Consider the following 144179-nt stretch of genomic DNA (forward strand, 5'->3'; position numbering starts at 1 on the left):
ATCCTCCCATAATCCTCCCCTCAGGATTTGATTTTTAATTTTTTTTTATTTTAATGAACTTTATAAAATTAAAATTCTACATTTGTCTAGGTATATTAGCAGTCTGACTATGTCTGTCCAGTGCCAAATCTTTTTGTAAAACTTCTTTAATCCTTCTTTCTCAATGGCAAAACATACGGCAAATAATAACAACAATAACAATATTAGAATTAAGACTTTGAAAGCTATGGCAGGACAAAAGTTGTCCTTTTTTTTTTTTAACACAGTAAGTTTATTTATTTATTTATTTACACCCCTCCCCCACCAGATGACTCCCTTGTCTGCTTGTTTTTGTTTGCTGTTTGTGCTCATTTTCTTTGCCCGTTGTCTGCTCATTGCCTGCTTTTTTGTTGTTTGTTTTTTTCTTTAGGAGGCACTGAGGACTGAACCTGGGCCCTCCCATGTGGGAGGTGGGTGCTCAATTGCTTGAGCCACATCTGCCCCCTGCTCGTTTGTTTTTGCTCGTTGTCTGCTTGTTGTTTGCTCAGTGCTTGCTTTTGTTCATTGTGCTCATTGTTTGTCTTCTTTAGGAGATACCAGGAACTGAATCCATGACCTCCTGTGTGGGAGGCAGGTGCTCAACTGTTTGAGCCACATCTCCTCCCTAGTTACCCTTCTTAAGACCTGGGAATCTGCATGCCTTAAGAAGGCCAAAGGAAGTGAAAAAAAAAGAAGGCCAAAGGAGCCACTGATGCTCCATCTATGAAGCTCACAGGAGACAGAAGAAAATGACCTTGGTTGTAGTTGTTTCCTGAAGGGTCTTTTTTTTTTGTATCTCATTGCTTTTATTTTATTATTTATTTAAAAAAATGTTTTTCTTTCTTTATTTTTTTAAATGTTATTTTAAAAAAATATGAGGTCCCCATAAACCCCCCACCCCCCACATCCCACTCCTCCCACATCAACAACCTCTTTCATCATCGTGGCACATTGATTGCATTTGGTGAATACATTTTGGAGCACTGCTGCACCACATGGATAGTGGTTTACATTGTAGTTTACACTCTCCCCCAGTCCACCTATTGGGCCATGGCAGGACATACAAGGTCCAGCATCTGTCCTTGCAGCACCACCCAGGACAACTCCAAGTCCTGAAAATACCCCCACATCACATCTCTTCTTCCCTTTCCCTACCTCAGCAGCTACCATGGCTACTTTCTCCACATCAGTGCTACAATTTCTTCCATTACTAATCACAATAGTTCCATAGTAGAATATCAGCAAGTCCACTCTAATCCATACTCCATTCCTCCAGCCTGTGGACCCTGGGATGGTTATGTTCACTCCCCTTCTATATCAAGAGGTGGCTTAGATTCCACATGATGATGGATGCCATTCTCTTACGTGCAGTTGTAGGCACTTTTGGCTCCCTGGTGTGGTGGTTGGCCTTCTTCACTTCCCTGTTAGCTGGTAAGTCCAATAAACCAGAGGATAGGAGTTGCAAGTCTGCTGAGGCTCAGCCTGGCTGTCACATGGACAGTCCAGAGATTCAGGTCTCCTGAATATACACCAACCCCAGCCCCAACCACAGGTCCAGTAAAAGTAACAGAAGAGGCATGTGTAGAAAGGTCATATCTGAGTCCAACTCCATCACACTCAGGAACACAAACTCCAAAGTAGGGCCAACTTACATGGCACTGAGCTCTAGAGCCATCTGCCATGACTGTAGAATCTGTGGGTCTCTGTAGCCCTCAGGAGAACTAATACCTGGCCTTCTATCTACTTTGGCTGTCTCTGGGACCCTCCTGAGGTGTGCATAAGCATTACCCCTCTGATGACCTCATGACTCCTTTTTGGAGACTCATAGCCATATAAACTCATTTGTCTTTTCCATTTCCCCCTTTTACCCGAAGTCTTAAAGCAGTTTTTAACACCTGATATTACATATAGGCTGAGATAGTCAACTGGTCTGAAATAACCCTTTTATTCAAGGTCTTTTTCTAGTTACATCATCAGCTGGTGCTTGGTAGTAATCCCTCAGTGCCAGAGAGGCTCATCCCTGGGAGTCATGTCCCATGCTGGGAGAGAGGTAATGCATTTACATGCTGAGTTTGGCTTAGAGAGTGGCCACATTTGAGCAACATGAAGGCTCTCAGGAGGTAACTCTTAGGCACCCTGCAGCTCTAGGCCTCGTTCATATTTCAGGCACACAGGCTCATAATCATAACCATCAGTATCAAGGGCTCATTGTTGGACCATCCGCCTTTATTGGTCTTTGCCATTGCACTTGGTGATTGTTGCTGTTCCATTGGGGAATATGATAGAGCTCCCCTGGCTAGGAACTCAGCACTCCCTTAGTTGTCATCTTTAACTGAAACCACTATGAAAATATCCAAACATTTTTATGTACCCTGTATACATGCCCTGAAGAACTCCCTCCCAACCATGTGCCCCCTATCAATAACACCCCACACCAGTGTTCCTCCCTTGCTGTAGGTGAACCTTTCTGTGGTCTGAAACTTCTTTAAAAATGATGCTCTTGATGAAGGGTCTTTAACTCCCTCCATGTGCTGCCACACCGAACTCAAGAAGTGTGTAAATTTGCGCTCTTTTAGGTTCTTCTGAATAGTTCTTATGTGGCAAAATCAGATGCAAATCAGATATAGTCCTAAATTCTGCTTTAGAGACAATCCTTATAGGTGACAAATGATGAATAATGTTGTTTATAATTTGTCCATTATTTCCAGGGTCAAATGTTATTAACAGGGAGAGTCCCTCTATAAAATAATGAAACGGTTATCAACTGGTGGGAGACCAGGACAGAGTAACAGGGAACAAGAAGCTACTGGAACAATACCAGCAAATGTATCCTAAAATAAAGGACCACAATTATCTTAGTTTAGTTAAATCTAGGCTAAAATTAACGTCACTTTCTTTAGCATAATAGTCCACTGAGAATGTAGCTATGAAAAGGCTGACAGAAAAATGTGTTACAATTTTATCTGGGCTTCCATTATTTAATACATAAATCTATGACACGGTGGCAATTGGGACAGTTTCCAAGACGTGGCCTCTTGTAACATTTCCTTTTAATAATTGCTTGTAAAGTTCCTGGGTAAAAAAGAAAGGTACATAGCACAGCAGCAAATAAAAACAAGGTAATTTTTAGGACCACTGGCTATTTGTCCTGAAATTCTAGTTAAATATTTATTGCTATTTTATGTCAAAAATGGTATCAGAACATTTTCAGCCTTGTGATTTGTAAAAGAAGAATTGATGTGTTAGATGTGGAGTCCAGTAAGTCTAAGCTACAGCTGGTGATTTTAATTTCTATGCGAGGTGAGGAAGTGGCTCATTAAAATAGCCTCTAGTTCCCAGTTTGCCAACCTGCATATGGCAAAGCTGTCTTGTTGAGACCCAGCTCTGGTGATCTGCCTGGGGCTGTGAGCCATACTGTGCCTCTGGGAGGTGAGAAAAGGCTTTCCTGCCCCCTCGAAGTTATAACAGGGGCTCTGAAAGGGCCTGATGCTTAGTGGAATCAAGAGCAGCTGGGATGGTGGTTCTTGGTCCTCATTAATATAACACAACACCTCTGAGAAAGGTGTGGACCTCTTGCATCCTTCATCTTGTGACACCCAAGGTGATGTGAAAAGAATGCCCCCCCTGGATCTCTCCACAGCTTTGGACAGAGGCCACCTGCCCGGCCCCTGAGCTTGTCCTCACACGCCAGTGCCTCTGCTACCAAGGTCCTCACTTCCCCTTTCCTCCAGCTCCTCTCTCCTTCTCTCCAAGGCAGGTTTCTCCAACACTGGCAATGCCTGAGCCTTTGGCTTGCCCAGGAGACCACTGTGTGCTTTTGTACCTTGAAGGCCAGGGCTAGGAGGAAGTTTGAAGGTCATGTTTTCTTGGACAGGGAGTGTTTGGCAAAACAAAACAAAAACAAAAACAAAAGTACTCCCATTAATATATCTGTCTGTGGCATTGTGTTTAGAAATCCCTGGTCCTTAGAATTTAGTTTTGGTATAAGGTAAAAGTAGGGACTTGATTCTGTCAGTCAAATTCTTAACCATTATAAAAATATGATTCGCTGAAAAATCATCATTTTGCCATTCTAACTGATGACATTTATTTATAGTATGTGTTTTTTACTTGCTCTTCTATTTGATTGTTCCAGACCTTCAGCCTACTGTTTTAATTCTTATTTTTTAAGATTCAGAATATTCTTTAGGTATGTTTCACTTCATTATCTTTCTTTTTCAGAAATGTACAAGATGTTGTCAGTAATTTATTTCCCAGATGAACTTAATGTTTGGCAAAATAAATACAGTTTTCTTCTCTGTTCAAACAGGGAAAAAATATTTATGAAATTTTGGGGAATAAAAGAGAAAGAAAAGTGCTCCAATAATTCATCCATCTATTAAAGCATTATTTTTTCTCCCAGTCTTTCCATGCAGGCTTTAGAGATTATGAGCACACACTTCTCCATGTTGACGAGCTCTGCTCTGCTTTGCTGGGAGCCCTGTCCACGGGCTGGGGGTTCTTGTCAGCCTGGTGGGGCTGACCCTGGCGAGGTGGCCAGGGTTTTCACGACCAAATGTTCAGCAGTGAGAGATCCAGGAAGAAGGGTTCTGAGAAGCCCATTTGATCATCCTTAGCCAACAGCGAGGGGTCGTTCAAGTAAACCATGAACAAGAAGGTCAGGTGAAGCTGTGTTTCTACAAATCTGTCCTCCTGGACAGGTGTTTTCAGAGTCCGTGTCCTGGTTCTTGGCTATGTTGTATAAAGAAATTTAAGGACATGCCATAGGGTAGGCAAGGGAGTAAAGAGTTTTTTGAGAAACTAAGAAATGAGAAGAGAGATAAGTATACATCCAAGGCATGGGTACGGGGCTGTGCTACAGGGTGAGATACGCCCCCTCTTGGGACTTCTGGTTTTATTGGCTATCATTGGGGTTAGTGTTTATACTAATTAGAGTATCTAGGACAAAGCAGGAGAACTTTTTTTGGGTAGTTTGATATTTAGGGGTTGGTGTCCGGTTGTGATTGGCTTCTGGCTATTGCTCTTGAGCCCTGCTGGGGTTTGCTAAACCAGCGGCTTGTGAAAATAGGTGGGTAGTGTGGGAATTCCCTGTTTTTCTCCTTGTTTCTGCTGGGTGGGTGCTGCAAGCTGCTTTCCCATAGCTCATTTGTGCATGTCAGCAGGCACAAGCTGCCAGTGCTCCTTCCATAGCTGATGGAGAATGCTGCAAGCTGCATCCTGATAACTGGGAAGTGTTTGTGTGAAAATTTATTAGGTTTTCCACCTCTCTTCCTTAGGTCCCTATGCTATCCTGCCTCACAGGGGCACAGAGGGAAGGCAACTGGAAAGGCCTGGGAAGGAAGCAATGCTCCAACTGCAGGGTTAATAGCCCATCAACCTACTAAGACATTTTTTTTTAAGATATATTTTTTATTTATTCCCCCTCCCCCCCGTTGTCTGCTCTCTATGTCCACTCACTCTGTCTTCTTCTGTGTCTGCTTGCATTCTTGTTAGTGGTACCGGAAATCTCTGTCTCTTTTTGTTGTGTCATCTTGCTGCGTCAGCTTTCTGTGTGTGCGGTGCCACTCCTGGGCAAGCTGCACTTTTTTCACATGGGGCGGCTCTCCATGCACGGTGCACTCCTTGAGCGTGGGGCTCCCCTACGCGGGGACACCCCTGTGTGGCACGGCACTCCTTGCACGCATCAGCACTTTGTGTGGGCCAGCTCCACATGGGTCAGGAGGCCCTGGGTTTGAACCCTGGACCTCCCATATGGTAGGCAGATGCTCTATCAGTCAAGCCAAATCTGTTTCCCTACGTTATTTTTTCCCCATCCTCTCCTTCAGGTGTTGGAGGTTATGAAGGCTCATTTCTGCATAAGGTAGTTCCAGCCCTACAAGAAACACACCACTTTTGAGGCAGGCTGCCTAGAAATGCCTGCGAGAACCTGACCACAGAGCCCTGGGCTTCCTTCCATGAAAACTAAGTGGGCAACTCAGCACTGTTTGACCCTTCAATGACACCCTGCCGAAGTCTTGCATGGCTGGTCCCTTCTTGGTGGAGCTGCTTGCATGGAGCAAAAGGTTTGGATAAACTTTCTCAGCATCCAGTGTTTAAAGTTATGGGACAATGGATTTTAGAAAAAGCTCTCCTCCAAACAGAACCAGCTAGATAAGTTGTAGGCCCAGGCAAAAACTACTGAGAAGTTCATGATGGTGGGAGCAGAGCATGAAACCCAGTGGGGAGGACTGTTGCAACTAAGTGGGCCTGTCTCCAAAAGTGACTCAGTGTATGACATAAGGAAATAAAACATTCCAATAATTAAACATTTAAGCTGGATAGGGGGAATAACAGTTGTCCTCAGACAAATTTGTTTACTTTTTCACTTGGGAGTCTCAAGATAAACAAATTAAGAATACTTAGAGAATCAGCATTAAAGGAGATGGGAGATCTATTGAGAGAAAACTAGAGATCAGAGGAAAAGGGAAATAAGTATCTCACCACCTGTATGCTCATGGGATACACACTGTTTTTGCTCATCAAGATATATGTCATCAACAATGAAAAACTACATGACATTGCTATATTGACAAATGTCAGTAAAAGCAACACAAAAAGTAATGAAGAGGAACAGAAGAAAAAAGATGATTTATGGACACAAATAATAAAATATATGAAATACAGGGAGCAAGAAAATGTACATTTGAAATAATAAAAACAATCACATAATCGGATAGATTTAATGAACCTATAAAAAATTAAAAATACTAAAATATAAGGATAAATAGAATAAAAAGTGAAAGGTAAAACAATATAAAATCTTTAAAAAAAACAATAAATAAGAAAAAATAAAACCAGATGGTAAAGAGACAACTTAAAGGGAAGTGGATGTGGCTCAAGCTTTTGGGCTCCACCTACCATGTAGGAGGTCCAGGGTTTGATGCCCAGGGCCTCCTGGTGAAGGCGAGCTGGCTGCACAGCAAGCTGGCCCATGCGGAGTGCCGGCCCACACGGGATGCCGCCCGGTTGCAGGAGTGCCGGCCAACGTGGAGAGCTGACGCAGCAAGATGGCGCAACAGAAAGAGCCAGAGAGGAGAGACAATAAGAGACTCAGCAAAACCAGGGAGCTGAGGTGGCACAAGAGAGTGATTGCCTCTGTCCCACTCTGGAGGGTCCCAGGATCGGTTCCTGCAGCCACCTAATGAGAAGACAAGCAGACACAGAAGAACACACAGCCAATGGACGCAGAGAGCAGACAATGGGGGGGGGGGGGCGGGGGATAAATAAATAAATAAATCTTTTAAAAAAAGGGGGACATTTAAAAAGAAAATATCCATAGAGCTATAATTCATACCCATAGACTGTATATACTACAGCAAGGCAAACTTAACACTTCAAAAGCTAGGCTATTAAACAGAAATCCTTTATGTGATACGATAAGACAAACAAAAATCAAACCTTTCTGGGAAACAAAACCAGAACAGAACAATGGTTGTTCTCAGCACACAGAAGCAGCTGCTTGAGGGTGAGACTCCCAAGTTGGTCCCCAGAATAGAGCCAAGAGGTGGTGGTTGGCCCAAAACCTGGCGAGCAGCCTCCCTCTACAGGTCAGAGGCTGACCTCTCAGTCCTGAGAAAGGGGTCTGCCCCCTTAGCACACACCCAACCACCCTGCATCACCTGCCGGGCCACCGGCCCCTCTCCTTGGTCCTCCTTAAACTGTGTGCCAGGGACAAATTAATCACGCGGGAGCACACAGTGCCCTCTCCACTCCTCTGCATGGGAGAATTCTTGCCTCCTAGCTCCTCCTCGCCATCTGGGCTCTCGTCTATGCACGTGTGCGTGTGTGCAGGTGTATGTGTGCACGCACAGGCTGGAGCACAGAGCAGTCGGATTTCCCTGGGGAGACAAAGCATCTCTAACTAGAGAGAAGAGAACTAACCAGTTGTGGTAGAAAAGCAGAGAGTAAAGAGACGGCCAAGAACCACACTGGCTAGTGGTTATTTGGAGAGGAGAGTGGAGTTTTAGGAAGTAGTTGTCAGTTATAGAAAGGTGTTTAAAATGATAGCGAAGGGGAGGGAGGATATTAAAGAAAATTTGCTCCTCAGTTTTTGTCTATTTTCCCTTGGCTGTGTTTTTTGAGAATCTGTAGTCAAAGTCTGAATCTCTTTCATGTCTGTCTTTCCATGGCACCTGGACTAGGTGAGGCGCTTCTTTCATTGCAATTTGCTCAGTAGTTTTGTATTGAGCGCCTAGGGGGATGGACACAGCTGTGAGCACACCTGTACCCTGCTAGAGCAGCCTTCATTATGAGAAGAGCTAAGTCCATGTTCCAGCTTTCCTCTTATTATCTAAATAAACAACCTCTGAAAAGTCCCCAAACCTTCTCTTCCTCCTTCCCCTCTTTCATAATATGGGAAGAATGAACAATATCATAATATTATTATAATATATCAAAATAGCTAGTGTGTAATAGCTCTCTAGTGGGCCTGCTGCAGATGGTCAAGCTGAAATGTTGGTTATCATCCGGGGCTGTTAAGAAGCAGCAGCCAAATACGCAGGTGATTCAGAGTGGCTTTCCACCGACGATATCTAGAACCCGTAGTTTCTCTCTGAATTCGCCTGGGGTGAGGGTCAGGTCCTCACAGGGGTGCCTTCTCCGTGGGCCACTGGCGTGGTTTTCACCTGAGTCAACTCAGCTAGGGTTGGCTGTCCATCCATCACAGTTCACGCTTTCAAGGATGCAGGCTGGCCTCTCTTGGCGTCTGGGGACCCAGAAGTCTCAGCAGAACATCCCTTAGCAAGGAAGACGTTGTCAGTTTGTATTTGAGGCTGAAGGACACCGGCTGGAGGAAGTCAAAAGCAGCTCGAGTTTTGAGCGAAGGGAGAAGGAAGAAAGTGTGGGAGTGGGGCGGGGTTGGAGTCTCAGCCCAGCGACCTTGGAAAGCTCTGTCTCCCCTGCTTTCTCGTCTCCTCTCCCCCACAGCTGCCTGTGAGTCTCACCGCGCATGATGACTCTGTGAAGTAGAAATATTAGACTCACTCCAGGAAGCAGAGCGCGCCTGGACAGCCAGGGTGAGACATGAATGAGGAAACCAAAGAAATGGAATACAGTTTAAAAATACAGAGGAAAATAAAGCCATTTCTTGTCATACTAGAATATGTCACATGCAAGATGACTGGGGCGGGTACATGTTCACGGCATGTGGTATTTGTCTCGGGCGTGCACACCTGTGGAAGCTGTGTGTTATCTGGCTAGAGACAGCCCAGTGGCCCTCGGTTCCCGCGTCCCCCCCTCCCCTTGCTTGCACCCCTAGCTGCCTTCTCATCTTTCTTCCAGCCACGTGAGGCTTACCACGCTTACCACGTGAGGCCATGCATGTGGGGAGTGGCCCGGGAAGGCCCAAAGGAGATTACAGTTTGGCCACAGAGGAGCCACAATATTGAGAAATCAACCCTTTGAAGATGTCAAAGGGCTGGCTGTGTAGCTGCCAGCCTGAAAGAATAGGGATATTCTTCCCAACACTTGCTTTTTAACCCTTAAAAATGAGCTTATTTTTACTATAAGGGTGCGGAAATTTTTTTCTTTTTATGGCTTCTTGTGTCAGCCATTGGAAGAAAATTTATTTTATTTGAGTGTATACGGCCTGGTGGGGAAATATGTGAAAAGTAAGGCAATTGCCCCCTCCCCACACAGTGAACTCAGTTAATTCTCTGCAGTGTGCATATATTTCTAACTCAGAGGCGATCTCCAGTGATACTCGGTGATTTCCTTCTTACTGCATCCTGAGATGAGGCTACTCAGGAAATAATTATATTTAATATAGCATTTCTTCAGCAGATAACTTCAAAGTCTGTGTGCCTGCCCATTCCTGTGGTTCACAGACTTGCGATACGAGAGCACCATTCCTCTAAGCTAAAGAACTACGCAGGCGTGCCGCGAGCCTTCTTACTACAAGGTCAGTGTCAGCGGCGCCTTTAACAACTTTCCCAGGGACTGCACCTGGGAAAATGTCCGGTTACATGGCCTCTTTCCAAGTACCCTGACAAATACTAGAACAGAGAGGGTGCTTATCAAAGAATGATACTGACTCATTTGTTTCTTAAGTGAAGCTGGCAAACCAAACCCCTACCGCCAAGTTGAGAAATTAGCACTGAAAATACTGGTTGCAGGCTTAGGTGGACAAGATACGGATCTTTCAGACTAGTGGTTGCAATCATCTCCAAGCCAAGTAGTAGAAGGTGGGGGTTAAAATCCTGGGCATTGGGGTTAGGTAGACCTGGCTAGACAATTTATCAGCTCAACCTATTTTTTCATCTCTAAACACAAAGATATCGCATGTTGGCTGATGTGAGGAATAAATGAATAACATGGCAGGGTCTTTTGCCAGTATACAAGACTATGCTGTACAACCTGTACATATATGTATATAGTATATATGTCTATATACTATATATATACACATGAATTACATATAAATATATATACATATATGTATATATATGGTTTTTCCAAATGAAAATTTGGACTTGTTCCAAATCAGAAGGCTAAGGATTTGAGATGCTATCTGTATGAGTCAGCCAAAGGGGTGCTGATGCAAAATACCAGAAATTGGTTGGTTTTTATAAGGGGTATTTATTTGGAGTAGGCGTGTACAGATACCAGGCCGTAAGGCATAAGCTGCTTCCCTCACCAAAGTCTATTTTCCCGTGTTGGATCAAGATGGCTGCTGATGGCCGTGAGGGCTCAGGCTTCCTGGGTTCCTCTCTTCCAGGGTCTTGCTTCTCTTTGGGTTCAAGGTTCCTTTCTTCCCAGGGCTTTCTTCTTCTTGGGCTCAGGGTTCCTCTCTTCCTGGGGCTTCCTTCTCTTTCCTCTGTGAGCTTACTTCCCGGGGCTCCAGCTTAAGGCTTTAGCATCAAACGCCAACATCAAAAACCCTTAACTCTGACCTTTGCCATGCCTTTTCACCCCTTGGTGGGTGGGGACTCAATGCCCTAATGACATGTCCTAATCAAAGCCCTAATCATAACTTAATCATGCCCAGATATAGACCAGATTACAAACATAATCCAATATCTATTTTTGGAATTCATAACCATATCAAACTGCTACACTAGCTTAAGCCAGATTCCCAAACACACACGTCTGCTTGTGAAATCTCTGTTTTGTTCTTTTCTGGTGCCAATAATACACTGTTTTAATAGTATGTTTTGATATCTGGTAGGACAATTTCCTTCTCATTCTTTTTTAAAAAAGTTTCACTTCTATTGTTTTTTGGACTTCTTTTCTTTTAAAGAAAGCTTTCAATTACAAAAATGTTACATCAAAAATATAGGTGATTCCCATGTACCACACCCCCTCCTCCATTTCTATTCCTGTGTATTTTCTTTTCCAACTGAACTTGAGAATGTGCTAATCAAGTTCCAATAAATTCCTATTGTAATTTCAATTAGGATTCCATTTAGTTTATAAATTAATTAGGGTTAAAATTGATGTCCTAACTAGGACTAGTCTACATTTCTCTATTTAGTTTTTCTTTAGGTTTTCTGGTATATATGATCATTTTCTATATATAGTTATAGCATATTTTTGTTAGGTTTAATTTAATGCACTTTATGTTTTTTGTTATTATTGTGAATGGAATATTTAGTTGACTTTTGAAAAAAACATTTTAAGGAAAATTTCAAAAGTATATATAAGTTGAGAGAACAGTGTAAGGACCCCTCGTCTGCCCCAAACCAAGCGTCCCCAGTTATCTCATGAGCTGTCTCAGTTCTCTCTACCCCACCCCATACCCAGTACCTTTTGCCCACCTACTTATTTTGAGGCAAATCCTGGATTTTGTATCATTTCCACCATTGGCTCTTTAGAGTTAATTCTGGACCTGGCAACTTAGCTAACTCTCTTACTAGATTTAATGACATTGTAGTATTATAGTTAATCTGTTTTTTTTTTTTTTTTTTTTTGAGTAGAGACCCTTTTCACATCATCTCTTCAGGTCTCAACAGGGCACATGGTGCAGGGCAAGGAGGGTCCTTAACTGCTCCTCTATGGTGGGTTCCCAACCACTGCCACGGCGACTGTGGCTCACCTGGCCCTGTGCTCTGGGGAGGTCATCCGAGCCCTGGTGTCATGTGGCGCTCCCCAGTGCACAGCCCCCCTAAACTCACACCCAGGTGTAGCTGGAGCAATGCCAGCCTCCCAGGTTAACACTTCATTCCTTGGTCACCTGGATTAAAAAAACCCTATAGTGTGGACCCATCTCCCCCAACCTGGCAAACCCATAGGTCCCGTCCTCAGGACGTCTGTGCCTTAGGCTCTTCTGCTGGGCAGTGGCTGCCAAAAGTGGGCCAAGGGTCACCCGAGCACAAAACGGAACCCAGCCTGGCTAATAATTTATGTGGAGTGTCTACTGCTCAGAACCCGAGTACATTATTCAGCCCTAAAACGGGAATAAAATACGCGGGTGCGCAAACAGGAGTGCACACAGGGGTGCACGCAGAGCACGTGGCATGCTTCAGTCACTGGCAACTGCCGGGCCACCAGGTTTTAGAAGTGGGCGGGGGCGTCATTTCCTCTGCCCGAGGGTCTATAGAAAGAGAGAAAAATCCTCAGGCGGAGCTCGTGCATTTCTCACTCAAGAGCACCCTTTAGACCTGGATTTTGGAGATACCCTGAGCAGGACCCAGCGCCACTGCTCCGCGGCCGCCCTGGGAGAGGCCTTGGGGTCAGCACACCTTGTGCTTCATCCGGAAAAAGTAAACCGTGTTCTTGGACATCAGTTTCAGATGCAAGGATGTGCCCTTCCCAACCCCATTCTCCTGCAAAATGTGCTGGCCATCATCCAGGTATTGGTACAACTGCCTGCGAAATCTTCATTTGACATTTAGGGTTATCCCATTCTGTTACTACCTACTTGCTGTTATGGTAAAGCAGAAACCTTTTTTTTTTTTTTTTAGAAGTAATGGGGATTGAACCCAGGACCTCAACATGGGAAGCAGCTACATCCGCTCTCCGAAAGCTTTCATTCCCTCAGAGGCTGGCTCTCTCAAGCAGTTCACTGGGAAGAGTTCTACGCTCAACTCCTCCACGCCCCAGCCATGACTTTAGGGCCCCCGACAGTCCTTCGTTTTAAAAGCTTGTCCTCATGACAACTCCCTGCCCCCTCACCCCTTGCCTTTGGTCTCCTGCTGGTTCTTCTGCAGCTCTGCCGGGGCTTTCTGGGGTCCCCCAACTCAAAATGGAACCAGCTTGGTGGCATGCGCTGGGGGAGATTTCATTTCATTTCAAAAGTAGCGATTGTGAAATTCCAGAACGGGGGTCAGGCCCACAAGTGGGTACGACTGGTTACGGGGCCCACCCTAGGGGAAGGCGTTTTATTTTCTGGAGCCTCCCTGTGGCTACATCGGCGAAATGGGAGCACCGTTACCTCCAAGTGTGGTCGTGAGAATCAGACCCGACAATGGGTGGGACAGTATCAGGCGAGGTGTGTGTTGTTTCCCTTTTAAACATTCCTACGCTGTACCCAGCTGGCGGGCACCAGGTGCAGGGCTGCTGGTCAAAATGCTGAAGTACTTCTGGACCGGTTCTGAAGAGTTGCCACTCCCCCACCCCCAGTCCCCAGGGGTGCTCTTCACTTCTCTGACACCTCAACCCCTTCCTCCCCGCTGCCCTCCAGTCCTCCATGCCCCTCCTTCCCACAACCCAGCACCAAAAGGGTTACTGCCCCAGCCTATTCAGAAGACTTGCCATTTGCAATTTTCTGCCTTTGGTGCCAAGTAACACATATTTATCTTCGGCATTAACTAGAGCTTAACCCCAATGGTAAAAATTTTAAAATGCAGAAATTAAAATTGGACACTTCAGGCAAATTCTCTCTCCCTTTCAGAGAGTATGAATTACTGCTTCTACCTTCTGGGTAAGACGAACTGAATATAATAGCCCTGCCTGTGTTTGTTCCAATAGAATATTTCACACTGCATAAGAAGGCTAAATTATGTGTTTTGAAACTCCCTGGGGCTGCAATTTGAGAAATGTATAATTAAGCCCTGGCAGTATCTAAGAGGAGAAAATATTTTTCTCCCAAGTTTCTTAAGGTTTAAAAATCTCTTTAAGACTTTGACTTCTGCGGCAGCAGAGTGGTTGCCATGTCAAAGCACTAAGCACAGCTGCTCAGTTGTGAACGAAAGTCAGGGAAGGTGGCCGTGTCTCTGGCAGCTGAGAGCTTTTCACACATTTTATAACAATTTCAGGGACAGAGAATCCCTTCTCCAAGATGGCCCTTAGAATGGGCGACAGGTGTGAAAGTCGTCAGCTGCAGGCCTGGGAAGGATGCACCTCAGCCTTCAGGCCCCTTCCTGGTGGAGCAGGGGTTACCATGGCTTGAATGGTGTCCCCCCCAAAAGAGGTGCTCAAGTCCTAGCCCTGGGTCCCGTGAAAGTGACTTCATTTGGAAACACGACCTCGGAGGATGTTCTTGGTTAAGATGAGGCCAAACTGCAGTAGGGTGGGCTCCGAGCCACTGTGACCGCTGTCCTTAAAGAAGGCGAGAACTGGGCACAGAGAGCCCAAGTGGGCAGGTGGCCACGTGACGGAGGCAGATGGGGGGCTGCTGCCACAAGCCAGGGGCACCAGGGATTGCCAGAGGAGGCCGGGACGCCTGGTCCCTGCGGGCTTGGAAGGAAACGTGGCCTGACGACACTTTGATTTCAGACTTGAAACCTCCAGAGGTGTGGGACAATCAAATTCTGTCATCATAAGGCATCCAGCTGCTGGTTCTTCACTGCAGCAGGCCTGGGGAGCTCGGACATCTGATGGGCAGAGGGGACATCTGGGAGGGGCAGAGGTGGCCATGGGCTCTGTGTCTTCAGTCGAGTTCCTTGAGCATCTCGAGGCCAGCAGAGGTTTCTAAATATACAACTTCACGAAAGAGCTCTGCTTTCAAGAATGAAATTGGGAAAAAAAAGTCAACAATTGCTTAGATGTGTATTTAAAAATCTCAGGCAAAATACCTGGGGACTTGTAGCAGTGGTTATCTGTTTGGTAAGAGTGTGGGAAGAGGGGAGAAGGCAAGGGGAAGGAAGAGGGAATTTTACCTCTGTTTTATTTTCAAACTCTTTAAAAGTTTAAGCCCATTAAATATGTTACTTATTAAATATTCAATAAATGGATAGATTTAATTTAAATTTAAATAGGGATATTACCAATGACTACTTAAAGTAGGCCTTTAACACAGTTAAAACCTGAAGACAAATGTGACTTCTTAGCCATCATGATGAAACATGTCGGCATTAAATTTTTTTTAATGAAAGGAAGTTGAAGGTTTTGAAAATTGATATTCATTTTTATATATCACAAGTGACACAAAATGTTAGGAAAAGTAATGTAGGAAATAGAATTAGGAAAGCGGCTGTGGCTCTAGCAATCCACCTCCCCTTTACCATATGGACGACCTGGGTTCAGTCCCCAGGACCTCCTGATAAAAAACGAAAAAAGGCATCCCAGACCTGTGTGGAGAGGTACCCGTGGCACAGAAAGGTGGACCAAAAAGATGATGAAGCAACCAGTTAGGAAAAAAAAAAAAGAATAAATTGGCCAGATGCTCTTTGTCAAGACTCCCTCTGTTGTTCAGTTGATGTGCACTCGCTCAGCATTAATTGAGCAGCTACTCCCTGCCAGCAGCTGCCCTAGTGACCTGGATGCAATAGTGAACAGAACGGAAAATAAGCCCTGCCTGGAGGAAACTAATCATCTCTTATTTTAAAAAGTTATTTATTTTTGAGGTACCAGGGGCTGGGGATTGAACTGTGATATCATATGTGGGAAGCTGGCGCTCAACCACTGAGCCACATCGGCTCCCCTGAGTTGATTTTTTCGTTTCTTTGCTTGTTGTTTGCTTTTGTTTTTAGGAGGCACTGGGGATGGAACCTGGACCCCCGTGTGGAAAGCAGTGCTTAACTGCTTGAGCCACATCTGCTCCCAATCATCTCTTTTAAATCCTTATAACGACCTGAAAGTGACCATTTTCTAAATCTTAGAGATAAAGAATTCAGGTGACAGAGATTGCTTGCTCAAGGTCAAACAGCTAGAAAGTGACGGGTCTGGAATTTCAGCAAGGACCTGTTCAACTTCCAGGACATCGCCTCTTATCTACTTTACTGCATAAGGAGTCAAATCACAGTTGGACACGTATTTACTGAGAATGGAATTATCAGTAATGGGAATTTATGAGACTTTTGGAAAAATTTATTATTTTTTATCAATGCTTAAAACATTAAAAGTTACAAAAAGGAAAAATAGAAATTACTCTTAGTTCTTGCAAGAATAGAAGACAGATAACTTGTAACTTTAAGGTCTTTATTCTTTGCATATAAGTAAGGAAATATTTATACTACAAGATGCAATTAGCAATGTTAAGGTAGGTATACTTATTTGTTCTCCTCTTCCCATTAACATTACATTATGTTCATCTTGACACTGTGCTGCTAAAGAGTCTTTTTGTGTGTGTGTGCCAAAAATAATAGAATCATTTTATTTCATGGATTTGTTCTATTGTTTAAGCATATAGCCACATTCCCAATCAACTGTTTCCTTGGTTTAGCTTTAAAAACAAAACAAATCAATTTTATTGATTCATATTAATAAAGCATACAATTCGTTCAAAGTGTATAATCAATGGTGTTTGCTATAATTACAGTTATGCATTCATCGCTTCAATCATTATTAGAGCATTTTGGTTATTTCAATAATTACAATAAACAAAAAACAGACAAACAAACAAGAATATTCCTCACCTCTCAGTCCCTCTATGCTTCCCCCACTGTACATAGCGGCTGTTTATGGCTGTTCTATCCAAAATGTATAATCAATGGCTTTTAGTGTAATCACAGTGCTGCACATTCATCATCTCAAAAACTTTAGAACAATTTCATTACTCCACAAAGAAAGATTCCACACCCCTTAGCAATCCTTCCTCAGCCCTATATAACCACTAATCTCCTTTCGTCTTTATAAATTGATTTACATTTACATTTTATAGAAATGGAGTCACATAATATGTAGTATTATGTGTCTGGTCTCCTTCACTTAGTATAAAGTGCTTTTTTTGTCTAATATTAAAATTTTGTAGAATTAACTTACATTTGTTCAGCCTCAAAGAAAAACGGTCTTATATATGCAACTCTTATTTCACAGAATATATTTATGTTTCACATAATATATTTAGTTCATAATAGGACAATCATACAGTTAAATAGTCTTTTAAAAACTTACTGTATATTATCTGCAAATATCACCCAAATGAAGAACATCTTGATATATAACTTCATGTCATTTGGATGGTCTAAGAACTAGTTTCATTGCTTCCCCTCCAATTGCCTAAGAAGGAAATTTGCTATTTGAACAGGAGCCACCTCACCTAAATGGGGAGGTGGGCATTGACAAACTCATTCGTGGTGTCCATTCTTCTAAGTGCTGACCCTCTATTTGTTAAAAAAAAGTTATAGCACCAATAGCAACCATTTACTTTATCTCCCTGTGTTTATTGGCTCCTACCTAAGATGAACCTAGAATCATCAAATTATGCTGAATTATGAGAGCTGTACTACAAGGATATGTGTGGCAAGCAGTAAAATCACAGCCACAAACCCAGACCTCAAGGGAAACGCACAAACTTCAGTAGGGCAAGGACCATACAGGTTGTTAGAAGTTAAGGAAAATTCTAGATACCTCAGCAACAGGAGTCTATGGACTGTCTTTACTTTATGGTGCTTCATTTGGGACTTAGATACTTTTTTCCTCTCTGCTTCTCCCAGCGCATCGTGACTGGTACTTCTCCGTTACTAAATACTCAGCTTAAATTCCCAGCAGAGAATCTGATTGGCCAAGGTCATTCCCCAGATCCTGTGATGGAGAAGCTGGCCTGCTTTGTGGGCTTGGGCTCCAGAGCTTGAAAGGGCCCATGCTTGGTTTAATGCTCGGCTGTCACCGTCTCTGAGTTCTTTTTTTTTTTTTTAAAGATTTATTTTTTATTTATTTCTCTCCCCTCCCCCCGGTTGGCTGCTCTCTGTGTCCATTTGCTGTGTGTTCTTCTGTGTTGGCTTGTATTGTTGTCAGCAGCACCAGGAATCTGTGTCTCTTTTTGTTGCATCATCTTGCTGCATCAGCTCTCTGTGTGTGCCACTCCTGGGCAGGCTGCACTTTTCTCAAGTGGGGAGGCTCTCCTTACAGGATGCACTCTTTGTGCAAGGGGCTCCCCTATGTGGGGGACACTCCTGCACAGCACAGCACTCCTTGCGTGCATCAGCAATGCATGTGGGCCAGGAGGCCCTGGGTTCGGACACTGGACCTCTTATATATGGCAGGTGGATGCTCTATCAGTTGAGTCAAATCCGCTTCCCTCTGAGTTCTTGATATTCTTTGAACTTGTGTTTTGTAAGGGAAGCCTGTTGGGACAATGGAGCATGTGTGAGAGCATGGGAGGCACATATGATGTGTGTCTGTATCCCTCGCCCACCCGTTCATCTGCAGCATTGGCGATGGCCTGTGAGCACACAATGCCTGCCAACCCATGACACGGGACTTGAGCAAAACTCCAAGTGAATACAAGGTAAAAGGGGTGAGTATGGACAGACCAGAGAGGCCGTGCCTTCCATGAGATCCAGAACTTGTTTCAAATGCCAAAATATGGCAATGGCATTGTAGCAGTTTGATTTGGTTCTGAATTCCAAAAATAGATATTGGATTATGTTTGTAATCTGGTCTGTACCTGGGCATGAGTTATGATTAGGGCTTTAATTGGGCCATGTCACTAGGGCATTGACTCCCCACCCCTTGGTGGGTGGGGACTCACAGATAAAAGACATGGCCAAGGACAGAGTTGGAGGGTTCTCAATATTGGAGTTTTGATGTTGGAGTTTGATGCTGAAGTCTTAAGCAGAGCCCTGGGGAAAGAGACAGAGCCATTTGCCTGATAGTCTACAGCTGACCTTGTGGAGAGAGGCAAAGCCTAGAGAGCCTCATAGTCTACAGCTGACCATGAGGAGAAAACAGGAGCTGAACCTAGAGGAACCCAGGAAGCCTGAGCCCTCGCAGATGTCAGCAGCCATCTTGCTCCAACACGTGGAAATGGATTTTGGTGAGGGAAGTAACTTGTGCTTTATGGCCTGTTATTTGTAAGCTCCTACCCAAATAAATGCCCTTTATAAAAACCAATCAACTTCTGGTATTTTGCATCAGCACCCCTTGGCTGACTAATACAGGCATGATAAGGGACTCACAGGACCAAGGAACCTACCCTATCTTTCCCTTGGCGTGTTACTTGCAGCAGAAGCTGGAAGTAAAGAGTGTAGTTTGAATGTACCAGTACCAAGAAATGCAATAAAAACAACTGAGTTAATTTTTCGCCTTGTTTCCATTGCTGGGGTAAGAATGAAATAAATATATATGTATGAGCTATGCAATACAAATTGTGTAATTTTGGTGATTCTGCACATGTGTTATATGCTTCTATATTTACATTTAAAACTGGCATTGCACAATACAAAAAGGAATAATAAAATTCATGTAATAATTTAAAGTTTAAATTTTTTCTTTACTTAAAACATTAAATAGCAAATAAAAAGCCATGACAAGTCAAGACAGACAGAGACTGTCTATATTATATTACTTTTATTTCATTTATTTATTTTTAGAGGTACCAGGGGTTGAGCTACATCTGCTCCCCAATGAGAGTTGGTTTTTCATTTGTTTGCTTGTTTTGTTTTTCAGAGGTACTGGGGATCAAACCCAGGACCTCACACATGGAAAGCAGGTGGTCATCCACTCGAGCTATATCCACTCCCCTATTTTATTACTTTTAATGGTATTTTTTTCTTGCTTTTTGAACAAGGGGCTCACATTTTTAGTTCTTACTGGGTTTTATAAATTATGTACTCGGCTCTATTGGAAGCTCCATCAGCAGTCAGCTGAGCCTGTGGGGGTGGGTTCATCTCTGGTCCAATCAGCTTGTGGACTCAGGGTCACATGATCTAAAGCATAGCTGTTTCTGAGTGACCTTGCGACAGCTTTTCTGGGCAGTGTCCCCTTTGATGGGAAGCCAAGTTTTGAAGCAATAATATTTTGGTTTGTCTCCCTGTACCTCTCTTCTGTCTGTGGGATACTTGTTGCATTGCTATATTTTAAACAATATTCTACCAGGTTCTGGACATGGTATTGCTCAGTCAATTAAATTTAAGGAGAATCATTTTTTAAAAGGACTTCTGAGAAACTGATGTTTATAAAGCATGTCACCTCCCTTTTATTGACCTAACTCGAGATTTCACTTAGTAGGCTTCACGTTAATTAGAAAACAACCACTCTGAGCAAAAACCAAAAGGGAAATGGTGTGAGGGCATTTAAACATTGCAGGTGAAATTCAGCACAATTAAGTATTTCAATGATTGAGTTTCCATGCAGCCTCTCTGAAGAAAAGTGGTTGTAAAGAAATTTCAGATTTTCAGTCTTGTTTTAGTCTTTGTCATTTAGATGTGGAGATATATGAAATAGTCCCTCCTTCTCTTTCTCTTGTAACTTCAGCCCTGACTGAGCAAAATAACGGAGGATGCACAAATGTCCCCTTCTGGTGGCCTTCCTGGTATGGCTGCACAGGAAACCCCCTCCCCAGGAAATCAGAACTGCACACATTAATACGTGCTTGTCTGTGCATTTCCTCAGGCACCCCCTGGTCCACCTGCACCCCCTCACCCTTCTCCCTCCACCACCAGAACTGCAATCAGGGAAGATCAGTCCAATCCCAGATGCTAGTAACAGACCGGAAAGTCTGACTGCCCTTGCACGAAGTCCCTGGGAGCATCGTCCCGGAGGCTGCCCAGCTCTCCACAAGCACTCTTCATTGAAAGGCAGAGTAGAAGCCTGGGCTTCTAGGTGTCCCCCACCAGGAGCCACAAACTGGCTGCCAGCAACTCTGCAGGCCAGGGCCACACAATTGTTCTGCTAAGAGGCATGACCTCAGCTGCGATTCGCTCTGGTGAGCTCGTTTTAGGCCAGGATCTGATAACACAAGACAAACACCTCATCTGCTAGGAGATGGTTAACTGGAAAAAACAAAACTGATCTTTGTTTTCCTTTCCGACTTTAGTCCAAACCATATATGTATATGTTCCAAATAGTCCACGACTTTAAAAAAAAAAGAAAGAAGAAGAAAAAACCCACAGGGGAGTAAGATCTAAAATGTATTTCCCATGTTGAACTTGGCTGGACTTCAGGGTCATGAGGAAGTCTGACCAAGCAGCATATGAAATCGGTGAGCTAAGCTTTGCTGCATGTCAGCTGTGTGATCTCAGGCAAATCACTCAAACTCTCTGGTCAGGTTGAAGTTTGCTTATCCTCAAAGGATCATAGTTAGGATTAAATCAATTTATAAAAGTCCCTTGCTTGGTGCCTAGGACCTATATTAGCTCATCACAGGTTGGTCTTTTCTTCTCCTTTCTACCCTTGACAGACACTGCTGTGGCAGACACACTGGGGTTTGTACGGCCACTGCCACGACCTTCACCTCTAAGCAGCAGCAGAACTTGGGTGGGACTGATGCCCCTGGGGCTCTAGTGGTGGGTCTTGATTGACCTTAGCCAATTATAGTTATCCTGATCTTCCTCCTGCCAAGCGATTGGTTCTGACAACAGTTGGCCAAAGCCAATCAGCATTCATCAGTCACTGGCCTCAGGGATTGGTTCAGGGGCTGTCCAATCAGTGCAAGGCTTAGCGATTTCCCTCCTCCGTTCCCCACTGCCCAATGAGCAAAGCATTCGTAGTCCTGGTTTCAAAAAGCAAGAGAAGAACACTGTTTGCACAAAGCTGGAGCTGGGCTTTTTAATTCTGTGGTCGTTCTGTGCCACCCTTTCATGCATCAGCTACCTCTCTGAGCTCTGGTAAGGAGAAAGAATCCTTAGAGCTCACCTCAGGGTGTTTGATTCAGAACTACAAAGAGATAAGAATGCCACATTTCCACCACGTGGACCTTTTTGCATGGATTTTTAAGACCAAATCGTTCACACTAGCTGCATGAGTGAAGCTTCCACTATTAGACAAAACTGAGTTGTAAATGGGGCTTCTGTTTTCTCCTGGGGTCGGAACCGCACGCAGGGAAAGGAGCCTCTGAAATCTCACCGAATGGTAAAGGTTGACACACTTTCTAGGCTTTACCGTTTAACCCAGTAGCCTGACTTCTAGAAACGTCCACGAGACATAACCCTAAAGAAGAAAAAGTCTGTCTTTGTTAAAATGTTATTGCGGCATTATTTGCATGTTTTATTCAAAATGCTAAGAGTATCGCATTTTGTTGTGTATAAAGTGTACTGTATAAGCACGTTCCTGCCACGTAACCTCCTCCCATCTCACTTTTCAGAGGTAACCACAGTTAACAGTATTAGTCTCAATTTTTTTTTAGGTATTACAGCTGCGAATTGAATCCAGGACCTCGTATGTAGGAAGCTGGCATTCAACCACTGAGCCACATTGGCTCCCCTGAGTTGTTTTTTGTTTGCTTGTTTTTTGGTTTTGGTTTTTTGTTGTTGTTGTTGTTATTTTAGGAGGTACCAGAACTGAACCCGGGACCTCCCATGTGGGATGCAGGCGCCCAACCACTGGAGCCATATCCGCTCCCTTTCAGTATGTTCTTTACATGAATCAGTACGTACGAGACATTTTTGTAAAATTCCTAATTTATGTTTCAAGAAAATTTAAGCAGATACAGCATCTGTGAAATAATACTGCAAACAAAGGCGAAACCAAACCAACCAATCGATTGTGCAGCCTGTTAAGTGCCACTGGTATGGGGCTGGTTAAATAAACGTCGGTGTCTACTGGAGAGCTACATCCATGAGCAGGAGTGAGGACGAGCTGTGTGCACGGAAGTGGAAAGGCGTCTAAGGCACAGCGTTAAGTGAAAAATCAAGTTACAAAGAAGGAGGTATGGTATCATCCCTCTAGAGAAAAATAGTGTAGTATTGTACTATTCTTTCACTTGTTCTCATAATTCCAGATAATTTTGGAGACTATTCTCAGGATTTAGTCTCTACTGCCAATTGCTGGGTGTCAAGAAACATGGGAAAATGCCCTTTGGTACTGAAATGATGCTCCATGCTGCTCCAGCCTCTGGTTTGGGCCCTCCATGGTCTCTACAGGGCGCTGCCGACCTGTCTTGACTAACTAAATCTCTGTACATTTCTTTAAACGTCATTAAGTTCAGAAGATTCTCTAAGGGATTCAAACAATATGTGTCAATGATGTATAGATATTGAAACATAGCTTTAATTAAAAAAAACAAAAACAAAAACAATAACCAATATGTGTCAAAACCCACCTTGATTCCTAGAACCTGAAGAGTGAACAATTAGGGACCATCATTCATAAGAATTAACAAAGACACAAAAAAACTATTAGCTGTCTAAGGCAATGCTATCAGGAAAATCACTGGGTAATCAACAAACTACTTTAAAAAAAAAAAACCAGAGCAAATGAGACACACCCTATATAAGGAATAGGGGGTGTTACAAGTTTTCTAAGGTGTAGTCCTTAAAACATACCACCTGAGGAAGGTGACAGGCTAAGAAAGAAAGAGGAGACATCAGGGGAGAATGTGCAGAGATGAACAGCACAGCAAGTGGAAGCAGTGAAGTGAGAGGTTTGATGCTTGATGAAGTTGGCTCAGTGAGGTAGATAAGTGTGAGAAATTTTCCTAGTACTTAAATATAAAAAGATGAGGAAGTGAAAATGAGAGGGGAAAAAAGAAGACTACATGGATAGTAGTTCTAGAGGCCCCCATGCCCATGTTGGAAAGTATAGGAAAAGAAGCTTTAAAACAACTAGAAACTTTCTTGAGTTGACAAAAGAATTGTACCTTCACAGTGAAAAGGTTCGTTAAAAATAAGGCAAAATTAATAAGAATTCAACACCAAGAGAACATAGCGACACTCCCATATTCGGGCATGAAGAAGGAGCTCAAGACACACAGGGAAAAAACAAAAACCAATCAGCTAAGGTAACCCAAAATGAACCAAAAGTGGGTCTGGCCTCAGAGTTCTCCACGGAATCAAAATCCAGAAGGCAATGGAGTAGTATCCTCAGAATTTGGAGAGAATAATCATGGAAGAAAACCTGTCCAGAGAATAAGGATCACAGCATTTGGACAGGTAAGCCAAGAGAGAACCTGCATATTAGAAATGTAGCACTCTAATTCTATTTCTACGTGTGTGCAAAATTTATAGCCTTTCTTGCGTATAAAAAATATTCGTCCAAAAAAAGTACCATTGCAAAATGGAGAAAATAATGTTTCTGTGTCAGCAGAAAAGAGAAGTCACCTTCCTTTAAAGCAACTCAGGGAAGAGCTCTTTCTTTCTAGGCATCCCACTAACATGCTTACCTATTTGTTGAAAGCACTGACAGATGTTTACATCCCGAATTTTTATATCATGCCCAGAAAGACTCAGGAAGCACCTCAGTGCGTCCCCATTTCCACTGTTCCTGAAGAGCAGAGGTGTTGCTTGGGTACATCTGCATCCTTGCTTGGAGCGAACCTCCCATCTGCATCCTTGCTTGGAGCGAACCTCCCACCTGACAGCTCAGAAGATGGAAGGCTTAGCCGGGGAGCTGCAGTTTCCCTTTCAGAGACACTGGAAGAATCCCATGGGACACATCTTCTTTCTACTTCTGTTTCACAACAGGGACAAGTTAAAGGAGCCAGCTCAGCCTGAGGCAAGTATGTGATGCCTAAGGAATGTGCTTTCAGATCCCACCCAAGCCCTGCTCTGTGCACCTGCTTTTATCTTTCTCCCCTACTCCAGAGGTAGAGGCTGTTCCTGGAAGCTGCTTTGCTCAGTGCTAACCAAGCATGATTTGGATTTGCCATCCTCTTTGTCTCCATTCATTTTATTTCTACACTTGGAATTCAGTCTAGCCTCTCCAATTTCTCTATCAAAATTCTACCCAGTCTTCAAACACATATGCCCTGGGAAACCATGCTGGGCTGGCACCACCCCTGGAAGCGTCTTCCCCCACCCCTCACCTCTCTAACTCCTAGTTAGGCAAAGCTAGTTGTGGGGCATCTTTTCCAAAGGAAAAAGCCTCAACTTTTATTCTCAATCTCCTAGGTTGATCTTAGGTTATAGGAAATGTTTACTTCTTTTCTGATTCCCCATCCGATGACACTTGAGGCATTTTCAGTTGGTTTCCCGTCCCTTCCCAAATCCATCCTGAGGACGCTTGCCAGTGGGTTTTGCCCTCTTAAATTTCTGAGGGTGCCCAGGATGCTGTGAAAATAGAGACTCCCCTCCATGTCTGCTCAGCAGTCTGCCAGTTTTGCCCTCGTAGCTGGACACAGGCTGCCCCCAGAGTTGTCCAGGCCATGCTCCAATTTGCCAAATGCCATTGCTTTCCCCGGCATCTGCTGACACCTCCTCCTCCCCACTTCTTTGCACCCTTCCTAGAGAAACCTTCTCTTGCCTGTCCCTGGATCCCCTCTGGCCTTGCCACTCCCTGAGACACCTTTGGAACCAGCCTACTGAGGAGCCGGCTCTCTTCCTCCAGTGTGCACTGGACATGCTGTTTTCTTTTCTGCCCTGGCTGTCTCTTCAAGTCCCAACTGCCTGCTGGCAACATTCCCCAGGGGTCATGAGGCTCATCCCAAGTACCTTTGGGGACTGGGTTGAGGTCATATGTGAAGATGGCTCTTTGCCACTTGTTCCATAAATGTTTCTCTTTTTCCCTGACTTAATTAATGCTCCACATTCTAGGCCACATTCTAGATTATTCACAGGAAGCTGGGTTAGTGCTCAAGGATTTGAATCCCAAGGGACAGTCCTTTGTTCCTACACTGGGACCCAGGCTCCACAGGCAGGCAAATCTGGGTCCAAACCTTGACTCTACTAGCTGGAATAACTTGGGATAAGTTATGGAACCTCTTTGAGCCTCAGTTTCTTTATCTGTGTCTTAGTTTGCCAAAGGCTACCAATGCAAAAATACCAGAAATGGGTTGCTTTTATAAAGAGGATTTATTGGGGCTAACAGCTTACAGTTCTGAGGCTGCAAAAGGGTCCAGATTAAGCATCATCAGAGATGCTTTCTCACCACAGATCAGCTGCTGGCAGGTCCTGGAGTCCTGCCACATGGGAGGGAAGTTGGTGGCTCTGCCGGTCTCTACTCTTTCCTGGAGCTCAGCTGTAAGCAATCAAGCATCTTTCCTTGGGCTTCTCTTCCTTGAGCCTCTCGGGGCTTCTCTGACTTTCTGCAGCTGTTGGTGAACCTGGAGTCCTCTCTTGCTCATAGGTGGGTAAAAATGGCAGAGCTGCCTTTTCTGTGTGTCTCTGTGTTCTCGATTTATATAAGACCCAGCAAGAAGGTGGAGACCCCACCTTGGTCATGCCTCCCTGACATAGTCCAATCAAAAGCGATCTAATCAAGTGAGCTAATCAAGTGATCTCATCAAGGTCCCTTGATCGAATCTAATGGAGTTAAAGAGTCTCATACCCACAGGAATGGATTAGTTCAAAAACATAATCTTTTCCTGGATTCACAAAATACCTTAAACTGTCACAATCTCAATAGGAAAACAATACTACCAGTGTCCAGGGTTTTTGTGATCATCAAATGGGATCAAATGTGTAACAACACAGTGGAGGCTCAGTTGATGTTACTTCTCTTTCTTTCTCTCACCATGTCCCAGGGGCCCACACCTGGCTATTCACACAGGCTCCCAGAGAAACCAGCCTAGAATTTGAAATACAGACCAATTTGATGGGATGTGGTTTTATATTTGTAAAATATTCTTATTTGTGAGGAGGAAATAATTACCTGTGTGTTTAGCAAATATTATTTTTGCATTTTCTGAGCAATATCATAAATATTGTCATGGGTGATCTAATGAAGAAAGTTAAATGATTGAGTATTTTATGTCATCAGAATCAGAAATAAAGCACGCTCAGCTGCTGGCTTGTGTGCCATTGTAAATGGGACTTTGTGAGGTTTATCTAGGCAATTGAATTTGAAACATTTGGTAGTTTAAAAAGATGCAGAAATTGGATGCATTTTTTATTTTAAAAATTTTGGATACATTTATTAGCTAACTCATGAATCATTGTTAAGAGATAGAGAAACAGAAGGAAGAATGAACATTTTTGAAATACCATGGAGATGAAATATGTGACCACCCAAATGAGAAACAAGTGAGGCAAATGCAGGCAGATTTCTAGCTCTCGGCTCTCAGCAACCGAAGGAATCTGAATTGAAAAGAAAAAGAAGGGCTTCACTCTCTACTCTAGCAGATATTTCTTCATCTCCTACTCTTGGGAAATAGCTTACAGGCCATACACGGGGTATACTCAGAGTGAAATCATGTTCTCAGATATTGACTGAATTATTATGGAGATGATGCTACCCCTTGATTAAATTCAAACCTTTGAATCCCAAAGAGATTTCAACACCACTATGGTCCCCGCTTCCCACAGTGCTAAAGTGGTACTGATTATTTTCTTTTCTGCTAAGGAAAGCTCAGGCAGGCTTGCATTTGACTGACATAAAGTGGGGCAAATCCAGGTGGTTTTGAGGCAGAGCCTAAAAAAGTGCAGCAATCACTGCACCTCTAATCGCTCATCTGAGAGAAGGAATGCTAGAGGTGAAAGCCGCAGGGGCTGGTGCAGGGATGCCTTTGGGTAGAGAAACAGAGTGTGTCCCCAGAGTCAAGGCCAGGGACAAATCACACCACAGCAGTCCTGGTCGCTGGAGCGCGTTCTCCGTAAGATGATCATTGTGGGGTGAACTCCCCCCCGCCCCGCCCCAAAGATGCTTTCAAGTCCTAACCCCAGTTCCGGACTGTGACCCTGTTTGGAAATAGGATCTTTGAGGATGCGGTTGGTTAGGATGAGGCCAAGCTGGGTTAGCGTGGTCCTGATCCGATAGGGCCGGCGCCCTTATAAGAAGGGAAGCCGTGAATGCAGAGGAGTGCTGGGGGCGTGGCGGCGGACAAGGGGAGGCTGAGCGATGCGTCTGCAAGCCGAGGATGCCCAAGGAGGGGCCGCAAGCACCGGGAACTGGGTGAGGCACGGAAGGGTTCCCGCTCAGGGTTCCGGGGGGCACCGCTGGCCGCCACCTTGCTTCTGGGCTTCTAGCCTCCGGGACTGGGAGTCAACACGTTTCTGTTGTTTGAAGCACGCAGGCTCTGGTCCTTGGTTATAGCAATTCTAGAAAATGAAGACAGGGATGCCAGAGCAGGATCAGCATTCAAAAGTCTGCCTGCTGCTTAGACCATGATCCCGAGCAGGCGGGAATGCCGTCCCTCCATGCGCAAACTGGCACGCACTGAGACCTCCGCAGGAAAGTGATTTGGCTTCTTACTGAGCTGGAAGGAGGCCTGGCCTTGTGGCAGCTGACAGCTGCTGACCGTGGTTCAGTAACCTGGGGAAGGTGCTAGTGACAATGGCTGGCATAGTCGAACCCGGAGCAGCCTTCGTTATTACTCGATCTAAGGTCCACCTCGGGTCCTCCCACCAAGACTTACTCACACGAGGCAGTAAAAAGCTTAATGGAAGGTTAGACTTTCACGGAATCCTGGGGAATTTCTTGTAACTTTCGTTTTGCTGTTCTTTCTCTAAAATGACCAGATTTTCCCTCTCTGTCAATATTCTCTGTCAAAACAGGTATTAGGAGGGTGAGTCTTCAGGTTACTAGCATATAGAATGGATACGGTTGATTGTTATTTATTAACAATACATTGGTAGGATGTGAGTTGGGAGACATTAAAGTAGAAAAAGGTTACTGAAAGGAGGTTTCAACTCTTTCAATCTCACCAGTTGAGTCAGGAGGACGAATGGATGGTTACGCAAAGCCGCTTAAATCCCGAAGAAAGCGCACGGAGGAGTATGTGGAGTGTCTGAACACCCAAGGGTGCCGGCCAGGAGAGGAGGCCACAGGCTGCCATTCCGCAGGCCAGCTTCTCTTTAGGTCGAAAGTGTCCATCTGGGTGGACACGCAGGCTGGAGGCTGGAGGAGAGCCACTGTCCTGGCAGGTCTCTACCCTCTCCTGGTCTTCATGGGACCCCGTGAGGATCTTTTTTTCCTGAGGAACAAAATGCACCAGCTCAAATGCCTGAGGAACCCCCTACAGAGAACCTCAAGGGGCTCAGTGTGCCCCCAAGGGCTCCCCTCTGGGGGTGACCGGTAACTCTGGGAGGGTGCTCTTGTTCCCACCTGCCAAATGCAGCAAAGCATTTTGGCGAGGCCTATGGAAAGAGAATAAATTGGCGATATCTGCAAAACAAAATAAACCGCGACTTTTGTGTCTATAATCCAAGCTGGACCAAATCTTTCTTGGCAGTTGGTTGACTTGGCTTTGGAAGATGCTAGTCCAGGAGTGGCGCATCTAAACTACTGTTCTTGTCGTAATAAAGGTCTATTGTGCTTTGAATGGAGAGAAATTAAAATTTAAGGCTATTCTCCTGCAAAGCCCTATCACACAAAATTTAGAAATTGCACAGAATTCCAGATTAGGATAATAATTAGGTGCAGTAAATTAAAATAAACGAACTGCAGCAAAAATGGCTTTTGAAATGCTTCATCACATTTAGCGAGGCAATCAATCATTGGAGATACATCACTCATTTTGACGAAAGTGGAGTGTTTAGGTGAATAGATCTCTTTGATAGTTTTCAGGGGCTTGTGAACCAGTTAAGTTCTGTTCAGCCTTTACAGAAGAGAGTTCAGTTTGTGCCCCCTTAGAAGCAAGTTGTACCCTAATAGGAAAGGTACAATTCATTACAACCAAACCAGCCTTTCAGGTACTCCGCAGTATGCACATGCACAGGACACCGCAGTGGGTAGGGTGGCCCAGTGGGCGTTGGTGGTCCTGGCTGAAGCTTGCTTTCCCAGCATAATTATTAAGGGTGTACTATTTCACTCCACAGTGGCCTCAGATGGATGATAAAAGACTTGGTCTTATTATTAATTATGTGCAAAAAAACATTTAAAACTGGGAGTGGGGGATATAGATTTGTGTAGCTAAGGGAGTAGTTTGTGATGGACAAATGTTCTAAATATAACATTTTGATAATTTCTTAAAAGGACAATACACAATAGCAATATCTAAGAACTGCCACCTTTCATTTTGACCCAATTATGATACAATTGTATATAAAATATATTCATCATATACCTCATGCTCAAAACAGCACAACTAGAAATGTCTTGAGAAAAGGTGCATTTTATGTGGAATCATGGTCCACATGATAAACTTTTTCTACTTAAAATACCACAGAACTCTTCTGGCCCTTAAAATTTGAAAATAATGAATCCATAGCAACATAGTTAATTTATTATAGACAACATTACTTCAAGCCTCAAAAACAAAACAAAACAAAATGCTTCTGCAAAAGGAAAATCAGGAAAAACAAGCATAGAAAATCAACAGTGAACTTCTCTTATATGTCAGTACTACAATTGTAATCTATTTTATTTAGAAACAAATTAAAGTTAATGTTATTTAAACTAGGCCTGTAAACTATGGCATTGGATCTAACTTTTATCCTTGTTTCTTCTTTAAAACTACTAGTTTATGTTTCCCAGGCTAATATTTTACATGAGGAGGAAGGTATGTCTCCATTGACTCCCCTCTACCCAAGATGGCTCCCTTGTCTGTTTGCTTGTTGTTTGTGCTCATTGGTTGCTAGTTGTTTCTTTGCTCGTTGTCTGCCTTTTTTTTTTTTTTTCTTTCTCTTTAGGAAGCACTGGGAACTGAACCTGGGACTTCCCATGTGGGAGGTGAGCACACAACTGCTTGAACCACATCTGCTTCCTACTCGTTGTTTTTGCTTGTTGCCTGCTTATTGTTTGCTTGTTGTTGCTCTTTGTCTTGTTTGTTGTTTTTGTTCTTTGTCTGCTCACCACTTTTGCTCAATGTCTGCCTGTTATTTTTCTTCTTTAGGAAGCATGGAGAACTGAACCCAGGACCTCCCATGTGGGAGGTGGGAGCTCAACTGCTTGAGCCACACACCCGCTTCATCCATTGACTTTTCAATTATGCTCCTTAGCCCATCAAGGAGACATCTACGCCCAGCATGGGACATGACTCCCAGGGATGAGCTTCCCTGGCGCCGAGGGATTACTACCATCACCAGCAGGTGATACTACTAGAAAAAGACCTTGAATAAAAGGGGGAAATGGTAAAGGCAAATGATTTTATATGGGTAAGAGACTTCAAAATGAGTTGGGAGGTCATCAGAGGGGTCGCACTTATGCATGTCTCAGCAGGAACCCAGAGACAGCCAAAGTAGATACCACCCCAGGTATTGGTGCTCCTGAGGGCTACAGAGACATCCAGACTCTACGGTAATGACAGATGGCTCTGGAGTTCATTGCCTTGCCAGTGGGCCCTACTTTGGAATTTGTGCTCCTGAGTGTGATGGAGTTGGATTCAGATGTGACCTGTCTACACATGCCTCTTCTGTCACTTTTACTGAACCTGTGGTTGGTGCTGAGGATTGTGTATGCTCAGGAGACTTGACTCTCTGGACTGGGCATGTACCAGCTGGGCCCTGAGCCTCAGCAAAGTTGCAACACCTACTCTCCAGTTCATTGGACTTACCCAGGTCAGCTGACGGGGAGGTGAGAATGGTCAACCACCATGCCAGGGAACTGAAAGAGTCTGCAACTGCAAGCAGGAGAATCACATCCATCAATCATTTGGTATCTAAGCCCCTTCTTGATTCAGAGGTGGAGTGGACATCGCCATCTCCGGGTCCACAGGATGGTGGAATATAATATTGATTGGAGTGGACTTGCTGGTATTCTACTATAGAACTGTTGTGACTCTAGCAATGGAAGAAATTGTATCATTGATATGGAAATGGTGGCCATGGGAGTTGCTGAGGGCAGGGAGAGGGAGGAAGAGGTATAATATGGGGCATTTTTGGGACTTGGAGTTGTCCTGAATGATATTGCCAGGACAGACGCAGGACATTGTATATCCTGCTATAACCCACTGAATGGACTGGGGAAGAGTGTGAACTACAATATAAACTATGGTGCATGTGGTGTGGCAGTGCTCCAGGGTGTGTTCACCAAATGCAATGAATGTGTGTCACTGATGAAAGGAGATATTGATGTGGGAGGAGTGGGGGTGAAGTGTATGAGAACTTCTTATGTTTTTTAATGTAATGTTTTATGTGATCTATTTATCTTTAAAAAAAGACAATAAAAAAGCAAAAAAGAAAAAGAAGAAAAGCATTTTGAATACATATATATTCAAAATGCTCCTCTAAGAAATTATAATAAATAGTTCCTGCTGATCTTACTTGCTCATTAAAAAAATCTAAATAATGCAGAGAAGAAATGCAGTTTAATTAAACTCAAACTTTAATTAAACTGTAAACAAACTACACAAATTGCTACTATTCAGAAAGAACCATTCTTATCATTAGGTGAATGTCACTGCAAACATTTTTATAAATGTATTTTATTTATTTACCTGGTGGTTCAATTTTTTTCACCTTTATTGAGGTATAATGGACTTACAATAAGTTGTACATATTTTTTAAAAATGGAGACATCTAATGCTTGCAATTTTTAACTTTAAAATTTTAAATTATTAAATAAATAAAATACTTTTTATTTAATAATTAAAACTTTAGTGAGCAAAGCACAAACATGCATTCACATGTCCCCATTGGGCCAGTTTCAATCTTGCTTGCAAATTGCAAATGATTTCTCTTATATCCTCACAGAGACTCTATGTGTATGCATACAAGGAAATAAAAATATAGATTCTTATTTTTTCAGCCCATATTTTTCACCCAAAATGTAGCATATTATGTGCACTGTTCTTGATGTTTCATTTAACAGTCTACTTGAAGATGTTTCCACGTCATACATAGAGAGTTTTATTGTTCTTTTTTTTTTTTATGGTTGGGTACTGTTTCCAAAAATGGATATATCATTATATATCCAGCCTGCTACTAATGGCGATTCGGGTTGTTTTCCATACTTAGCTATCATAGACAAAGCTGCATTATATCATTTCATTTCTACCTTGGGAAGTCTGTTGGATAAATTCCCCAAACAAATGGATGGATAAAAGAGAATAATTTATTATTTTGGTAGATATTTCCAAATTACTCTCCATTGGAACTGTATAAACTTTTATTCCCGTCATCTCTGTGTAAAAGTACTTATTTCTTGGGAGCCTTGCCAAGATAACATTATTAAACTTTTGAATCTCAGTGTAGTTTTAATTTGTTTTTCTCTTATTAAGAGTGAGGTTACACATATTTTCATTTGATCAACAGCCCTTTGCATTATCTTTCTCAAGAAGTGTCTAATCATATCCTTCATGTAAATTGCCCTTGTTTCTGTTTTTTGTTTTTGTTTTTTAAGTTTTTTGTCTTCACAATTTCTAGCAGCTCTTTATACGTTAGGGAGATTGGCCCTTTGCCTGTAATATGAGTTGTAAATATTTGATGTACATTTAAACAAATTCTCACTGCCTTTGATGGTATAGATTAGAAGTTATTATATAAACTGGATGAATTCAATATTAACTACTGGTCACTGATAGTTACTGAAAAAGTCCATTTTAATTTCAAAGCCTGTGGTAATTCTTCATGTTTTCTCCAAAATTCTCTTGAATTAACTACTCTTATGGCACAGTAAAGTTGAGTACATATTTAAAAGTATTGGAAAATAAAAGGATGGTAAAACAAGATAAAGAAATACTCAAATCCTTTTTACATCATTTATTGAACCCCTACTATGTGCCAAACAATGTGTGTTTTTCCAGCATGATATTCAATAGCATCATAATATGGGACATATTTTCAAAGGGTATTTATAGAGTCCCTCTGGTGCATGACTCACCTTCGTCTTTGGCTCTATGCGACAGAGTGGGGGAGACCCAGGACCTGGTTGATAGTGACTGGGGAAATGGAACTTGACCATCAGTCAAGATTCAAAAGATCCTGGAAAAGTAAGGTGGGTCAAGAAGTGCCTCAATAGTGTGTTTGGTGGCTCCTGATGGAGTTGAGTTGATAGACATGATTCTTTTTGGGAAGGATGTGTGTTCTAGTGGTTACACCGGGATAACTTGGAGTGTCTGTCCATCTGTCAAAAAGACTACAGAACTATGATTCACAATATCTAGGGAAGGGTTTCACAAATCTACATTTTTAATAGGCTCTCCAGATGCCTGCTGCTGAGTAAACCAGTGTTGTAGACCTCCATGGCTCTCATGTGAGTTCCTAGTGTTTGCCTGGTACCAGACTATGTCCCTGTTGGATTTAAAGACCCTAGGATTACTTGACTCTCTGGTTTCCTCACCACTCTCCTTAGCTCTTATCTCTCTTCTCTATAATCATAGCCAGGCCTAAGAGTACACTAGCTGTTATCATCTAGTAAAGTAAGAAATAATTTCAAAAGCAACATTTCCGATAGGGGTTTGATTGAAACCTCTCGTTGCTGTTGTCTGTGTAAAATAATAGCTACTATTTTTTTCCAGCACTCTGAAAGATTGTGCTTTTCAAAGATGTATTTTTGAAGCAGTAACTCTCCCAATCAAGATGTGGAGTCTAATTCCCTTGTCCTTGAGACTGGGTTGTCCAATGCCTCACTTGCAACTAATAGAATATGGCAGAAGTAGGACTGTTTGACTTCCAAGGCTAGATCAGAAAGATCCTTCCTGCTTTCCTCTGTTCTCTTGGGACTTTTGCCCTGGGGGAAGTCAGCCACCACATAGGAAGTCCAATTATCCTAGACTGCTGCGTTGGAGAGGGCATGTGGAGGCAGCCCAGTCAACAGTCCCAGCTGAGTCCAGTCCTCCAGCCATCCCCACAAAACCACCAGGTGTATGTGTGACCAGTTCACCATAAGCTGAGAACCACTGAGTGACTTTAGTCGACAACAGGAAAAGCAGAAGAACTCAATCAAGCCCTTCCTGAATTCCTGGGTCAGAATCTGTGAGATACAATAAAATGGTTGCCGATTCATTTTGAGATTGTTTGATATGCAGCAATAGATAATCAGAACAGAATTGGGTACCAGAAATGGTCACTTTGATAGGTATTCTCTCCTTTGTTTCTGACCATAATACTATGAAATTGGTTATTCTTAACAATTTAGACATAAGGAAACTGAAATCCAGATAGTTTAACTGGCTCAAGATCATACAGTTCAAAAGTGGCAGAGTATTGATTTGAACTCAGCCTTGACTTAGTCCCAATACATGCTGTCTTTGCTGTGCCACACTGTCTGCTGAAATATAGACAACCATTCCTAACTCATCCAGTTAATGTGATAATCAATAGTGCTCTTTTTATCGTTTATATCCTCCCAAGTTGTGTGGCAGCTATAATGAAGAATACTACAGAGTATCCATTTCCACAGACCCCTAAATGGAGAGTTTTGGAAGGACCTTTATTTTTACAATAACTATACAGACTGTTAAGCATTGTGCTTTGTGCACATATTAAGCAGAAGGGCCACCTAGAAATTATGGGTATCTGTCAGCTGGGAATTGCTCAGATGTTAAAAGACAAGGAAGGTTTGAGAAAGAGCTCCTGAGGACTGTTGGCACCGTGATCCCAAAGAAAGCTTTGGAGGGAAGGAGACTTAGAAATTACCATACAACCTGGCCAACTTGTGTCCACACAACCCCACTGTGTCAGGGACGATTCTGACCATGCAATAGTCTCCAAAGAATGAGGCTGAGTTATTCCAAGGAACATCTAAGGGGAGTGTCTGTTCCTGGAGGCACCTGGGCTTGGCTCCTAAATGTCCAGTGATGACTTTGATAGAACTGGGATCTGATGTATCTTGGGAGTTCTAGTAGGCATGCTGTTCACAACTTTCAGTGGTTGGAATGGACAATGAAAGAGTGGGTTTGAGCATGTGTTGTGTTTGTCATTTAAAGTCCAGGTAATGAAAGGCAGAAGGGAGGTTGGATGAATTGTGATGGATGACTGCTTTGCCTTGAGGTTAGCAGGATTGCTGGGCAACTGTCCAGGGTTGCATAATTGTCCTTACTGGCACTTCCTGGTGTTAGGTGAGCCAGTGGCTTGAGGACACTGCTTCTGGAGAAAGCCATCCAGTGAGCTCCAGTTATATGGAAGCACTGGACTGCTTGCCTTCATGTCACCCTCACTTCCACTCAGAGATAGGTGTTGTGGTTGGCAGAGTAATGGCCCCCAAAGTGGTGCAGGACCCTGGAACCTGTGAATATGCTCTGTGACATGGCAAAGGGAAATAAGTTTCTAATCAGCTGACCTTAAAATTGAGAGATCATCCTGGATTAGCTGGGTGGGCCCAATGTAATCAGAAGTTTAAAAGTGGAAGCAGGAGGCAGAAGTCGGGGGTCAGAGTAATGCGATATGAGGAAAACTCAACCAACCATGGCTGTCTTTGAAGGTGGAGGGAGGGGCCGCAAGTTCAGGAATGCAGGTGAATTCCAGAAGCTGGAGAAAGCAAGAAAATGGATTCATGCCTCCAGCCTCCAGAAGGAGCACAGTCCCCTTGACATCTTGATTTTTGCTCAGTGAGCCCTATTTCGGACTATTGACCTTCATAACTGTAAGATAATATTTGTGTCATTTTAAGCCACCAAGTTTATGGTAATTTATTACAGGAGTAGTTGGAAGCAGATACAGGTTATCATCCCAAATTCACAGATTTTGAACCAAGACTTAAAGAAATCAAGTAACTTGCCCAACTCAACAGCATCTAAAGGTCAGAATGGTGGAAGTGGAATTTCGTTCGAGGTCCGTGTGACTCCAGGGTCTATACTCTCAGACTATAGGATGCTGGCTCTCCATCAGGAACTAGCGTTATTTTCCTACTCTTTGGAATTATATTGGGCGAAGCCTAGGGATGCTAATGTGGATGGCGAATGGGAGTGTGAGGACTGTCTCGGAGGCTTGGGAAGCATCCTGACAGGGACATTGTGACATTGCCGCTAGACCAAGGCAGGAATAACTCAATATTAATGCAAGATTTGAGGTTTTAGCGGGAAGGATAAAATGGTAATAGAATTAAGTGCAATATTTTGTGAAACTGTGAGACCTGCATCTCAACTCAACCTGGCATCTTGTCCTGGGAAGGGCTGAAAAAAGCTTAGATTTAGGGATATTGAAAACCTGCTGAGTCAGTGGCCATTAATATTTATGAGTGTTACAGCACGCTGGGTGCTGACTTGTTGGCTTTTAAAAATGCCTCAAGGAGCAAGACAGTCCAGGTTTGGGTTGCTGTGCCCTCCGTCACTGCAAAAAAAACTAAAGCATGTCCTGACTTTAACTCCCCAGTCGATCCACGAGCTCAGCGACCATCAATACTTTCCCAAGGGGCCTTCTTTCTTATCACGGAGTTTTTTCAATTGCCAGCTGAGGGTAAGGTCACATTGGCATCTGCTGTCACCTCTCTTTTTATAATCTGTTCCCTGGAGGAGTCTCAGGCTCTGCCAGTTGGGTTGGGTTGAGCAGGGACCCCTCACCCTGTCTTTTCTTCAATCAGTGAAACTTCCCATTTATCTGTTTTTATTATGAGCTTTCATGTGAGGTTTTATTTCTAGAAAGTGATCACTGCTACAAAGAGCTTGGGAGCTATTGATGTAAAGGTCTATGATGGTGGAACTTTCTGGGAAACTTATTCATCCAGTAAGGACTGACAGTATGATATGCAGTGGGTTGAACTCTGTTCCCTAAGAAGGTATGTGAAGTCTGAACCCCTGGTACCTGTGAATACCACCTTTTTAGGAAATAGAGCCCTGGCAGACATAATCAAATTAAGATGGGGTCATCCTGGGTTAGAGTGGGCCTGAATCCCCTATGGCTAAAGAAGAGACATTCACATAGAAGGAAGATGGCCAAGTGAAGAGGGAGGCAGAGGGTGGAGCGATGGTTGACCCAGGAGTGCAGGCAGCAGCCGGAAGCTGTTCGAGGCAAAGAAGGGATCTTCCCTGGCGCCTTGGGAGAGCACAGCCCTGCTGACGCCTGGAGCTCTGGCCTCTGGGATGTTTTAAGCCACCCAGTGTGTGGTGCTTTGTTTTGGCAGCCCCACTTTATAACAGGCACTTTTTCGGGTGCTGGCGATAAAGTGTAAATAAAAGAGACAAAAATCCCTGCCCTCAAGCAACTTACAAACAATCTTAGTAAAGGGAAACTTGACACCCCAACTGGTCATTTTGGGATCTTCTGGATGTTCTGTGCTTTCTTGGATCCCCAAGACTGGAAGTTAAAATGTGTGTAAAGTTCACACTAGAAATCATATTTCCATGTCTCTACCCATTATTTGATGACCCCAAGTAGAACGTTAGGAGATGGGCAGCTGCACATGGCTCTGGCCCTGTTGCACGGGGCATCCGGCTGCTTCCCTGGCCATCCCTGCTCTGCCCGTCTCCTCTGCTGACCCCTGCGGCCCCTTCCCACGGGGCTGACGCCTGTGCTGGTGCACAGCTGTGGGCTGCTCTGGAAGACATGGAAAAGCCACCCTTCTCCTCCTCTGGCTTGCGCGGTCCAGTGGCATTCTCTGGTGCTCCCAGGGTCTGACAGAGTTTGTGATAGATGCCACCCATCTGGGTCCTGAGCCCCTCTTCCTTAGGATTTCAGCCAGATTCCAGGGGACCGGAGCAAGGGCCCATGTGCTGGGCTCAGTCTGTCTTCCAACGATGACTAAGGCTTCATTCCTGCCTGGTCTTGCCTGCCTGGTGTCTTCCCTTGGGAAAATTCTCTCCCAAGACTCATCAGTCCCTTCTCAGATGGACTTCTGTGGGGTTGCTCCACCACTTGGCCAGAAAAGCCCAGACCAACCTCCATGGCAGCAGTGAATTTAGCTTTCCCTCAAGCTGCATCCCATCCCCATGTGAGCCTTCAGTCTTTAAACCAACTGGAAACTCCTCTCCTTCCCAGACTGGCATTTATGTGATGGTCGTGCCCCAGGAACCATGGACCCCAGATTAAGAAGGCTTTTAGCAAGTCCCCTATACTTGTGAACTATGTTGAGAAAATGTCTTGCCTTCCACTCTTAAATGGAGCCAAAAGAATTTTGACGTTGCAGTAAAGAGACTAATTCCTAGACCAGCTGGTCCAGTCTCTGCAAGGTCTTATTGAATTCAAATATACAGTAGAGTGGACAGAAGTAATTCAGTATTTGCCTGAGCCTCTTGGGGAGCACTGAGTTTGATGTAGTCTTAATCCCGATGATTTCCAAAGTTCCTCTTCTGCCTCCCACCCTCCGAGCTCTATACTCCCCCACCAGCTTGTCCCCTGGCCTCAGCCCCCAGGACCTGCATCTTTCCTTCCCTCTGGAATTGGAAGGATGAGGGAAGATGGATGGTTCAAAATACTCACATATTTATAGATTTTGTCCTGGGCACATTTTTTTCCTTCTTGCGTGTAGATCCATTGCTCCTCTGCTGCCCTCGTTCTGCCTTCCCCTGGGAAGATGCCTTCTTCTGCCTGCTGGGGATGGACTGGTCTCTCATGGCCCAGGCCTGACCTCCTGGCCCTCCCATGTGTCCTTGCCTTCCTTCCTTAGGGACAGAGGCAGGACTGGTGGAACAGGCAGATGTTGTTGGCACATGTATCTACTTTGGTCCACATGGTGTCTTAAAAATTTTCATAACTTCTGAAACAGTACATTTCACATTAAAAAATCCTGATTTCTGGCTTGCCTTGAGAAGTTGAACAATTTGGTAGCTCTGAGCCCCAGGGAGCAGTCAGCTTCCTGTAGACAGGAGCATTCTCCAGTTCTCACAGCTCTGCTTTGCCCCCTTTCATTCCTGCCTGGCCCTAAGAGGCCTTTGAGTTTCAACCCCCGCCTTAGGGCTTTTATTGTAATGTCTTTGGAATAGCTTGACTTATAACAGATCTCCATTTTATTTCCTCTAGTCCACATACACTTTAACCCAAGTAAGAACTCTCCACTGAGATTTTAAAGAGGAGAGAAGGACTTTGCTTATTTTGTAGTGGTGAAAAGAAGGAAAGGGTGAAGGTCACCAGTCAGCTGCTCTCATCTTCTGGTCTCCCATCTTTGGACCAAGACAGGGAGAGAGACTTCTGATGCTGCCCCATGCGCAGGATGAATGTGGCTGGTGATGGAGTGATGGCAGTGGATCCTGTTGAACCAGGACAGGGCTGGTACAGCCACCATTTTCTGTTGCTTGACTTAAGTCATGGGGCTCAAGTTGAGTCTCAGACACCTTTGGAGCCTGGCGGCAACCCCGCCACTCCCGAGCAAATGCAGCCTTCTTTCAGTGCTTTTCCCAATCTTGTCCACCTGAGCAGGGCACATCTCCACTGGACCCTCCCCTGGGATAGGCACATGATAGTCAAGATGCTCAGTCCTCGTGGAGGTGATTTCCTGTGAAGAGCTTGTTGAAAGTAGAAGTTTAATTACTTGTGGCTCAATAGTTCTCTCTGATTTAGGGAGATAAAGTTCAGTGCAGTTCTCTGCTTGGGTGGTGCCAAACAGTATAAAATTATCTCTCATTAATTGAACATTTTAAAACAACATGTAGTTGTTATCAAAACCATGGACACTTCGATATGTTTTTTTTTCTTACTTTTTATTTAGAAATAATTACACATTCATAGGAAATTGCAAAAATAGTACAGAGAGATACGCTTTACCTGGTTACCCCCAATAGTAGCCTCTTAGATATTTATAGTAGAATATCAGAACTAAAAAATTGACACTGGTACAAAGGACAGATTTTAATTGTATTTCACCAGTTTTACATGCACTTGTGTGTGTGCAATCCTTTCACATCTGTTGATTTGTGCAACACCATCATAATCAAGATATGTTCCATTACCACCAAGACCCCTTGTTCTGCCCCTTATAGACCCACCCACCCTTGCCCACCACCATCTTGCACAACCACTTGTCCATCCTCCATCTATATAATTTTGTCATTTGAGAATGTATCTAAATAGAACCAATTGGCTTTTTGTTTCCCACTCAGCCTAATTTCCTTGAAATGCCTTGGTATACTCAAAGGTATTTCAAGGAAATTAGGTGTGCATCAATAGTTTGTTCCTTTTTATGGTTGAGTCACATTTGTGGTATGGATATACCACCATTTGTTTAACATTCACCCATGGAAGGACACTGAATTGTTTCCAATTTTTTGGCTATATCAAAGCATCTGCACGTTTTTGTGTGGATATTCCCATACGACATTTTGCTTCTGTTTTTCAGGGGAGAGAGAAAAAAATTCTTCACAGAGAAGTTCCCATAAAAAGACTGACACTGGATTTACCTTTTATAACCCGCCCCCGCCTGCCGCTCCTAAGCAAGATTCATTTCCTCAAAAGAATTTGTTGACCACTTAATAGGTGAGATATTGCACACGGGACTGCAGCAGATACTGCTTCATGAAACTTACATTCTAAACATATTGACAAACAAATAAATAAGATATTATCAGGTAAGTGTCTCTGAAGAAAGTAAAATGGTAACAAGATAGGGAGCAGAGGTAAGGACTACAATAGGATAAAGAATCATAAACAGAGCTTCTGGAAAAGCCCACGCACCTATCATTCACAAATGGTGTTCCCACCCTGTGACATGTGGTAGAGCCGTGCTGGTCACATTCTGATATGCAAATGAGTTACTCAAGCATCTGATTAAAGCACTGGTTCTGAATCAGTCAGCTGGGGGGAGGCCAAGGTTCTGCATTTCCTCCAAGTTCCCAGGTGATGCTGAGGCTGCCAGTGGGGGACCCACACTTGGAGTAGCAGGTGTGCCTAGAAGATATGAGATGAAGCCTCCGGAAACACATAGCCTAGTAATTGAAAATGATGGTAAGTAACTTAATCCATTATTTCATATTAAACACACATATACGTAATATGGAACTGAGTGAAAATTTCCCACAGACTTTAGACATAAATAGACTTAATTTAGTCCAATTCTTAGGGCTATAATTCCCACCCCTGATACTTAAGTCCATGCCCTCTGTCTTTAGAATGCTTTGGTGGACATTTTTGAGAGGTACCAGCTCTGGGCTCACACACCCATTTGGGGTGTTTCTAACCATGTGACTTTGCAGGGTTCTGTCTTCTCTTCTGTGAACTTGTCCCTTACAGAGGAGTCTTCCACCGTTCCAACATGGCAGCCGCTGCTGAAAGCACCTGGGGAGGCGGCTTGTTCTGAGATTCCTCTTTGGAGTCTGAGGCACATTTACTGAATCTCCTCTCTGGGGCAAATCTCTGTGCTTTGAGGACTGAAGTTAGTCTCTAAAGAGAGATTTGACCTCCATAGCCTTTTTCCCTTTAGAAAGGAAGTCTTAGATTCCCAATACAATTTAAAGAATAAATGTGTTTTATTTTGACATGGAGTTCTTGCCCAGGGGTTCACCATTAACTCAGTATTAACTTTCTGCACATCCCACACCTCTTCTCTCATCTACTTCCTTTGGGCGTTCTCTTGGGTGAAAGCTTCATGCTTGGGAAGGCCTGGAACATTTCATTCTATATGCAGATGAGATGGCCTGTGGCAGTTGTATCCTTCCTTTCCCCTGTGTTTGTGTATTGGATGGGAGCTGGAGTGTGGCAGGGAAAGGGGCTTGAGGTGGTGGCAGTGAAAGTTTTATCATTTCCCTGAAATCGCTGGGAGCCTTCGGGCAATGGAAAAACCAGTTCTCAGTCATCTTGCTTCCTTGCTATTGGTAGGCTTTTCTTTTTCTTTTTTCTTTTTAAAGATTTATTTATTTATTTGTTTTTCCCCTTCTCCCACCCTGCTGTTTTTGCTGTCTGAGTCCCTTCACTGTGTGATTTTCTGTATCTATTTCTCTTTTTGTATTCTTTTCTCATTTTCTCTCTTCTAGGATTCACCGGGATTTGATCCTGAGACCTCTGATATGGAGAGAGGATCCCAGTCAATTGCATCACCTTGGTTCCTGGTCTCTGCTGCACTTTACCTTGACTCTCCCCGTCGTCTCTCTTTTGTTGCATCATCATCTGCTGTGTGACTCACGTGCATGAGTACTGACTCACTATGTGGGCACTTGGCTTGCTGTGTGGGCACTCAGCTCACAATGTGGGCTGTGGCTCATTGTGCAAACACTGGCTCACCACGCAGGCACTCACGCGAGCACTCGACTCACCACGCGGTACTCGTGCGGGCACTCGGCTCACAGCGCAGGCTCCCATGTGGGCACTCAGCTCACTGCATGGGCACTCGGCTCACCTCATGGGCACTGACTCACTGCACAGGCACACTTTCTCTTCTTTTTCACCAAGAGGTCCCAGGGATTGAACCCTGGCCTCTCATATGTAGGTGGAAGCCTTATCAGTTGAGCCACATGGTGTTTCCTGATAAGCTTTTCTAAATCCTTCCTTGCCTTCCAGCAAACAGAAGCATTGGAAACTAGATCAGTAGTAAGGTGTGTGTGTGTGGGGAGGCTAGCTTTGCAGTAGAAAATCCTTAACAGCAGAAAGCTGGCAGGGTCCTGGGCCCTAGAGGCCAAACAAAGGACCCAGAAATAGACAAAGGCCTGCCCTTGTAAATTACATTATTCTGTTCAGCCCTCGGCTGTCAGGTGGTGAGGAGATGGTGGTGCACTCCCTTGTTTCCCTTTCCCAACCACAGTACTCTGCAGGCTGAGGGTGTGCTTAGAGCAGGTGCCAGTTTGCATGAGGGTCTTGAGGCACAGAAGGCTGGTGCTCGCTAGAAGCTGAGCTTCTCCTCTTCTTCCTGGGCATCCAGCTAAACTGCATTCCCCAGGCCCCTCACAGGTGGTGGGAGCCATGGAACTGAGATGTGGCTGATGGAATGCAGCCAGAGGGTTGACCTCACGTCCAAGCCTGACCCACAAAAGCTCTTCTGCAAAATCCCCTCAACTTGCCTTCTCATTCCCTGGTGACTTTGGAGGACAAGATGAGCAAGCTGGGTCTCTGAAGGAAGGCTGGAAGACAGCTCCACCCCCATTCTCTACCTGCATTGGACTGTGACTGAACTGCCAGTGAGGAGACCAGTGAGGGATGATGGAAGCTTGGACTGAGAGAGGGCAGTGAGGATGGAGGAGAAGGGACATATTTGAGTGACAGGAGATAGAATCCACATGTCCTGTTCTCCACCTGGACCAAGTGAGGTGGGGGAGGGAGAGATTGGAATTGAGGATTACTCTCTGAGGTTTGAACATTTCAAATTTTAAATTCATTATTAACACTGAGCCCAAACCCTCACTGCCTCCCTGTGACTCTCCTGCATATGGTCTGGTTCTCCTCCCAGAAGAATTTTCCTTTCTCCCTATCTCCTTCTTACTTTCCTCCCTTTCTCCCCTTCCAATATTCAATGTGTGTTTAAATGTGCACCTTCTGTGAGCCACATCTTGTGTTAATTACTATGAATACAACACTGAATATCTCTGCTTGGTCCCTCCCTCATAAGAGGATGAGAAGATAAAAAAACAAACCAATCAGTTTTTAAGAATCCAACTTCTGATAAAGTGTAATGAAGATCCTATCAGAGGGAAGTGGACTTGGCCCAATGGATAGGGCATCCGCCTACCACATGGGAGGTCCTTGACCTGTGTGGAGCTGGCCCATGCACACTTTTGATGTGTGCAAGGAATGCCGCGCCACACAGTGGTGTCCCCGCATAGGGGAGCCCCATGCGCAAGGAGTGCACCCCATAGGGAGAGCCACCCAGCGCAAAAGAAAAGTGCAGCCTGCCCAGGAGTGGCGCCGCACACAAGGAGAGCTGACACAATAAGATGATGCAAGAAAAAGAAACACAGATTCCTGGTGCCACTGATAAGGATAGACGTGGTCACAGAACACAAAGCGAATGGACACAGAGAGCAGACAACTGGGGGTGGAGAAATAAATAAATAAACTTAAAATAAAAGGATCCTATCAGAGAAGTGCTGAGGGATATATTAGTTATCTATTTGCATAATAAATAGCCTCAAATTTAACAGCAAAAAACAACAAAGATCTATTATTAAGTTTTAGAGTCAGCAATCTGGGAGTGGTTTAGCTAGGTGGTTCTAGCTTGGTCAAGTTGTTAAGAGTCTGCTGGGGCTAAAGGATCTGCTACCAAGCTTATTCACGTGGTCATTGTCAAGCAGCCCTCACGGACTGTTTGACTGAGGGCCTCCGTTTTTTCTTGGTTGTTAGCCAAAGGTCTCTTTCAGTTCCTCAGCATGCAAACCTCACCACAGTGCAGCTCATAGTGTAGCAGCTGCCTCCCCTGCAGCAAATGAATGAAGAGTATGCACCAAGATGGAGCCCAGTCTTTTTATAATCTAATCTTGGAAGTGACATGCCACCCCTTCTGCAGAATTTTTTTTCTAATAGTTTTTCTTTTTTTTTTCTTTTGCATGGTATTTATTTATTTATAATTTTTTCTCTCTTAATTTTTAAAAAATGTTACATTAAAAAAATATGAGGTCCCCATATACCTCCCACCCCCCTCACCCACTCCAATATTTTACTCATTAGAAGTATGTCTTGGGAGCAGATGTGGCTCAATTGGTTGAGCTCCCACCTACCACACGGGAGGTCCCAGGTTCGGTTCCCCATGCCTCCTGAAAAAAACAAAAACAAACAACAAGCAAAACAAATGAAAAAACCCAACTCAGGGGTTGAACATGTTTCCCACATAGAAGGTCCTGGGTTTGATCCCCAGTTCCCCTGTGTCTAAAAAAAAAAAAAAGCAAGAAAGATATAAGTCTTGAGGTCCGGTCCACATTCAGGGGGTGGAAGTGGGGTGGGAAGGTGGAGGAGGAATTAAGTACCACCTCATTTTTTTTTCTTTTATTACTCATTTTATTTTCATATAAATTACATCCTAGAAAAATTGAAATACAAACACTAAATACAATATATTTGTTAAATGCCCTATTATTTCATTGAGGAATGGTAACATACATATTGGAGAGACTGAGAGGACAGGAAGACTACGAAACAACAAAATAACCGCTACTGATTCTTTGCACTTAAACTACAAACTAAAAAGTAAGAGAACATACTTTACATAAATACAAATGTGATGATGATCCAAACATGGTTTTTCTTTTTAAAACAACAGCAGTAAATACTCTCCTTTATCCATGGCCATAAGTATCATTAAAAGAAATTGAAAGAAAACTTCCTAATATTGGACAAAACCACCATAATGCTTCATGAGCTGACTTGAAAGTACTCTTAGAAAGAGTGGGAGGTTTACTTTTTTTTTCCCCCTCAAAGCAAAATAAAATAAAATCTTTTCCTACACTCCTTCAAATAATGAATCATTGCATTTTCATTTTACAGCTTTTAATCACCTGCCATAGCACATAAAGAGCAAGAGCATTTCCTGTGCGCCCTTATCCAGCCTAAATCTTGTCAAAATACTCAGGCAGGCATATTTAATTAACAGGTTCGAAGTTGATATCAATTCATCCCAAAGCTTATATCTCTCTATATTTTATCAACATTGGGTCATGTTGGGCAATTTTATGGGCAACATTTCTTTAAATTCCTTCAAAATATTGGGCCAGCTTTTCTTTGTGAAGACTAATAGTAAAAGTTACATATAGGCACACCTTTAGCTATGTTACCTCTTATGCAGATTAGCTTTTTATGAGGGTCAAAAGAGACATATTCTGATAATAACCCACACTGCATTTAAAACTGATGATTCCTGTCTCTATTAAAACATTGATTAGGAAAGCGTTTCCTTTCTGTTATATTTTTTCTTTTTGTTATCTGATTTGAGTAGAAGAGACGATGACTACCCATTTTCATAAATATTTAATGGAGAACAACTCAAGAGTTGTGAAAGTATTGATTATGTTATATAAATGGTACTTAAACCTTAAAATGGACACTTTATAGTTAGACATGAAACTGATACAAATAATTCACCAGAAATAACATTTTACTCATAAATCTAAATTCAGTGAATGTGGAGCACTGGTTGTCAGTAGAAAGAAAAGTGTTTGCTGTGACAGGACTATTTTCACAAAAGTAATTTTCAGTTTTATGTTTAGCATGTTCAGAATTAATGTGATACTGCCCCTTATAAATGCTGTTTTGTTCTATTGGTATGTTACCATAAACTTTTACAAAAGGAAAAGGTGTTGGACAACCAGAAAATGACAGAAGAGTAAGACACTCCTAGAGTCAACCTGTGCTGCAGGGCAATTAGTAATCACCCAGAGTTACAGAAAGCACCTGTTTAGGGCCTCCAGGAGACCAGAAGAACATCCTGCAACATCCTTGAAAGAATGGAAGGAGGAGACTGCCTATCTGCAGAGAAGATTCGTGAGTGGAGCACACAACACCCCAGAGGCTAGTGCCCATCCTCCACTGGAGGCACAAGCCACCTCAGGAGCTGTTTTGTGGCTGGAATTGAAAGTTCCACTTCCAAAAAATGGGGGAGGAAGGAGATGGTTGGGTACCAACTTCAGCTACTGATGAGTAAAATCAGCGGGCTAAAGTATAATCTGAAGAACAGGTAGAGTTTGAACCTGTCCAAGTCAGAGAGAGGCTGGTAGCCACCATCTTAACTCCACACCTGGCATGAGGGGAAGAGGGGGGTGGACTGAAAATCACAGTGCTGGTGGGGACTGGCTTCTTTCCATCCAGATCAGACTGCAGCTCTAGCCTATGCCCCAGCCTGTACTCTGGCAGGGAGGAAGCTGGGAGGACCTATACCAGCCTCTCTGGGAAAATTCAGGCCACATCACTGAGGCTGGTGATCATCTTACTCTGGTGATGCAAGCTGCCCCAAGAGCTATTCTGTGGCTGGAATTGGAAGATCCATTTTCCAAAAACAGGGGAGGTAAAGAGGGTTGGCCACCAATGTCAGCTACTGATTAGTAAATTAGGCTGGCTGAAGTATAATCCTAAGAACAGCTAAAGTTTGAACCTGTTCAGGTTGGAAAGAGACCAGTGGCTGCCAATTTTACCCCACCCCCAGCATGAGGGGAAGCCAAGCTGACTGAAAACCACAGTGACTGTAGGGACGGGCTTTTTTCACCCAGATTGACCTATAGCCCTAGCCTAGGCTTCAGACGCACCTCTAGAAGGGAGGAAGCTGGTGGGCCCTTGTGGGAGGAGGGGCACCCGGCTTGCCTCAGTGGCAAACAGTGCAGCAAGAGGTGACACCGCCTCTGCCCACTGGGCCTAGACAAGGTGACCACGCCTGACTAGGCCTTTGCTGCTAACCGCTAGCCGGCACCGCCCTCCCCCTTCCTATCTCCCGCCTAGCCCAGCTCTCACTTCCCCTCCCCCCTCCCTTAAACCTAATCTCTTAGTACGCTGTTTGCCCAGCAACACTTACAACCACCTATCAGCTTAGTAACAGTGTCAGCCTATCAAGAGTCAGCACATACTCTACTGGCCAATCACTAGCCCAATGCCAGAACATTGCCTTATATGGAAACAGCATTTGCCCTAGCCAATCAGAACCCGCCACACCACTCCCCAATCCTATAAATCTGCATCCCCTTCCGCAATAGACCAGACTTGTGCCATCAGCCTGTCTCCGCAACTCCTTCCTGGGTCGTGCGCCCTCCACGCCTTCGGAGCCCCCGAGGGAAGCCTCAGCGGCCGTACGAGCCTTTCTTCCCCACGCCAGGGACCCCTCTCGTCCCACAACGGGACCCCACTCGTCCCTTAACAGGGACCCCGCTCGTCCCACAACGGGACCCCACTTGTCCCTTAACAGGGACCCCACTCGTCCCACAACGAGACCCCACTCATCCCTTAACAGGGACCCCGCTCGTCCCACAAAGGGACCCCACTCGTCCCGCAACAGGGACCCCGCTCATCCCATAACAGGGGCCCCGTTTTGTCCCTCAGGCCCTGAACCAGCCTCTCTGGGTAACTGCAGGTACATTCAGCTGGCACAGACTGAATAGTCGGAAGTCTGCCAAGGTAACTGAGGTAATTTTGGATCCACATGGTGTAGACTGCTGCCCACACCTGCAGCTCCATTCCCATCCCAGGCAGGGGAGGAAGGGGTGTGAACTTCATCAGTCTCTCTGGGCAACTACAGTCTAGGCCTGCACAACATGGATTATTCCACACAGTTGTGACCCTGTCCCTACCGCTGGCAAAGGAGAAAGTTGAGAGAAGATTCACCTGTCCCTTGGGCAATGAGGGCAGCTTGAGCCTCCACAGTTTAAAGCACCAACTACATCCTTGGCTCCTACTGCACAACCAGCAAGGGAGAGAGGGCAAGAAAGCCCTAATTAAAGAAAGAAACTTCACCCAGAATAAATACATCTAGTAAGCCAGGTTTAAAAAATTATGATTCACACCAAGAAACAGGAAGATATGGCCCAGTTAAAGAAACAGGATGAGTCTCCAGATGACATAAAGGAGTTGAGACAACCAATCATAGACATTCAAACAAATTTCCTTAATAAATTCACAAGATGCTAAAGAGATTAATGATATTAAGAAGTCATTAGACAAGAACAAAGAAGAATTTGGAAGTATACATATAAAATAGCAGATCTTATGGGAAAGAAAGGTACAATAAATGAAATTAAAAATACACTGGAATTAGCAGATTTGAGGAGGCAGAAGAAAACGTTGGTGAGCTTGAAGAAATGGCCTCCAAAAGTGAACATAAAAAAGAACAGATGAAGAAAAGAATGGAAAAAATTGAACAAGTTCTCTGGGAACTAAACAACAGCAAGAGATGTGCAAACATACATGTCATGGGTGTCCCAGAAGGAGAAGAGAAGGGAAAAGGGACAGAAGGAATATATGAAGAAATAATGTAGAGAATTTTCCAACCCTACTGAAGGACATGTCCAAGTTGTACAATGTACTCCCATCTGAATAAATTGGAATAGACCACCTCTGAGACACATACTAATCAGAATGTCAAATGCCAAAGACAAAGAGAATTCTAAAAGCAGTGAGAGAGAAGCAATGCAGAACATATAATGGATAGCCAATAAGATCAAGTGCTGATTTCTCATCAGAAACCATGGAGGTAAGAAGACAGTGGTATGATGTATTTAAGATACTGTAAGAGAAAAACTTTTAGCCAAGAATCTTATATCCAGCAAGATTGTCTTTCAAAAATGAGGGGGAGTTTAGAATATTCACAGATAAACAGAAACTGAGAGAGTATGTAACCAAGAGACCAGCTTTGCAGGAAATACTAGAAGGTGTGCTACAGTCTGAAAAGAAGACAGGAGTGAGTGGCTTGGAAGAGAGCCTAGAAATGAAGATTATATCAGTAAAAGTCACTAAAAGTCTCAAAAAAGTGGTGAAGATAAAACGTGACAGATAAAACCCAAAGGTCAAAATAGGTGAAATAATATGCCTTTACAGTAATAACATTGAATGTTAATGGATTAAACTCCCCAATCAAAGACACAGACTGGCAGAATGGATAAGAAAATATGAGCCACTTGTATGCTGTCCGTAAGAGACTCACCTTAGATACAAGTATACCAATAGACTGCAATTGGAAGGCTGGAAAGAGGTATTCCATGCATTCAGTAACTGTAAAAAAAACAAACATAAAACAAAAAAGAAGCTGAGTACCTATACTTATATTAGATGAAATAGACTTCAAAAGACACTAGTCACACCTGAGAAGTCAGATGTGACTTCTCTTCAAATGCTTCTTCAGTCACTTTTTACTGAACCTGTGGTTGATGCTGACGTTGGTGTGTGCTCAGGAGACTTGAATCTCTGGACGGTCCTTGTGAGGTCCTGAGCCTCAGCAGAGTTGCAACACCTACTTCCTGGTTTGTTGGACTTACCCAGGTCAGCTAACAGGGAGGTGAGAACAAGCACGAGAATTCCATCCATCAGCCATGTGGGATTTAAGCCCCCTCTCAATTTAGAGGTAGAGTGGACATTGCCACCCCAGGCTCCTCAGGTTGGAGGAATAAAATATGAATTAAAGTGGACTTACTAGTATTCTACTACAGAATTATTGTGATTCTAGCAATGGAAGAAATTGTATCACTGATGTGGAGACAGTGGTCACTGGAGTTGCTGAGGGCAGGGAAAGGGAAGAAGGGGTATGAGGTGGGGACATTTTCGGGACTTGAAGTTGTCCTGAATGATATTGCAGGGACAGATGCAGGACATTATATATCCTGAATGGGCTGGGGGAGAGTGTAAATTACAACATAAACTATAATCCACGCTGTGCAGCAGTGCTCCAAATGTATTCATCAAATGCAATGAATGTGCCACACAGATGAAAGAGACTGTTGATGTGGGAGGAGTGGGATGGGGTGGGAAGTGGGGAATATGGGAACTTCATATTTTTTAGTGTAACATTTTGTGTGATCTATGTATCTTTAAAAAAAAGACAATAAAATATTTTTTAAAAAGACACTAATAATGTGCAATCTGAGGAGGAAGTCAGGAAAAAAACTCCATGTACAATAATGGCTAAAAGAATAAAATATTTATGAATAAGCTTAACCAATGATGTAAAGCATTCATATTCAGAAAACTACAACTCATTGGCAAATGAAATAAAAAAGACCTAAATAATTGGAAGAACATTCCATGCTCACGGATTGGAAGACTAAATATCATTAGGATGTCAATTCTACCCCAATTGATATACAGATTCAATGCAATCCCAGCATTTTAAAAATAAATGGAAAACATGATTATAAAATTCATTTGAAAGAGTAAGGGGTCCCGAATAGCCAGAAACATCTTAAAAAGGAAAAATGAAGTTGGAGTACTCTCACTTCCGGTCTTTAAATCATATTACTTCACTACAGTGGTGAAAACATCATGGTACTGGCATAAAGACAGACACAGAGACCAGTGGAACTGAACTGATGATTAAGAAACAGACCCTCACCTCTATGGTCAAGTGATATTTGACAAACATGTCAAATCCACCCAGCTCAGACAGAACAGTCCATTCAAAAAATGGTGCTGAGAGAACTTGACATCATAGCCAAAAGAAGGAAAGAGGACCCCTATCTCACAACTTATACAAAATATTAATTCAAAATGGATCAAAAACTAAATAAAAAAGCAAGAACCATAAAGCTTCCAGAAGAAAATGTAGGAAAATATCTTCAAGACCTGATGGTAGGTGGTAGATTCTTAAAGGAGATAAGAGGAGGACTGAGGTAGACTACTGATGTTTAACATACGTAGAAGTTTTAATTAACTTTATTGTAGAAGTGTGGAAATGTATAGAGTTGATGGTAAAACATTATAGTAACAGCTGTTTTATAAATAGGAATTCGACTGAAAAGGGTAGTCTAGGAATGTAAATGCCAATTGAAAGAAAGCTAGAGAATAATGTAGGGACTGAACAGCACAGTAAACCAAGAGGTGGATGAGAATTGTGGTTGATGGTACAGATGCAAGAGTGTCCTTTGTGAGCTAGAGCAGATGCACATCACTATTGCAGGGTGGTGGGAGTGTGAAGAAGCATGGGAAAAATACAACTGGAGTGACCTATGGACTGTGGTTGACAGTAATGATGTAATATTCGTGCATCTATGCCAAAGAGGTGCTGTGTTGATAATGGCAGAGTATGGATAAAGTGTGCCAAATGTACTGTGTGGACTTGGTAATAGTCTGATGATATTATCTCATAATCTGTAACAAATGTTCCACGATGGTATGGTGTGTTGATAAAGGAGTGTTGTATGGGAATTCTGCACATGTGCACGATTCTTTTGTAAGTTTACAACTTCTGTCATAAAAATATATTAAAAAAATAACAATAGGATTGATTGGGGGAAAATACACCAAATGTAAGATACTTTCATTGGTAGTAATATTTTGAGGATGCTCTTTAATTATTAGTTAAAAATGTTTCACAACAATGCACGGTATTGTTTGTAGGGTAAGATATGATCTCTGTATGGTGGTGTTATGTATTCTTTTTTTTTAAGTTCACAACTATTACTATACAGTTATTGTTTATGTATGTTTATGTATATATACTTTGTGATATACTTTGATACATTTTTAAAATTTCATTAAAAAAATGAAAATAAAAAGAAAAGGTGTCAATTTCTCCACTAATCTGCTTTTGTATTTTTTATAGGAAGCTATGATGAAATTCAACAATCAGTGAATTTTCTAGAAAACATGAAAATTATGCAAGAGGTAAAAAAAAAAGAGAGAGAGAGAAGAAAGATCAGAATGATGTAGTTGCTTTCCCGCCCTCAAGTTAGCTGAATTTTGTGGAAGTAGTTGCAAAGATTCACTTTCAATCTGCTTTTCATTGCTCAGATTTTCATGCTTATCTTTGTTTTGATTCTAGAATCATGTCTTGGTTTTATTTTATGAAGTGATTTTCCCTTTTTCTGCCTACACACCTCATCGGCTTCTTCAACTCTCTCTAGTAGAATAAGTTCGTTCTTTGTCTTCCAAAAATCTCTAAAGTCAGAGCTGAATTCATGCCAGATACTGAAGAAAACATTTGGGGACACCTCCTTCTCTCCAATTTTGGTTTCATGAAGAAATAGGCTGTAGTTTCCAAAAAGCATTTATGAGTCTCTGTTGGTGAATTTCCCTCTGCCTCTTTTAGCTTGCATAATAAATTGTTCCAGGTTTTCTTTGAAAGGTTGGGCGTGCTCTTTTGAGGACACCTGGTGCACTGTCCCCATTTCAACCTCCAGGGCTGGCACTCCTGACCCTGATGGTTCTAACCCTTCCGTCCTCCTCCTCCATCTAAGTGCCCCCTCTAGAAGGGAGGGGTGGTGAAGGATTTGGGGACATATTTTAATCCACCCTAGGGGGGAATGGTAGGGATTGGTACTGCCTTATATAGGATGATACTGTAGATTTTTGTTGTTATTGTTGTTGTTTGTAATTGATTGATACTCCAGATTTTTAAAGACGTATATCAAATATTACTGAGCTGTACTGCAATAAACTTTTACTGATCCAAATGCCCTTAACCAAAACGGTAAGGCAGATGTGCTTCAAATTTCAGAACTTTTGAGATATTTAAAAAGGTGATACTCTGCTCACATCATGTATTATTTAAAGCCCGTACTGGGGCCTGGGGCTGCAGCACATTAATTGTTAATGTGCAATTAAACACATTAATATTTTCACAGTGAAATCTCTGAATATTCATACCATGCAAGATAAATATAGACTCTGAACGGTCTCATGTCTGTTGAGGTCAGACCTGTGGACAAATTTATGCCAAATATAGAAAAAAGTTTTGTTTTTTCAGAGCTTTTTGGATTTCAGAATTACAGGTAGGGGGTAATTTTTTACAATAATATACTCATCTGAAAGTCAAGAGTTATTACTTAATTTTAAAAAATAAAATCCTGTGCAAAAGTCATGAGATGATTTTTTTAAATCCTAAAATGCCCCCGGACATCATACACCAATGTGGAAGTGGCTTGTGGTTTCAAAGATCAGAAACTCTTGAAATATGAATACTGAACTATGTGGTGGGAAAGGGAGCTTGCAACCTGTGCAGAGGTCTTTGTATGAGACCCTGAGACATTTGGACTTGATCCTGGGGAACTATTGAAGAATTTTGAGCATTGAGAACAGAGTAATGCCCGCTGAAACAGTGTGGGAAGTGTGGGAGAAGGAGAGCTTGATAAGTAACCTAGGGAGGAGATTGTCATGCATGTTTTTTCCCTTCTTCCCTGTAGAATCTGTTGCAAACACTGTGGACTTGTGGGAAGACTGGTGACTCCCTGCCTTCCTCCCTGGGCTCTTGCTAGTGGAGGGGTTGACAAGGAGACCTGCTTATGCAAGTTTCTTCATCTTTGCTTCATTTGAGGCTTCACCATGATGACTGGGGAAGGAGGGACAGAAGCTGAGGCCAGGCGGGCTGGGGAGGTGGGGGCAATGAAGGGGTGAGAAGGGGGGTGGAGGTTGAGGGGCATGGGGGGAAGGGATGGGGGAGGGGAGCAGGGAGGTGTCATATGGACTCTGTGTGCAGTACAGAGAGAGAGAGGAAGGGGAGGTGGACCCCAAGTTCTTATTCCAAGAGAGGAAGGTCTTCTTGTCCAAGGGGTGCTATGCAGACTCCAGAGCAGAGTCGAATCCAGGGAGAGGTGGATTGAACCGTGTACCCCAGGGTAGACTTGTTCTTGGTCTTTGTCCACGTTCTGATGGTGTAACCTGTAAGTCAGATCTCCTGAAGATGTTACTTCAGTTAAGGTATGGCCCCACTGAATCAGGATGGGCTTTAGTCCAGAAGACTGGGGCCTTTATCAGTGAAGGTCAGACGAGAGAGAAGTCGTGGGAAGCAGCCAGAAGCCGACGTTACTGGAACCTGGAGAAGAAAGGAGAAAATATCACCATATGCATTGCCATGTGACAGAAGAGCCAGGGAACCCCAAAGATTGCCAGCTGACCAGAAGAAATCCCGGGAGAACACAAGCCTTGTAGCCTCTGAAACAATGAGCCAATACATTTCTGTTGTTAAGCCAACCCATGGTGTGATATTCGCCTTAGCAGCCAGGAAACAAAGACTCAGGGCAAAGAGCAAACTGTGGAATCAGACATGTTGAGCTTGAAGAGCTAGAGGGGCTTTGAGGTGGAGATGGGCCTCTGCCAGTGGCTGGAAGATTTGGGACTAGGCCTTGCATTTGGTGGAGTTATTATCATGAAGACAGACCTATAAGCAGCATGTGCTCCACTGTGGGACACCCCATAAAAGGTTTGACTCTGGTTTGTGAACATCAAGAAAGATCTTGCTTGAAAAAAGCACGGCATAAATAAAAACATTTTTTGTTGTGAGCCGGAACCATTTGCATTTCTTTCTCTAAATCTTGAGAAAGGAATGGAGGGTGCACCTGGGTGTGTGTTGGTGAAGGGGGGCAGAGAACACTTGAGCTCTGACTGAAGCTCTTCCAGGCAGTAGCTGCGAGGCACGGGGAGTCAGTCCAGTTTTCCTCTCACTAGCAGCCTTGAGGACAGGAATACAGAGAAGCTTCAAAATGGCAAGATAATTTGTTGGGATATTAATTCACGTTTTGTTTTGCCTCTGTGAAAGTGTCAGGAAAAAGAAGAACCGTTTTTCTCCCCCTCTCTAACCCTTCCCTCCTTTTCTACCTCAGGGTCCTGAAAATCTTGGCCAACTCAGCATCCAGGTTAGGGTCAAGAGGTTTCTGTTTCTGGAAAGAGCTGAGCTCATTGTCAGAGAAGTCACAGGGGCCTCTGGGGGATGCAGGACATGTCACAGATGTGACAGAGAACTTTAACGAAGATGGGGAAGCGGACAAAGGTTTTGGTTTCAGGATAGTGGAGACCTTGCCTTGCTCCCCAGGGCACCAGGGAGTGACAAGTGGATGACGGAGCCCCACAGCAGAATATTTCAGGCTGGAGGAAGATTCCCCTGTCCATGCCAGGACACTGAGCCTCCTGGAGGTGACAGCAGAGGATATAAAATTCTAGACAGTCCCAGTTGCTGGGGGAGGGGAGGGAGACCAGAAATGGCTCTGTTGGATTTACCAACAGCCTGGTACAGTTACTACATGTGTCTTAGAGAAATAAAGGAGTCAGGACATTTCTCACATCTGTATTTTGGAGGAAAAGTTACACACTCTACAAAACTCTTTACTGAAGAGTAAAAATCCTTTTGGGTTCTCTATCATTACCCATTTCTCAGAGCCTGGTTCATACTGACTTGCTTCGTTCTGCCTGCCTTCCTCTTCCTTTCTCCTCATCAACTTTGGAGCACACATTTGCCCGCTGAATGTTCTGCTCTCTGCCTCCCTTTTCTTGGTCATGCTTCCAGTTCTTGAATTTGCCTCCTGGTTGCCGTGTTTCAGGAGGAAGTCTGAGCAGCTGTTCAAGTAGCAGTATCCGTGGTGGATTTATTTAGACATGCTCTTACTCTTCTCTACAGCCCTGTGGTGTGAACCGGTGTAAAGAGGGCCCCTTGAAGGTGTTACCTTTGGTTAAGTGTGGCCCAGCTGAATGAGGGTAGATCACTGGAGGCCTTATAAAAAGAAGAAACTGGAAGCCAGAAGTAGATGAAGGCCACCTAGGAAGAACCCGGAAGCCAGAGGACTGCAGAAAGCAGACACAGAGAAAGAGAGCTCTCCGGGTGATTGGAGGCACAGATGCAAGTCAGGGAGCCCGAAGAATTGGGGCCAGCCAGCACTTGACAGGCTCTGGGAGAAAGAAGGCATTGCTGATATCTTGATTTTAGGTTTTTTCTATCCTCAAAACTGTGAGCCAACAAGTTCCTATTGTTTAAGCCAAGTTACTGCATGGTATTTGTCTGCAGCCTGGCAGGCGCATGTGGCAGAATGAATGCAAAGGTGGCTGCAGTTCTCCACTGCACCCTTATGCAGGCCCTTTGCAACGTAACCTTGGAGCTCCTCTTGTGAAGGTAAAGGTGAAGGAGTCTATTTCTCCATCCCTTGGAGCTGGACTAACTTTGCCATTTGCTTTGGCCAAGCCAATAGGGCAGAAACAAAGGGTGAGTTCATTCTGATTTGGCATCAAGATGCATGATTAGGTGCTTCCACTACCACGAGAATAAGCCTGGTCTAGCCTCCTGGGTGGGTTAGAGAGATCATGCGGGAGAGTGCTGAGGCTCCCTAGCCACAGCCACCTGAGACCAGCCAATCACAGCCAAGCCAATAGCTGACAGAGGCACTTGAGCCAGCATCTGAGATCAGCCTGGCTGCAACCAGGCAACCTAGAGACTTGGGAAAAGCAATAAATGTTTCAAGTCACTACATTTTGACATGCTTTCTTATGTAGCAACAGTTAACCGATAAAGCTTGTCTATCTGGGGAGTCCTGAAGTCTTTAGACTTATCAAAAACAAAACCAGCCAGATATATACTAGACCCAAAAGTAACTTATTTTCTCATTATTACAATTTTTTTTTTTAGTCATTTGGAAAGTCTTCATAGTCTCAATATAATTCTTTCCTGTATGACTTTCTATTTTACTAGCATAACCTCCAGGCTTCCGTTGTGCCAGATGCAATTGATGAACATTTAAAACTCCACTGGTTTCATTTTCCAGATCCTGGTTGATCTATGGTTCTTTTACAGAATTATAACCTCGGTATATTTATCCCAAAGAGCGCTTAAATCAGGTGCTTCATTATCCAGAGTGCTCAGGAAAGCACACTGCCAGCCAGATGCTCCTTAGATTTATGCTTCTCCGGCATTTTGTGCAAGCGACAGTCAGAATTTCTAAATTAACACCCAAGGTGTGTGCTCAGGCAAAGTAGCCTTCATTTGCTCTCTTTTCTTTTCTGTTATTTTACAAAAATAGTGCTGAGATGCAGTGGATGACCTGGTCCACACCTCCCTCAGGCTCAGGTCCACGTGTGTGCATGGCATCTTGTGTCCCACACACTGATTTGTAGTTTTTCAATATTTGTGGGGTGTGTGGGTGGGGGTGGGGAAGGACAAGAGATATATTTAACCCTGGAATCTTGGCATGTTAGGGAAAATTAAACCCGGATCTTTCTGGCAAAGGACTAGGCTAATATTTCTGGGAAAAACAGGAAAATTAAAAAAGCACTACACTACAATTTTTGCAGTAGGACCGGGACACTAAAGTGAACACTAACTTCCCCCACCCCCCTTTTAAAAAATGCTTTTCTGGGTGCAGGCCGCGGTGGCGAGAGGCGGACGCCGGAGCTGGGCCGGGCCGCTGTAGCGAGCGGAGCCAGGTGGAGCCGGGTCAGGCCGCGGCGGGTACGGAGCCGGGCGGGGCCGGTTCAGGCCGCGGTGGCGGGAGGTGGACGCGGGAGCTGGCTGGGCCGCTGTAGCGAGCGGAGCCGGGCGGAGCCAGGCCAGGCCAAGGCGGCATAAGGAGCCGGGCCGGTCCAAGCCTCCGCGGCGGGTGGAGCCGGGCCTGCGGAGGGGTTTCTGTTCTTTTTTTTTTATTTATTTTACTTTATTTTATTTTATTTTATTTTTTTTTTTTGGAGCATCTGCAGTACTGGGGAGTTCGTGGGCCCTGGGCGGCCTATTGGGGGTTTGTGGGAAGGGAGGTGCTTGCAGACCCATTTGGGCAGACAGACGGGGGGTTTTAGGGCAAAGCGGGGGGAAGTTGTTGTTTTAGATAGTGTTGCAATTGTGACACGTGTATACCTGTATCTCTCTTCTCCCTATCCGTTCCCCACCGTTTGCCCATCCTCTTTTTCTTTCTTCCTTTCTTCATGTTTTTCTTTTTTCTTTATTATAATTAGTTTTTTTTTTTTCGGTTTTCTCTTTCCCTCTTGTCCCTCATCTTCCACTTATTTTTATTTTAATTCAAGTATACAATAGGTGCTACAGGGAACACCTCACATTTGCTGGGGTTTCCGATCCTCCACTGCCTCATTTCTGTGTGAACTGATTTAGGCTACCTATACTATCCCCCTTCCCCTGCATCTTGATATCCACTATCATCTACTGTCTCTCCTATATTCCACCCCCAACCTCCCGTTCTTTGATCCACAAAGTGTCTAACTCTTAATTTCTAATACCTTTGTTCTGTTTTCTGTCTATTATCCACTCTTGAAACTATTACCTCTCCTTTCTTTCTCCCTCTCTCATGAAAACAATAGCTTTGTAGTTCATACCAAATTCCTCCCAAATTCAGTCATCTACTTCATAAAAGGTACTCTACCTACAGATATAACTCTATACAATCTACATGAATCTAACCTCCATCCTTCCAGATCTCATATTCTTGCTTTGTTAACATACATCACCAATACAACTTTACACTTTTCCCTTGCTTACACAATTGCCTTTCCCCAACACTAATACTTTCCTCTAAAGTGAACTTAACCAACAACAAGTAACTAGAATAAGAAAAAAAATCTGACAAAGAGAAGATATAACACCTATGCAAAAATAACAACTAATTAACCTCCAAGAGCAGACAAAGAAGCTAAGGAACTGATTAAATTCGTCAAAATAAAGAGATGACCAGAAAGCAACAAAAATCTACAAACCAAACCAATAATCAGGAAAACATGGCTGAATCCAATCAACAAACCAATAATCACGAAGGGGAGCAAAACTTGGCACAAGCAATGAAAGATCTTAGAACATTTATCACCGACAAATTTGATGCAGTAATGAAAGAGGTTAACAACATGAAGATATCACTTGGAGGGGAAATTGCAGACATACGCAAAAACATAACAGATATGATGGGAATGAACACCACAGTTCAAGAAATCAAAAATACACTTGCAGCAAATATCAGCAGACTAGAAGAGACAGAGCAGAGAATTAGTGATGTGGAAGACAGTACATCAGAAATCAAACAGATAGTAGAAGGGGTCAATAAGAAGATAGAAAAAATCCAATTAGGATTTAGGGACCTGAATGACAATGCAAAACGCTCAAACATACGTATTATAGGCATTCCAGAAGGTGAAGAGAAGGGAAAGGGGTCAGAAAGAGTGTTGCAGGAAATAATGGCTGAAAACTTCCCAAATCTACTGAAAGAGACAGATGTACATATCCAAGAAGCACAGCGCACTCCACAAGTCATAAACCCCAACAGGCCCACCCCAAGACATATACTTGTCAAATTATCCAATGCTCAAGACAAAGAGAAAATCCTAAAAGCAGCAAGAGAAAAGAAAACCATCACATACAAGGGAAGCTCAATTAGATTAAGTGCTGATTTCTCTTCTGAAACCATGGAGGCAAGAAGACAGTGGTATGATATAGTCAAGGTACTAAAGGAAAGAAATTTCCAACCAAGAATATTTTATCCAGCTAAACTAGCATTCAAATATGATGGAGAGTTCAAAATATTCGCAGACAAACAGAAACTGAAAGAGTATACCAACAAGAAACCTCCCCTTCAAGAAATTCTAAAGGGAGTGCTGCAGGAAGAAAGGAAAAAACAGGAAAGGCAAAGTTGGAGGAGAGTATAAGACCAACAACAACAACAAAAAAGACAAAAAAAAATACAAACAAAATATGACAAACACAAATCCAATCAAAGTATGGCTAACACAAATAATTCCTTGATAGTAATAACACTGAATGTCAATGGATTAAACTCACCTATCAAAAGATTCAGACTGGGACATTGGATAAGGAAATATGACCCATCCATATGCTGTCTACAAGAGACACATCTTAGACCCAGAGACGCATGGAGATTGAGAGTGAATGGCTGGAAAACAATCATACAAGCTAACAATAACCAAAAAAAGGCAGGAGGAGCTATATTAATATCAGACAAAATAGACTTTAAATGTGAAACAATTGTGAGAGACAAAGAAGGATACTACATTTAGTGAAAGGGAAAATCTGTCAAGAAGATCGAACAATCATAAATATCTATGCCCCTAACAAGGGTGCCTCTAAATACGTCAGGCAAACGCTGGAAAAACTAAGTGAAAGAATAGATACATCTACAATTATAGTGGGGGATTTTAATACACCACTATCAACTCTGGACAGAACATCTCAAAAGAGAATCACCAAAGAAACAAAACATCTGAATAGTATATTAGAGGAGCTCGATCTAATAGACATATATAGATCGCTACACCCAAACACAGCAGGATATACATTTTTCTCAAGCGCACATGGATCATTCTCCAAGATAGATCATATGCTAGGCCACAAAGAAAGGCTGAACGAATTCAGAAAGATTGAAATCATACAAAACATTATCTCTGACCACAGTGGAGTCAAGCTAGAGATTTGCAAGGGACAGAAGCCCAGATTTCACACCACGATTTGGAAATTAAACAGCACACTCTTAGAAAAACAGTGGGTCAAAGGGGAAATCTCAAAAGAAATCAATGACTACCTTGAAACAAATGATAATGATAACACAACATACCAAAATTTATGGGATGCAGCAAAAGCAGTACTGAGAGGGAAGTTTATAGCCATAAATTCATATATCAAAAAAGAAGAAAGAGCAAAAATTGAAGAACTAACTGCACATTTGAAGGAATTAGAAAAACAACAACAAAGCAACCCAACAGGAAGAAGAAGGAAGGAAATAACAAAGATAAGAGCAGAACTAAATGAAATAGAAAATAAGAAAGCACTTGAACAGATAAACAAGACCAAGAGCTGTTTTTTTGAGAAGATTAACAAAATTGACAAACCTTTAGCAACACTAACAAAGAAAAAAAGAGAGAAGATGCAAATACACAAAATAAGAAATGAGAAAGGCGATATCACCACTGACCCCACAGAAATAAAGACTATCATAAGAGGATATTTTGAAAAATTATATTCCAACAAAAATGACAATCTAGAGGAAATGGACAAATTCCTAGAAACACATAAACAGCCCATATTGACAAAAGAAGAAATTGATGATCTTAACAAACCAATCACAAGCAGAGAGATAGAATCAGTTATTAAAAATCTCCCAACTAAGAAGAGCCCAGGGCCAGATGGCTTCACAGGTGAATTCTACAAAACATTCCGGAAAGAACTGACACCAATCCTGCTGAAACTATTCCAAAACATCGAAACAGAAAGAACGTTACCCAACTCCTTCTATGATGCCAACATTACCCTAGTACCAAAGCCAAACAAAGACATCACAAGAAAGGAAAATTACAGACCAATTTCTCTAATGAACCTAGACGCAAAAATACTTAACAAAATACTTGCTAATCGTATTCAACAACACATTAAACGTATTATACACCACGACCAAGTGGGATTCATCCCAGGTATGCAAGGATGGTTCAACATAAGAAAATCAATCAACGTAATACACCATATAAACAGATTGAAGGAAAAAAATCACATGATTATATCTATTGATGCAGAAAAAGCATTTGACAAAATACAGCACCCTTTCTTGATAAAAACACTCCAAAAGGTTGGAATACAAGGGAATTTTTTGAACATGATAAAGAGTATATATGAAAAACCTAAAGCCAATATTGTTTACAATGGAGAAATCCTAGACTCCTTCCCTCTAAACTCAGGAACAAGACAAGGATGCCCACTGTCTCCGCTCCTATTTAACATTGTCTTAGAAGTACTTGCTCGAGCACTGAGGCAAGAACCAGAAATAAAAGGCATTCAAATTGGAAAGGAAGAAGTCAAAATTTCATTATTTGCAGATGACATGATCCTATACATAGAAAACCCTGAGAGATCTACAACGAAGATTCTAGAACTCATAAATGAGTTTAGTAAAGTCGCAGGTTATAAGATCAATGCGCAAAAATCAGTAGCATTTCTGTACACCAATAATGAGCAAGATCAGGAGGAAATCAAGAAACAAATACCATTCACAATAGTAAATAAAAAAATCAAATACTTAGGAATAAATTTAACTAAAGAGGTAAAGAACTTATACACCGAAAACTATACAAGATTGTTCAAGGAAATCAAAGAAGACCTAAATAAATGGAAGACTATTCCTTGTTCATGGATAGGAAGACTGAACATTATTAAGATGTCTATCCTACCAAAACTGATCTACACATTCAATGCAATCCCAATAAAAATCAATGCAGCCTTCTTTAAGGAACTAGAAAAACTAACTATGAAATTTATTTGGAAAGGAAAGAGACCCCGAATAGCCAAAGACATACTGAAAAAGACAAACGAAATTGGAGGAATCACACTACCTGACTTCAAAACATACTATAAAGCCACGGTGGTGAAAACAGCATGGTATTGGCATAAGGAGAGACACATAGACCAATGGAATCGAATTGAAAGCTCTGATATAGAACCTCACATATACAACCACATAATATTCAATAAAGCCACCAAACCCTCTCAACTGGGAGAGAGTGGCCTATTCAACAAATGGTGTCTGGAGAACTGGATAGCCATATGTAGAAGAATGAAAGAGGATTACCATCTCACACCTTATACAAAGATCAACTCAAGATGGATCAAAGACCTAAATATAAGAGCCAAGACCATAAAAACCTTAGAAAGCAGTGTAGGGAAACATCTACAGGACCTTGTAATAGGAAATGGATTTATGAATATCTCACCAAAAGCACGAGCAGCAAAAGAACTAATAGATAAATGGGACTTCCTCAAAATTAAAGCCTTCTGCACCTCAAAGGAGTTTGTCAAGAAAGTAAAAAGGGAGCCCACACAGTGGGAGAAAATATTTGGCAACCATATATCTGATAAGAAACTTATAACTTGCATATATAAAGAACTCCTATATCTTGAAAATAAAAAGATAAACAACCCATTTAAAAAATGGGAAAAAGACTTAAACAGACACTTCTCCGAAGAAGAAATACAAATGGCAAGAAAGCACATGAAAAAATGTTCCAAATCTCTAGCTATCAGGGAAATGCAAATCAAAACTACAATGAGATACCATCTTACACCCATAAGATTGGCAGCTATGAAAAAAACAGAAGAATACAAGTGCTGGAGAGGATGTGAAGGAAGGGGAACACTCATCCACTGCTGGTGGGAATGCAGAAGGATCCAACCATTCTGGAGGACAGTATGGCAGTTTCTCAAAAAACTAGCCATAGATTTGCCATATGACCCAGCAATACCACTGCTAGGTATATACCCAGCAGAACTGAAAACAAGAACACAAACCGATATATGTACACCAATGTTCATAGCAGCATTGTTCACTATTGCCAAAAGTTGGAATCAACCCAAATGCCCATCAACAGATGAGTGGATCAATAAAATGTGGTATATACACACAATGGAATACTACTCGGCTGTAAGAACAAACACACTACAAACACATGTGATAACATGGATGAATCTTGAGAACCTTATGTTGAGTGAAGCAACCCAGACATTGAAGGACAAATACTACATGACCTCAATGATATGAAATAAACAAGCTGCCCTAGATAGCAAGAGACTGAACGATAGGCTTACAGGAAATCGGAGGGTGGAGGAAGGATATGAGCCGATGTCTGCAGGGGTCGAATTTAAGACGAGATGGTGGTAAGTATGAACACAAAGAAGAGATAAAAGGGGGGCAAGGGGTTGCCTTTGGTTGGGGCTTTGCGGGTTTGAGGGTGGCTGGGGAGGGACGGATGGGTAACGTTGCCCAAAAGTGGGGGGAGGGAGGGGTAGCATACGAACACAGGAGAGGGTCAGGTGTTGGTGGAGAGTAAAATGCCGAGAAAATCATATCAAAATATAATAAAGAGGGTTACCTGTTTAGAATGCTCGGAGGGGAGGGTCTGATGCAGGACGGGCTCCTGGGGAATGTCTAAATGCTCATTCTGCCAGAGTGGGTGACACCATGGGGTAGAAACCCAAGTAGTGAGAGTGGGGGTGGACCCACATCCTGGGGAGGACTAATGCCATCAAATAGAGGGAACTGTATCCCTCGAGAGAAAGGGTGGCTCCCAGGGCATTGGGGCAGTTGAGTAAGTTAGGACCTGAACACTATTCCATCTATCTCTGGAAGTGGCTCCTCAGGAAACGGAGGTTGGCTATCACTGAGGACACCAAGGTGGAAGGGAAAATGGACGTTAAATGTGTGGAACCAAAGTAAATGGGGGGTAAGAGAGGAGTTTCTTGAGAGTACACAAGGATGGATATAAAACATGTAATATTACACTATAACATATAGGAGATGACAGACTGATAATGTAAACCATAATGTAAAACATAGGATAACTAAAAATGTAAGGAACTGTGTATCCTAAAGTATGCACCACAATGTAAGCACACATGTCACCTTGTTAGAAAGCTAATGTCTCAGACTCTGTACATCACTTTAAGTAAATATGATATGAATAGGGCGTAAGAGTATCACTGTGGAAGGGAAAAGGTTTTCTGGTGGATGTGTGGGAGTGCTGTATATTATATATATACATTGCTGTGGTCTAGGACTCCTGTGAAGAAAAGCTGAATAATTGGGGGGGGGGGGGGGGGGGAAAGAAAAAGATAGGATGTGGAATTTTTTCAAGTCAACATTCTTTATCTAAGTTCTTTATCTAACTTTATCCAAGTTCTTTATCTATCCTTTAAGCTCATCGCTATATGCCATTCCCTAGTAAGGGACCATGAAATTATATTGGGCTTCAAATTTCGGGGAGTTCTGGATCACAGAGTGTTTCAACAATGGCAATGGAGGGATACTGGTATGGGATACCAATGACAGGTGATATATGGCTGACAGGGAGCTGTACAGAACATATGTCCAGGGTGCATGGTAATGTTTGGATATACTCATAGTGGCAACAATTAAAAACCACAGTAGGGGGGGTACTGGGTTCCTGGCCAGTGGTGCTCTGTCGTGGTCCCTAGGGGAGCAGCGACAGTCTCCCATGTACAGTGGCGGGGTCCGGGAGGGAGTGAGGGTTCAACAGTGAGCCCCGGATGCTAATGACTATGCTTGTGAGCTGATAAACCTAAAATAAGAACAAGGCCTAGAACAACTTTGTGCCTGGGAATTTCCTCCTGTCAGCCTTCATGTTACTCAAATGTGGCCAGTCTCAAAGCCAAACTCAGCATGTAAATGCAATGCCTTCCCCCCAGCGTGGGACATGACACCCGGGGATGAGCCTCCCTGGCAACGAGGGACCACTATCAACTACCAACTGATGATGCAACTGGAAAATGACCTTATACGGAAGGTTCAATGCGGATCAGCAGAATATCCATGTCTACATAAAATACCATGACTTTAAAATGCTGTTTGACCTAAAGTAAGGGGGAAATGGAAAGGAGAAATGAGTTTATATGGCTACGAGTTTCTAAAAAAGAGTCTGGAGGCTGGCAGGAGGTTTGCCCTCATGCACAACTGAGCTGAGTCAGAGAGACAGATAAAGCAGATACAACCCCCAGATATTGGTTCCTTTGAGGGCTAAAGAGACCCACGGGAGTTATGGTCATGGCCGATGGGGTTAACTACCAGGGCAGATGACCCCTCTTTGGAAATGGTGTTTATGTGTGATGAATCTGGACTCAGATGGGATCTCCTTTCATAAGACTTTCATGCCAATGTGCTGGAGGTGCAGTTAATGTTGGGGTTTAAGATATATTTAGGGGATTTGAATCTCTGGACTGACAATGTGATAGCCAGATCCTGAGCCTCAACAGACTCCAGCACCTACAATCTGATTTATTGGACTTACCACACTCAGCTAAGATGGAGTTGAAGAAGGACAACCACCACACCATGGAGCCTAGAGTGATTACAACTGAAAATGGGAGGATTGCATCCAGCATCCAGGTGGAATCTGACCCTCCTCTTGACATAGAGGTGCAATGGACACAACCAATCCAATGTCCACATAGAAGAGGTGGCATTGGAATGGGAAAAGTGGACATAGTGGACGAAGGGTATGGGGAAAGGCAGGAAGAGATGAGAGGTGGAGGCGTCTTTGGGACATGGAGCTGCCCTGGATGGTACTTCAGAGGCAATCACCGGATATTGTAAATCCTCACAGGGCCCACTGGATGGAATGGAGGAGAGTATGGGCTATGATGTGAACCAATGTATATGAGGTGCAGAGGTGCCCAAAGATGTACTTACAAAATCCAATGGATGTGTCATGATGATGGGAACGAGTGTTGTTGGGGGGGGGAGAGGGGGGGTGGGGGGATGGGGTTGAATGGGACCTCACATATATATTTTTAATGTAATATGATTACAAAGTCAATAAAAAATAAAAAAATTATTAAAAAAAATGCTTTTCTGTTTTATGTAGAAATTGAGCATTCAGGGGAAATAAAACAAAGTACACAGAGACAAAAGGGGAGAAAAGAAACTATAATCTCTTTCATTCCTTGTAGAAACTTCAGGGTTCGATTCTCCTGCAAATAAGAAAAGTCTGAAATGGCTCCTTAGGGAAAGAGCAAGAAAAGGAACAAATGTCTATTGAATATTACTATGTCTCAGGGTATGTTTCTGGGTTATAGATATTTTTCATCAGGATGTCAGGAGATTGAATAATTTTGTTCACCGGGTCCAAACCTGAGGATATCATGGATTTTAAAATGAGGGCCTTGCTGAAACACCGGCAGTCACATAGTTTTGATATCTGAACCTCTACAGGAAGGGAAGCCTGGGATCATGTAGAAAAGCCAGAGACCTCCTACTAGGATGGGGAGAAATATAGTTGATTAAAAAAGGCAAAATGCAATAGAAAAATCCAATGTGCCAGCGGTAGTTCTGAGGTTTCCAAAGAATGCAAATTAAAATTTCTGGTGCCTATGAAAATATCTGTCTTTAGGAGTTGCTTTGCTTTATGTCCCCACTGCCTGCCCTGGGAGAGTGGCTCCGATTGTATTTCAAAGCACTTCCTTTCCCAAACATTCTTAGCAGAGGATGAAAGGAGCGGGAAGGAGCCCACGGCGTAGAAGTTGATTGAGGAGGCCCAGGAGAATGAGTTAGGACTCCAGGATTTGGGGTGAGCTGAAGACAGACCACCATGATATGAATAGGCAGAAGAAATCCCTAAGGGTGTGACAAAGTTCAATTTCAAACGCTGCCTAGAGCTGGAGCCTCCTGGAGAAACCAAGGCAGACAGCCCACCCTGTGCTGCAGCCAGCTGAGAAGGGAGAGGAAATAGGGGCTGTTTGAAACTGACTTTGGGCTGTCCTTTTTAACCCTAAAAGAACCCCTGTCCTAGAGGATTCATTATCCCCAATTTTCAGATGAAGAAATTGAATATAAAAACACTTCTGTAACAAGTGAAGAGGCAGCCCCGGGACTTGAACTCAGGTTGCTATTGCTACAAACCTGGGCCTCCATGGAGACCCTGGGTGAAAGGAATCCAACAATGGAGCGACCTCTGTCCCTGGAAGAGTGAACCCCCTCCCTGCCTCTCCCCAAACTGAGCAGCCTGCGTGTGTGTGCAGGGTGCGTTCTGAGAGGGAAGTTAAGATTTCTGTTCATTCATGGTAAATTTGAGGAATCTTTAACCTCACGGGGGAAGGCTGGTGTGGGGCCTCAGGGGTACTTGGGGGTGCAGGCCATGTGGGGTGAGGAGGTGGGGAGGAGGACATGTCTTCTCGCAGAGCCCAGGCATGCCAGCGTTCAGAGGGACAGGATGTGTGTTGGTCTCCCACAGCGGCCATGACAAAGGACGGCCCACTGGGTGACTTAGACGTCATAAGCTTCTTGCCCCATGGTTCTGGAGGATAGAAGTCCAAAATCGAGGTGTCAGCAGGGCCGCTGTGCCTCCAAAGGTCCGTGGCGGTAGGTGGGGGAGCCTCCCTTGTCCCCTCCTAGGTGTCTCCTGACAATACTGGGCGTTGCTTGGCTTGGGACAGCACCACTCCAACCTCTGCTTCTGTCTTCTCAGAGCTGGCATCCGTATGTGCACCTCTTTTCTTCTTGAAAGAACACACTTGATTGAATCTAGGGCACACTCTAATCCAGTGTAAATTTGTCTTCTTTTATATCTTTATTACATCTACAAAGGCATAATTTCCAAATGAGGTCATATCCACAGGTACCAGGGCTAAGTAATGGCTTGGATGTATCTTTTTGAGGGACAAAATTCAACCCATAACAAATATGGAAACCCAGAAGCCAAGAAAAGGAGGTCAGGCGGAGAAGACAATGGTGGTACCCCTGCTGAGACGGGCAGGGATGCTCTCAGGGAGAGGAAGGCCCTCTCCAGTTTCCATGGGAAGTGCCAGAATGGAAGTCATCTTAGATTCCCACAGGGACGTGAAGGGGGAGGGGGAGCAGCCATTGGGAGCTGGAGGGCACCCAACTCTAGACTGAAAGTCAGGAGGCCCAGGGGCTTGCTCAGCTGTTTAGTCCTCGAGGGAGTTGGTCTCAGCTTACTCAGCTCTGAAACGGGGAAGTTCTGGAGAAGGTCAGTGTGATGGACGGAGCAGCAGCATCTGGGGAGAAGGACCTGATAGTACGTGCAGGAGAGAAACTGGGAGAGAACAAAGTGAGAGGCAGGACCACATGGAGGCTGAGAACAGGAAGAGGAGGAGGAGCCAGGGGCTGGTGTGAGTCGAGAATAACCCGAAGTGAGGCTGGTGGAGGAAGAAGGTGGCTCACACATGCGCCCCCAGTTGAGGGCAGGAGGGGGTGCCTAGGGTTTGGACTGGTAGCAGTTTGATATTGTTTATGAACTCCAAAAATAGATATTGGATTGTATTTCTGAACTGGTCTGTCCCTCTGGGCATATTAGATTGGATTGGATTCAGAGGTTTCACTTTTACTTGATTAAATAATAATTGATAATAATTGGGCCATGTCAGTAGACCGTTATGGGCAGGGATTCACAGAGAAACTGCACACAGAGAAAGGATGTTGGGGCTTTAATGCTGGAGCCCAGAAAGTGGGCACACAGAGGAGCAGAGAGAAGGCTTGATCAGACATGGCTGAGGCTCCGGGAAGAGAGATGAGCAGTTCGCCTGAGAGTCTACAGCTGGCCTTGTGGAGAGAGCAGAGGAGCTGAGTGCAGAGAGAGGCAAGCCCCTGGGGGAGAGGAACCCAGGAAGCCTGAACCCTGGCAGACGTCCACAGCCTTCTTGCTCCAACATGTGGCAAAAGACTTTGGTGAGGGAAGTAACTCAAGCTTTATGATCTGTTAACTGTAAGCTTCTACCCCAAATAAATATCCTTTATAAAAACCAACAAATGTCTGGTATTTTGCTTCAGCACCCCGTTGGCTGACTAATACAGGATTCCATAAGAATTTTTTTAAAAACTGACTATTTTCTACTTAGTGCATGCGTTACTTAGTCCATCAACACATGTTTACTGAGCACCTGCTCTGGCCTGGTGTTCCCCAGGTGTGAGCAACACGGCAACAAGACTGGGTCCTGTCATAAAGGGCTCCTATTATCAGAGACAGAAAAGCAAGCAAGTACTTCCAGAAGACGTGACAAGGTCTGGGGGAGCATAGGGGCAAAGGAGGGAGGCCTCTGCCCATTTCCCATTCTGGTGGTCACATGCCCACACACTGGGGGTTCATGTGTCCACACACTGGGGGTCACATGGCCACACACTGGGGGTCAACTGTCTACACATGGGGGTCACATGTCCACACATTGGGGTTACTTTTCCACACACTGGGGTCAACAGTCCACACAGTGAGGTCACATGCCCACACCCTGGGGGTTGCGTGTCCACACCCTGGAGATCATGTGTCCTCACACGGGGTCACATGTCCACACACTAAGAGTTTACACTGAACTCTCCCTCTGGCTCTGGAACTCTCAGCAGCAAAAGGATCTTTTAACTGAACAGGGAAGGAAATGGTGGGAACCTATGATCACTGAGCCCTCAAGTCATCTAATTCTCACAGCAAACGTGTAAAGTTCACTGTAGGGAAGGGGGTCCAGGTGGCTTCCCTGCCTTGTGCGGTGCCATGCAGCTGCCCCCGCCCCAGCCCCCCAGCAAAGCTCTCTTTCTTCCCGTCACCCCCACACCCTGCCTTAGGCATGGGGCCACCAACCCTCCCACCTCTAAAATGCTATCCCCTCACTTCCTGCCTCAACAAGTAAAATACTTTTTCTTCCTTGGGGATGGAGGAAATGAAAATCTTTTTACATGCTATTGTTATGCCTCTTTACCCTTTTGAAATACCAGGCTCTTTGCTATTTTTGCTTTTCGCTGAAACATTGTGCATAGGTCCCAAAATGTTACAGGAATCTGATTATTCCAGAGAAGGTTTTGGGATCAATAATGTAAGTAGAATCTGGTTCTTTCATCCAGATATTGTTCATATTCCTGTTTGTTTCTCTTTCTCCATAGCCATTTCTTTGGAACTTTTGTTTATAGAGTAGGTGCCTTAAAATGTCAATATCAAAGCAACTTATTTGTTGTTCATAACATCCTCACCCCCCAAAAATGTTTACTCCTTTGATTGGCCATGTGTGCCCCAGCAACAGGGACATTGAAAAACAACAAGTTATGGACAAAATGATGTTCTTCTCTATTTATGTCGGTATCTTTGGAAACTTCAAAGCAAATGTAATGTGCAGTTAACTTGCTCTAGCTCCTCACTAGTGGAATATTTTATGGCCACTGCAAAGCAATGGAACACTATGGGGTATGGTTATGATGGATGAAATTGGAAGAATACCAAAGCGTGTGCATGCTCTGCCTCCAAGTAGCTAAAGTCTAGCTGCATTCTCATTCAATAGAACAACAACTTACTGACCATCTACTACGTGCTGGGCACGGTGACAGGTATTTCCACACGCCTTTCTCATTCACCCCCATGGCAACCATGAGACAGGCAGACTCAGTTCTGTAGATGGAGGTCTTTGAGCCCAAGGTCACTGCTGGGATATTGTGGAAGGGATGCCCATATCTGCCAGAAATCTGGGTTCAGGCTACGAAGAACTGTTCCAACTTGACATTCTATGATCCACCCATAAATCTTAGGTGCGAATTCCATTGTCCTCTCTCTAGGAGCCTGATTCCAGTCACTTCTCTCTGGACCCCTCTTTGCTCCTGAATCAGTCCTGGAAGCAAAGCAACTCTCCATCCAGGGAAACCATAGGATGTGTCTGGGTGCGTGGGTCCAAGCTCACATACCAACACTTTCCTTTTTTTCTTTAATTATTAATTTTTACTTTAAACAGACAGTACATAAACAGCATACAAAATTCAGAAGATATTTAAAGGGGCAGAGAGTAAATTTAGAGCCCCTTCCATCTGTGTGCAGTTTCCACACTCCTGCTTCACTTCCCCAGTGGCAAGTACTGTTGCCCGTTTTTTCTATGGCCTTCTAGAGATTTCCCAGGCATATGAGATACATTCTAAGTATGAATATCTTCAAGCCTCCCCCACACTTTAGCACACCCACAACCTACACAAGATTTTCAAATGGTTCTGCATGCTACTCTAATATTTAGTGCTACGCCTTGGAGCTCATTTCATGTCAGGCAGCTCAGTATGCTTCCTTCTTTTTTAAAGGCCACATAGATTCCGTTCTGTGCATCTTAATTTATTTGAATATTGCCTATTCAACGGTATTTGGGCTCTTTCCAATTTTTCCTAATGCAACTAATGCTACAGTGAATACCCACAGACATGTAGCCTTTCAATATATGGGTGCGTTTGTTGAACACAGTGCTGGAAGAGTATCTGATGTTATAAAACTTAGTTAATAATTTGAATCTCCACAAGTTCTCTGGCCAACAATGCCCCAAACTTATCTTTCAATGGTCAAATGAGTCATCCTCTCTGTCCCTATCTAAGAGGACTTCCAAAAATCTGTTCCCTGACCAGGTTTCCCCCTTTGCAAATGTCTAGGAATTCCATGATTCCAGGTATACCCAATCCTTAAATCTGTCCTGGCTCTTTCTTGTCATCTTAACTGACTATCTGGCTCCTCCCCACCACTCTCACCATTTGCTGAACCAAGTTGCCCCTCTCCACCCAAGCATGGTCCCATTCTTCTCTTCCTTTCCTACAGCCTAGCAAGGAACACACTACATCATCTAATAAAGCCTACGCAACACAGGGGAAAGCCTTTGGTGCCAGTGCCCAACCCTGAGGCTCACTGGCTCCCCACCCATGGGGCCACATCTTTCAACTGTGGTGACTTTAAAGGCCTGTCCTTTAGGCCAGATCTGTTTCCTCCTTCTTCTTCTTCTCCAGCCCAGGCAATCGTGTGCTGGTAAACCATCTCTCAAAAAAGAAAAAGAAAAGCCACTATCTGTAGTGTTTGCCAATTTCTGTGTATAAATACTCCCACCTTGGTCTATTTCAAGCTGTCAACTGTTCAACAACTAGCTTGCAAACGCCTGCGTATTGCCGAGGGCAAGCTGGTGCAGCATATTCCCCGGCTAAGTTGGTGCAGGGTATGAGATGGGTATTGACAGGCAAGGAAAGAGCTGGCAGTGAGCTCACTTACTCCTGCACAGAGACTTGAACATTTCAGTGGCAACGCCTCCAGACCTGGGTTTCAGAGACCAGATTTTTGACTTGGATGAGAAGAATGGTCTAAGTTATCTTTTTCTTTACTTTACTCTCTTGCAACACTCCCACCATCCTTGCTGATCCTTCTGTAAATCTATAGGACCTCTCCCTGAGTGGATGTGGGAGCTGTAGTTTGGGGATGAGGGAATGGGCACCAGATCCAGTTTTCCGGAACTATATATGCTATTCTTGTTCGCTAGGTATAAAAGAGAGATTCATACGCCTTGACCTTCACAGGTATTTTTGACCATCACAGGCTTCTTTTGGGAAGTCCTATCTATATCCTTTTATTAACCAAGTGAAATTTTGCTTGTGAAATAAACAAGGGGCCCAAGTGTTTGGAATTCAGCACTGAGGACCACTCCCCACTCACACACCCTCTTCTCTAAATATCCACATTTGTCGGACTTGGGGTTAAATCCTTTTTTATTCTCACGCTGTATTTCCAGCTCCATTAGAACAAACAGAACCCTCAGGAAGCAGATACAGCTGCAGCTTAGTGAAGGAACAACATTCCGTCGCTCGCAGTCTGGGAGAGAGCGCCGCTGTCCCCCACGGCTCCCAGAAGGCTGCCAGCTGCAAGGGAGTTTCCTTTCTTTGGCTGGTCGTTCAAGGAAAGTGAAGAATTCTTGGAGCGTGAGTCACCAGTCCTGCAGCCAGGCAGTGCCGCCTGGCCACGACCTGCCAGGAAGGAGAGAGAGACGTGCACCGGCTGTCCCTAGCCCCCGGACCCTTCTGGGTGGCTGTGGCCTTCTCCAGCCCATCTGCCTGCTGCACACACCTGGGGACTGCAGTTCTCAAAGCCGAAGGACACGGGACCAGTGGGCAGTGCCTGGGGTTGGCAGGAGCCCAGGAGGAGAGGAGAGCCCCCTGCCCTCTGCTTTCTGTCCATCTCATAGCACAGACAGGGCCGGAGCAGCGCAGCTGGAACCTTCTCCCTTCCTTGGAGCCACCAGGCCAATTAAGAGACCTCGGGAAACACCACTTCCAAAGGTGAAAGAGGAAACCCTGGCCTCAATTAGGCAGATGGCCCCTGTTGTTAAAAAGAGCCCTTGGCAAGGACAGATCTCCCTCATTCCATAGTGGAGACAAATCACTCCTCTTTGTGCTCTGCCAGTTTGTTTGGTAACAAATACATACTTGAAGAGGTTGAGTGAGTATTCTTCCTCGCCTAGGCATTGCCACACGGATTGAGACCTTCCACCCATCCCCTCTGCTCATTTCTTGCGGTCTGTAACCCTCGTTCCTGAAAATGAAGGGTTCTTTGATTCCCATTGTCTCCCTAGTCCAACAGCATTTATTTCCTTTGTCAGAAACACCTGGTGAACTAAGCTTTCTAAAAATAAAACCCTACTTGAAAAAAAAAATCCAAACCAAAACAAATAACCAAACCAAACAAACATCCACTTACAGTGAATTACATGGGGTTTTGAGTGTTTGCTTAAAGTCCAGTCAGCATTTGAGGGTCAGACCCGCCCTCAGGAGTCAACCAGGAATGAGGTGGAGACCCCTCAAATTGTTGCTCAAGTCGTTGATCCTGGGTGACCCCGACAAACACAGTCCACAGAACTCAGGCCATCGGGCATCGGTGCCGGCTTCTGGGTCACCGCTGTGTGGAGAAGCCTGAGCAGAGCTCTGGACGGCAAAACTTCTAGGGACTTTGCATAGGAAAATGTGATCTGAGTGGGACCTGGAGCAGGTCACGCTCCCCTGGGTTCATTGGACTGTGTGACCCTATGGATTTGCATCTATTCTGACTGAACTTGTTCTGAGGAGGACGGTTAAGGGAAAGCTCATGTACCGAATACAGCTAGTGTGTGGAATGCTTTCTTGCAAAGCACATGGGCTTATTTTTATGCAAATTGCTGACATGCCGGCTAGCTCTCACGCACCTCCCGTTAGTGATTTCTATTTCTACGCACACCATTGGGTCGACCCTGACACACCAAGGGAGGGATTCATTACCTGTTGACCTCATTTTCCATCTGGGCTCCTGCTCCACCCACGATCTGGTCTCTAAGGAGGGGACAATGTCATGTTCACCACCACAGTCTCCATCACCCCCCTCCTTCCTGAGTTCAGAAGCTCCTGAAACTTGGAAAAAAAGCAATTCTGTGTTAGCTGGATTCCATCAGACAAAGACAATGGCAGTATTTCTGCTCTGCTATAAAAATAAGCACCATGATCCTTCAGTGGTTCCAGCGTGAACCTTCTGGGCGTACCTTAGGAAAACTTGCAGCAAATGATCAATCATAAGATGTCCTGATCTAATCCGCTTCCCAGAAACCGGGAAACGGGCTTTGGGCCCGTATCTGAGCTCCTACGCCGGCCTGGTTTTCTCTCGTGGTCTTTCCTTCCCGGAGGCTGCTCAGCTTGATGGAAACCGGATGGCCGACTGTGCTGCGCTTGTTTCACAACACACATCCCGGCTCAGGCTGCTGAACACGCAATGTGCTTCACCAAGGTCATAAAATGGTCTCTGTCTTGGTAGAAACTGATCGCTCTCGGTAGTCTCTGGGGGATCATTTTCTGAAGGTCATGTTGGTGAGTATAATACCCAAACAAATTAAAAGCAGCCCACTGAGCATCCCCTAGGGTCAGAATCCACTTGTATTTGGAAGCCTAATGGAGTCTCAAAAACAAGCATGAGGTCAAGTGCCATAAAACGTATTTTAAATTCTTTACCTCTCCCTGTGTCTGGCTCCTGAAACAATTTATTGGCAGAATTCTCAATTGCTCTTTCCCACCATCAATAGTCATAGTGAGTTTGTGTGTGTGTGCAAATTAATAACATCCTTGGGGAATATATTTTAAGGATTTAAATTTAATTACTTGACTTGGAATTGACTTAAATCCTCCTCTCAATATGTGGGAAATTATATACTACACATCCTTGATTCTTTATTACAATTGAAAGATAAACCTCTTATTAGAACAATCTGTCTAAAGAAGCCTACTGGCTAGCACATGGGGTAGGGGGCACCCCATTTGCCGGTGCTGGGGAATGGGTGAAAGCTGCCATTAGCAAGGACTGTGGTGGGATGGGGGGTGGCTGGGCCTGGGCGCTGGCTCAGGTAGCCTGGGGCTCAGGTCTGGCCCTCTGCCTGCCTGCTCGCTGACCTGGTACACATCTCCATGTAATCGCTGCCCAGTTCCCTCACCTGGAAAATGCAGGTGGCAATAGTAACTCACCTGTGGAGCTGCTTCCAGGGCCCTTTCACTCTTCTGATCAACAAGCGGTTGTGCACCAGGCACCATCCTGGGCCCAGGGAAACAGGGCTGGCTCAGGGCCCTGTGGAGAGCGGGGCGCTCAGAATATTCAATAAATACTGGTGATTCCTCAGCCAAATTAGTGCAAAGAAGGGAAGAAGTGCTCTTGCTTATAAAATTCCTCCCCCCCCCCCCCGCGGTTTTCTTGTGCCATTATCATTTCCGTTATAGTTTCTGATGGAAGGAGAACAGTTTTGCAGAGTGCTCTCTGCCTCGAAAAAGTGCTTGCAAATAACATCCTGTAAAAGCGTTGCTTGAGGGACAGTTAAGAGCTTCTTGGAAGATTTATCTGCGACCCCTCCCCGTGCAGAGGCACGGCTTGTGGAGAGCCCCCTCCAAGCTGGGCTCCCCTGGCTGCTGCGGTGCCTGCAATTCCAGCGCACGGCCCTCTTTTGTGGTCCTGCTCCCAGGTCCTGCCTGCCTACCCCTCACCCAGCCACCCATGCCCCCAACAACCAGGAATGCCGATTAGAGACACAACCCCGGAGTTGCACTGGGCAGGACAGGTGAGAACATGGCCTCAGGTTTGGCGCATGATAAATTCAACTAAAAAATTGCACAACAGTCCACATCTTCTCAGGGCTCCTGCGAGTGAAGGTTCACACAGGAGGGCCCACCATTTGCCAGAACACCTTCCTGAGCTTTGGAAAATGTGAAGAGGAGAATGTAATGCAGTGCCAGGTAGCACCAGGCAGTGTGGTAGCTGGTCTGGAGGCTTGGAGCCGGGCAGGGGCTGGGGGCCAGGGGCGAGAAGAGGAGGAGGGATGGAGAAGCACAGAACAGAGAACTTTGGCAGAGACCAGGGCCCTACAAGAAGCAACGGTCGTGAGCAATGCCCTGTGGTGGGGACTGGGAGAGGCACCAGGGCAGGGAGCTCTGGCATTGAACGTGAAGTAACTTGTCTCCCATGCTTTTCCCTTTTGCTTGGCTCAGTAAATCGTGGGCCACTGATGGCCTTGCTTGTGTCATCATCTATTATGGCAAAAATTAGAAGCTCCAGATGTCTACCAATATTAGAATGGTTAGTTAAATGCCGGAGTTTAATAGCCAATGATCTGTTCTGCAGCCAAAACCGATAGCTATGAAGACTATGTAGCAGTGCAGAGACTGCTTATAGTATAACTTGATGAAAAGCAGGTCATAAAGTCTCACTGGCAGATGACTTTAACAGCTTTGGACTGTGCACCCACCACATGCCGGGCCAGGGCTGCGCTCCCGGGGCTGCCAGGGAGGAGCTCGTCCACTTGGCCAATGGAGAACGGAGGCTGTGCGCAGTGACCAGAGTGAATCCATGCGTGGTGAGAACCGATGCAAGAGTATCTGAACAAGTGGTCAGAACGGTACCTGTGCAATGACAGCTCGTGAAAGTTCTACGGAGTCGACAGAGAGGATGCAGCAGATGGCCAGCATGAGAGCCGCATCAGCCGAGGCCAGCAGGAGAGGCTGCACGAGGGCAGCCAGCGGCGCCTCTGCCAGGGGTTGAGGGGCCTGGAGCCCCGGGTCCTGGCTTCTCCACTCAGCTGCTGTGGAAATCCTTTACTTCTGTCTGCCTCGGTTTCCTCATTTGTAAAATGGGGGTAACCGCAGTGCCTCCCTCCTAGCTCATGTGAGGTCCGAGTGACTCGAGGTCAGCAAATCACTTTGACCCAACCTGGTACTCGGAACATGCACAATAACCGCTCGCTGTTGTTATTGCGGCTGTCGTCGTTATTTTTCTAGGCTTGGAAAGTTAACATGTTGATATTGCATGGGTAATTAGAAGGGGTCAGTACATTTAAAATAATTTTTCGTTTGTTAAACTGAGTCCTCCAAAAACCAGATCCCAAGACCAGATGGAAGTTGCAGGGGTAACAGTGGGGGCACACCTGAGAGAAGTGGGGGAGGGAACTGGAGAAGGGCAAGGAGAGCCGTCAGGGGCCGTACCTGTCTGACCTCAGGTGAGGGAATGGGAGGGGAGGAAGCGTGCTAGGCCCTGCCCCTGGAGGGCTGAGAAGCAGGTTCTCACGGCCACACGTGGGGGATGCTCAAATGTTCCTCCTGTCCCATGGTGAGAGCAGGAGGCAAATTGGAGCCAGATCCCCAGGGTTCTTGGCCCTTCTCTCACTGTCTCTGGGACCTTGGACCAATGAATGAACAATTCTGAACCTCAGTTTTCTCAGCTGGAAAATGGGGATACTGACAGTGTCGACCTCAAAGGGCTGTTCTGAGGATTAATGAAGATATATATGTGAAGCCATTCCATAAGGGTTAGAAACACCTCTGAGGTTGCCAGGCAAACAGGTAACATTTTCCAGGTGTTTCCAGGAAAGACAGATGGGGAGGGACTTCCTCAGTGCAGACCTCTGGCTGTTGCTAGAAGGTTCTGTGTATGTGTTGTGTGTCTGGGGGAGTGGGGTGTGGGAGTGCTGCAGGTCCGTTTTCTCCTTTGGGATGTCGGTGAAGAAGCTGCAGCCTCGGTTTCCCCTGGCAGCGCCTTACACCGTAAGAATGGCTGGCCTGAGCCTATGGGTCTCCTTGTAGGAGACATTATATTGCATCGGTTCCTCAAGCCCAGTGGGAGTGGCTCTTACTTGTATCTCTATAAAACCTCACCCTAAGGAATGCACCTGGGGAGACCCCACCTCACCTGGGGCCTTTGCGGGCTGCTCCGGTTGCTGGCTGTCCCTGGCCTGTCCTGCCCTCCTGGGGAGCCCTTACTTTCTGCCTCCCTCAGGCGCAGCTGCTTCTACTGCTGCCACCATCACCTTCCAAGCTCTTGCACTGCTGCCAGATATTTCTGGACCAAGGCTCTCCAGAGAGGCAGAGTCAAGAGGACCTAGGAATATGGACTGAAGAGATTCGCTGCGGAATGGGCTCACACGACCGCGGGGGCTGGCGGATTGGAGCTCCCCAGGGCAGGTGCAGGCCAGAAATTCTGGGAAAGTATTAAGTCCTGGTCTGAACTGCCCAGGGGAAGCTGGCAGGCTGGAAATTCCAGTAAGAGGTGAAGTTTGCAGGAGGGAGCTCTTCTGACCTCTGGATCCCTGAGTTCCTGCTGTGAAGACCTCCACTGACTGGCCTGGTGTTATGGGGGGTCGTCTCCTCAACTTAAGGCAGAAGTGCGACTCCACTCCCCACTTCCCTGTCCCTCCACCGGCCCTGGTCACACTGGCCTGAAGGGTGTCACCTGATTTGCTAACAGCGGAAGCCTCCTCTAGTTCCCCTGGGAGACGCCCGCCGCACCTGCCCTCCAGTCAGTCACTAGGGATGGGGAGACATTTTGTCGCACAGCCCCTTGGAGCCATTCCCACCTCCCATTCCCACGCTCATCCCTCCTCACCGGGATTCTCGTGAAACGCATCCAGCGTTTGTGCAAGCTCTGCACCCCTGATAACGCCCACGCCCAGGCCTGCAGCCCAAGTGCAGACCCCCACTCCCCACCCCCAGGATTTCAGGCGTTTCTAAACAGCAAGCCACGCCCTCACCTGCATGAATCTCTTCCGGAAGTCTCCACTTTCTCTCGACTTTGTCTTCCCTGGGTCACATTTCCCCTTGTCAGGTGGTGGTGGAGAAGCTGCGGGTACTTCAGGAATCCATCTCAGGGGAAACTGAGTCAGGGCGACATTGAGTTTTTATTTCCTGGAATATATGTATATGTATGCAGTTTGCAGTTGCTTCCATGGAGAGTCAAACTTGCCAGCCAGGTTCACCAGCAAACAATGGAGGAGCTGGGACTCAAAACCTGGTTTGTCTGATTCCAAAGATAATGACCTTAGCTTTGCATTGGGGTCCAGACAGAAACTTTAGATTTCTCAGCCTAAAGGACGATGGTCTGCTCTCAGTTGGCATTTAGTCTTCCTTCCTCCCTCCTTCCTTCCTTCCACAGCTCTTTGGTCCACCTTCCACCCTTGCCCTACTTTACGTTCTACCAGATTGGCCCCGGGGGCTGTGCTGGACCCCAGGTTTACTCTTACTCTTCCCTTGGCTTGAAAGGGCCTGGTCCAGTCACACATCTATGGGGTCTTATTTATTTCTGCCTGATCTGATACAAAATACAGCATGGATGAGGGTAACGTAGAACCAAACATGCACTCCAAAATACACCTGCACTGTAGCCTGTGGACCAAGTGCTCGGTTTTGCTTAAAAAGTATTTATGACTTAAAAAGGTTTTTTTTTTTAATTTACAATGCTTAGAATTAAAGGGATCATTTTAACCAGATTTCTAGCCACTTCGTACAACTTCTACTGTGGGTCTTAACTATCCACACCTGTTTTTCATATTTTGACTCAGTTTAAATGGACAACTCCAGATGTAAAAGGTGCACTGAACTTTTGACTTTCAAAACAGATAGAACATTCCTACATGCATCCTGGGCCCAAATTTAATTTAAAATAAAGAATATAGTGTAGTAAACATGATCGACTTGGATAAGCACTCCTGTTAAATTGGTGAAAATTATTTCACACCTACTCGAATCCACTGTCAACAGCATATGTGTGCATACAGTTATCTACGTAAACACATAGCACACGTGTAAATATATAAACATACAGATAGATATGAGAGCATTAACGACAAGCTGGCTAAGGAGTGCTGTCAATTCAAGGAATATTTAATGTAAGCTGCTAGACTAGGAAAGCTGGAAATCCCCCAAATCTCTTTTACACCTCCTATATAAATTGCAGAGTGCCCCAAGTTTGAGAACTTTCTGAAAATTTCCATCTACATTGAAAAACAATTTCTTTTGCACTATGCAAGAAGATAAACTAAATTATCCTTTTTTTTTTTTTAAATAGAAAATGCTATTAGAAAGTTACTGGAATATGAAAGAGCAGTCAGGGTACACAGCCAAACAAACCTAGAAAAAATATCATACAAGTGTGTCAGTTAATAAAATATGGTCATTCTGGATTCTGTGGTACTTAGGTTGTCTGTTGGGTATTTCATAATTGCAATTTATTGTAATTTATTTTCTCATTCAAAATAAATGTTCATTTTCCATCTAATTATGTTGTAATTTTGGATTATTTTTCTGAGCGAAAGCTGTCTTTTGGGGTGGGAGCTGTAGAAGTGTCAGCTCTCACATAACCTGGAGTCCCCCCTGAACGTTGGCCCACGATGGGATGCAGGGGGACAGTGGATGCAGGAGGACAGTGGACACAGGAAGAAGGTGGACACAGGAGGACAGTGGGCACGGGAGGAGGGTGGACGCAGGGGATAGTGGACGCAGGTGGACGCAGGGGGAAGGTGGACGCGGGAGGAGGGTGGATGCAGGAGGAAGGTGGACACGGGAGGAAAGTGGACGCAGGAGGAAGGTGGACGTGGGAGGAAGGTGGACGCGGGAGGAAGGTGGACGTGGGAGGAAGGTGGACGCGGGAGGAAGGTGGACGCAGGGGAAGGTGGACGCGGGAGGAAGGTGGACGCAGGGGAAGGTGGACGCGGGAGAAAGGTGGACGCAGGGGGACGGTGGACGCAGGAGGAGAGTGGATGCGGGAGGAAGGTGGACGTGGGAGGAAGGTGGACGCAGGAGGAAGGTGAACGTAGGGGGGCGGTGGATGCGGGAGGAAGGTGGACGCGGGAGGAGGGTGGATGTGGGAGGAAGGTGGATGCGGGAGGAAGGTGGACGCAGGGGGACAGTGGACGCGGGAGGATGGTGGGAGCAGGAGGAAGGTGGACACAGGAGGAAGGTGGACACGGGAGGAAGGCGGGCGCTCCTCCTAATCTGTCTTGCTGTGTTGCTTCGGGACCTGCCGACAGCTGGGCCCAGGCCACATCCTCATAAAGACCCTGATGGAAGCAGTTCCTCTGGGTCCTGCCTGCAGCCCCTGCTCTCATGCTTGGGGTCAGCCTGGGGTCCTGGACCTCTCTGTGTCTATTCTGGCGCCCCCATTTCATGCCCAGGCTTGAGCATCCCACCCCTGAGGGGATCCTGTCCCTTCCACAAGCTGACTCGTGCCCCAAGAGCCCCAGGGTCCCTGGCCTGCCACGCCTCCCCTAGCTGGCCCAGCTGGCCCATGTGCCACCCAGCTCTGAGGAGTCCGACCCACCCCAAACCTACTGTGCCCTGCAGCCAGATTCCTTTTCCAAAAACACCACTGTTCATACACCAGAACTGGCCCTCAAATCTCCAATGCCGCCCCACTCCCCAAAGGGTCACAGCCCACATTCCTCAGCTGGTACTCAAGGAGGTGCCCCAGCTGCCTCTTCCTGCCTTAGACTCTGAGTTCCCTGCCCTCCACTGACTCTCTGCTCCCAGCACTTCCTCCTGCCAGCTGATCTTTGTCATTGTTCCCTAACGGGTGCCATGAAAAGTCTCTCGTCCAGGTCTTTGCACAAGGCTGACCTTGTGCTAGATGCCTTCCCCGGAGGTCCACCGTGTGCAATTCCCATGGAATGGCAGGGAATAGAATGTCCACGCCCTGTTCTCCCAGATATTTTTTAAACTTTTATTTTCATTTATTGTATGCTGAAGTTACTCCCGAGCCATAAATTTTTGTTTCTTCAGTTTCTTCTGGGATATCTTTTTTCTTCTCTGCAACCTCCTCTTCTGGTTTAAGAACAATTTGTTCTTTTTCAGTAAGGATCATCTCCATGTGGCAGGTGGAACTCAGGTAGGGGTTAATCCACCCACGAGCTCTTTAAGTATGAGGGCGCATCTTGGGGCCTTTGTTCACCTGATGTGCTCACTGACGAGCGAATCTACATACAACACCTTACGTGTAATGTTACTTTCTGCATGTTTAAGCATGTGCGGCAAAAATTCAGTACTCTTTGGTGCCACCGCTCCTGTGTCCAGCCCCACTGTTTGGCCTGGGCACACCTATCAATGCCACCATTGTAACAACAGAATGGCACACAGTCTTGCATATTTTTAATTGTTCATTATCCCCATGACTCATTTAATAATGATTTCTTTTTATTCCAAGATTTTTGTGGCTTTAAATGTTATGTTTAAATAATTTTTGTCATCTTTAAGAAAATCTATTACATAGCTAAAGAGAAAAGAGTTTTCATTGATCTGTGAACATACCCATTTTTGTTAGACATAGTTAAATGAAAACACTTGCCCATCTGGGATTTTCAAACATTCATTTCAAACACTTAATGTTTCTTTCCAATTCTTCAACAATGCATCTATATAACTTCACATTGCATCTATTGAAGCAAGCAACTATGTATCTTAATCTGCCAAAAAATCTTAGATGAAAATATAAAAAGTTACAACACACACTAGGGCCAATGTTTTGCTTCTGCTTATATGTATGCTGACTTAGATGCTCTCCTCAGCGTGTTCTCAGCTATTCCATAATTCATTAGCAATGAACATAGACATATATTGGACAAGGAAAATCTATATTCTAGTAGTCCTAACACTGCTACCTCCTCAAGAGCCTTGAAAATGTATGATCCTAGGTCAGAGACCCTGTCTCTAAAGGGATCAGGCAGTAGAGCTTTGACTCACCCAGAGGAGATGGGCAGGGCAGAGCCTCTATTCTAATACTGTGAATTTAGAACCGTGTGTGAAGGCAGATGTGCTAGATGATCCCTTAGGGAGCTGATTAGCTGAGCACAGATGCAGTCTACACAGGTAGGGCTGGCCTAGGGATTTACTGAGTTGGGAAAGAAAGAGAATGCTGATCAAGGTGAGGGTGAAGGACGCAGTGGGAAAAGAAAATGAAGGCGGCAGAGAAGACCAAGGAGAATGAAAAACAGTGAAATGGGGAAGCGGTTGTGGCTCAATCAGTTGGGTCCCCATCCACCACATGGGAGGCCCTGGGCTTGCGTCCCGGGGCCTCCTTGTGAAGGCAAGCTGGCCTGTGTGCCAGGGAGAGCTGGCGCAGCAAGATGACACAGCAAAGGGAGATAGTAGATACAGAAAAAACACGCAGTGAATGGACACAGAAGAGACAGCAAAGAATGGAACAAGCTGCATGGGGGGAGTAAATAAATAAATAAATCTTTTTAAAAATATAGTGAAATGACAATGGGCCGATCATGGCTTCACTTTGTTTTATTAGCCTGGATTCTTCTTAGTTTTGCAACTGATGGAAATCCAACTCAGGATATCTCAAGCAAAAACAAAACAGAACCAAACCAAACCATAATTGACTCATTTTGTAAATATCTAAGGGTGCCTTAGTATCCTGGCTACTATGACAAGTGCCACACAATGGATGGTTTAACAACAGGAATTTGTTGTCTCCAGGTCTCAGAGGCTGGCGGTAGTGCTCCTGTGAGCTGGCAAGCCTTGGGGTCCTTGGCTTTCCCAACGCATGGTGATGTCCTCTCCTTTCTCTCCTAGCTCGCCCAGTTTTGCTGACTTCCAGCTTCTGGCTCTCCCCATGCCTTTTTTTTCTTTTTTTCTTTTTCCAGTGCCAAGTTCTATTTACTTTCATTTATGTTTTTCTTCATTTTTTAAATCTTTTTTTAAAAGATACATAGATCACACAAAATGTTACATTAAAAAATATAAGAGGTTCCCATTTGCCCCACTCTCCACAACCCGCACTCTGCCCACATCAACAACTTCTTTCATCAATGTGGTTCATTCATTGCATTTGATGCTTACATTTTGGAGCACTGCTACGCAGCGTGGAGTATAGCTTACATGGTAGTTTACACACTCTCCCAATCCATTCACTGGGTTATGGCAGGATATATAATGTCCTACATCTGTCCCTACAACATCATTGAGGACAACTCAAGTCCCGAAAATGCCCCCATATAACACCTCTTTTTCCCTCTCCCTGCCTTCAGAAACTCCCGTGGCCACTGTCTCCACATCAGTGATATAATTTCTTCCATTTTGCCAAAAGTTGGAATCAAGCCAAATGCCAACAGATGAATGGATAAACAAAATGTGGTATATACCTACAATGGAATGCTACTCAGCCGTAAGAAGGAATACAGTACTAAAATACAGGATAACAAGGATGAATCATGAGGACCTTATGTTGAGTGACACAAGCCAGGCATTGAAGGACAAATACTACATAACCTCTCTGATATGAATTAAGCAAATTAAGTTCCCTCAGAGAGCTAGAGACTGGAAGATAGGCTTACAGGAAATAGAGGGGGAGAAGAAGTTTGTGAGCCAATGCCCACACAGGAGAAATCTCTGAAAAAGTGGAGGTAAGTAGTTGTGCAGTGAAGGGATAAGATGAGGGCACAGGGATATTATTGGGTGGGGCCTTGCAGGCTTGAGGGGGCTGGGGTTGGGAGGATGGGCCTTTCTTTATAAGCCTCCAGTAACAGGATTAATACCCATCCTGATTCAGTTGGCCACACTTTAACCAGAAAGAACATCCAACAGGTCCTACTTACAATGGACTCATGCCCCCAGGAGTGGATTTAGATTAAGAACATGTTTTGTTTTTTTTTTTTTTCCTGGGGTTCATAATTCAACCTACTACCACAAGGGGTAACAGGTTTCAGAATACCTGGATCCAGGTGCTGAAATGACAGGAGTCAGTCTCTATACTGTCCTGGGCTCCTCCCACCTCTGCAATGATTTCATTCTCCCACAAGGAGAGAGAGGGAGACACACTCCTTCCCATGGGAATACATCAAATTTTAAATAAGACTCTAATTGGCTCGCTGAGTCACATGCCCATCCACTGGCGCTTGGGATATTATGATTGGCTGGGTCACAGTTACCTGACTATCTTTTATGCCCAGATCTCCTAGCACTTAAGGAGCCACTCCCTCTCCGGGGCTGGCTGCACACTTGGGAGAGCTTGAGAGTGAGTGCCTCTTTAAATGATGGGCCCTGGGCCTCTCTCTTGCCCCACCTAGACCAGCCCTGAGGCTCAGTCATGGGTTTTATGGGTGGGATGGTGGGTATAGAGTGGCTCTTATACAATGTTGACAAGAGAATGTGCCAGAACTGAAATCAAATCTAAATATGCATGGACTCTAAGACCAAGCATTTCAACCCCAAGTCATTTCCAAAGTAGAAAGTGTGACCCAATAGCAGAGTGAGTTATAATAGAAGCCGAGTCAGAAAGTAAGAAGAGGAAAGTGGAAACCAAAACAAAGAGGTCAAACACAGGTTTCATGATGCGAGAGACAGACAGGAGTCACAGAATTAGACATTTTATTTCCTGTGTAATATTTCATCATGGAAATACAGCATAATTCATTTAAAAATGATTATTTTACCACTCATTCAGGTTGTTTTCACTGATTGGCAATGATAAGCAATGAGCCAAAGGGCATATGTGAAGGAAGAGTACTTTCTCCTTTCTAACTCCTGCTGCTTTCAGAGGAAGGTGGATCCTGGTAAGCAGGGGGCCCTGGGTTGCAGGCAGTGCCTTGCTGGGTTGGGATGTGCAGAGAGGGCTTGGAGTAGAACTTGGCTGTGGGAGGGAGTGAGTCCATGAGTTATCTGAGAAACACTTTCAGACTGGGGAGGAGGTGTTAGGTGGGAAGTGGGAGAGGCTGAGGCAGCCAGAGCGAAAGGATAAGAGTGGAGGGTCTTCATTGGTATGCTGGGCAGCCAAAGGACATTTTAAACGTGAGTTGACCAATTACCAACTGTCTCCTCCCCATCCCACTGGTCTTCTGTCACGGTCATTGTGCTCATGAAGGCTTAGAAAAGCGTGTGTGTGCATTTGCATGTATGCTGGCATGCACACACATACGTGCATATGTGCACACATGTGTACAGGTGTGTGGACACACGTGCGGGCATGTGTGTGCATGTACACAAGTGTAGGCATGTGTGCGCATGTGTGCCTTTGAGGGAGAAACTGAGTCTCCTAACAGAGCGGGCATGATGTCAGTGAGGACAACATGCACAGAAGCAAGACCCTGTGGGGGGCAGCTTGAGATGACTATGGGAAGCCAAATCTCCTAAAGTTCACCACATCTTGGCGGGGCTTTGGACTACCCCAGGCTGTGGTAGAACTGAAGATTTCAGTCAATGTTACACACATCTCAGTGAGCGGTGATGCTCTGGTTGGCATCTGGGGTATACATAATTGTGAAGATATTGTTACATTTTAAAGGTTCTATTTCTAAAAGAACATTTCCCAGAAATAAAATTACTGATCCAAAGGGAATTAAGACTTTGGTGATTTGTTAAATGTGAATTTTTCCCAAAGGGTTGCACAACATATAAGGCTACCAGCTAAGTACATGTGCACCAGTTTTTATCATGTCAACTTGCCAATTTAGTAATTAAAAATTACTCCCAGTTGTTTTAACCATTGTTTCAGTGATAAACACCAGGATATTCTTATCTGAGGTAGGAAATGTTTCCTCTTGCAAGGTCCCAGTAGAGTAAGTAGCAGAATTATAATGATAAATTTGGGCTCTTATACAAAGCTGATAAGGGAAAGTTCCAGAAATGAAATCAAATTCAAATGTATATGGACCCAGCATTTCAGTTCAGAAGCAATTTCCAATGCCATTTCTGAATTCTCTGGCCATTCATGAATTCTATATACAATTCAGTACAAATTGTCTAGAGTGAAGTGATTGGAAAGAGGAAAATAGTTTGGATAAGATTTTATTTTGACTAGTAAAATAAAATGGCATTATTGTCCAAGTGCATCAGGGTTATTCATGCTTCCAAAAGGAGCTTCCATTAAAATTACATACATTGTTGGACAAAAGAAAATGGTTATTTCCACGTATTCAAATTTCAGTTTATTAACTAGGAAAGTGAAGAATGGCATAGATCTCTCTACACTTGACTATTTACTGTGACTTTTTAGTAAGGTTTAGGAGTAGTAACAAACTTAAATCTTTATTGTGGTTTATTCTTTGTAGGAAGTTCTTAGCATGTAACAAATACCTAAAGAAGAATCATACTATCAATAGAACAAGTGGACATGGTGGCTGATGGGTATGGGGAATGGCAGGAAGAGATGAGGGGTGGAGGCGCCTTTGGGACTTGGAGTTGCCCTGGATGGTGCTTCAGGGGCAATCACCGGACATTGTAAATCCTCCCAGGACCCACTGTATGGAATGGGGGAGAGTATGGGCTATGATGTGGACCATTGACCATGAGATGCAGAGATGTCCAGAGATGAGCTTACCAAATGCAATAGATGTGTCATGATGATGGGAGTGAGGGTTGCTGGGGGGGCAGTGGTGGGGTGGGGGTGGTGGGGTTGAATGGGACCTCATATTTTTTTTTAATGTAATATTTTTACAAAATCAATAAAAAAAGAAGGAAAAAAAATAGAACAGTGTCTGGCACATAGTAGGTGCTATGAGAATAACAAATGAATACATGATAGATGTAACAAAAATTAAAAATTAGATTATTTCTGAAGTCCCTTGTCCCTTAATGAAGGCTTCTGAGCATACAGGTTGTCTCTTTTACTCAATTATAACACTGTGCTCTTTACACAGCCCTGTTCAATAGCATTGACTTACATTACACCAATAACAAGTGCTTTTGATAACTATTGATAACAGAAATCCTCATATGTAAAAATGAGATCTCATTATCAATAAAAACATATTTTAAAATGTCATAAAAGATATCTATTTTCTTCTATATCTGGGAGAAGATACTGTATTATGACAGTCTTCCCAGTAACACACTCCTCCTCTATGGATCACTTAAGCACAATTCTTGTGTAGGTAATATGGATATATTGTGTCCATGCACAAAGGAATGTTAATACAAATACATTTAAATCTTCAATTGTCGAACTAAATCATTTCCTCCTCTTTCAAGCATGTTTTTCTCATCTGGATTTGATATAGATTTGCTCTCCCATAAACATTTGTGGAATGAGTCTGGACATTGTTGAAGGGGCTGATTAGAGGGGGAGGAAAGAAAGAAAAATGGCTAATGATTGAGGTCCAGTGTGGGTGTTTGGTTGGAGAAAACCAGCTGGCTGAGGAATGAAAGCTACCTCTGATTCATATCACCAGGACACGAACAGTGAACCCTATGGTCTGGCCAAATAGGACCCACATGACTTTGATGATTTCTTTGTTTACTCTTAGAGATTAACTGTGAGGGGAAATGGATTCTTTGCCAAAATCTCAATTTAAATAGACATGGTTAATTCTTATTTTAGAAAGAACTTGGACCTTTTCTCTAGCCATCACTCCAAAGTGGTGCTCGAGGGAGAAGGAAGAAGATTCTTCAAGATCGGTTATCTTACAACATTCCAGTGTGATCAAGTTTGGAGGAATTAGGACATCTGCACTAAGTCAGAGCTGGACAGCTCTCTGAATTGTGCAACAGGGGCCACATAGCAAGGTGAGATCATACTTCGGCAAATGAAAAATGAGAAGGCAAAATATTCAAAATCTAAACACATTTGAAACTGGATTTCAATGGAAATATATGAGATGATCACAATTTAGAAGGAAAATTAGGCCTTAAAAAGCTAGTCTTTGTCTTCTGTTAATGTAATTTGGACTCAGATAATATTATACATCACCAAGACAGTTGAATTTAATTTGAGACAAAAGCAGGTACAGTAGAAAGACCTCAAAGCCACTTATGCCATTCATTCAGTCAACAGACATTTACTGGAATTCCTTAGGAACAAGACACTGAGCTGTGTCATGGCAATCTGTCATCTTTTTGACCGACCATTCCAGTATCACCACCATCACCATTGCCAATGCCACTGCCATCCCCAGTACCATCACGATTACCATCTCCAACACCATCCCATCACCATCATTACTGCCAACACCATCACCAACAGCATTACTAGCACCGTCATCATCACTGTCACATCCCAACACCAACACAACGGCCATCACCATCACATTGCCAACATCATCCCAACACCATCCCATCACCAACAGCATCCTCCTCTGCAGCTCTAGGTTTTGCTCATATATTAACTCATTTTATTTTCAATCCAACCTTGTAAATTAGATATTATAGTCCCCCCTTCCCCACCCGCCCCTGCTTTGTTTCTGATGGAAATGGAGACTCAGAGCAATGACGTTCTTGCCTGAGACACATGTTAATAAATGGTGGAGCCGTATCTATATTCTATTTCCCCAGGTTCTCAGTTTGATGCATAAGGAGACCTCACCACAACCATAATGAAGATAAAAATGACCTTAGTAACAATGTGTTAGGTTTATATCAGTGCTTACGTGTTTTGAGGCCCTGTTAAATTTATTACAAGAATGTATTATTATGGGCAAATTTAAAACATGTTTTGCTGAATATCTCAATCTCCAAACAAGCTTGCAATAAATTATCTGAGAGCTTATTTCCAAAATAAATCATTAAACTCTGATGTAGACACAGAAGTTATTCCAGGGCAATGGCCAATTCTGGATCAGTTTCCTCAGGGAAACTGTACTGCTACAAAGCTGAGCTGGAAGGTGGCATATTCAAAAGGGCTAAAGGGCTAAGTGGTTTGGGATTTTTGCTGACTTGAACATGGCATTGGTTTTCACACAGGCTTATACAGGGGCTTCCTAAATAACCGATTTAGTAACTCATGAATTGGCCACCTTCTGTGTCTTGACACCATGGGTACAATACAAAAAAGATGCGACACACTGGGGGAAACGTACATCCTAACCACAGTGCTAAGCCAGCTGCATCCCCTGCGCCTGCGGGACCAGAAGAGATGCACCCACCCCAGCCGTGGGTGAACTGGGTGCGGCTGAGAAAGTCGCGCAGCTGAGGGGGCTCCTGAGCTGGGCCTTGATGCATAAATAATGGCTAGCCAGCTGAAAAGGAGAGCTGGGCAAAGTGTCCAGGCAGAGGGAACAGTCCAGGGAAGGTGGTCGGGAATTTATCCTGTGGATGAGAAGAGCCACCAAGGGGTTTCAACCAGAGAAAGTGCATGGTCAAATCTGTGATTGGTAAAACCCCTTGGGTAACACGTGGAGAATGGTTTAGAGGTAGGCCAAAGTGGAGACAGGGGAGAGGCGAGACTCAGCAGAGGTCATGGCCAAGTCTCATAAGAAGTGTGGCGAGGAGACAAGTTAGAGGATTTGGGTGGTAAAATCAGTGTGATGAGGTGACTGGACAGGAGATTCCTGACTTCAGGACGTATGATTTGGGGTGAGGACAGGTATGCAGAGGTTTGGGTAAACAACGATGGCTTGATTTGGATGTGCGCATTAGTCAGGGGTCTCTAGAGAAACAGAACCATAGGGATTATATATATATATTGCTGGAAACTCCAATAAAGGTCATTGAAGTCTTTAACCCCAATTACCCATGAGAAACAGGCTGCCTGGAAATTCCAGCAAAAGCCAATGTTGAATTTGAGGCTGAAAACTCTACTGACATCTGAAACCCTTAGCTCTGGCTTTTAAGACCTCCCATAGATTAAATGGGAGATCCCCGCATTGCTGGGGTCATCTCCTTTGTTGCTTGTAGATGCAAATCCCATCTCAAAATACCCTCCCAGTAACAAGTGCTCAACTGGACCCTGTAACCTTGCTAAGTTGACACGTGAAAATAACCATCACATGGGGCGTTTAAGGTGTCTGTGTGATGTGATGTTCACATTGCTAAGAACACAGCGAGCTGCCTCAATTATCTTCATAGGTGTGCCTGCTTCTATTGCTCTTAAGGCCAGATTCCCCAGAAAGATGGGGAGTTGCAGCTTAACAGCATTTGTTGAGAAAGCACTGTGAGCTAGATACTATGTTTAGGTGCAGGGAATATGAAGTTGAAAAGGCAAGCTTTAAAATAGTAGAAAACCGTCTGGGAAAATATACATTGACATTAAATGAAAATCTAATCTTTAAAGCAACTCATTTCTAAGGGCCCTCCTTTCGTGAATCTGTTATGTTGCATGGGCAGGCATTACACCATGGGGCAAAGGCCTGAGTTCCAGAAGGATCTGGACAGGGCCCTACTTGAGCAAGATGTCAGGGGGCCCCTGCATGGATGAGGGGTCAGGGCGTGGAGCAGATGGTGAGACTGAGAGCACATTCGAGGGGAAGCTCTGCCCCCCATGAACATCCAGCCTCTGTGCCAAACCCGCAAGGAGGCACCCAGTACCTGTCCATAACCTGCCGTGGTAATGGGGCACAGGGATGGGGGCAAATCTCTGAGCTAGAAATCCAAGCAGTGCACTGCACAGAGGTCCCGTGTGCAATAGACGAGGGAATGAAGTGGGTGGATTTGGGGAGGCAAAAGGGAAGGGCAAAGAAGATGGGAAGCCCAAAAGGCCACATGAGGTTAGAACCTGGGCAGGCAAAGGTGACACCAGGGTCTGGGAGGGTGAGAGCTGTTTCAGGACAAAGTCTCTGCTCAGCTGCCACTATTATCCTCTTGGAACACTCAGTCCTTGGACCAAACAGGGCCTTAAAGAGAAAGAACTTGATGGGCAGGTGGACTGAGCAGCCCCAGCTTCTGGGGATAAACGTCTCAGAAGTTCTAAGATGCCAGACGGTTGAGCGGCCTGCCCAGGACCTCTCTGGTTCTGTGACTGCCCTGACTTGATCTCTCTTATCTGTAGGGGCTGTGCTGACCCTCACCTGTGCCCCCAAATGTCCTGGACCCTCCTTTATTGCTACCAATTCAAATGTCTTCACTGCAAGGGTCAGTGACCTCATCCTAACCAGCTGAGTTGTACATAAAGATTACTGGGAGCAACCTGCAGCAGCACAGATACTGGGGCTGGACCTTGAGTGGGTGCTGGCAGAACATTATTTTCGGCTTCTCATTGTTCCGGCCAAACTTGGCACTCTCCCCCTGAGATGGGCTTTCTTCGCCGGGTGGAAAATTAGACTGCTGACCTCATTACCATATATTATGTATCATATCTAACATCAGAAAGGTTTCAACCACTCTTTCCCTATGACCCCAAGTTTAAAAGTCCTAGGGAAGAGTTGTGATTGGCTCAGGTGGAGTAAAAGGTCTACCTGGAGCTATCACCAGGAGCTGGGGGGTGGGGGTCTTAGTCTGTAAGAAGATTGTAGGTCCCACCTGGACCATATGGGTGGAGGTGGGAGAAGGACTTCTCCCCCCAAAAGAAAAGAGGTGCTGGGTAGACTAAAATCATCGGTGCCTATATAGGGTTTCTTTACAGAGAGTGGGACCTGCATGTCACAGATGCTGCTGCATTAGGAAGCTTGGGCTGGTGGGTGTTGCTCAGTGAGGTTGGGGGCAGGTCGTTTGTGTATCTGGACTGCACCGATGAGGCTGGAAAGCAGGCAGAGGCCAGCAACAAAGGCCTCTGAATGTGGAGCCGAGGAGATGGTGTGCTTTAGTCTGTCGGTGACTCTAAGTCATGGCAATGCTGTGAGAAAGAGGGGAGAGCTTAACCGGCTTGCTTTAGACCACTGTAATGGACGGATTAGGGTAGGGGAGAAGTGAGAGGGCGGGCTTGGTGGTAACTGATAAAGAGAAGAGGGAGGAGCTGTCCAGTAGGTCACATCAAAAGGACTTGGTCATTGACTGCTCTGGGAGATAGACAGGGAGCTGGAGGCATCTAAGATGCTTCTTGAGGGAGGGGTTGTGTCCCATGCCAGCATCTTCCACAGGGCGGGGGCTGCTAGGTTTAGATCTCCAGCTCTGGGTGCAGACTAGTGCATTTAACTGCCTACTTATCACCTCTGTTTGGGTAACTGACGCCCATCTCAAACCCAACCTATCCAACACAGGTAGCTCGATCTGCCTCTACCCTCACACCTCAAACCATTACTGTTCTATTTTTCTCCAATCTCAGTAAAAACCACCTCCATTCCTCTACCTCATTAACTACCTCTCAGCCACAGGTCTTCTTTCGGTTATTTAAATGTACCATTTTTTCCCTACCCAGGGCCTTTGCACATGGCATTCTCTCTACCTGGGATGCTCTAGCACATACACTCCACTAATCTCCGATTCATGCTCAGAGAGGCAATCCCTGATCCCCTATTAGTCCTCCTCACCACGTTCTTTTCTATCATAATACTCTTGAAGATCTGGGGAAAGGCCAAGGAACCCCAAGGAAGAGCTGCAGTTCTACGGGATTTAGGAGATATTGTATTTGCAATAATACTGAAAACAAACAAAGAAACAAACAAACAAAACCACTGCATTATAAACAAAGGAATACATTTTTCCATCCTGTACTTTTAGGAGAACAGTTTTCCCTCTTGGAGGTCCAACATGGGCTGTGGAGACCAGAGGATGGCAGCCATCAGTGGAGCCATGGTTCAGGGAGCCCCTGAAACCCACGAGCTGGACTCCTGGCAACTCCATGCCCAGCACTGCCCATGTCCTGGGCAGCTGCGGTCAGCAGAGGCCACTGCTCAGGAGCTGGACCTGGCACCTGTGCCCCGGCCGAGCTCCTCCAGCACCTGCTTCTCCTTCTGGAACATGATCAGGACACTGTCATCATCTTCAGTTTTGTCACACTCCTGGAGGATAACACTCCACTCCTGGGAAAATGCCTCCCAAATTAGATACCTCTGGAAAATCAGGCTGGGGGATTTCACCTGCTCTCAGATTCTCATGAGATGGAAAAGAAAGCGCATCAGTCGGCGCACTGTTCTCTCTGTACTAAGGTGCCGACTATTCTTGTTGTCGACACAGATGATTCCCAGGTGAAATTTCTGCACTCTTGAAATACTCCTTACTGTCTCCATCTGCTTGTGGGACTTTCTTAATGGGGTGATTCGAGGCAGATTTCTAAGCACCAAACGCATCACGGTAAAAATAACTGGGTCCCTTAAATATGTTGGAAAAGGAACCCATGCTGCAGGCACTCTGTGTCCCCATGTGGGGATAAGGACCCTGGTATGTGCAGGCCTGGTTCTGTGGAGGGCCTTCCCGGGGGGTTCTAAGGTACAACTTCTTTGCGATTGCTCAAACAAACCAACAAAACTCTGCGTCTTCCTGGATCTACCCTAGATTTACAGAATCAGTGTCTTTGTAGATAGGGCCCAGGGAATTTGCTCTTTTATCAGTTTTCTAGGAAATTCTCATCACCCTCTTAACTTTAGAAGCAACTGGATGACAGCTGTGGAGGGGACCTCAGCAGAGAGTGTGGGGACAGGCGGGTGGATGCCAGCCAAGACCGCGGGACCAGGACAGGGCTTCTGCACCCGGGCGGCCAGTGAGGGTAACCTGGGATGCCTGAAAACGGAAGGCTCAGCAACCCAGGGGTAATGGGTGTTTGCTGAGACCTGGGTCTCAGGATTATTAAAAAACCCTCCCTGTAATGCTGCGCAGAGCCCGGGGTGAGAGTCACTGGTTGGAGAAGCCAAGCAGGAGGATGTGGTCAAATAAGCCAAGGTTTGGAGATGGTGGTTGAAGTAGGAAGGTCCAGGTCACGGCGGCAAACGGAATTCTGAGTTCCCACGCGCGGCATGGGGGACTGCTGGAGAAGCCTGCCTGGAGCAGCTCCCTCGAGGAGCCTGGGACAAGGACAAGCCTTCCTTCTCGCCCTCCTCCAGACGCTGTGAGCACAGGAAGACACGCCCGTGGGGTGTGCCCTGGGCTGCGCCAACCTGAGGCTGAAATCTTACACACACACACTAATTCCAGCCCTTTCTGAAGAGGCGGGCGGCCCGAGTCCTGCCAGCTCCCCAAGAAGCCTGGAGACCACGGAGGAGGGCGGCTCTTCCCGATGCGCTTGTGTATCATCGTTATTATCAGTCTGGCTAGCTCGTTCCTATGAAAAGGGCTTTCTTTGTTCACGTGGAATGAAACGAATGGCTGTGGCAGACAGAAAGGGACTTTTTCTTTCCTAATGCGGAGAATGGAGACAAAGCTTGAGCGATTCTCATTGCAGGGCGGGCTGGCTTTTTTGTTTATAGTAAATTTGAGGCTGGCATTTGCTGGCAAAACAAATCCTAAACATCGAAGTCTCCATGTAAGAAATAATAGTGGGGTTCTCTTCTGCTTTTTCGTGAACCAGGCGACAGAATGCATCTTGAGAATCTTTTCCCACCCAGAAATGCTGTGGTGTTGTTTATCCAAGGAAATATTTCAAAATTCCAGTACTTTGAACACAAAATATAGGGTATATCCCCCTTCTCCACCCAATTGCTTTATGGCTGTACTTAAACATCAACCCCCAAAACATGAGATCCCCTGGATTTAGTTCAAGGAGTTGAAAACTGGCAGTTTAGATAAAGTAAATGCTTTGCAGCTCTTTCAATAGAGGCTTTGGGCAGTGCGCCCAGGCTGGTACTACCTGGGTGAACCAAACATCGTCTCGAGAGAAAAGAGAATAAGGAGCAGAATAACTTTCCTATAACGACTGCATACCAGAAAAACACCCCCCCCCACCCCATTGGCTGAACGTTTTAAAACTCGCTAAAGGAAGCGGAGGAAATGAGAGACGATAAGAAAGAAATGCTCTTATCTGAAAGCCCTTAAAAGCGTATTTTCCACATTGCCTTGGAGACAGCATGAATTAAAATGATGTCAAAAAGGAAGATCTTTCTCATATTTGAAAAATAATGCATGGTTGTTGTAGGAAATGTTGGAAGATCCAGAAAAGTCTAAATTTAAAAATCACCAGAAGTCTCACCACGTGGGGAAAAAACCCCGCGTTTCCCTGAGTAACTGGTTTCTAGGCACCTCTGGGTGAAGCAATTGGCGTATAACCCTCTGCGGGTGGATTTATCGCTACGGCAGGCTCCTCTTATCACCCCTTTTCAGACCGTGTCGGCCACTTCCTCCCCCTTTACTGTTGACCTTCCCAGGAGGTAGTTTGCTCAGAACCATTTCCTGTGAATTCCCACCCGACAAGATCTTTCTTCTGCCTCTAAATCACAAACTTGCTTTTGATTTCCACGTTTAAATGCCACAAAGCTAATTTTATTTGGGGTCCGTGAATAGAGAAATGGATGGAAGGATGAATGTAAGATGCCGGCAAAAAAAAAATAGCCTTGATGCTCCGCAGCAGCCTCCGGGCGTTCGGGCACACAGTTTCTTCTCACGTGCCTGCCTCACCTGGGGAACTCAGCCGCCTCCTTCAACTCTTTCAGGCTGTGACTTCTGCAGGATCAGCCCCTTGATCAGCCCCTTGAGCCACCTCAAAAAAAGCCCAGAGGCTGCAGGGAAAAAACAAACCAAAACGAAGTCCGTAGCGCCAGCAGCTTTCTGCACATGCGCCTCTGTCTTCCCCGGTCCATCCAAAACAAATTAGTTTAATCATATCTGGAATGGAGGTGGAAATCAAATTTATTCCTAGGTTCTGTTGTTGGGGTAGAGACTTTCTCAAGGGGACAGGAAAGAAGTGTCTTGCCCTCTAGGAACTCAAGGGAGTGTTTCTTGGCAAACTGTTTTCTAAGATCAACAGTTAGTTGGACAGGAAATTGTGTAGTCATCTAAAAGGAGATAATTACTCCAAGGAGGCCTGCTTCTACATTGTGCCAGGTCTACCATAACAAGACAGTTGGGGTCGGGTTGTTCCAGAATGGACTGGGGAGGGGTCACACAGACATTCAGTTCCCCGACGCTACACCTCTCTGCTTTGCCATCCTTAGCGGCTGGGTTGGTGCTCGGGCCTGCCCTCATGGGCACAAGAAGGCTGCAGCAGCACCTCCAGTGGGACGGTCTTCCAGTACAGTATGGAATAGCAGAAAAGTGCCTGCTCCTTCCCAGTTGTCTTTTTTCTTTTTATTGTGGTAAATACATGTAACATAAAATTCGTCATTTTAACCATTTTAGAGTGCACAATCTAGTGGCATTTACTATATTCGTAATGTGCAACCATCAGCATGATCTAGTCCAGAATATTTTCATCACTCCCAGGGGAAACCCTGCACCCATTAGCAGCTACGCACTGTCCCCCTCCCATAGCCCCTGCCACCTTCTCTGCTTTCTGCCTCCTTGGATTTAAACATTCTAGACATTTCATGTAAGTGGAATTTTAGGATATCTGTCCTTGAGTGTCTGGTTTCTTTCATTCAGCGTAACGTTTCTGAGGTTCTTCCACGTTGTGGCTCAGAACGTGGTTGAAGAAGAGTCCATCGTATGGCTAGATCACCTTTCATTTATTCCAATCGTCTCTTTTTGGGGTAAGGGAAACTCTCCCAGAGCCCCTGGTAGGTTTCTCCTCGGGCCTCAGCTGGGCTGGTGTCCCTGGTGCATGTCGATCCAAACGCTGGGGAGCTCATGGTCGCCTGGAGGGTCCCTCGGAGTGAAATCAGGACTCTGCCGGCAAGAACGGGCTGGGGAATGGAGGTGGCAGCGCACTACAGCAGCCGCGCACCTGAGCGTATGGGGCTGGGAATGGAGGTGGCAGTGCACTACAGCGGCCGCGCACCTGCGCATACGGCACGTTTCACTCTGTGTGTGCAGCAACCGTGGTGGAACAGAGTGTTCAGATGGGGCTGCGACAAAGTTTGCAACAAGATAGATGTCATTTACCCCTAGGCATGTGCAACTAACTCCTTAAAAAAAAAAGCTTCACAATTCCTAGGTACTTGTCTAGGATTAAGGATATAAACCAGGAGGAGAAAATGGAAAGAGGAAACTGTGTCAAGAGATTTACTTGGGAAGCGGACTTGGCCCAGTGGTTAGGGCATCCGTCTACCACATGGGAGGTCTGCGGTTCAAACCCCAGGCCTCCTTGACCCGTGTAGAGCTGGCCCATGCGCAGTGCTGATGTATACAAGGAGTGCCCTGCTATGCAGGGGTGTCCCCTGCGCAGGGGAACCCCATGTGCAAGGAGTGCACCCTGTAAGGAGAGCCGCCCAGTGCAAAAGAAAGTGCAGCCTGTCCAGGAATGGCGCTGCCCACACAGAGAGCTGTCACAACAAGATGATGCAACAAAAAGAAACACAGATTCCCCTGCTGCTGACAACAACAGAAGCGGACAAAGAAGAAGATGCAGCAAATAGACACAGAGAACAGACAACCGGGGTGGGGGTGGGGGGGAAGGGGAGAGAAATAAAACAAATAAATCTTAAAAAAAAAAGAGAGAGATTTACTGAAAGAGAACTGGGTGCTTCATGGGTGCTCCTCACCCCCGGGTCCTTTCCTCCAAGAGGGATGGGGACCCCTTGAGGGCAGTGAAAGGAGCAGACCCCAGCACCTCTGCGAGTTTGAAGTGTTCTCCACAGCTGGCAGGTCCAGACACCTGTGCCTGCGGCCTGAGCAGGTCCTGGGGCCTGTGGCTCCAGGCAGAGCTGGCCGTGCTGGGCATGGCTGGTGCCCTGGGGCAGGGTGGGGAGGACGGCCTGATGTGGGCCCCACCAAAGACAGAACTGGCGTGGAGTAGTTTGGGTTCTGTCCAAGAGAGGGAAGCAGGTTGTGAGTCATCTTGGGGCCGGTCCAAGGGGCTGCTAGGGGCAAAGGGGCCCCAGCAGCAAGGAGCTGATGGCAACGCTAGATCCCTGAGGCTGAAGGAGGACCACAGCCGGTGGACCACCCAGGAGCTGGACGCACCTGCCCAGGTCACATGAGCAGCAGGAGCAAGAACCCTGGATGCCTCGCTTTGTGGGCTCTGCACAGGGAGGGCCCCTTCCTGGCATTCTTTCTGTTTTAAGTGTTCTGACAACACAGGGTATTGTGCTGGGGTGGGGTGGTGGCGGCCCTCTGGGGAGATGCTGTCGGCCCCCATTTAATATTAATATTTCCCTAGCAGGTCTGGATGTGGAGCATCTAACGAGGTTCTCCCACCCCCAAATGTCTCTTTTCGTTGTTCTAGCCTGTCCTGGACTATGAGTAAAGGAGTTGAGTGAGATCTTGGAGGTCACTAGCCACAATTCTTTCACTGTTACCAGTGAGGAGGTAGAGGCCTAGGGGTTCTGGAGCTTTCCTTTAGGTGTATAGCTAATTGGTAGCTGATTTTACACCAGAACTCAGCCCTCTTGCTTCCCACTCCAGTGCTTTCCTGACCTCCAAGCATGATTGTGTAAGGGCTGTGGATAGAATTGTGCAGTTGAGTAAAAATGACTCCAATGTGCATAACTGTGTTCTCTTACTTGGGATGTATAAGGCACTCAATATATTTTGTTATAGGGGTGAGAAAGCATTGGTGAGGCTGGCCTCTCCTCTGAGATGTCAACCTCAAATTGGCAGCCACCCATCTCTCTTGGACACTGTTGTGCCCCTAGTGATGAACCAGGGATAATCAAGGTGTTACAAGAATCATGAGCTCAAAGATCGAATGAAGAGTAACATGTTTAAAGTAATTTTCTTTTACCTATAATGTTATTTTGTGTCTCTTGAAAACCTTGTTTTGAGTTCATCTGGATTTTATAACCAGCATTTTTATTATCCACTCAACAATACACTAAACTTGCGTATTCTTGAAAATTTTTATACCTTGCTGTTTTGACATTCCAAAAGTTCAGAGACCAAGGAGCCTAAATCATTTGCTGTGGCCGCATGGCATCTTCTTTATAAGAAGCGGCGTGCAGACCAGGGGACTCGTGTTGGATCATGGCTGGCTGCCCGACTCTTGTCTAGAATTTAGACCTGAAATATCGTTGGTGTGCGTGTGAACATCTCCTTGAGCAGGACACCTATGGAGTCAATTTGGTTAATGCCATGGACAGGGTAATAATGCACATACCATAACCACATCCCAATTCCCAGATCCTGTGGCTCATCTCCTTACCTGGCAGAGGGGAGCTAAGGCTCCTCACCAGCTGACCTGACGGGGAGATTCACCTGCGCTAGGTGGGTGGGCCCCATGGAACCACGAGTTCTTATAAGTAGAAGAGGAGGTGGGAGAGGGTCCGGGTTGGAGAAGGTGATGCTATGTCAGAAGCAAGTCAGCATGACGCAACATGAGGTGGACTTGACTGGTCACTGCAGTTTTATTTTATTTATTTTATTTTTTTTTTACGATTTATTTTTTATTTATTTCTCTCCCCTTCCCCACCCCTAGTTGTCTGCTCTGTGTCCATTCGCTATGTGTTCTTCTGTGATCGCTTCTATCCTTATCAGCGGCACCAGGAATCTGTGTTTCTTTTTGTTGCGTCATCCTGCTGTGTCAGCTCTCTGTGTGTGCGGCACCATTCTTGGGCAGGCTGCACTTTTTTCACGCTGGGCAGCCCTCCTTATGGGGCGCACTCCTTGCACGTGGGGCTCCCCTATGCAGGGGACACCCCTGCATGGCACAGCACTCCTTGCGCGTATCAGCACTGCACATGGGCCAGCTCCACACGGGTCAAGGAGGCCCAGGGTTTGAACCGTGGACCTCCCATGTGGTAGGTAGACACCCTAACCACTGGGCCAAGTCTGCTTCCCTCTGCAGTTTTAAAGATAGTGGAAGGAGGCCACAAGCTAAGGACTGTGGGTGACCTCTAGGAACTGAAGGAGGCAAGGAGGGATGGCAGCCCTGCCAGCACCTTGTTTTGTCAAAAGAACTGGCCCATCATACATGTGTGCTCTTTTAAGCCCCTGGGTTTTTTTACAGCAGCCATAGAAAACTAACAGAGTTAACGTGGGCTGGGAATGAAGCACAAAGTTCAAGTCCATGAACATAAGCAGGGATGGATTTGCTAAAGCCACAGTTGAAGCTGGCTCAGGACGGCTGAAGGACTTGCCCACGTGGCTAAGGAGCGTCCGTGGGTTCTAGAAAATACCTGGAGCAGAACTCTGCACTTTATGTACAGCCATTACCTGTTGTCCATATTTTGGCTCTAGGAAAGGTAAACAGCCAGAATGTGGTCAGTTTTTTAGTCTCATCTTTCCCACAAAGTAAAAAAAAAGCAATGTGTAGAAGTGTGGGTTAGAAACCCTAGACCTATATCCACCACAACGTTTCTGCCAATGGCATATTTTACTGCCTTTTATACCTTGCAAAAGATGAAATTTTGACGGTAGATGTCTCTGTGCTTTAAGAAGTTCTCGAGGTTTCCTAACTCCATTCTGCATTGTTCATGATGACTGGGCAGTGAGACGAAAACTTCCATGCAAGTGACATGGAGGTTTTCCCAAGCCGGCGTAGGAAACCTTCAGCAAGAAAGAACCTCTTGTTTCATTCTCCTGAGGTCACCACTTGGCTCTTTGAAGTGTACATGATTTGGGTCCTGAGTTGAAAATCATCTATTATCAATTCAAATTTTAAAAACCTCAATACACTACCTGTTAGCTAAAGCTGTTTCAAGATACAATGTCTTTCCTGTTTAATTCAATAACGTGTTTTAAGCCCACTGAACTGGCTTTGAAGCTGTGAGTGGCGCTTGGCCCTGCCCTCGGCGGTTCTCCTGGGAGTATTTGGCGAGGCTGGTCCTGGACGCGGAGCTTCATTGAGGACAGTGGGCAGTGAGGCGCCTTTCAGCCAAAGGTTTTGCCCTCAGCACAGAGGGAAGTGTTTGATCAGCTTGCTCTCCTCGTTGCTTAGGAACGTGGAGTATTTAGTCAAATAAACAGCTCCTCTCCTGACCTCCCATTTATTTTCCAGGAACACGGGCGGGGTGCACTTTGGGGCTGCCTCCAAGTCACGAAACTGTTGGAAAAGGTTTCTCAGGAGGCGCAAGAGCGGGTGAGAAAATCACATAATTACGATTATGTACCTGTATTCCTTGTGGCCTTGACACAAACTCCAGATGACGAAATTTGACTCTCTCCCAGCCTGTGCTAATTGACAGGGTCCCCTGGGGACTCTGGCATGTGATCATCCTTTGCTAGACACGCTGTTCCAAGGCCGGGGGAAGTTGGCTGCCCGCGGAGCGCCCCTGCCTCTGACTTGCGCTCGCTCTTTGGTTCTCCTACCACTGGGTGGGCACAGAAACGCCCCTCGGCCTTTCCAGCCATCCTCCCTGCCTCCTGGCTCACCTTTCCCTCCCAAGTCACCTTCACTCTGCTGCCCAAAAGGTCTTCCTGAAACATGAGTCTAATTGTGTCCCACCCACTGGGAGATCCTTTAGGGTTCAAGATAATGAGCCCAGGGCCCTTCCTGACCTGTCGGTCCACGTGCCCCTCACTGTCTGTCCCTTTGTTCCCCCACACTCCAGAAAGCTCAGGAACGACCAAACTCATAGTTAAAAGAATACACCTATTGATTAATTTGCAGTGCTCCTGAACGTTCCTCCGTGCTCAGCTCTGTGCTAAGTTCTTTTGATCCATTAACTCATTTAAGGCCCCATCAACTCTGAGAGACAATTAGCATTATTCCCACTTTACATGCGAGAAAGTGGAGGCTTAGAGAAGTCAAGTAACTTTCTCAAGGTCACACAGCTTGTGAAAGACTCTCAGATTAATTTGGTGAATTCCCGACCCCCTGTTCTGAACCACACGCGGTGTGGCTCTCAGACCAGCACCGGCAGCTGGGCACCGTCAGTAATGCAGATTCTTGGGCCCCACCATCCCAGGCCTCCTGCATCAGGAACTGGGGATGCGGGGGCACCCAGCAATCTGCATTTTCTTCAGCCATCCTGCTATCCCATGGAAATGCCCTGCTCTGTGGGTTCTTTATGCCGCAGACCACTGCACCTGCTGCTCCTCTGATAGCAACCTTTTCCTCATGTCAACCTGATCAAAGCTGGATCCTCTTTCAAGATGCATCCCCGATGCCGTGGGAAGTCTTTTCTGGTCCCCTGGCCCATGATTGCTGCTTCTCTCCCTGCTACCATCGGATGCTGTGTACAGAGCACATCTCTCTATACATAACTTGTGCTGCTTCCACCCCGACTAAGTTCCTGGAAGGCAGGGGTGGGTTGGGCTTTAACTTCTTGGCTATATATTATTGATATCAACTTCTGAACAAGCCACAAAGATGCTGTATAAGAAACAATCACAAAATCTCCATGGATACAATGATAAACTTAGGAGTCTGCCGGTCCCTGGCCATCCTGCTGACTTGAGCTGGCTGGGCTTGGTGACTTGGCTGATCTAGACTGGCTTCCCTTCTGTGTCTGGGGCCTCAGCTAGGATTGCTCCACTTTGCTCCACGAGAACCTCATGTGGCCCAGGAGCTGGCCAGAGCTTGTTAACATGGCCATGGAAGGATTTCAGGAGAGAGAGGGAAGTGCACGGGTTTCCAAGAGGCTCAGGAATGGTAGTCATGTCTCGTGCTTTCTATTGACCAAAGCCAACCCCAAGTCCAGCCTAGATTCAAAGACAGACCCCACCTCCCAATGGAGAGCTGCCTGGTCACATCATGAAGGGTGTGGATATAGGCTGCATGTTTGCAACAAATCGATCACAACTTCTGGTATAGAGTAAGTGCTCAAAATTTGCATGCTTGATTTTGTTTTTGAATGATTGAGTGACAATTCTCTGAGGGCAGTGGAGAGAATTATTATGCTTCAGGGACCCTTTGTGTACAGAAGTATTTTATAAATCTACTTCAAGTAATGTTCAGCAAAACAGAACTCCAGTAAACAACAGTAAGGCATTTAGAAAAATGAGTTGGAGGTGGTTGTATTGGAAATTGGCTGCCTCAGTGATATGGCATGTGGACTATATTAAAGAGGAGGCAATTAGACCCAGCCAGGGGGCCTACGCAGGAAGGGAGACCTGGAGTTGCCCCTGTCTTTGGGCCCACAGAAAGAAGGGTCCAATGAAAATCCAAGGACGTGCGGTGCTTGTCTATTCATGGGTATGTGTTGTCAGAGGGGTTGCTCATTGAATATGCAGGTAATTATTTGGAATCAATGGTGAGCCCGTCACTGCCAGGAGATGGGAAGCCCCCGTTGGCAGCTGAGTGGAGGGAACTTACTGCAAGCAGCGACCTGCGGTGGTGGCAGAGCCAGAAGAGCCGGGCGCTGGGATACAGGTCTGCCGTGACTGCAGCCTGAGCTCCTCTTGCCCTCACTGGGCATGGGGACCTGTCTACTTATTTGATTACTCTGAGCTTCCTCTGCTAAATGACAACCATGATACTTTACCCGTAGGAAGTCTGGACCAGAAGATGATCTGAGTTTCTTTCCGGCTCTAAGTAATGATTAAAGTTTTTTATTCAATAATAAATTAACAACCAGTCTTCTCCTCTCCAACAGAAACAAACAAACAAACCTCTTAACATGTTGGAAGGACGCAAAATACAGCATATTTATAATTCTGAGTCTAGAAGAGCCATATCTTAGCCTGACACCAAGGCTAGAAATTATTAATAGATGACCTCATGAAACTTAAAAAACCAAACCCAAACAAAATAAAACAACAGAAACAGAAAACTACTGAAAGGTAAGAGAGACAAAAAACTCCTAAGTTGCATAAAACCTGGAGATAATATTTTAAATGTGTGTGTCAGACAAATCAATAAGAAAAATAACAACCCAAAAAGGAAAATTGGTAAAGACTGTGAAGAGAAAATTCACCAAAGAAGAAATCCAAATGGACAATAAACTTATGAAAAAGATGTTCAGTGTTAACCAAATAAATGGAACATGTGAAAAACGAGGCCCTGTTCTCTGATACTGGCAGAATGAAAATAGGTTTGAACCTCCTGGGGCTGGTATGCTGGGCAATGGGGACACTTCTAAGGGGAGGCTGGCCGTCTGGTGGGCTTTCCTGTTGTCTCAGCCTTCAGGGGAAATGACCATGCATATCCAGTGGTGAGGTGGGGAGAAGAACATTTCTGATTGCATTGAGTAGAGTGTCGGAGAGGAAAATCTGCGCCCCCTCACCACAGTGTGTGTGGGGTGATCTCTACAGTCTTGGGTTTGGCTTTCCTCTCCAGCCTGGACACATGCTTCCCATACTTTGTGCCATGTTGACAACCTGTGTAGTATCCTGTGTCATTCTTAGGAACAAGATCCATTCCATGCCAATTCCATTCTTCTCTCAATTCCTAGGTGTCCTCTTTGGATTTCTACCTTTTTTTTCTTCTTTATTTAAGCTCCTCTGAGTAAGGGACACTGTTAGCCCTTTGAATGTCTTCCCAGGAACACAAGCAACCCAGGGTTTATTATAGCATCAAGGGACAGAGGACCTGGTGGGGAGGGAGATCCTCCGAGGACCCAGATTGTTGAGGGGAGATTCTGAGCTCCGAACAGGTGGGTCATTAGGGAGATGATAAAAAGTGATTGCCAGTGAAGGTAAGGAAAGGGATTCTCCACCTCTTTTGTCTGCTTTCTCCCCTAACCCAGAGGTCTGTTTCCCAAATAAGGAAGGCTTTGGTGACTGGAGCCTCACAGGCCACAGTTGTGCCTGGCCATGGCCCCCAGAAGGAGGGGAACAAGAAGGCCAAACCATTGGGATGTGAGTCCAATGCTGGGATAGGGAGCACTCTTCTTGAGTTTGATGGTCCCATTACAAATGTCACACAGCCCAGGAAGTGGGGAAAGGTGAGAGTCTGCACATAGTCTTGCCTGCCAACTCTAGACAGGAGCTGTGTCCAGTACCTAGTAGGTTTCCAGTAAATGTGTGCTGAGTAAATGTGGTAGCAGGAGAGATGAATTAATAACCGTTGTTGAAGCAGGTGATGGTGATGCCCAAACACTCTTTTGGCTCCTGCCATTTCCAGCTGCATCTCTTCGCCTGAAAGCTTTCTCTGACCACTGATGCCCAGTCTGCCCACATGTTTGGCAGGTCCTTTACCCACTGGGTGGAATAACTGCATGGTATGAGCCCACACTGACCCCCAAAGTTCCCTAGACCACTGAGCCACAGTTGCCATGGTGGAAACTTGCTTGATAACAAACTCTTGGCTTCATTCTCATTCTTGTTTTACTTTGTCCTCCTTACCTATGTTTCCTGGTAACACCTCTCAACAAACTCCTTTTCCCTGAATGTTTGACTCAGACTCTGCCTCTGGGGGAACCCATCCTAGACATGATATGCAGCCCTTAGACACTTCAGAGCACAGTCCCAAGGGCAGCAGTGCAGCTGAGTGGTGAGGCACACAGGCTGGAGTTGGAGAGACGTGGAGTTCAATGGCTCTGATGCTGACCAGCTGGAAGACCTCATAGGAATGATTTCTTTGCCTGAGAGTCCTCCCAGGATTGTCCTAACTCACCAATAATGAGACAATGTCTGCCACTTAGCACAGCAAGTGCCCAGGAAAAGGGCTTAATGAATAAGGTAGTTCTTTTTAGAGCCCCTCTGGGAATGACTTAGGATGGAGAGAGTGTGCCTTTGCTGGTTTCATGGGAACAGGAGCACTGTTGTTCTCCGTATTGTATTTCCAATGCCTAGAGCAGTGCTGGGAACAAAACAGATGCACAATAAATGCTAAGCGAATGACTGAAATCCATCTGTCCCAGAGGATCATATTCTGTTTTCTACAAAGTGTTTGCATATTCTTCATTTGGCTGTGTGTTCTAACACCTGAAGTAACTTGTAAATTCTACAACAGGAACGTTCCTTAAATTCACAACTCTCAGAGGCTCTGATAAATTTGTTTACCAGCTCTCATGTTGCAGAACTAATTTTGTGATTTGCAAAACATTTGTTTCTACCAATTTTATTAAAATGATATTTCTAGTCTTTTGGATATTTTAAATCCATTAAAGTTCCCATGAGGGTGTCAATTTATAATAAATGACTTGTACTTGCAGAGATAAGTCTGGTAAAGACAGAATTCCTAAAGAGCATTTGCTCAACTCTGAAGGCCAGAGCCTGGACTAATTTTTGCTTAAGATTAACGATGTCCAGGGAACCAGATAAGTCCATTCATCAATGGTTGTCTGTAATTGAGACTGTACAGAAATGGCAAAAGATTTTGCAGATTATATATTATGTTTAGGGTTAGAACTTACATGGGTTATAGTACCATAACTAAGTACAGCCATGACAACAACCAAGACTATTTCTTGCACCCATTTCCTCTTCGTAGGCGGTGGTCACACCTTTCATCTCATGTGAAAAAACATTTTTTTCACTGCTGAACTATCTGGTTTTCTTTCCTCTCAATTTCTGCTCATTTTCTCACTATTTCCCCTTGTTCTTATTCCACAGAGCTTGTGCTAAGGATATAGTTCTTTTTTCTTTATAGCTATTTGGGGATAATTCTTAACCTTGGCTAATGCAATAGCTCAACGTTCATTTTAAGTAGAAATTGATAGATTGCTGTAGAGGCTCTGCCACCCTCCAATCTGCTCTGTGAAAATACGGGCTGCCTGCTTTACTTGTTTTCATCATACTAACTTCTCGCTCTTTTTTAAATTGAGAAACCTTTGTTGGTGTGTCATGTTTCCTGCCCCAATCAATACATTTTCCTGGGCTATACTGGTGGAGATGCTTGTTTAATCCATTCATTCCAGTTTAGTGAATAATTTAACTTTACCCAAAGAGGGGTCTGACTTTTGCCCTCATCTCCTGAGAGATGAACTCTCAGAAGGGTCTAACAATGTGATTTATGGTAGGGGCTTTGGACCAGTATCTACTCTACCTCCAGAGGGGCTGAAGGCTAAAGGGGAGCTACATGGGCAGTATGTGATTGAGCCCCAGTAAGACCTTGGACTTACAGGTACAGGTGAACTCCCTGGTTGGCAATATTCTGCCTGTCACTCATTGATCCAGTAAGTAACGCTTACTGTTACTTACTGGAGAGAGGACAGCAGAAGATCCACATTTGGAACTTTCCTGGATTTGCCCATTGCCTTTCTTCTCTTGGATGATTTTAATTTGTATCCTTTAGCTGTAACAAATGGAAATCATGAGTATAATATAATATTAATAGCTTTCAGTGAGTTCTGTGAGTCCTCCTAGTGAATTACTAACCTGGGGGTGGTCTTTGGAACCCCCAAACTTGTACTTGGTGTCAGAAGTGAGGGCAGTCTATGAGGACTCCTCCCCTTAACATCACAGTTCTCTTTAGGAAGAAGAGTAGCTTATTGAGTGGGTTTCCCAACTGAAAATGGACCCCTTATTAAGACAGATCATGGCACACCCACCTAAGACCAGAAAACTCCTTGAAAGTTGCAGCTCTGGTTCGGTCCCAATGCCCAGCACCTAGCCTGGTCTTAGAATATGGAATGGGCCTGACAAATGTTTATTGAATGAACAACAAGCGTCCTGGCTCAGAGCAGGGATTCGAAGAGGAAATCATAGAATTAAAGGGAAGAATTCTATGGGGTACTTCCTTACATTCTCAGGTATTTTGTTAAGTTCTGTGCACCTATTTAGCTTTTTCAGATCTTACTTTCAGATGGGTTCTTGCTTTTGTTAACTGATAGGATAAAAAGCTTTCTCTTTTCAAAGGCTTCGCCTGATTTTGGATGCTAAGGCAGTCAGCAATATCTTTCAGACCATGTACCTCCACACTGCTTGCCTACCAGCTGTGTTTCCCCAGGAATTTTCCTTGCTGTTCACCAAAATTTGAACTATTAAATCATCATAGGAATGAAAATCTCTATGGAACTAGGCCTTAAGTCATTCTCCTATGACTCATCCTCATTTCTCATGGGAGGCTCATTATAGCTGGTGGAATTGTCTTCCCTTTTACTTGCTCACAATCCCTCTGGGCTTCCAGTCTCTGTTCTTAGGGTACTGCTGAGTGTGCTTGAGGCTACTCTATGCCCATGTCAACTTCTTTTTGTTACATAATCAGGTTTGTGATGAAGAGACTCTGCTGTAGGTTAGGAGCAAATACAGATCTTGCCATGGGCAGAAGTGGACCAAAAGGAGATGTGTTTTCATTGTCTGAGCCTTCTAACAATCTGTGTTGCCCTAATTTTTTCTTCTGCCCTAGTCCTACTCATAAGCTGTCTGGGGTAGTGTTTCTTCCTTGCCCAGAGTATTATCTCTATTAGGGTGGATGCTTCTTAATCTTGTTTTTATTTCAAATACTTAGCCCATGGCCTGGAAAATTGAAGGTCCTCAATATATATCACCTGAGCTGAACTAAATATGACTGTCTCTGCTTCCCCCAGTCCTAGTAAGTACAGTTCCTTGTATGTAGTAAGTGGTCAACAAATGCTTGTCATATTAACTGAAATGACAAGTTAATTGGTAATCTAGAAAGAGTCTTATTGCTAAAATAGCAGAGCCCAATCGACCCTTGGCCCAGAGTCTCAGGTCAGGTTCCCCAAGAACCGACATAGAGATTTGTGTGCAGGAAGTGTGCTGGGGAGCACTCCCTCAGAAGTGAGGGGCACAGGACTGGGCAGAGGGGCCTCAACCAACCTTACAGAAGCTGGGAAGGCCATTCAGAATTGTCCTTTTATAAAAGTAAGGAAGTTGAGCCTGGAAATCTTGCATCAGCCCATCATCAGAAGCAAGCTTTCTCTAGGAAGGGCTGTAACATCAGGCAAGTCTGCTCCCTTCAGCTGAGGGGAATTCCCAGGGAGGGTCTCAGCAGTGAATCATCACCAGCCATCACCCCTGCAGTGGGGGACTTGAGGGCTTCTGTCCAGAAAGGGGAATCAGAATTTGGCACTGAGGTATCCGTTACAGTCCACCCCTTTTACTAAGCACTTTACCAAGCTGAAAATAGCTCCTCCAGGATTTATGTTGGCCTATTTTCCAGGGAATCTTAGTAGAGGAAGGCTAGTGAGACAAATACTATCCATCATTGTTGCAGCTTATCTTAGGTCCTCAACTGATACTCAGCATGCTCCTGCTCCACCCCATTCTAAATTATCCTTTATCCTTGGCGAGCACCTCTACTGCTCTACCTCTGTTTCCAAGTGGCTTACCTAGATAGGTGACCAAGATATCAACCCTAAGAGCTTTGGGCTCTGGTCACCATGCCCTACTTAGGCCAGGCTGCTGCACTTGTCCTTTACAATCACATTTGGGCAAGGGAATGCCAAGAGGCAGGCCCAGTGGATTTCCTGGGGACCAGACATATTCTTCCCTGAACCTATTGTGTAGCAGTACCCCCACCATCTGATTCTCCTGCTCAATGCCATTAGAATGACACCTTTCCTAGCTTGCTGATTTCTTAACATGAAGAACCTGAAGCCATACAGGGAAGGGTGGGGAGCTGGAACTCAAAGTATAAAAGGACTCTTACTGTGCCCTTTGCTAGAACCATTTAGACCTTGAGAACCATGTCCTCTAGACCTACAGAACCTAAAATTGTGAGCACAGGAAACACATAATTCCCCAAGTGGGTTATTCCTACTTCTACCCATCAGTTCCTGGAGCTTTATAGCCTACATACTAGGGACACAGTGCCAAATAATTCTGGTCATTTAAAGGCAGATACTGCATAATGAGAGATAGAGTCCCATATTTGTAGGGTATCATCTCCAAGATGGAACCTCAGCTTCATCACATAAAGACCATTCTTCCAATTTTTCAGTGAAGGATGTCTTGGGTGGTCCATATGGGATAGGACCAGCAGATCCCATGGTTATATATTTTAAAGCAAAGTTGTGTTTTAAAATGTGTGTGTCTCTTGATTCAGAGCAATGTTTTTCAGTCATGTAGAAACTGATCCAAAATTTCTAAATGACCAGATAGTGTTATCTGATAGCTTACGAGTAAAGGCAAACATGCCAATTTTGGTCAAGATAAATCACTGCTCTTTCCAGGATGTCAGGGTTTCAATGTAATCCATTTACTGCCAGGGGACAGGTTGGACTGAAATGGTGCCACATTAGGCACTCAGCATTGGTTTTGGTTTCTATTGCTGAGGTCTGTGGCAGAGTCGACATTTGACAATGGCAGGAGCTCCAAGCTACTGATCTATGCATCTCCTCCATCCCTGCCACCATAGCCATTCCTTTCATGAGCCATTGGGCTAGCACGCAGGTGACCAGTGACAAAAGCTGGCTGACTATAACTGGCTGAGTCATTCTTTCTGCTTGGTTGTTTCCTGTCTCGTCCGTTCCAGATGCTCTCTGGTAGGCATTAGCATGTGATACAAATGTCTTCCCATTTGTGTTCACTCCCAGACATCCATCCATATGCCTCTTCTAAACTTTCTTGTCTCTGGTCTTCCAGTCCTTCAATCTGTCTAACCTAGCCCCTGATCTTTCAGTCCTGCACCTTTCCAGCTAAGCCAGTTGCCACTGACCATCCGGTTAAGCCATGAGTCCATCTATATTCTTAATTCGGGCCTCATTCTTGCCACACAAGGTAGATGACCAGGTAGGGATTTCAGGAAAGCTATAAAACTTGTAGGCTCTCCCTGGCACGTAAGTTTACCTTTAGGAAACAATTTCTTAGGCCAGTATTTCCTGCACTAATTGTCTGAACAATCTGTCCTTCAAAATATTCTTTTATATGGTCAAAGAAACTTGGGATATGTTGAACACTCTAGCTCCTTCTTGGAGCTATATATTTCCCACTAGCATTTCAGTAAGTGTGAGAAGTTCCAATATGGAGACCTTATAAATCCACCATTTCCTCAACCTTTTTTTAAATATTTATTTTATTTATTTGTTCCCTCCCCCATCATTGTTTACACTCACTGTCTGCTCTCTGTGTCCATTTGCTGTGTACTCTCAGTTTCTGCTCATCTTCTCTTTAGGAGGCACTGAGAACAGAACCTGGGACCTCTCATGTGGGAGAGAGGCACTCAATCATTTGATCTACTCCCTGCTTTGCTGTCTGTCTCATTGTGTTTCCTCTTTGTGTCTCTTGTTGCATCAGCTCACTGCGCCAGCCTGTCATGCCAGCTCACTGTTTTGCTCATCTTCCATAGGAGGGACCAGGAACCCAACCCGGGACCTCCCATGTGGTGGGGGGAACTCAGTTGCTTGAGCCACATCCGCTTCCCTTCCCCAACTTTTAATTGTAGAATTCTCTCCCCCTTCTCTCTTTTTAAAGAGAAAACCCTCATATGTTAAAACCACTACTTTAAATTAAATGACCGCCTAAGCCCCTGCTTTCAAAATGCATGAACCCCTGGGTGTGTTATCCCATTATGTCTCATAACTTTGTACGGATGAATTTGTTTTATATTTTATTTATGGACCAGAATTTAAAGCAAAACAAAAATTCTGGTTAGCAAGGTAGGAGTAATTGGATCATTCCCAGAGAGGAGGGTGAAATAGCCAAGATAAATTCCATCCTGTATACCATTTGTCCTACCTGGCCCTTTGCCAGTCACTCTTTGTTTATTAAAAGCAGGCTCCACAGACGTTTGTGCAGTGGTGGCAACTTGTAGAAAGACTTTTTTTTTTTGAGACTGCGATTAGCAGTAGAATTTATAGCCGTGCTGGAAATTGCAGCACACAAAACAGCACAGTAAATTGCAGCCAGGGCTGTTATGAGGAGGAAGCTTCTTGCTGTCTAAGATCACCTTGGAGACAAATGGAGGATGCAGCCTGATGATCATATGCAAAACCAGGAAGGCTGGAGGCACCATTAGAACAGAGTGCTGCTCAGTCAAGCGCCAGCAGGGACTCAGCTTAGCAAGCTTTCTGATGATGAAGGCACATCCAAGACCTCTGCTTTTACTTTGAGCTGATTACTGGGCCTTGTCAGCAGGGGTTGACTTTTGGAATTACTTGTTATGAACATAAGCTTTGTGCATTGGTGGAAAAAAAGGGAGAAAATATTATCTCCCTTTTGTCTGAGGGAGAACATTCTAGAGCTGAGGTTATCTGACTACTTTTTTTTTAGGAGGTACCGACATTAGGAGGTACCCAAGACCTTGTACATGGGAAGCAGACACTCAACCACTGAGCTACATCTGCTTCCCAATGACAGGTGGTTTTATCATTTGTTTCTTTGTTTTTCAGAGGTACTGGGGATTGAACTGGGGACCTCGTGTATGAGAAAAAGGTGCTCAACCACTTGAGCTACATCTGCTCCCTTTGAATACGTTTTATTAATATTGATAATAGGAAAAGAGACCTATGTCTACGGAAATAGGTAATGTTTCCAAATGGCAAATCTGCTGAGATTTTAGATTTTGTTTTTGAAAAGAGGGGATACTTTGATAAGCATCGTTGGGGGGCAAGAATCCTACATCTTAGAAATGCATTCTTTGGGGTGTCGCTTGTACTCTGCACACTGAAGAGAAGTGGACAAATTGGGAGTTGGTGTGTGTAAATCTCAAGCACCAAGATTGGCCCCAAATTCCATTTCATTCTTACAACACCATATATATATCTTAATTCTTGTCTGGTTGCAGTACACCATAAATTTTAAATAAGTGAAAACTGTACTCTTACAAAGCAAAACCCCAGGCTGCTCTTGCCATGTGGACAAAGGGGAGTGTTTGATAATGAGACTTAAAGGAAATACCAGTGATCTCTATACAGTCGAGAAACTTGGCACCTAATTTAGAATTCTTTTCCCATTAAAGGGGGAAACAACCAGACTGCCAGACAGACAAACAAGCAAACAAACCCTTAACAGGGCAGCCCATGTTACTCCTTGTTCTGCTCCATCCCAGACTCAAAGGAGGGGAGGAAGAAGGAGAACTTTACCCGAGTGGCAAGGCAGTGACAGCCAGGCTTCTGCTGTGCACTCTTGTGAGAAGAGCAAACTTCCTTTGGTTCCTGTATCGGTTTTCCAGGGTGTCTTTCACAAATAGCACACACCGGCTGGTAAGATTGTTTCTCCTTTTTGGAGGCTTGAAGTCCAGCATCAAGGTCCTGACAGGCACGTTTTCTCCCAAGGCTGGAGTGTGCCGGTGGTGGCTGGTGGCGGTTCGCACAGTCCACGGCTGAGTCTCGGCCTCCATCATGGGCCGTCTCTCCCCCTTGGTCCCCTCCTGTGGCGTCTACCTCCCCACCCAAACTTCTTTGCTGGTAAGGACTCCAGCCATGTCAAATTAAGGCCCACTCTGCTTCAGTGTGGCCTCCTCTTAATAGAAGTTTCAAAGGCGCCGTTTACCAACGTGTTCACTCTCCCAGCACACGGAGTTAGGACTTGAACTTGTCTTTGCGGGAGACACATTCGATCCAACATCATAGTTCCCACGATACGGAGATCTGGGCAGCAGCTTTTAAGGGCCAAAGAACCTGAAGCTATAGAAATAAATCCGATGAAGACTTCTGAGCTGTCCCGAAACTATGAACTTTAAGCAGAGCGAGAGGAAAACTGGGGGTGAGTTGCAAATTGTATCAAATGCTTCCTGCAAGGAAGCACAGGTAGTTGAGGGTCACAGAAGAACATCATGACTTACGTGGAGCTTGGAGGAGGAACCAAGAAGAGAATCTGCTTGCCAGAGGCAGGGCAGGGGGGATTTCTTTCGTTAGGAATTTATCATTTCTCATGGACATGATGATACGTTTGCGAGCTGTTTAACGTGTATACCTCATGTCATATTTAATTTTTTATGTTATGTTGGCATGATTTTGTGCTAAAAGAACTCCTTCAGAAAATATTCATCAATAATAATATCTGTTTTTTTTTATTGAGCCATTTCTTAGCTCCTTTGAGCTAAAGACTCTATACACAATATATGAATTAATTCCCACATTAACCCTGAAACGAGTCATCACGATGTCTAGCTTAGCTGAGGAAGCTCAAGCTTAGCAAGTCAAGTCATTAACCCACACAGCTAGGTAGTGGCAGAGCTGGGGTTTGGACCGAAATCTGTGGGATAAGGACGAGGTGTCTAAAACCAGGTGGGGCCCAACCAACAAGTAGAGATGAGATTCAAGCTTCTAGAGTGGGCAGATGAGGGAGGAAATGCCCTTCCAGAGTGGAGCCTAAATAAGCCTTTTCCCACTTGGGTTTTTCACATGTTGCACAAAATACGATATTCCGTTTCATTTTGCGTAGGTGTTGGCGATTGTGCTTTTAGAATTGTGTTGCTTCCAAAGCATCAGTGAAGCCCTCCGTGATGGTACAGGCAAATGGAAGTCTATTGTTTGGTAAGAATACATGCTTAGTAAAATAATTTCGCATCAAGCCCAATGCCTGACTGTTAGTTGTTGCAAGTGTTTTTAACACACCGCCAATTTAGACAGCTCTGTTAATCCCTGACGAATGGAAATCTCAGCACATAATTCCCACAAAAGAACCTGGGTCTCGGCTGATTAAAGGTCACCATTTGCCAGCCCTATTCAAGACTGGTTTAATTGTAACATTTTCCTTTATTTCCACTCTGAGTAATGCTCTATTTCATTTGTCTTAATACCCTAGCATAAATTGTGATCTTAATTCACCAAACTAGACGGGTAATGATTCCTTCAAGCATGGGTAGGCTTTGCCTTATAACTGATCTATTTATTTTAAATTATGACTCTCTGTTTTCCAATTCATTTCCAACAACCTCACCAAATTCTGGTCCCCTCAAAGATCTGTGCACATGCCAAGCTTTCAGGGAAGAGAGATAAAAAGGTGCTGCTCAGGTCCAGCCCTGTGCGGCGGCCCCACCCTCCTTGGAGGCCACTGAGCCCCACGCCCGCCCCCACCTGGGTGCTTTGTGGCCGGCCTCCTAGCCACGTGCTTCCTGGTTGTTTTCCCAGTGGCCTGAACAGGCCCAGCAGGGAGCCTGTGTCTAGCCTGGGGCCTGCCAGCTGATCTGGGTGCAGTCAGCCGTTGTTGAACCCAGCAATGCATCTCACAAGCTGCCCGGAACTACAAGGAAAGAGGAAAGAAATGAAATATGGGCAGAGGAAGGCTCAACTTGATTAAATCAAAGAGTTTGAAAGATGAGGAAGATGAATGGTGACATGCACGGAAATGGGGTAATATCAGAAGAGGCACTGACTTTACATAAGATTTATGATCTCCCCAGAGCATGTTTATCTAGAAAACTTGGCTCTTGGCTCCAGTAGAATTCTGGGTAAAATTACAGCAACCCTTAGCACCTTAAAGCACAAAGTCAGTCATGATAAAAACCTTATGTTTGTACAGCACTGTCAGGTTGCCATAGCTCTTTTGTTGAATATTTCCTTTGAGCTTAATAAAATGCTATTATTCCCATTTATAGATGGGGAGACTGAGACCAGAAGAAGAAAAGTGAGAAGACTGAAGCCACCCATTTTGTTGGTTAGGGCTCCAACTGGGACTAGGAGGGAAGTCTGAGAGTTTTTCACTACCAGCTATAACTGGAAATCCCAAAGGCTGTGCCTCCCTCCATGGCTTACACGCAAAGGGCGAAGAGTGCTCTCCAGGGAGAACCAATTTTGAAGGGCTTCATAAAAGGAAAATTGCGGGGTAATTATTTTCCTTTCAGTGTCCCAGACATCTGCTGAGCTTGCAGACTGTCCCCGACCCGGGCAGCCTGGGCTGCGCTGTTTGTGCGCGGCTCTCAGCCAGAGGGAAATCTGCGAGTCATTTTCCAGGCGGCTGGAGCCCAGCTCGGCATTGTGGGGCAGCTTTTCCGTTTTGTGTCCCAGCATTCTGCTGTCCCACATTCGTGGGCCAAGTTCCCTCCGAGATGTGAACGGCTGGCTAACGGAGGTCAGGGATGTTGCCAACAGACTGCCGGCTTTGGGGCTGTTTTCCTGCGTGACTTGATACAGTGTCCTCCAGAAAGCAACCTCTGTTTTCTCCCCATATCAGGGATTTTGATAGGTGCTTTAGTATTCCAGGTGCTAAAATAAATATCGTACAGTGGGCTGGCTTAACAACAGGACTTTGTTGGTTCACAGTCAGAGGCTGGAAGGCTGGCTTCTCCTGGGGCTGTATCTTCTGGCTGGTTCCATGGCTTTTCCATCCCATGGCATTGCATATGGCGGCACCTTCTCCTTTCTCTTCCAGGGTCTGTTAAAGTCCAGCTTCTGGCTGCTCCCCATGGCTTTTTTTCCATGCCTTTGCTTATAAGGACTTCAGCCAAATTGGATTAAGCCCCCTTCATTCAGTGTGGGCACAACTCCGCTAACAACACCTTCAAAGGTGCTATTTACTAATGGGCTCACACACAGGACCAGGGGTGGGAACCTGAACGTGACTTTTGTGGGGACACGACTCAGTCCCCAACAACAGGCCACATCAATTCAGGTTTTTTTATGTGAAAGGTGGATGTTCTCCTTTTCGGCCTCCAGGATGTCCCCCTTATTCCTCCGTGATGATCTTTCTCTATCAGTTGATGTGTTCATCTTCCCTTCTTCTCGTTCCTGCTCATCCTGTAAAGGAAAACTGTAGGGCGTGCACATGGTCAAACAGTAAAATGTACAAAAGGCTTTAGTGAAGAGCCAGGGTAGGGCTAAGTTTTGTGGGGCCAGTTGATTATACAATCCCAGGGACCCTCTTTAAGAAAAAGAACACAGAACATGTCTGATTTGGGCAAAGTTTACAAAAATGTATGTTCATAGGAGTTCTTTGCTGATACTCCCATTTCCCCTACCCAGGGCCTCAAAAGGGGCTGTGTGCTGGGAGGGGCCCCAAAGTTCAAGCTTTAAATCTTCACAGCGAACTTACCCCTGATGAAGAGAAAGTCTCCTCCCCACCCCGTCCTCCATATCCCCGTTTCTCTGCCCACAATCAGTGTTGCCATTTTCTAGCACATGGCTAAAAAATACTAGAATACACTAGAGAATAGTCTATGCATACACAGAGCAAATAAAAATACAAGTTTTTACCAATATTCAGAATCTGAAGGAGCCTTATAATAAATATACTTATTACCCTTAATTTCTATTAACTGAGTCAAGTCTAATGAAACAACACATGCCAACCCCTAATCCCCACTGCCCACAACCTCCCACGGACCCAAACGGCGAAGGATGAGCTAAGAGGGAGAGAGTTTTTGGACACTGGATCTTCCTGCAGTTCGCTTGCACGTTTGAGGACAGCATGTCAGAGGGGGCAGTGGCAGTCAGAGGGGCTGGGGTGAAAGCTGGCTTTACCCATGACACTTTGTGGGATCTGGAAGGAGTTAGGAGACAAAAAGCTCATTGTGGAGTGTCTCAGTTTCCTTGGGCTGCTGCAAAAAAGAACCACAACCAGAATGGCTCAAAACAAGGGAAATGTATCACCTCACAGTTCTGGAGGCCAGAAGTCTGAAACTGAGGTGTCAACAGGGCCGTGCTTTCTCGGAATTCTGCAGGGCAGCGTCTGATCCACGCCTCTCTCTTCTCTCCCGACGGTTGCTGGCAATCCTTGGTGTTTTGGCTTCACGGGGACTTCATCCTGGTGCCTCTCTGTCCATGTCTCTTCTGCCCTTAACTTTTATTTTTTCAGGATGTACTGGGAATTGAACCTGGGGCCTTGTACATGGGAAGCAGGTGCTCAACCACTGAGCTACATCCACTCCCCAATGAGAGTTGGTCTTTCATTTTTTTGTTTGCTTTATAGGAGGCACTGGGAATTGAACATAGGACCTCAAACATGGGAAGCAGGCACTCAACCACTTGAGCTACATCCATTCCCTGACCTTCTATTTTTTTTTAATTTATCTTCCCCTCCTTGTGGCTTGCTTGCTGTCTGCTCTCTGTGTCCATTTGCTGCTCACTCTTCTGTGTTTTTGCTTGTCTCCCTTTTTTTGTTGCGTCACCTTGCTGAGTCGGCTCACGGTGGCGCTTGTGGGCTGGGTGGCTCTCCGCAGCGTGCGGGCGAACCTGCCTTCACAAGGAGGCCCCGGGACACAAACCCAGGAACTCCCAACTGATTGAGCCACAGCCGCTTCCCCCTGCCTTTCTTTTAAGGACACCAGCCATACTGGAATTAGAGCCATCCAGTTGGGCTACTTATAAGTAGGAACATCTTCAAAGAACCAATTTCCAAATAAAGTCACACTCACTGGGGTTAGGGTTTGAGCCCTGGTTTCCGGGGAAGCTGTCTGTGCTATGATAGGGAGTCACAGCTGTGAAAAGACAAAGGCAGGGGATTGCGCAGGGGGGTTCTCAGCCCACGGCCACCCCCGACAAAGTCCCTGCGTAGCACACGGGTCTCTGGAGCTTGCCCATCAGGGGGGCCTGTGTTGGGCAGAACGGTGGGGTCCAGTCTACCTGCACGTACTCAGTTGCTGGCCGGGGCAGCCCAGGACAGGGTGACTTTGGTACAGCTGGGGGTCAGTGAGCAGCCCCCTCCCACCGCCCAGCAATGCCAAGGCCGTTCTCAAAGGAGTATCTCAATGACGGGGTGTCAGGAGGTTTTTGATCTTCAGTTTCCTTATCTTTAATACTTTTTTTTAAACTGAGTGGTAGTGGATGAAATAATCATGCACTTTTGTTGCTTTTCAACCCCCACATAGTTTGAAAGTGTCAACTACTTCTCCAGGCCCGTCAAACACAGCAACCGGGTTTCTCGAAGTGTTAACAACACTGACCAAAGCAAGCAACTGTGCAGCGTGTTTTGAGGTCAGCGTCTTCCCGTGTGGCATCCGCTCCTACCACACTCCCCAGGAGGCACGCCGAAGTGCCCGGCCCCCCACCCACCTCTGGGAGCCCCCATGACGCGGCACTCAGCAGGACCTGGGAGTGTCCGGCCCTGGTGTGGCCTGCGGCCCTGACATGGGGGATGGGCACAGGCCAGCTGGGGGAGAAGAAGGAACTTCTCTTTATTTTTTGTCCTTGTTTCAAACTCAGGAACTTACGGACCTAACTCGTACGGGATTCCCGCCGCCGTCTTTTTGTACTTGATGCTCCCTTTTTTGTTGTGGGACGTGGATCTGAGTAGACACAAGATCAGTAGGGAGAGAATTTTCAAAGGCAGATGGACAGGGCTGGCCTCCCCTCCCGTGTGTCATTAGCATTTTAAGGCTCTGGGGAATCGCTCTTTCTTATTAGAGTCCAACTTCAAGTCCTGTTTCTTAATTTAATCTTCTTCACACCTCAGCAGGCTTATTGCCAGTCACTTAAGGCCAGGGCTGAATATAACGTTAAACTTTACCTTAAGTAAATTGAAACTCAGACACCAGCTGGCTTCAGGAATAAATGCTTGGGGAATAAACCCAGAGGCCCTGGGAAGTGAATCCTCAACACCTGATAAGTTACTAGAAGGATTTATTTTTTAAAATACGCAAGAGGATGCGCTAGGTGTCTTTCTCTCCCTCCTTCCCTCTCTTCCCCTTGGCCTCGGACACAGCACCTTCCGCAAGCTGCATCCTCCCCAGCTCTGAGGCTCAGGGCCTTGTGCTGCGGGAAGATGAGAGGGAGCCGGGTTCCATGGGGGCTCGTGGGAGGGGGCTGTCCCCGGACCTCAGGACCCTCTCCACCGGAGAATGCAGAGCACTGGGTGCTTGGCTGGTGTCTCTTCAAACACCAGAGGCGACATGGACATACTTCCAGCACCTGTCAGTTTTGAGGCGTGACGCTGTGTTTTGGAGTCTGCCACCCGCAGAATCCGGTACCGAACCTGGCCACTGCTGGGGTTCATGAAAATAACAACATGGAAATTTGCAGTGGGCTGGGTAAGCCGTGAAGCACAGGGGTGCCCTCACGCACGTAGAGGGGTGCCATCACCTGCCCCCTGATGGGAGAGAGGTCGGGCAGAGCCCCCCAGCCTCCTCGCAGAAGGCCCCTTTCCACTGGCCATGGGCCTGGGCACCTGTGCCGTGACTCCTGGCAAGCAACAAGGGTCCTTTGGAAGGCCGGTCGCCCTGCTTGTAGAACAGTGATTTAGAGCCATAATTGGGTTAGACCACCTTGGCCATGAGAGGGAGAGGCCGTGGCGAGGGCTGACGGCTGGCATCAGGTTGCTTACAAAGATAAAAGCTGGGACCTTGGGACAAGGTGGCTCTCCCAGGCCCGACCTGGCCCAGCTCTGATGCTGCCTGGGGAACAGGATGTGCCTGTCACAAGATCAGAAACCAGTCCAGAGGGCGTGAGCCCAAGAAGTGGTGGGTGGAGACAGGAGTCCCAGCAGCGACCGAGCGCGGTGCCACAGCTGGACTGGGGCCAGGGCACAGAAACAGGCCCTGGGGAGGGCACAGGGCTCAGAGGCCATCATTCTGCCCTCCCCCCCCCCAAAGCAGCTGGAGGTAGGTGGGATTGTTGTAAAAGTCAAGAGAGGTTCAATTATTTGCATATAGAAGGGCCCAGGACTCAGGAATAATTTGGAGAAGGAAAAAAGATTTATTTATGACCAAAATCTGAGCCCCGAGCAAGCTTTTTGAGTTCTTTTTATACAGAGGAAGGGCCAAACGGTTCTGTTTCAGTGCTCAATAAGCTTGAATTAGCATATATCTTCCACATCCTAGGTAAGCTTTTAGCATTAGAATGTATGGACTTCATACATTCTAGATAAGCTTTAGCACATTTGGTTTGCATTTTCCCTGAATACTTAAAGTTTATAGAGTTTGCATTGCTAAACTGTTTTTCTAGGACTGGAGTTGTCATGGTTACCAAGGGCAGGGCTGCAGCTCTCACTGTCCCAAAAGCACAGCTCAGGACACAGACAGCTCAGGTTATCTACGAAGAGATGCACAGCCCCCCACCCATAGCCTGCATCAGGATCCAGGTCAGACCCTGGGTGTGTAGCAAGCATCGGGTACAGGGTTGCGCAAGCAGCCTAGAAAACCTAGGAGATGAAGCCGGAGGACAGGAGCCGGGGAGACCAAGGCAGGTTGGGGAGTGCATAGGACGTGCATCGAGAAGACAGAAAATGGTCCAGAAAGTCAGCTGGAAGCAGAGCAAGGGTTCTGGTCACTTCCTCTTATCGTGAGCTGGCCACATGCCCCAGGGCTGGTCGTAAATCACTGTGGGGTGGCGTTTAAAGAGGGCTGCAACCCAAATGGAGTGGGGAAAACCCAGAGGGGTGAAGACAAATGGAAGGCGGGGAATTTTTTGCCTCAGCTTCAAGGAGCCAGCCGTGATGGGAGGGGGTGGACAGTGGACTGGAGGGGCATGTCTGGGCCACTTGGCTCCAGCCTACTGGTGCCACGTGGGTTTGTGGGCCCAATGTTGCCAGATGTTCCAGTTTCTCAAGAGAAACCAGAAGTCCAGACTTAAAGTGTAAATGTTGGAAGTTAATTCAAAATTTGTTTTATTTTAAAGGATTTATTATAGTTATACATATATATGCAGAAAAGTACTCATACAATGACAGTACAGGTCAATGAATTTTCATCAACTCAATAAACCCATGTTCTCAAGACCAGGTTTAAGAAATAAAACATTTCCAGCACCCTGGCAGCTCTTCTCTTGCTCACACCTCAAACTCCTCAGAAGAACTGTCTACTTCCTTCTTCATGTTTTCCCCTCCGCTCCTCCAATTAGGTCTTTTTTTTTGCAAATATTCATAGCAACTTCATTCATAATAGCCAGAAAGTGGCAACAACCCCTTATGTCCATAAACTGATGAATAGATTATAAACAAAATATGGCATAGCCATACAATGAAATATTATTTGACCATAGAAGGGAATGAAGTGCTGACACATGCTACAACATGGATGAAATCCTCACCGCCTCACTGAAACCACTCCTGCAAGGTGCTATTCTTGGAAAACAGTAGACCAGCAGTCTCCGTGCACCTGCTGCCAACTTGGTTTGTGGTTCTGTGGCTCTGGTTTATTCACTGTAATGCCTTCAGCTCTCAAAACAACCCCAGTTTATATGATAAATTAGATGGCCAGCCAATCATCAACTGTCACATTGCTAAACCAAATGTTACTTTTTAGCCCTCATCTTACTTGACCCCTCAACAGATTGTGGCCCAGTTCCTTACTTCCTTCTTTTAGAAATACTCTCCTTCCTTGGCTGCTGTAACACCATGCCTGCACCTGCTGCCATGTGTCAGGATGTGGTTGCAATGGTGAAGAGATGTTGATACCGGTGCTGCTGGGCTCCCTGGGCTGTCTTGAACAACAAGAATTCATTGTTCCATGATTTTGGAGGCTAGAAGTCCCCAGGCCACACTGTCTCCCATTCGGCAGCGCTCTGCAGGTGCTGGCTTGCCTCCACCCTAGGGGTTCCTTTGCTTGTACTCCTGCCTCTGTCCCGTGGTGACCTATACCTTCATGTCTTCTTGTGGGGTCCTCCTCTGAGAGAGAGGAGCATGGGGCTCTGGAACCATAAAGAGCAGGGTAATATGAAGGTGTATTTTCTGGGGGAGTGGGCAAAATAGCTGTATTTGTTTCCTCTTGCTGCTGTAAAAAATTCCCAGAAATGTGGTGGCTCAAAACAGCACAAATGTATTTCCTTATAGTTCATGATGTCAGAAGTCCAAAATAGGTCATTCTGGGTTAAAATCAAGGTGTTAGCAGTGCTGTGTTTGTTCTAGAGGCTCTAGGGGAGAATCCATTTTCTTGCCTTTTCCAGCTTTTAGAGGTCATCTGCATGCCTTGGCCCCTTCCTCTATCTTCAAAGCTAGCAGTGTAGTATCTTCTAGTCTTTCTCTTTCTCTCTCCAACCCCTGCTTATGTTGTCACATCTCCTTCTCCATCTCCTTTTTATAAGGTCTTTTATGTTGACACTGGGGCCACTAGATAATGCAGGACCGTCCTCCCCTCCCCCCGAAGGCCTTTAGCTTCGTCCCATCTGCAGAGCCCCTTTTGCCGTGTCAGGTGACACATTCACAGGTTTGAGGGTTAGCTGCGGACCTCCTTGGGGGACTTGTCATTCTGTCCCCACAATAGCTTAGGAGAAATGAGTTAGAGGATTGAGGGAGCACTCGGGGCTGGAGGCCTTGGCATCGCTGCCACCTGAAACTCTAGTTTAGGATGCTGAGGAATTGGGATAAAGGAGTGGCTTTGACTGACACAGGGTCTGGGCCAGGGTTTGGTATTTTGCTGGGAGTGTGGAGGGGCAGGGATAGAGAGAGCAGGGATTTTAATAAAAGGGTAATTTATTTGCTTAACAGTGAGATCCATGCTGGGCCAGCAGGGAAGGGGGAGTGATCCCCAAATGGGAGGAAATGGAAGTATCAAACGAGGGGAGAAAACAGGTAGGTGTGAGCAGCGTCCTGATAAACAGGTTATACAGGATCACTGTTAAAATTGATAACTTGGAGAAACATTCTTCCCATAGAGGCTCCTGCCCACTTCCATTCTGATATATATCAAGGCATCACACTCGAAGGCAGAATGTCCTGCTAACATAGATTTTCCCCAAAGGAATGAATTGAATCTACTCTTTTCCTAACTTGTTACTTGCCAGAAGTCACAGAATAAAGAGTCGTCTTCTAAGGCAGTAACTTATTACAGCCCATTCATGCATCTGATTGTTTTAGTTTGCCAAACATGATCTTGTCACTTTGACATCTGAACAGAGGTACTTTTGCCAAAGATCAAATAAGCAGGTCTGTTTTGTTCTGTGTGCTATGAGTAATAATTTAACCCAAAAAAGCACACATGATTTTTAGTAGGCTAGAGTGTATTTTCTGAGCCAAAGAGGAGGCAGAGCCTATGTGGTTAAGGAGGGTGGTGGTGCAGAGACAGGATGGGAGGAGGAAAAGGGGAGAAGGCTATTAAGAACCCTGAAGAATGTTCCCTGTAACTTATTTAAGAAAAAGGGGCTTGGATGTGTGTAATGTAACATATATTATAAGTACCTGTATATTAAGATATTAAGAAATTTACTATAGGAATTGGCTCATGTGACTGTGGGGATCAGCCTGTCAAATTCCATAGGACAGGTTGCAGGTTGGGAACTTAGTGGTGACATTAAATTCCCCAGGAGAAGCAGGCGGGCTGACATCCTCAGTTCTCCCTTGAAGGCCTTCAGCTGATTGGATGAGGAGATTTCTATCATTGCTGAAGGCAATCTCCATTGTTGATTGTAGATGCGATCAACCATGGATGCGATCAACTGACCAATGATTTAAATTCATAAAATACCCTCACAGTAACAATCAGGTCAGGGCTTGCTTGACCAAACAACTGGATACCTTAACCCAGATGAGTTGATGTGTGAATTAACCATAAGAGTCCACCCCTTGTCAACTTGGCACCTGTACACATCTCCTTAAACCATACTTATCTCTAAGTAAGAATAATAACATAGTTATACTTTCACCTAATATAATTCAACCATCCTGCATACAACTGGATATGCACTGACCCTTTCCCCAGAAAAGGATACAAGTCCTTGGGTAATACCTACTCTTAAACTTGATATCCCATAACTTAAATGCTATGACAGAAAGTTAATACAACCTACGTTGCATGCTAAAGGGATAAGATAGGGAAGAAAACAAAGACGTTTTCTTTATGGATATATGTAAACCTATTCATAACAAAACAATGAAGGAACGCTGGTAACTATTAGTCTTCATTTCTGCACATGTTCGTGTGGTCATTGATGACATTTACGACGACCTTCTTCCACTGCCCATTCCTTATTCCCTTCACCCTCAGCAAGCACCTCAGCTGGTTCTGGTCTTTGCCTTCGTTCCTGAAGAGTCTGGGCCATTGGTGGTCCTGGATAGGCTGGTTGCCATTCCATGCACTCTTGTTCAGGAATTCACGTGTGACAAGACAGAGGGCTTGGCAGGAGTCTGGGGGCCTTCGATAACAGTGGGCATGATGGTCACTGTTGCAAGGTCAGGAGCCACTACCTTGAAATAGACCAGGTACTTTTCCATAATTGCAGGTAAGTGTGCAGAATCTCCAGGGCATGCCAAGTGCCTGTGCTCCTGCTCACCTCAAGGGCCATGGAGGATCCTCCCCTTCTCTACCCTACTCTCCTGCGGGACAGTCCATTGAAATTTCAGAGTTGGTGGGAGGAAGTCTTGGCATTGGACCATGGTTTGTCATCAATATTCCCTCTCTCTTGTTCCTTAGTATTACATAACCTATTTTCCTTGTCCTCATTGTCTTGCCCCTCCTCAATATTCCCACTCTCTGTCCATTAGCGGACACAAGAGCCCAGGGCTGGCCTCTTTGAGAGGGCAGTGTGCACATATTCAAAGAGCGGAGAAGGAAAAGAAGTGAACTGCTACTTTTAGAAAGACCCCAGTGATGCATATGGCATCTGGAAGTTTCTCTGGTGTGCTTTGTGGCCACTAGCACATGTAGCCAGAGTCCTATTTAGTAGTGAAAGCATCCAAATGAGGAAGAAGATCCACGTAAAGAAACCACATCAAGCTTCTAAGTTCACCTCTCCAGCCTTGTCCCTCCTGGAACTCGCACCTGCTGACTAACTCCCGCTGCTTGCTGACATCTCCACCGGGGTCAAATGTGCATATGAAACTGAACTGGCCAAAGCCAACAGCTTGATTTTTAAATTTTTATTTATTTATTTTATTTTTTGAGGTACCGGGGACAGGGATTGAGCCTGGGACGTTGTAGGCGGGAAGCTGGTGCTCAACTGCCAAGCTACATCCCCTCGCAGCTGGTTGGTCTTGTCGGCATGTCCTTCCCCTCTCCCAACCTGTTTCTCTTTCATTTCACCTTTGCTCAGGCCACATACAGGAGGTATCCTGAGCTCCTGCCCAAGCAAGTGCTACTCCTGAGATCCAGCCCACGTCTCTGCACTCCTCTTCCCCTCACTACCACCATCTTGTCCAAAGCACCCTCAACCCCCTGGATTACAGTGGTAATTAATGAAGAATCGTCCTGCTTGCCCAGCTACCGTCCATTTGCCCCATTGCAGCGGGCAGTCTGGAAAACACAAACCCAAGCCCAGAGCTCTCCTCTCTCAACCCTCCAGGAGGTCCCCTTGCACTTGGGTTGCATTCTGAGCTCTTGCCCTGGCTGTGAGCAGGTGCTGAAGCAAGCCCACCTCCCCATGTCCTGACCCCAGCCCCCCGCTCTCCTCCCCCATCCTTGCACAGGCCTTTTGCCTGGTCCTCCAACATGTCAGGCCATTCCTGCCTTGCAGTCTTTGCAGGAGCTGCCGCTCTGCCTAGAAAGCCCGTGGCTGGCTCTGGCTCAGTGTAAATGTCACCACTGCAGAGAGGCAGCTTCGACCACCTGCTCAAAATCAGACATCTCATCCCTCCCTCTCACACCACCCATAGCAGTTCTCCAAATAGCCCCCAGCAGCGTCTGACACAGTCCCATTCCGTTATTCTTCTTTGTTTCGTCTTCCACTCCTGCTAGAATACCAGCTCCACTGAGCAGGGACTTGTGTGTCTTGTTCATTGTTAAATCCCAGCAGTTAGAGGAGTGCTTGGCAAACAGCTGCCACTCAGGAAACCAGGGTCAAATGAATGGATGATTAATGAGAGCAGGCACCTTTCTCTCTCTGCCATGCTTTTGGCCACCTCAGGACACGGGTCGAATCTTATCCTGGCAGGATTCCGTAGGGCAGGATTTCACAACCTCAGCCTCAACCAAGTGGGTTGGCCGGCCTCAACCCACTAGATGTCAGGGGCAGCCCCTGCAAGTTGAGGTGATCAAAACTGTGGAATCTGGGAAGCAGAATTGGCCCAGTGGTTAGAGCATCCATCTACCACATGGGAGGTCCGCAGTTCAAACCCCGGGCCTCCTTGACCCGTGTGGAGCTGTGCTGATGCGTGCAAGGAGTGCCCTGACAGGCAGGGGTGTCCCCCGCATAGGGGAGCCCCACGGGCAAAGAGTGTGCCCCATAAGGAGAGCCGCCCAGTGCGAAAGAAAGTGCAGCCTGCCCAGGAGTCGCACACAGGGAGAGCTGACACAGCAAGATGATGCAACAAAAAGAAACACAGATTCCAGGTGCTGCTGACAAGAATGCAAGCAATGCAAGCTGACACAGAAGAACACACAGTGAATGGACCCAGAGAGCAGACAACTGGAGGGCGGGGCATGGGGAAGGGGAGAGAAATAAATAAAAAATAAATCTAAAAAAACCCACGAAAAACACTGTGGAATCTGCTAGGGGGCTCCCACTCCTAGGGACATCCTCAGCTCTGCATGATGAATTGTACCCACGTTAATGTGGGACCCCCAGACCAAGAGGATGACCATATGGGAAGTTGGTGGAGGGTACTAAGGGGTGGGGCAGAAGGCAGGCTGCGGGCAGATAAGCCTGACCTTGAGCCCAGAGCTGTCACTTACCATCTGTGGGACCTGGGCAAGCGGCCTCCCTTTCATGCATCATTGCCTCGTTTCCTTGTTTCTAGAAGTGGGGAGAGGGGTGGAGGGTGGGATTCTTCCTTATGAGCTTGAAAGGAGGGGGTGAGTTGAGTGGGTGGGCGCACAGAGCCTGGCACAGTGAGGACCCTGCAAAGGAGTGAATCAAGGGTAGCACTTAGAGTGGGGACTTCTGTGCAGTTCTTTTGTGGTTTCCTTGCACGGATCTGTGTGTCTAGGATTGCAGATGTGAACGGTGGGAGGGGAGTGGAGAAAGGAGACCTGACAGTTCTCCACTGAGGCCTGCATTCATATCCAATTAACACACTTTCTCTAATTCCCGGGCCCTTTGACTCGCTCTTTTTCTGCTTTCCACAAGGCCTTACTGTGCTCGGAGCAGCTGCAGGCGGCCAGGCCTCCCAGGCAGTGGGAACGGTCAGAAGGAGGTAGCCCCCGGCAGCTGCCCTGGACGCTCCAGGCACAGAGCCCTTTCATCGGGCTCAGGTCCCTCCACCAGCACCTTGGCAGTGGGTGCCGGCCCCTCCCTCCCGCTGCCGGGCATTTCCCTTTGGTGCCTTCCATCGCCTTCCTATACGGTTGTGGGCGGTGGTGGAGGGGAAGAGGTCAGCGGGGTGGAAAGAAGAGTAAAAAAGAAACAGGACAGCGCGCCGATTCCCTTGAAATGGGCCCCTAAAGCCCGCTGAGCCATAGGGTCCTGGCGGAAAGTCTGCCCCTGATACGAGGGCGTCATAAGGCCAGGGATCTCGGCAAATGGGAGAAAAAAGGAAGCCTCATTCAGACTGCTCCTGACTTAAACAAATGAAAAGAGTCATGGCCCACCCAATTAATTGAATTCTAAGGAGACGAGCAAAACTACTAATAATTAACTTCTTTTTTCGCACGGGGCGGCTCTCCTTGCGGGGTGCACTCCTTGCACGTGGGGCTCCCCTACACAGGGGACACCCCTGTGTGCATGGCACTTCTTGCGCATCAGCACTGTGCATGGGCCAGCTCATCACACAGGTCAGGAGGCCCTGGGTTTGAACCCTAGACCTCCCATGTGGTAGGTGGACGCTCTATCAGTTGAGTGAAATCCACATCCCACTATTAATGAATTTTAACTGAATTTGCACCAAGTATCTGTTGTGCCCAATTTCCATGGGGCAGGTGGTAGAAGGAGGGGTTGAGGCTGGCATAGGGACTGTCCTGGCAGACTGGGCCCAGGGGAGAGGGCCCTCCTGGGAGTAGCCCTGCCCATGCGGTGTCTGCTTAATGGCAGGGAAGGACACAATTGCCTTGGGCCGCCGGAATAAGAGTGGAGGCTCCCTGAGCATCCACGGACAGCTGGTGGAGCTGGAGACCTGGGCCCAGGGACCCACCCAGCTCAGGCGCCAGGGCTGGTGCACATTTGGGGCCAGCTCTGCATGTGCGGGGCTGGCTTGATTCGCTTCTGTGGCAAGAGGGACTTCTCCTAGAGGGGAGGAAGATGGTGAGGTCAGTGCCAGCTTCCCACCCTCCCAGCCTTGTAGCCTCAGGGGATGGTAGTTGTTGCTCTCAGCACACTGGAGGTTCCAATAGACTCTCTTGGGCCAGGCAGCCAGCCCCCCAGCTCGCCCTCGAGATGTCCCTGCGGTCCCAGGACAGGCCCTGCAGTTGCCAGGAGACCTGGGCTCTGTTCCAGGCAGAAATGTTAGGGCACCATGAAGTAATGTGCAGAGACGCAGGGTGGTGCTCCAAATTCAGTTCATTCAGGGAGGAAGAGATTCAGCCAAACGTTTGACTTCATCTTGTACAAACCAAAGCGCTAAAAAGAAGACTGGGTTTTCTAGAGCTCTGTTTGTGTTCTATCGACTCAGATGGAAACTGCCCTTACCAAGAGGAAAAGGCAGGAGGCTCATCTGAAGAATTGCCTTGGGACCCCTTGTCTCACCCTTGCCTTGCTCACCTTCTCCTTAAGATCTCCTGCTTTCCCAAAGAGCGCCCTGAGGCTGGCGGAGGCCGACTCCAGGCTCTGACCTTGAGGACATCAATTGACTCTAACATTGACCTTACTATAGTCATTAAAAAACATGAATGTACCACGAAACGGACTTGGCCCAGTGGTTAGGGCGTCTGTCTGCCACATGGGAGGTCCACGGTTCAAACCCCGGGCCTCCTTGACCTGTGTGGAGCTGGCCCATGCGCAGTGCTGATGCGCACAAGGAGTGCTGTGCTACGCAGGGGTGTCCCCCATGTAGGGGAGCCCTACGTGCAAGGAGTGCACCCTGTAAGGAGAGCCGCCCAGCACAAAAGAAAGTGCAGCCTGCCCAGGAATGGCGCCGCCCACACGGAGAGCTGACACAGCAAGATGACACAACAAAAAGAAACACAGATTCCCGTGCCACTGACAACAACAGAAGCAGACAAAGAAGAAGCAGCAAATAGACACAGAGAGCAACCAGGACGGGGAGGGGGGGAGAGAAATAAATAAATCTTTTAAAAAAACAAAAGTCTGCTTCAGTGAGGTTTTACGTTTGAACTGGGATGTTTTCTAATCCATCCTACCATGTCTCCGCATTCTAGTACCACCAGGTGCCAAATAACCACATCGTTCAGAGTTGTCATAGCGAAGTACTTTCTCTTGGCACAGTTCTTTGTTTTTAAAGAAAATGCCTAATATATTGCTTAATTCTCCAGTTTACGAAAGTATTAACTGCTCAGAGCAGAATCCTTAGGAAGGTGGTTTTGAGCATGTTCACATGCCTCGGGCTCACTGAGCAGCTCCTGTATTTAAATATTACTTGTGGTATTTCTTTGGGTTTTAGGCAATGGAGACCAATTCCAATTAGCCCAGGCTAAAAGGGGCAGCTGAATCCCATGGCAACCACAGGGCAGAATGCTAAACTGGCCTCAGGGTTGGTTGACCTTGGCTGCCGGACCCTGCCCAGCTCCCTCTCTCCTGCCAGTGTGCCTCTGTGCGGCAGCTCTCTCTCCTTCCTCTTCCCTGGGGCAGGAGACTTGGCTGCTCACCTCATCCCAACTTGGCCACTCCGGGGGCCCTGGCCCTCTTCCCTTGGATCCTAGAAAATCCTGGGAAAGACAGCTTCGGCCATTGTGGATAAGTCCTCAGTTCTAGATCAGCCTTCTATGGCCAGGGAATGGGGTCCTATGATTAACCAGATGGGGCCACTTGTGCCCAGGGAGTTAGGGTCTGCAGGAAGGTGGCGGCTCCCATTAGAGCCACGTGATTGGAAGGAGTGTTTCCCAAGGGGCAGACAAATGTATGGACACGGCCTCTAGCAGAGCTAGGAAGTGGTGGGGTAAGAGCTGAGTTCTTTCCTCACCAAGGGGTGGACACAGATGGCTGTGGGGCCTGCTCTTAATTCACCCCACAGCCCTCAGCAATCCTGTTTAAAATGCTCCTGCTTCACGCCTGGTGGTTATTTGGAGGCTTTTGATGGAAACAGCTACCAGGCAGTCAAAACCTAGTGCTGTGCCCGTAGGTAGTGGGCTTAAAATGGATGTGGGATAAATCAAAGACTGAGCGGTCCCTACTGAGGCGAGGCTCACCACGTGGATGTGCCTCTTCCCCAGTTTTGCACACGGAATAGGAATACCCGCTGATTAAATATTAATTATGCATGCATTTGAAAAGAAAAAAAGCTCCTCTAAAATTTTACAAAACGACATTAAAGGTAGAGTTCGGTAACATGGAATACGTTTGCACCATTTTAGTCTTACAAATCTTCTCTTATTTGAATTATTTTGAAGATAATTCAGACAGTTTCGCCATTGCATGAAAGCTGTGGTTCCTGTTTTATACACCAGCCTTAAGCTTATTATTAATAGATAAAACTGGGATGAAAAGATTGCAATTTGCTCAATACAGAATACAAGTGGTCTTTTTTTTTTTAAACCACATGCCTTTATATAAAGAATATCTTAAAAGGCCTTTCTTGAGAAGAATACTGTTATTATAAGGAAAGATAGCAACTGCTATAATTAAGAGTGGAAAAATTTCCTCGGGGTTAACATTTACTCTTATGTCTACATATTAATTTCAAAAACTTTCCCCCTCTTTGTCTTTTAACATTTATAGGTGATTATTTTTAGGCCCAAAATAAATTTGAGCATTTACAGCTACACAAATACGAAAAATAGGTCTTGATCATTTAAACATTGGAAATACAGGGTAGATGCATTCATTCACTCATTTATTCATTCTTCCCTCCATCCAGCCTTCAAATATCATTGAGGAGCTATCAGCACTGTACTAAGTCCTGGGCTCGTAGCAGGAGTAAGAGACAGTCCCTAACCTCAAGAGTCTAATAGCCTGATAGAGGATAAAATATATTTTAAAAATTATTTTATGTGTGATAAGTGCTGTCATGGAAATATGGAGATGCTATTTTGGGAGTACATTGGGCAATCATCTAATAACAGCTACATTTAATTGAGCATTCATCATGATAAGGGGCTTGCGTATATCATCTAATTTAACCCTCACAGCAGCCCTATGGTGAAGGTACTATTATCTTCGTCACCCTCACTTGGCAGGAGAGACCACCAGGGCACAGAGGGTTGGGTTATCTTACCCAAGATCTTGTCCCTCCAATCCCCGCCCAGACGTCCCATCCTGCTGGAAGAAGAAAGCAGGTGATCTGACTCCTTGTGCTGGATCAGGGGTGTACAGGCAGGGGGCTCTTGCAGTAGATCAGGGAGAGTTAGTAAAGGCTGAATAAAAGTAGAGGGAGTACAAGTTGAGAAGTGGGGCTGGCCAGAGAGGCACTGGATGACTGGCTGTGGGGGATGAGGGAGAAGAAGGTTCTAGAAGGGCAGCTGGGCTTCTGTCTTGGAGGGTGCAGTGGATGATGGTGCCTCTCACTGAACTGGGGAGGAGCCCAGGAGGTGGAATGAGCTGGTGGGGAAGTTGGCAAATTTCAGCCATAAACTAAGCCTTAGGCAATTGACTGGCCACACAATTTGAAATGCTAGCATGAGACTGCTATGAGAAGCATTTCTGCCCCCTTCCTTAGCACTTGAACTCAAGCTGGAACCACCTCCTCCTTCAAGGACAGCTGTTGGCTCCCCTTTCTCTGCCCCCAATGTCATTCAGGTCATCTGCATTTCAGATGGGCAGAGAAGCCAGCGCAACTGAGGATGGGATGGAAAAAACAACAACCCCATAGCCTGTGCCCATGATGGAGGGAGAGTGGGAATTTGACTGGGTCCCTGAGGGCCACAGGAGGAGGCCTGGGAGGGACGGCTCTGCCCAGCATCACCAAGCGTGACCAATATCCTAGTCCAAGAACCTCATCTGGTTGGACACCCAGGCCAAGGAACTTCATCTGGTTGAACACCAGAAGATTAAGAGTTTGTCTTCATATCAGAAGGTCTTACCTGCTGACCACTGACTTTATGGGTTTCTGGCTTGGGGGGTACCGTGGATGATGGTGACTCTCATCCACTGATGCGTGTTCCACGTTAACTAGATCTCTTAGAGCAACATGCCCTAGAGTGTTGGCATATATGGTGTGGAGGGGAAAGAATATTGCCTCCTTCTGGGTAAGAGGTCTTCACAAACCCATCGAAAGTGGGAGAGTCACGACCATATAACAGGGGGCCGTCAGAACAGAAACCACAGCAAGGAAATGGAATTATGCTATGTAGTGGAAACACATCTGATGCAATCAAACTAATTTAAAAGGCTTCCAGGCCACATTTCCCGAAGTTTGTAACTTAGAGCACAAAGATCTTCTCAATCAATACATTTCCCATAGTGACCTAATGGTTTGAATTCCTAGAACCCATCTCTGGGTTGGAAAAACTATAATGGCTGTATGCCTGAGATTATCAACTATGAAAAGAGTGAGCAGAGCCACAGGGCCTGCTGGAGCTCTCAGTCAGGAGCAAGAAAAGGGTACCTTCATTGAACAAACCTGGAAGGGGTGGTGGACGCACAAGTAAAATTGCGTTTTGCTCACACTCCATTGTTCTATGGCTATTCAAGCCCATCACATTTGCTTCCACGAGCCTGGGTGTCCCACTGTGTTTCCCCCATGGGGAGCCTGCTAACACGCTTCTCTATTCTGCCTGAGTATCCAAGTCCCGGGGTGCTTGTCCAAAAGGCAGATCCCAAGATCCCACCAGACCTCTACAATCAGAATCCCCAGAGAGTGGGGATGTGCATTTAAACAAACACTCTGGGTGAGTCAGATGTAGCCTGTATGAAAACAGACCAAAGTTCTACAGGGAGCAAGTCTGCATTTTGTTTTTGCCTAAGAAACTCCAATTCAAATGTAGGAGCTTTAAGCAGCACCTCCACCCACTGCAGGCTATTTCTAGAATCCTAAGACTCTCTGCTAATTTATTTAATGATTAATTTTGTAATTTAAAGAACTGTTATAATTCCTTTTCACTCCAATAATGAAAAACTGCTAGTCTCTATGCATTCCTAAATTCTTTGCAAGGACAATTAAGGTAATTCATTTAATATGGATCAGGCAATGAATAAATCAAACCTGTAGTATGCCCTGATTTAAATAAATTACTTCAGCTTAATGTAATGACAACCAACAATATGATACCTTGAGAATAGTCATTTAACCAAGAAATGATATTCTCATATGACATATTGGTTTTCTCCCTTTCTAAACAGAAGCTGTGGCAACAGAGCTGCATTTGTCTTGGCAAGAGTAAGGTGACGTTTTTACCCAGCTGCCCCAACTGATGGACATGTTGCAGCAAGTGGAGAGAAATTGTAAAAAAAAAAAAATCAAGAAAGAATATTTGAATCAAAATAAAGACTGGGTAAAGATGATGAAGACCAATGTAGGAAATTTTGAACTCCTAGTTGAGGTGTAGCATGATGCAGTAAAAGCAGTTAGGCGTTTGGAGTCAAAATTCATGTTTGCATTCCAGTTCCAGCCGACATGTAAGTTAATGTGATTCCATTTTACTATTTATAAAAGGACATAATAGGGATTAAATGAGAGAATGTTTGTACTATTGTGTAGAATAATACTTGTCTCAGAGGAGTCTGTATTGAGATTTAGTTTCTTTCATTGTTAAGAAGAAAAGCAACTCTTAAGAGGATAGCCCATACTTTGCAAAATTACTTAGAGTGATTCTCCCTTAAAATCATGCCTCATATATGTTGACAATCTCTCCAAAGTGTGGTGACAATCTGTTGACACCTAGACCTTTGCAAATCCAGGTGTGACCTGTGGACCTGCAGCAGGGACATCCCCTGGAAGCTGGTAAAGGTGTAGAATCTCTGGCCCCACCCCAGACCACTGGACCAGAACCTGCGTTTTAAGATTTCCAGGTGGATCCGATGCATATTGAAGTTGGGAACTGCTATTCTTGACCACTGAATGGGGGAGGGGTTAAGGAGTATCTTGTTAGCTTCCAGAAGCATAAGTGTTCCGGATAACAGAGTAAATTAATAAAGTTGTATTCTAATGTAATATACTTAATTTAATATTGTGATGGCTGATTTCATGTGCCAACTAATATACTATAGTACGATACAATATGATATGATATTACTTGGCACATAAATTAATATTGTATATTTAATTAATATATAAAATAGTAATATAATATATAATATATATGCTAGTGTTGGAATTCTGAGACTGTTGTGTGTATGGTAAGGGATAAAGCAAATTAGAAATGATGGAATATCCTGATTCTGTCATTCCCTGTTTTGTTTTGTTTTTTAGAAGGTACGGGAGACTGAACTGAGGACCTAGTACATGGAAAGCAGAAGCTCAACCACTTGAGCCACATCCGCTCCACTCCCTGGATTTTTGAGGACATGGATTCTCAGTACGGAAGATAGAAGATACAGAGGTAATATAAAAGGGATGAAGTAAAAACCTTTTAGTCCTGGATTTGAATTTTAATTATCAGTATAAACTCATGAGTTATTTCACACACACACACTGCAGACTGTGGGAAACTACAGATCTAGCAGGCTAAGTTCTTTAGTAGTTACATTGCAAGGAAGAGGAAAAAATAGCAGGGAAAACTGTTAATTAAGAGAGACTTGAAAGTTATATAAAAAATGTTTTTTAATGGGTCAGACTAAACTATAGTGCCTAGAGTTACACATCGGGATGCTGAAAGTGTGAAGAGGCACAGGGACGTTTTTACTGCGGAAGCCAGGGCACTGGTGCGGGGGCGGGAGCAGGGCCTGAGCTGGGGGTGGCCCTGGACACAGGCAGGGCTCCTGAGTGGCTGCAGGGCTCCGTTTCTCCACCTGGGTTATGATTACAAGGTTCATCGCACGCCAACTCCCTGAGCCACACATGTATTTTGTGTGGTTTCCTGTATCTGTGTATTATTTTATTGTGAAAGGTAAAAAACACAAACAAACAAACAGTAAAACAACCACCACCACAAATGTTCTGTGAAATCGTTAACCAACTCTTATCCTTCACATGGTGTTGATGACTTTAATGGGGCAGGCACCGGGTCTGGTAAACAGTCCTGAGATGAGTGTGTTTGTCCTCCTTCAGCCTTTGCTAATTGGGTGAACTTGGGCCTTTCCAAACATCAGATGTATCATATGTGAAAATGTTCAGAACAGCAGTGATACATAATCCACAGGCATTGGAGAGGCTCAAATGAGAAAATGAATGTGTAAGCTTTTTGTAAACAACAAAACACTCAACACACGTTTCTTTTTCTTCTCATTATTGCTGTAAGATTGGGGACACTGAGGTCCCTGTGGCAATTATTTTTCAGGCATATCGCTCTGCTGGTGTCCTCCCCTCTCCAGCCCTCTTGTGAACACCGATACACGGGGCAGGTCCACATTACCATTCTTAGAAAAGACCGGCTGGACAGATACTTAATAATGAGCCTTTTACTTTAAGGTAGTAAAAGTTCACAAAAACAAACACTGTTTTTGTCTCCATCTCTATCTGTGGATGTGTTTATTCATTCTTTCATTCAATAAATATGTATCAATTTCTCTATGTTCCAGGCCCTGATCAAACTGTTTGGATCTATCAGTAAATGACAGAAAGTACTTCCTTGCCCTTGGGACGCTTATAGTCTAGCAAAGGCAGAGAGGCAATAAACCCAATAATCAAGGACAGTATAGAGAATGTTTAAACATTATAGAAAACAGAAAAAGTAGATAAAGACCAAGGCAACTAGGCACGCAAAGGCAGAAGGGATTGCGGTTTCATTCTGGGTGGGCAGGTTGGTCCAATTGAAAGGGTGACATTGAAGCAAAGATATGAAGAAGGTGAGGGAAGGAGCTGTGAGCTATCTTGGGGGAGGGGTGAGCATTCCAGGAGAGGAACAAGCAGTGCAAAGGCCCTGAGGCAGGAGTGTGCCTGGCACGTTAGAGGGATAGCAAGGAGGCCGGTGCGTCTGGAGTGAAGTGGGCGTGGGGGAGAAGAGGGACGAGGTCAGATCACATCGCTAAGACACTGCCAATCCTTAGAGGCCTTGCTGGGTGAGAAAGGGGGAGGAACACGATCGGATTCAGGTTTTTAGAGCATTCCTCTGGATGCTGGGTTGGGAACACTCCAGGGAGCAGGGCAAAATCAGGGAGACCAGTTCTGGGGCCAGTACACAGAAGTCAAGCAAGAAGTGAAGATGGCTTAGACCAGGGTGAAGGAGGTGGGGCAGAAACTGCCTGGGCCTTCCTCTTAAGCCTTGTATGCCCAGGAGTCTGGGGCACTGGCTTAGCTCAGTTCTCCTCTACAGTGGTTGTGTATGTTCTTGGTTGGTCACTCCTAAGTTCCAATCGGGGGTCTCATCTCCAGCTCTCTGGCTGTGAACTGGAAATGCTCTTATCAACAGGGCATTGCTGTACTGAATTACCCCCTCACCTCATAGCTTTAGGAAGCAAAAGGAAAGCAAGAGATGGCGGCAGACTTGGCCCAGTGGTTAGGGCGTCCGTCTACCAAATGGGAGGTCCAAGGTTCAAACCCCGGGCCTCCTTGACCCGTGTGCAGCCAGCCCATGCGCAGTGCTGATGCGCACCAGGAGCGCAGTGCTGATGTGTGCAAGGAGTGCCGTCTCACGCGGGGGTGTCCCCTGAGTAGGGGAGCCCCATGTGCAAGGAGTGCGCCCTGTAAGGACAGCCACCCAGTGCGAAAGAAAGTGCAGCCTGCCTAGGAATGGTGCCGCCCACACAGAGAGCTGACACAACAAGATGACGAAACAAAAAGAAACACAGAACAAGATGATGCAACAAAAAGAAACACAGATTCCCGTGCTGCTGACAACAACAGAAGCAGACAAAGAAGACACAGCAAATAGACACAGAGAACAGACAACCGGGGGTGGGGGGAGGAGGGGAGAGAATAAAATAAATAAATCTTAAAAAAAAAGAAAAAGGAAAGCAAGAGAAATTCTTTTCTTTGAGCAGTCCTGCCTTTTCCACTTAGTCTTTCACCTTCTTTCTTTCTTTCTAGAATTTCCTTTAGAAGTCAGGAAGTCCCCCTTGGTGGTCTTTGGAGACCTTCCCTTCTGGTTTATTTGCTGAGACCTGACATTATCCATATATATGCATGTGCGCACACACACACATACACAATAAATTCCTGTGATATCTTGTCCCCAGTCACCAGTTTCTCTCCCCAGGGGCAACCATTCCTCTAAGATGCTTGTGTACCTTCCAGGGAGAGAAAATGCATCTATGAGCAAATGCATAATGGAACAGTTCCTGGTAAGTCTGTCCAAGGTGAGAGGAGCTGTGATGGTGGGCATTTATTTGATGTCAAATGAACCTACGTCTTAAAGAACAAAATAGAAGAAACAGGGCCAGTTCTATGAGCAACATGATGAGATAGCACTGAAATTTATTTTATTCAGAGCAATGTTTTTATCTTAGGCATAGTTTGTTAAACAGTATAAAAATTCACGTAAAAACCTGGGCACCTTAAATATCCTTTCTTCCCCCAAAAGAGCTTGGAAAAATAATGTAGCCATAATAACTGAATGAGAATAAAAATAGCCACAATTTCCTCAGTGCTTTATATGTGCCTGTGTGGCTGCAACTGAGTTTCCTCTTTTCTGAGGTCAGTCCCTCTGACCCTGCTTTCTAGATAAGGAAACTGACCTCTTTGGGGTTAAATCACTTGCTGAGAAATGAGCTGGGCTTAGCTCAAGCCCTTGACTCTTTGTTCTTCCACAGCATTCTCTCTCAGAAGTAGTAGGAACTCTTTTCTGATGGGAAATTTTAGGACACCCCCCCCCCCCACTATTTTTTTTTAGGAGGTACTAGGGATTGAACCGGCGACCTTGTATGTGGGAAGCAGATACTCAGATCACTGAGCTACATACCCATTCCCTGAGGGCCCAGAGTTTTTAGGACCAAAACCAGTGTTTGGGAGATCACGCTGCACAAAAGTTAGGTTCCTCTAAACCAGGGGTTCTTAACAAGCGGTCCATGAGCTTGAATTGAAACTCACAAAACATTATTCTTGTGGGGATGTGTTGGTGTGGGTGTGATATATTTAATGACTAAATCACACTATAGTGTGGACTTAGTAACGGGTCTCTGTGGTTTTCACCTGACTGGCAAAGGGGTCCATGGAACAAAAAAGGTTCAGAAGCCCTGCTCTAAACCAAAAGACTCATTTTGACTTGGACCCATGGTTCAGGAAGAATATTAATTCCAGGTGAGGGGCATTTTGTAATGAAAGACCTGGATGGTTTTGTGCTTGTGAACTATTCACATTCACCTGCAGGTTTTTGCTTTCCATCTTAGCTTATTTCTATTTCAGCATCTCCCCAAAGTCTTGGATGTTTGGTAAATCAGATTTAATTCCCAACTCTCCAAGGATCCTATTCATTGACACTGGGATATTTCCTCTTATAACATTAAAATGGAAGCAGAAGAGAACTAAAATGGAAGCTCCTATCACCTGGTCATGGCTGTGTAAGCTTAGACCTGCTGCTTCATTATGTAATACTGCAGGATCTTTCCTATGCACACACAAGAAATCAGGAAATTAACACTCAGACATTTGATACATGTAATGCATTTACACCATCAAACCTTCAGACTTCATCCAAATTTCACTGACTTTCTCAACAATGTCCTCTATAGGTCAGGATCCAATCCAGGCGCACGCATTACGTTTGGTTGTCAAATCTCTCCGGTCCCCTTCATTCTGGAACGGTTCCTTGCCGTCTCTTATCTTTCCTGACCTTTGCATTTTTTGGAGATTATGGCCTGTTACTTTGTACAATGTTATGTAATTTATGTTTGTCTAATGTTTCCTCACAGTTCGAGTCCGATGATAGCTTTTTGGCAGGGATATCGCAGTAGTTATGCTATGTTCACATGTTGGCCGTGTGGACCTTTACTGGGGTGTTAGATATTTTAATCACTGGTTAAGATGCTGTCTGCCAGCCTTCTCCATTGTACAGTTTATTAATAAGTGTGATTTTTTAGCTTATTAATTAGTTGGTAATTGATGAATACCCTGTGGGGATATACTTTGAGACTCTATAAATATTTTTATTCCTCGTCAGACTTTCCCCTTCAGATTTAGTATCTGTTGATGATTTTTGCCTAATCAGTTGTTGCTATGTTGGTTGATTAATGGTGATTTTCTAATTCCATTATTTCTTTTTATATGTATTGGTTGGTATTCTGTAAGGGAGAGTTTCTCCTTCTCCTTTTATGAATTAATGAATTAGTTCGTATAATAGATTCTTATTTTACTCAAACGGTTATAATCCATTACTATCCTTTTTAAAATTTTGACACTCAAAGTATTCCAGGTTTGGCTAATGGAATCCCCTTCAAACAGCCCTCTGTGTTCTTTTAACACATCTCCATCATTCTTTGAGCACTTATATATTTTTAGGCACAATATGGTATTTCGGACTTATATTTTCCCTGACCCAGTCCTGGAGTCAACCATTCATTGTTTGGCCAATTACTTACTGAGAGGAGTTATCTTAAAATCTCCCACTATGATAGTGATTTTTAAAATTCTTTTTGTAGTTCTATCAATTTTTGCTCTCCATATTTTTAAACTCTGGTAAAAGGGACATCTACCTGGTGAATTAATTGTCCCTTTAGAATTATATAATATCCCTCTTATCTCCAGCAACATTTTTTTTGGCCTTAAGGTTTATTTTCACTGTTATTAATTACATACTCTAATTTATTTTTTGTTTAACGTTTTCTAGTACATCTTTTTCATCCTTTCTCTTTCAATCTCTCCGTATCCATACAGTGTGTTTCCTATAAACAGAATGAGCTGGATTTCGTTTTTAAAAATCCAATCCAATTTAAAAATACAATTTGTCATTCTTTTTTAACCTGGAGTATTCACTCTGTTTTTAAATTGTATTTATTGAAATATTTGAATTTATTTCTACCCTCTTCATTTGTGCTTTCTGTTTGTTCTAATTTTTCTATGTTTCCTTCTTCCTCCTTTCTTGTTTTCATTGGATTGATTGAGTAGATTTTATTTCTCTCTGTGGCAGTTTGAGATAATTTTATGAATTCCAAAAAGATAAAGATTATGTTTGTATACTAATCTGTTTCTCTGGGTATGATACCCTTTGATTGCATTAAATTCAGCTGAGGGTCCTTTGATTAGGTTACCTGTTAAGATTGCTATAGGGCTTTTTATTGGACTAAATCAGTAAAATGGGACTCAGGTTGAGTCCATGCCCCCTTGCTAGGTCTGATATAAACAGACACTCATAGATACAGGAAGAGAGAAAATGCTGGGGTGTTTTGTTTGTTCGTTTTTTTTTTTTTTTAAATGAGGGATTGAACTGGGACCTCATACATGTGAAGCAGTTACTCAGTCACTGAGCTATACCCATTCCCCTCTGCCATTTTTGACCCTGCCATGTGACAAGGCTCAAACAGCTGAGGCCCAGGGAGAGCTTTCAGTTGAAATTGGGAAGAACATGGAGCAGCAAAGCCTGAGAGAAAAGGCCTGGCAAGAGGCAAGCCCTATGCCTGGTTGCCCTCAGCTGAGCTTCAGGAGACAGTACAGCCCAGAGGGGAAGGCAGAGACCAGGAGGAGGTAGGAGGCCATGTTGCTTCAACACACGGCAACTGCCTTGGTGAAAAAACACCTCTTACGGTGCCTTGAGGTGGACTTTGTATGGCCTTGGAACTGTAGGCTTTTACCCCAAATATATACCCTTTATAAAGCCAACACATTTCTGGTGCCTTGCATCAGCAGCCCTTTGAAAAACTAAAACACTCCCCTTGTGCTGGTTTGTTAACTATACATCTCATTTCTCTTTTATTTGTGCATACTCCAGAAATAAATATTAATGTCAATATCTATTTCAAAATCTAACAGGAAGACTTCAACTGCAAATGATATGTATATTAGTTCTATCTTTTAAAAAAATTAACCCTTCAAGAAATTGTTGTTGTTTTATACAGTCATTTGTTTGGTTTAGATCATTCACGTATTTACCAGTATCTTTGCTTATGATTTTTTTTTCATTTCATACCCTCCCTATGCAATTCCTTTCCTTCTGCCTGAAGCACATTCATTATATTTTCTTTTAGTGAAGGTCTGTCTGTGGGTAGTATACTTTCTCAGTTTTTGATTGTCTGAAAATAACCTTATTTTATCCTCACTCTTGAACGCTTTCTTTTTTATTGTCCAGGGTATGTAATTTTGTTTGGCTGCTATTTTCTCCCAGTTTATTGAAACTATTGTTCTTCTGCTTTCTGGCTTTTTTTTATTGCTGTTGAGAAATCTGCTGTCACTCCAATTTATATTTCTTTGAAGTTAATCTTCTTTTGTCTCTTTC

Source organism: Dasypus novemcinctus, chromosome 7 (assembly GCF_030445035.2).
Source record: "Dasypus novemcinctus isolate mDasNov1 chromosome 7, mDasNov1.1.hap2, whole genome shotgun sequence".
In the NCBI taxonomy this organism is placed as follows: Eukaryota; Metazoa; Chordata; class Mammalia; order Cingulata; family Dasypodidae; genus Dasypus; species Dasypus novemcinctus.